The 144,179-nt window shown below is 39.0% G+C and overlaps 1 pseudogene; it reads right to left on the reverse strand.

The window, feature by feature from the left end:
• Positions 1-9,566: 9,566 nt before the first annotated feature.
• Positions 9,567-75,753, reverse strand: LOC149177987 (soluble starch synthase 3, chloroplastic/amyloplastic pseudogene; annotated as a pseudogene).
• Positions 75,754-144,179: the final 68,426 nt, after the last annotated feature.

Consider the following 144,179-nt stretch of genomic DNA (forward strand, 5'->3'; position numbering starts at 1 on the left):
GAAGGTCTAAGGCTGTAGTGAGCCTCAGCAATCGCTGCCTAGCTCCCAGACCTATGGTCCATGCTCTAATTTCCTTTCCATCAGTTTCTAGAGGGATGGGTTATCGCTTCCGCACCCTTGACTGATAAGCTGCCTTGTGTGATTTTATTCCTTTAAAGTAATCTAGTCATAGTTTAGCATCCGTTTACTCTTGTATTTTCTGAACGTTGTACTACTAAGCATTACTCTGATGAATAGCCTCGGATTGAGATACTCTTTGCAATAACAAAGCGTTCCCGGATTGACTTATTAATGTGGCATAACTAGAGGTGAAAGAGACCCTTGTTACAGCTCTACAAAAGGAAACAAGAATTTTGAAAGAAATTGCCAAAATCCTAGATTATGATGCTAATGTCATTATACAAATATTTAAAAAATGAGAAGAAGCTGGAATTCAATTTCATGCAATGATGAACTCTCTTGAAGCAAAGGATAAATAACTTAGAGAATTTCAAATCTAGATGGAAAATATACGCGAGGAATTTGGAGCCAAAGAGAAGAAATTTCTTAAAACAATTGCAACATACAAGGTGAATATTGACAAAGCCATCACTACCATCAAACTTCAGATGTAGAAAGCTTAATCTTCTTCCAGCTAAAATCTTCATGACTGGAACAAGAATTGAATGATCTCAAGCTTGAGAAGGAACAAGCAGAAAACAAGGGGGAAATATAGGTACGACGCATAAATGAAATGATTGAAAAAAAAAATACCTTAAAAGAGAAACAAAATGAAATCATGTCCTTATAAGAGGTGATTAAAGTGACCTTTATTGGAATAAAGGTCCTCATTCAATCCAAGGAAGAAATATCAAGAGAAATCAATCAAATGATTTCTATTAGTTCATTTTTATGACATGATTTTGAACAATTGTCAAAATATGGTAATAAAAAATGCTAATATAGAGGTTAGAAATATTTCTTCTGCAATTGATAAGAGATTAAAAGATGTTGATCAACTTATAGATTTTATAAATACTCCCAAGGATGAAACATTCACGGACCTGATTACCTAAAAGGGATTATAATATCTTCTCTTTATTCATGATGAAGGAAAAACATGGGTGTATGCTAGTCATGAAGGAAGAATTAGAGAAGAATAGGAAGGAGATGTTGCCATGTCTATGTTTCCATTAATGTCACATGTTGAAGTTATGTACTAATGAGTCCCTATGTATGATCTTATGTCTGTTGTATACTTGTTGAGGGTTGTCATGCTGATGTAAATTGTTGCCATAGTCTTAGAAGGTCTGTAGAAGAGGTGTCGTGAGGTAATAAAGACTCATCTGAAGCTGAGCTACATTTGTGCTAGAGGTATAATTGATGATGTGTTTGGAGTCTTGTTGAAGTTATGCAATTGGTTTCTTGATGTCAAGTTGGGCATTGGAGAATGGGTTACAGTTCATAGCAACCCCCTAAAGCTCTGTTGAAATATTGATGGAAAGAAATATTGTTTTACCTTATGATCTTCCCCAATCGCATGGATAAAGTCTTATGGGAGTGACTAAAACTTCCCAGTCATTGGCTAGTAGTGTTATGTGACTGAATGGTCAAATTTGAGTAGGCATGTCCGTGAAATTGAAATAATTCATGAAATTTTCTCTGGATTCTACACACTCATTTGGAACTAATTTGTTTTTAGCAAAGTTTATTATCGAAATTTTCCAAAAAAAGGTCGAGACAAGTTGTGAGGCCTCTAGAAGGTAATCAAAGCTGAATTATCAAAAGGCTAGTGGAATGAGTGGATTTATTTGGTCGAAACGTCCATCTCAATCAAATATTATGTATGTGAAAATGTTTTGGGTGAGCTTCATCACCTGTAGAATTAATTGATTTAATCACCTTCAGAAATTACAAATGTGTGAGGAAACATTGCTCATTTTTTTGGTTGACTAATAGTGTCCATCTCAATCAAATTTTATGTATGTGAAAAGGTTTTGGGTGAGCTTCATCACCTGTAGAATTAATTGATTTAATCACCTTTATAAATTACAAATGTGTGGGGAAACATTGTTCATTTTTTGGTTGACTAATAGTGTGAGAGAGTGAGTGTGCATGTAGAGAAAGTGCACAAACCAATGATTGTAGCAGTGAGTTCAGAGATTCAGTGTTGCAGTGTGCTTAAGAAATTATTTTTCAACAGTGTTTCAGAGTTATGTTTAAAGTTTGAAGAAAACTTTAGAGAGTGTGTATGGAGAGATTTTTTCTCTCATTTGAAGTGTGGAATTGTTGTCGGATGAGTGTGCTTATTTGTTTCTAGTTTTCTTTATGCAATAGTGTTTTCAATTTTGAATCATATTTTCTTGTAGTAAAATTGTTTGTACTTGGAGTGGGGGCTTCAAGCTAAGTGCATGTTGATTTTCTATTGTAGGAGTGGGTGCTCCAAGTTGATTGTGGACAACATTTCTCATTTCAGTCAAGGGGTGGGTGCTCCATTGCTAGTGGTAGCTAGCATATGTAATGTAAATGACAATATTTTGAAGCAATAGATAATAAGAAGAAGCATAAAACAATTCGGTGTTTTTTTGCCTCGGAGGGGGGTTTTTCTACCTAAAATTCAAGTGTCTACATGTGATGATTATTTGTGTTTTTCATGTGCACAATATGGAAAGAATTTTCTTCAAAACAATACCAAAGCCAAACTTGTTATTATTGCAACACATAGTTAGAATGAGCTGATAAAAGTCATGCATTGTAAATAATCCAAAGAAGTTTGGGAAAAACTTGAGAATAGCTATGAATGTGATAAGAAGGTGAAGAAATAAAAGCTTCAAATCTATAGGATGAGGTTTGAGAGATTGAAAATGAGAGAGAAGATGAAACTATTGTAGAATATTTCCTAAGGGTTGAAGGAGTAATCAATCTAATCAATAACATAGATGAAAAATTGGAAGATGAAGTCATTATTCAAAAAAACTTTAGGTATTTACCAATAAGATTTAATCCAAGGGTTTCTACTATTGAAGAGATGTCTAATTTTATCACTCTTACTATGGAGAAATTGCTTGGAATTCTTACAACTTATGAGATGCACATTATAGAAGAAAAATATGAATCTAGTGAAGCTACATTCAAGGCCTCCAAGAAGGTCAAGGCTATTACCAAAAATCTCAAGAAACTTCAAAAGAAAATCAAGGAAGAGGAAGAATATTGTAGTAGCGAATCTGATGAAGAAATTGCTCAGTTTGCCAATAAATTAAAGAGAGGTTATGCAAAGTATAAATGTAAGCTTCCTTTCAAGTGTTTCGAATGTGGAGAAGTTGGACATTTTTCTACAAAATTTCCACACAAAAGAAGTGAAAAGGAGTAAAAGAAGAAATATATGAAGAGCAAGGTTAAAACTCAGAAATTTTGAAAATCTAAAGATCAAAATAGAAGGAGTTACTACTCTAATGAAGAAAGTGATATTTCAGATGAATCAAAATTTGAGGATGGAGAGATTGATTATGAAGGTGAGCTCATTGCTATAGTTGATGAGCTAAGAAAAATCTAGAAATAAAAGTAAGCTGCTAAAGTAGGAAATATACAAACTAAAGGAGAATAAACCTTCTTTGGTTGATAATTCTTTGAAGACACGATTGGATGAGCTTGAGAAATTCAAGGAAAATTTGGTTTAACAAATTTTGATTAAATAAAATAATTTGGTTGAGTTGGAGAAAGAAAATGAATCTTTGAAACATACTATTAGAGGAGCTCCTATTACATGCACCCATGAAGAAGACATCATCTGCTTAAAGAGAGAATTGGAAGAACAAAAAATGAAAGAAAATGTGCTCACCAATTAGCTAGAAGAATGGAAAGAAGTTGTCACAAACTTGAGGAAGAAATTGTTGAATTAAGGGCCAATCTATCAAAAGCAAAAAATAAAGCATGTGCAGGTATGAAATTTTTCAGGGGATCTGGAACCTTGCAAAATATTCTCAACATGCAAAGGTCACTGGAGGACAAAATTGGTTTGGGGTTCAAGCCTCCTCTACAAAATGTCAAAGATCAACCAAGTACCAGTTATGCAAATGCTTTGAAAGGAAAATAAAATCAAGAAAATATTGTTGCAACTAGCAAGAATGTGCAAAAGAATGAAGTTGAAATCAATTTAGTAAAAAATTGGCAAGTGAAGAAAAAAAGGTCATCAAATCACTCCTCCTTCATGGAAACAAAAAGTCAGGTATCCTACACTATTTTATGGTTATTGTTTTGCATGTAATAATTTTTGACATAAGGACATAAATTGTAGGTTGAAGATGTTTCCTAGAAGAAATGGTTATAGATCAAGAATTGTTCAAGGGACAAATATTTTGCATTTTGATGGAAATAATTCTTTTTCTCTACTAATGAATGAGATCGAGTGTTTTAGATGCAATAACTTTTGTCACAAATCTAGTGAGTGAAAATCTAGCTTTCCAAACTCCTTCATGCAACAAACTCAAGAGAAATCTAATTAGTAGAAATTTGAGAAAATATGGAAGAAAAAGGCTGAAAATTGTGATATTTCTTTGATAACTCATGATCAGCATGAGCAATGGTTGATTGATAGTGGTTGAACCAAGCACATGATCAGTGAGAAGAGAAAATTATTGTAGCTACAAGAGTACGAAAAAGGAAATGTCAGTTTTGGAAATGATGCAGTAGTTTCCATCAAGGGCAAAGGAACAATTAGATTGGACAAGAAGACCAAATCTCAAAATGTGGTTTATGTTGATGGATTGAAGCAAAATCTCCTCAGGGTGAGTCAGATGTGTGATAATGGGCATGAGGTGACTTTAAGATGTATAGAGAGAGAGATAGAAAATGCTAAATCAGGAAAGCTGGTGGCAAAGGCCATTAGAAGTGACAACAACAGGTATATTTTTTATGACACTAGACACAATTTTTGCATGAGAAAAATAGAAGAATATTGGTTATGACATAGAAGATTGGTTCATGTTAATTTTGATAATATAATCAAAATTAGCAAGATTGGAGCAGTTAGAGGATTACCAAGGTTGGCTAAACCAGATAGCACAATATGCAAGTCATGCCAATTTGGCAAGAAAACAAGAGTGCATTTCAAATCTGAGTTCACTACAAGCAAACCATTAGAGCTAGTGCATATAGATGTATGTAGTTCTACAAGGAAGCAAAGTCCAAGAGGTGAGAGTTGTTTCATATTATTTTGTTGATGAATTCACTAGAGCCACCTTGATTATGCTCATGAAAGAAAAATATTAAGCTTTCAGCAAATTTAAGTATTTAAGGCACTTGTGGAAAATGAAGTTGATTTGATGATAAAGTGTCTTAGATATGATAGAGGAGATGAGTTCATGTCCAAGGAATTTGATGATTTTTGTGAGTAGAATGGGATCAAGAGGAAATACTCTATAGCTAAAACACCACAACAAAATGGTTCAGTGGAGAGGAAAAATAGGTTGGTCCAAGATATGGCACGAGCTATGTTAGATGAAGCTAGTGTATCAAATACTTTTTGGGGAGAAGCAACTCAAACATCTGTTTATTTGTCCAATAGAGTTATTCTTAGGCCTAACAATGAAAAAAAATCCATATGAGTTGTGGAAAGGAAGACCAACAAAAATCAACCACTTCGAAATTTTTGGGAGAAGGTGCTACATCAAGAGGACTGAAGAAAAGATTGGAAAATTCGAACCAAGAGTTAATGAGGGAATATTTCTTGGCTATTCCTTCAAGGGAAAGGGATACAAATGCTACAATAAAAGAACCAAAAAGGTAATTGAAGGTATTGATATTGTTGTTGATGAATATTTGACTAAATCGAATGATTCCAAAGATGTTGCAGCTGATCATGATTTCATAAAATATGAGGACCAAGAAATTTATGAAGAAGAGGAAGAAGAGAGAAATTCCTCCACTACAAAGAATGCTCCACCAAGTCACATCCAAAAGAAGCACCTGGAAAGTCAAATTCTTGGAAGAAAAGAGCTTTGAGTACAATCTAGGAGGAAGTAGTTGGATAACATCAATCAAGAACATTTTGCACTATTGTCTCAAATAGAGACCAAAATATTTAATGAGGAAGGGAAGACCAACTTTGAGTCAAAGAAATGAATGAAGAATTAGATCATATTGGGAAGAATAATACATGGGAGCTTGCGCCAAGGCCAAAGGAAAAAAACATCATAGGAACCAAGTGGGTGTTCAAGAACAAGCTAGATGAAGAAGGTAGAGTGGTAAGGCACAAAGCAAGACTTGTCTGAAAATGATATACTCAGGTAGAAGGTGTTATCACAAAATCACACACTGAAGGCTGCCTATCAGTAAGATAATGTGTAACTATTTCAAACCTAGCTTTGGACTAAGGCTTAGCCTCCTTAGTCTGAGAGGGCTCTCTCACAGATTATGAATGTTGATCACTAACAAGGAAAGATGGCTAACTCTTTAACAAACACATGAAAATAAGCTGGCTGGACAGATATCAGATTGATTCCCATTGGGCTTATGGAGTCTCACACATCTCAGCAAACCAAAATACTATTTTTCATGGAAGTCAGGGCTCTTTACATCTATGCTCAAACATAACTAACATAAAACACAGTCTGCCATAACATACAGGAAGTCAGAGCATGTGGGCATGAGTTCTGAGTGATTATGCAATAACAGAACTGTAAAAGAACACTAAAATAACAAGCCACCATACATTTGAACAATGAGATCTATTGAGAATCCTGAGGCAAAAACAACAGTCATTTGTATTCCTGAAACATGCTTTACATAAACCAAAATAGACTTCTTCTCTATCAAAGTATCCAACCCATATTACATCCAAGTTTGATCCATATATAGGAATACATGCTTAACCACCTCGAGCTTCCTCCTCCAGCATGAGGGGAGCATCGAAGGTGCTATTAACTATCCTTATCTACTGTATAACTAATTCATTAATTACATGATTGCTGAACTGTAATTACAAATGGTCTTAATTTACTCAAAACTCAAAATCTGTCCTCCTCGTGGCATGATGCTTTTCTGACTCTTGACACATGTCCTCTATCTATTTTGGTTGAGGTATCTTGGAGGAGAATACACTGAACGAGCTGGCTTTGGATTCTAGTTGCGCAGATGGCTCATTAATTAACCAAGAGAAGTGCTCTATTTTTACGGTCCCTGTCTCCCACCACTCTTCGGAATTCAAGCTGCATGTCTCCAGCTCTTTTTAATACCCCAACAATGACGAGCATCACCATATTCCCAAATGTGCTGGCAGCTTCGTTGATGGACAGGTGCCTCTCTGTCAAAATTCCCGCTTGTATACCAAACTGCCTGTCTGCGCTAAAAACACTACCTACAGCAGTTTCGTAGCGCGCTACGAAACTGCTGTATTGTTTAAACAGCTTACCTTTTTGGATTTGCCGAAGCAACTGTAATTATGTCTCTGTTTGATCCAAGCTCAATATCTGGAAGTGATCTTCCAATGTATCAACAGTTATGATCTGGCTGGAGCTGGAAGCCTGACTGCACGAAAGTGAACCATCTTCAACACTGATAAATGAGCCTATATCTATCTCCACATTCAGGGTATTTTCATTTTTAAACCCACCCGAGCCAACAGAATCATGAGTTATCAATGAAATCTCTTTCTGTGTTCACAAGTTTCTCAATAATAGGCTGACCAAAGCTCTTCATTTGCTCCAAAATACCGTTGCTCATAAGGAAAGTCAGGAAAACAATATTCTGCTACTACTGAGCGTTCCCTTATAGATTCATCCTTTATAATAGGCAAAATCTTTGCCTTCTATTTTGTATTGTTTGTATTGTCGACTTCACCTATGTTTACGTTGAACCCGGGCGAAACCCTGACATCATCTTCAGAATTCTGGACATGACTTATTTTGAGCCTCTGAGTTCGTTTCAATCTACGAGAAGTGATTGAGACAGAAACCGACATAGATCCCAGAAGGTTATGCTCTTCAACGCACACAATAACATCATCGCACAAATCCACTACATAACGTATGAAATTGCAAGAAACCTGTTTCCTTGATGCATCTTTGAGATGATTACCTTGATGCTAATAGAAAACAACTATGCGCCGCTTCAAAAGACCAACATACAAACCTGGTTCGAATTTGTCTTCCTTCATTTGCGCATGAACGGAATGATCTATAACACCCATCTCCTTCAATATTCCACTCATCGTTCGCTTGTCCCCATAGAAGCCAATTGTCGGCAAAGATTGTTAATTCAAGGAGTTGAAACTGATTCCATTACAGAGACGAAGAATTAGGTACAATTCCGTTACAGAGACGAAGAACCTGCTCTTCTGGAAAATTAACCTTCTCTACAAAGCTCAAATCATGCTTGTCAAATACAACTTTCATAACTTGAAAGAAAGAGACCTCCGAATCCTTGCTTGAGGCTTGATCAGTGGCAGTCTGATTCGGTAACTCAGGTTGAGGGCCTACAGAATTCATAAATGTGATTGGGGATTGGTTACTGGTGGTAACCGTTTGTACTAGTGAACCCAGCGTCTCATCTGGAATTAATTCTGTAGGGCTTGAATGGCCTTTGGGTAGCTTTCCAAGTGGACTGCGTATAACACCCCATTCAACACGAGTAAGTCTAGGAACATGCCCAAGGCCTGCATGATTTAAGTACTCCACAAACTCATTCCGAGTAAACCATGGCCAGTCAATGGCACTGTAGAACCACTCATACGTACACCAACGACGCACCTTAGCAGATGATAAGCAATGAATAAACTTGGCCTTCAAACTTGATGCCCTGTCTGTGACCGTATGAGGGCAGAACACAGTCGCATTGTGTAGTCGCTCAGATTGTTCATTGCATACAATTTTCTCACATTTATCTGGACATTCCACAGGCTTTGAAGCCACAACCTTTTCTAAAGGCATTTTGCGCCTGCTTCAAAGTCTTGTCGTTAAGCTAACTTGACTTGCAGTAGGATTTTGTATTACCGGGTCTGACACAGGCCCACCTGATCCATTGAGTTCAGGATCTTCGGCGGACAAAGGAACATTCTTCACCAATCTACCTTGCTTTCTTGACTACCTTCTAGGCTGCCTTCATCCATTGTAAACCCAGTAAGCTTGATTGCAGATCCTCCAGACTCATTCCGAGTATATGAACCTTTAAAATCACCGTTTTGGACAGGAGATGATCTCATCTGTAATGTTATCCGACTAGGTGTTCAAGAAACCTGAAGAGAGGCTGCTCTCTGTGAAGCCTCTGCTAATGTCAATGCAACTACTTTAGCAACATCATAATCATCATGATCGCCATCAAGGACAGGCTCTTGTTTACCAGACAGCACTACTTCAGAATTCTGCTTTTCCAGTGTGTATGAAACAGGAAAGCGTGGTGTTCTTTTTCCAACAACACGGGGCTTACTACCTCCAGACCTCCTTTTCTTTACTGGAGATGAACAACCATAATTTGAAGGTTCTGATTTACATTGCAACAGATTAGAATAGGATCTGCCAAAGTTATTTGTACTAGTGAACTTCTGTTTCATACGAGTTTGCTTTTGAGGGCGTCCTGATGCTCCAAACCCATCACTACTGTCCCCCAACCTTTGCAACAGGTGCCATTTCCACAGCTATATGCACAATGTGCATTGGTGGCTCCCTCAGAATTCCTCCAACCACAGCAACATGGTAGTCCATAGCATTTCTATTGTCATACAATCCAACATGTTCATCGCCTCTTTCAGAGAAAACAAAATCCATCATATATGCATCTAGTGGCACTTTAACAGTTGCCTTCACATGGGAGCCATTATCTGCCGGGATCATTCGCTGGGGTGGAAGAACACCAAGTCGATGAGTCCATCGATTGAAAGAGCACCGAAACCATACTTCAGATTTACCATTCAAAACTGTATTAGATGGGTTGTAAAAGACTGTAACAGAGTCCCCAGCTTCAACTTTACTAGGTTCGGTGTAGAATATATGTTTTTGTGACTGTCGAAATAGTGTCATTGTTTTCTCCTTCCTTTCTGCTTTTAAAAGTTCCACTTTCTCAGCCTTCTTGCGAGCAGCTTCCTCTCCTACATGAACTTTGAGGCTTCGAGATTCAGAATTGATAACAAGCATACACGCAGGAGCTTGAGAGCATGCCACCTGTAAAATACATCCACCGCAGAGCTATTTTGCATGACAGTTGCTATGGATTAGGACAAATCCCCAATCTCGTAGCGCGCTACGAAACCACCTAAACATGTAGCGCTGCGAAACCGCTAAAAGGATTCATGTGCTTATTTGCAGACATTTAGCATTGAAATTTTGTCAGTGATAACAGAAGGTATTGATTTTGATGAAACTTTTGCACCTGTAGCTAGACTAGATGCTATAAGAATGTTTTTAGCCTTTGCATGCTACAAGAAAATTGAAGTTTATCAATGGATATAAAATCAACTTTCTTGAATGGTGATCTCAAAGAGGAATTTTATATAGAGCAGACTGAAGGTATTTTTATTGGGTGATGATTAGAATCTAGTGTGCAGGTTGGAAGAGGATCTTTATGGGTTGAAACAAGCTCAAAAAGCATGGTATGAAAAGTTAGACAAACATATACAATAATGAGGATTAAAAAAGGGATCCATAGACAACAATTTATATATCAAATTTCAAGGTGGTCATCTTTTAATAATTGTTGTGTATGTAACTGATATTATTTTTGGGAGAAATTTTGAGAAGATGGGCCAAAATTTTGCACAAGAAACGAAAAAAGAATTTGAGATGTCAATGTTGGGTAAGCTCAATTTATTTCTTGGTTTGCAAGTTATTTAAGATGAAAAATTCATTTTCATTTCTCAATCAAAGTATCTTGGAGAGAAATTAAAACAATTTGACATGGAAGATTGCAAACCATCGTGCGATCCTATGGTAAGTGGTTGTAAATTGATTAAAGATGATGAATCACCAGAGGTAAATCAATCCATGTATCATTCCATGATTGGAAGTTTATTGTATCGAAATTCTTCTAGGACTGATATTATGAATGTTGTAGGATTTGTCTCAATATTTCAAACTAATCCCAAGAAGACTCATCTTAATGTTGTAAAGAGGATATTCAAGTACCTTCAAGGCACTCTGGACTATGGATTATGGTTTCTCAAACATAAACATTTCAAATCGATTAATTTTTTTATGTTGATTGGGTTGTAGGATTGATGATACGAAAAGTACTTCTGGAGCAACTCATTTTTTGGGAGATTGTTTGGTCTCTTGGGAAAACAATAAACAAATTTCTATCTCTTTGTCCACAACTGAAGCTGAATATATAGCAGAAAAAAAATTGTTGTACACACATATTATGAATGAACAAAACTCTTCAAGACATGCATTTTGAGTATGAAGAGCCTCTTTCCATCATGGTAGACAACACATGTGAAATCAACATCTCCAAAAATATGGTTATTTATTCCAAGAACAATCAAATACCAATCAAATATCATTTTCTAAGAGAACAAGTGGGTAACAAAGTTGTGGTGTTGGAATATATTGGTTCAAATGAACAGATTGCTTATATCTTCACCAAGCCACTTCCAAGGGAGAAATTTTGATATCTTAGAGAGCAGATGGGTGTTGTAACTTTTTGAAGGCATTGAGGAGTTTTTCATGGAATTAGCTGCTGTCGTATGGCTACCACCATGAGAACTTTCAGCTGGAAAATTTGGAGAATTGGTGGTGATTGGTTGCCTGAATGCCTTTCAAAGAATTGTGACTATTTACTTGCTTCTTCTTGCTCCATTTCAAGATGGATTTCTTTTTCATGTATATTGCTTCTTCAAGATGGTGTGGTCTCAAATATATTCATGGGGAGAATGTATAACATCTTAGGGGGAGTTTTTTTTGTGCCTTTTCAAGGGGAGTACTTCATTTTGGCTATGTATCACTTTTTTTATGTATTTTATCTTTCCATGTAAGGCCCCTTGCCATTGATGTCAAAGGGGGAGAGATTGAGTTGTATATGTGCTCAAATTCAGATTGATGTATGTAAATATAATATTTATTTTCAGAAGCTTCAAGTTGATATCATTGGAAAAGGGGGATATTGTTGGCATGTTTGTGTTTCCATTGATGCCACATGTTGAAGTTATGTACTCATGAGTCCGTATATATCATCTTGAGTCTATTGTATACTTGTTGAGGGTTGTCAAGCTGATGTAAATTGTTATCATAATCTCAGAAGGTCTATAGAAGAGGTGTCGTGAGGTAATAAGGACTCATCTAAAGTTGAGATACATTTGTGCTAGAGATCTAGTTGATGATATGTGTGGAGTCTTGTTGAAGTTATGCAACTGGTTTCCTAATGTCAAGTTAGGCTTAGAAGGATGGGTTACAGGTCATATCAACCCCCCGAGGCTCTGTTCCAAATTGGAGGGAAAGAACTTTTGCTTCACCTTATTATTTTCCCTAGTCACATGGATAAAGGCTTATGGGAGTGACTAAAACCTCCCAGTTGTTGGCTGGCAGTGTTGTGCGAACAACTGGTCAAATTTGAGCAAGCCTACCCGTGTGACCAAAAGAATTCACAAAATTTTCTCTAGATTTCACGTGCTCATTTGGTATTAATTTGTTTTTGGTGAAGTTTATTGTCAGAATTTTCCAGGAAAATGTTGAGACTAATCATCAGGTCTCTAGAAGGTGATCAAAGTTGAAATTATCAAAAGGCTAGTGGAATGAGTAGCTTGATTTGGTAAAAAATTCCAGCTCAATCAAATCATATGTATGTGAAAATTTTTTGGGTAAGCTCCATCCCCTGTATAATTAAATTATTTAAACACCTTTACAAATTACAAATATGTGGAGAAAAGTTTCTCATTTGGTTGGTTCACTAGTAGTTTTAGTAAGTGAGTGCGCATGTAGAGAAAGTGCACAAACCAGTGATCGTAGGAGTGACTTCAAAGATTTAGTGTTACAGTGTGCTTCAGAAATTATTCTTCAACAATGTTTCAAAGTTGTGTGTAAATATTGAAGATCAGTTTCGAGAGTGTGCGTGAAGAGATTTGTTCTCTCATTTGAAGTGTGGAATTGTGGCTACATGAGTGTGCTTATTTGTTGCTATTTTTGTTTATGCAATAGTGTTTTCAGGTCTCAATCATATTTTCTTGTAGCAAAAATTTTTGTACTTGGAGTGGAGGCTTCAAGATAATGTTGATTGTCTACTGTAGCAAGGGGTGCTCAAAGTTGGTTGTGGCCAAAATTTCTCATTTCAGTCAAGGGGTGGGTGCTCCATTGCTAGTGGTGGCTAGTTGATGTAATGTAAATGAGAATATTTTGAAGCAATAGATAATAAGAAGAAATAGAAAATAGTTTGGTTGTTTTTTTTGCCTAGAGGGGGGATTTTCCACATAAAATCCTAGTGTCTACATGTGATGATTGTTTGTTTTTTCATGTGCATGATATAGATATATTTGTTGAAATGGTTTTTTGAATAATGTTTAATTGCATAAATTTTTATAATATTCTCGCAGCTTAGTATTACTTTTTTAACACAAGACATTGAGAAATTTAGAAATGATGGGAACTATTTGGGAAGATTTGGAGTTCCTTCCTTTTGGGGGAAAGATAATTAGCTAATAATGGATGTTGAATTTCGAGAAAAGTTGAAAGCCACTAAAAATGACATTGGTTTCATGTCCATTATTAGTGAATAGGATATCTCACCTCATTTGCTAATCGATGACTTATGAAAAGACTTCAACATATCCCTATGTCTCGCTACTAGCTTAAGTCCCAATTAACTGTCATGGTAGCCAAATTCAGGAATGTGCCATGGTTATCGTCAACCAATTTGGATTAGGTTGCTAACGTCAGAAAAAATCTTAATTAGAATGTCATGTTAGAGTAGGTTGCATCCAACACACAAGTAGTTTATCCCATGCAATGAGTCACTGATCAACTTGAAGAATGCGCTGAAGCGGGATTTAATATTCCCCGATTTCCCAAATCTAAGATGCGGGGAGCTCAAAGCTCGTCACCTGCCACGACGTCCAAAAAGTCAAAGGAAACCAAATTATCTAAAATTAGAAGAGGCTCGTAGGAGACTTATTTTATTATTCAAGTTTTAATGTTTGTTTATTTAAATATAGTTACCACCAAACAGTTATTTTTTTGAAAAAATCTTATAAATGACCCTATTACATGCTTGGAGGGGGTCGATGACATAAGGATTTAATTATTTAATTAAGCACTCATTTCATGCAACTTTAATTAATGAATCACATTATTTTTCATGTGCGTGTTTAATGAATGAATCACATTACGTTTCTATCAATATCTGAACTTGATTTGTGATCCTATAACATCTCTTTGTTTAATTGTATCACTTTCCTAATATTATATTATTGATAGTTAGGAATTGATTTGTGATCCTATAACATCTCTTTATTTAATTGTATCACTTTCCTAATATTATATTATTGATAGTTAGGAATTAAAGTGTTTAGTCTTCGACTTGCAAGTTGAACATTGGTCATTGATTGTTTAAAACTGGTGGATGTTCGTTGTTAATTTATAATTTCACAAGTTTTACTGTGTTTATGAAACATGTCCTTCTTGGAGTTATTTTGATATTTATATTATTGACTTAGAGTTCATCACTAGTTGGTTTGAAAATCAGGAAGTGACTACACTTGTTGTAGCTTTCCTATAATTATATATATGCAGAACATTAACTTGAATCTTAAACACATTCTCTCTCTTTGATTTTCTTTTTATATGTGTATGTTTTTTTTTTATCATCACATTGTCTCCCATATTCATTTTAGATGCATTAATTGTGTCATCATGTCAATGATATTTTATTTTAATAGATTCAAATTCCTTCTGTCTATGGAATCCAGTTATTACGACTTTCAATTTTATCAAAAACTGGTCCAATTGAATTTTCTTATTGAAAATATGTGAAGTTACAATCACAAAATACCCCGTGGTGTGCGGGATACCATCCCAATACACCTGATGTGGAGGACAAGGTCTTCATCGATTGCATTCCTGAACAAGTTCCGTCTGTGAAAAAATTGGGAGCCAAGAGTATGGAATGGATGGTGTGAGTATGTGCTCTTTAGTTGCCATCATAAATGCAAAATCATTGTGAATTTCATGCTTTCATGTTGCCAAAAAAATTGTAAATCATTACAAACACAAGATAATCTATTGTTGATGTCGTAACAAGACGAGGTGGATATGAACCCTATTTGCAATTATATTCACTGGAATCAAATTATTATGCTAAAATTTTAACTTTGATTTAACATCAAGGTAAAAACCCAATGAGATGAAAACTATTTTATGGGGATTTGGAGTTTGGATTTTATTTTCATGATGATGAATGTTTAAAATATTAATTACACTAAACTTCAAGAGATTAGTACAATCAATGGGAAAAAGCATTTATTCGAGTTAAATATATATGTGGGGTTTACCTAAATTGTCTCCATTGTTTTACTTTTTTTTCCTTTTGGATGCCTTTGTTCAATTATCCTTATGTTTGCTGTTTTCTACTTGTTGGTAGAAGCTTTATTTAGTGGAACGTTATTATAGGAATGCATATGCACATGGGTGGATTCCTAATACGAATAACACATGACCATTTGATTACATATGAATAGTGGTTTGACAACCCATGGAATAACTCTTTTCTACTTTTGCAACAACACATTAATTTGATTTTATGTAATACATTAATTTGATTTTATGTAATATAATTTATATATTGAACTATGAAAGTGTTTTGGTTCCGTTCTTACTAGGCTTGGTTTGTGTTTTTCTTCGTATAACATGTAATGTTATAAAGTTGTTTTGGTTACTTCAATTTTTTCTGGTCCATGTACATTCCATTTGTTCCATTTGTCTTGCATCCATAAGATTTAGAAGAATATGTGGTTTCAGTTTCTATTTTAAATATTTATAGCCCTTAAATATTCTAATTTTTGGTGGTTGTAGTGTTTCTAATCATTATTGCGTTGAGAGGCCCTCTCCAATTTAGTATGGAAGAATTGTGTTGAGAGGCCCTCTCCAATTTAGTATGGAGGAGATGTTGTAATGTCATGTCTTATCCTGTCTTGTTAAACATTCTAACTCAATCCACCATTTTAAGCCCATTATCTTGCCAATAATATTCTTATGGTATTTATATAAAGTAGGGTTTTCTAAATTATCCCTATTGAATATTGTGATTTGTTCATATCACATTAAATAATAATAATAATAATAATAAAACTTACCGTTTGCTTTTTTTTTACCACCTTTTTACTTCTCATTGTTTTTCCAATAATAGTGTATGGTATTTTATAAGGTATTGTTTTCAAAATTATCATAACATTATTTTGTGCACATCCATGTGCACAGAACATAGTTCCATTTTTTCATGAGTGTTAGTCCAAGGAATTTTGACATAGAGACAGGTCCATGAAATATTTATTTGATTTGAATCATTTCCAGCTTGAGTGTTTCAAAAATGCATAAATTTTCCTTAAAAATAGGTTGGTAAAAGTAACACTAAAATGTTACCTTTACAAAAGGTGGGATATGGATTTGTTAATTTTCTCCCTTAAAGTTTATGTAAGATTAAAAATTTACCTTTGCAGAACATGGAGTAAATCCTATGTTCATGTGAGATCAATACTTTACCTTTAGAAATCACGGGGTAAACTTGTGTACCTTTACAAAAGGCTGGAAAATTTGTGTTGTAATTTTAAAAAGATAGGATAAATATTTGATTTTTATGGTTCATGTAAATTTATTACTTTATCTTTACAAAGATTAAACTTCAAGAGTTTGGCGACATGCATTTTCATGAACCTGTTTATTGTCCTTCTTCAATTCTTTCACCACAAGCAACCCTTTTCCATAAGATTAATACTTAACCCATCCTTATTCAATTCTTTCACCATAAGAAACCCTTTTCCATAATATTAATACTTAACCCTTGCAAAACACGTAGCCGGATTTTAAAAAATGGAAAAAGTAAAAATCGATCAAAGATTCATAGTCTACCTTTAAAAATTTAGGGTAAATTTAAATGTTATCACTTAAAACATTTCTATGTGAGATCAATACTTTACCTTTACAAATCATGGGGTAAACTTGCATACCTTAACAAAAGGCTAGAAATTTGTGTTGTAACTTTAAAAATATGGGGTACATATTTGATTTTTTTGGTTTATGTTAGTTTCATAATCGATATTTATAAAACAAGGGTTAAATTGTGTTTTACCTCTACAAAAGTTCGGGTAAATTTATGAAACATGTGTAATAGAAGATGGGGTGAGGGTGAGAAATTAACACCTTTGATCAAAGATTTGTACTTTACCTTTAAAAAGTTAAAGTAAATTTAAGTGTTACCAATTAAAAATGGGATTTAGTAAATTTGGTCTTCTTAATGTAACATTAAAATATTATCTTTACAAAAGGTGAGAAAAAGATTGGTTACTTTTCTCCTTTAAAATTTATGTAAGATTAAAATTATACCTTTCCACAACATGGAGTAAATCCTATGTGAATATGAGATCAATACTTTACCTTTACCAATTATGGGGAAAACTTGCATACCTTTATAGAAGGCTACAAAATTTTTGTTGTAATTTTAAAAAGATGGAGTAAATACTTGAATTTTTGGTTCATGTAAGCTTAATACTTTACCTTTACAAAACATGGGTAAAATTGTGTTTTACCTTTACAAAAGTTTGGGTAAATTTCTGAAACATGGGTAAGTTTATGTTTTATCTTTAAAACACATTAGACAAGTTTAGTTATTAGGTTATTAGCTTTCACAAAATATGGGGTGAGATATTTACACCTTTGATCAAAGATTCATACTTTACCTTTAAAAAGTTATATAAATTTTAGTGTTACTAGTTAAAAATGGGGTTTAGTAAACTTGGTCTTCTTGATGTAACATTAAAACTTTATCTTTACAAAAGGTGGGATAAAGATTGATTAATTTTCTCCTTTAAGGTTTATGTAAAATAAAAATTTTATCTTATTTTTATTAAAAATGGGTAAAATTGTGTTTTATTTTTACAAAAATTTGGACAAATTTATGAAACATGGCTAAATTTGTGTTTTATGTTTAAAATGTGTTAGGTATATTTACTTTTTAGGTTATCAAACTTTCAACAAAGGTGACATGAGAATTTACAAATTTTTGGCAACAAAATTTGCAAATAACTTTGACTTATTTTTTGAAAATTTGCAATTTTGTTAAACTTTGTCCCTAGCATGCATTTGGAATACTTCTCAAAATAATTTTCAGCTTTAAGATGCAATAAACTTTTAATAGACAAAAGTCACATGATGGTCTACAAAAATATTTCTAAAATATTTTTTTTAGGTGTAAGGTGTAAAGTATTATTATTGGTATTCAAATAATTTAGAATTTAGGTTTCTATTTCTCTTTAGAATGGTGACTAACATGCATTTGAATACATAATCAAGTGATCTATAAATAATACCATATGGACTAAATCATCACATGATTTATTATCATATTTTTTTTGCATTATTTGTTTATGATATAACTACTTGTCAATGAAATAAAAGAGGCTTCCTCCTCTTTCTTAAATGAATTTACTCTATTTTATTGGAGTGCTTTCTTATTAATAGGAATGTAAAAAAAAATATTTTAAATGTCATATTAATTAATTCTATATAGTTGAATTATACTTTGTAATTAAACTATATTTTAAAGGTTGAGTAATTTTGCTTATTAGGTTATTAGCTTTTCACAAAAGATGGGGCGATAAATTTGCAAGGAGCATTGATTTGTTTTTTAAAATTTTGCAAATTTGTTAAACATGATGTTTAACATGCATATGGAATACCTCTCAAATAATTTTTAGCATTAGAAATGTCTTTAATAAACTTTTCATAGACAAAAATCACATGATATGTGAAAACTATTGAAAAGGATTTAAAACTTGGCTTGCTAAAATATTTTTTTGAGGTGTAAGTAAGGTGTAAAGTATTCTTATTGGTGTTCAAACAATTTAAAACTTATGTTTTAATTTTTTTTTGTAAGTTAGTCAAGAATCCTTATATTATGAAATAAACTCATAGTACAAACAAGGAAGTTGTGCTGCCATATTGGAAACTAGACCTGTTGCAGAAAAATATTGCCTTAATCACATACTTAACCAGGCATGGCATAAGGTTTTTCTGTCTCTAGTATCCCTTATATAGTGAAACAAAATTTTGTTCCTTTCTATTGATAATTATCGGTCTTTCCACCTTACTGAATACACATTTTGGATCTACAAACTCGACTTTAACAATATAACTACCATACTGCCTACGAAACCATATAATAAAACTAAAAAAAGAGTGGCCAATGCCATAATCAACTAACAAGTGTAGCTTCTATCACTGTCTCCGGACCCTGCTAAGTCGCAGAAGTTTCTCTCTCACTTAGATTTATTTTTTATGCCCCTCCCACACCTATAGACATCTATTGACAACCTCCTACATTCCTAAGCTCCCGTACCCGGTATCTTGTCACATGGGCTGAATCGCCTTGCTCTTCTCTAAGCATGATGCCAATGTTATGGATGCACTTTAGGTATATTGGGAACAACTTATTCATATTCCTAATAATGTCATCATGTAGGTGTTCTATATTCACCACATGCTTGAGAATCTCCTCAATAGCTCTCAGTCTCTAGTCTATCACCTTCAACTGGAGTTGTGTCTCGATCTATCTCCTGGTCCGTTGCTCTGCTGCATCTGCTTGCATCTTCCCATGTTAGGTCCCTATAATAATAGTGTATCCCCTTATTGTTATTTTTTGTGCCCATGTAGTCCCCATATTGTTATCATTATGCCCCATAGAAGCCCACTATTGTTATTGAAGTTCCCCTACATTATTATTGTTATGTAGACTCTGATTATATTGTGACCCCTTATACTCCTATATATAGAAAGGAGGTATTTTCATTTGTGTCATCCAAGAATTGTTCATTTATGTAATGTAAAGGAAGTTTCCTCTCAAAGAGGATAATTTTTAAGTCTTTGATCTATCTATTTGTGAGTTGGTTCCCTAACATTTGGTATTAGAGCTTTGGATTCTAGGGTTTTGTTGCTTCAAACTGGTCATCTTGGCATTTTTGGTATAACCTTTTTTTGCGAAGGTTTAGAAGCTAAAATTGCAACCACATGGAGCCGAAATCTTGGTGAACTTCCTGTACGAATTTAAGATATTTTCTCGCTATATTTTTGGAGATATGATATGAGGAAGGTAAGGTTTTTGTAGGCTCTAGAATTCCATCTTAAATAGGTGACCTGGGAAAAATCGTCATAACTTTCTCTCTGAGCATCATACTTGAATTTTTAAAAAATTTATGGAAAGAGGATGAAATTTAGTTTTTTGGGTATCATTTTCAGTGCCTAAGGTCGAAACAAGGACACGTGGAACTTCGTACAAGTTTGCTCTACTTAACTAGTCTATAATCAAGTTATCGAGGGATATTCGACATGAAGAATCCAATATTGGTATGACTTGTTGGGTTGGAAAGAAGACTGAGAGGGATACTACAAGATATAATTTCATATTTTAGAGATTCACAATTACAAAGATACAACAACTGCAATATCTAGCTCCTAAAAAAGTAAGAAAAAGGTATGTATTTTTAAAATTTACGTAACTTTTGTTTCAAAAATCAGTTTGAAGTTATTCAAAGGGCATATTGAAGCATAGATATCATTGTTTTATTTCAGAATACCTTGAAACAAAAAAGTGGAAACACTTAGTAGGCAACCAAAAATATCTTCTATGACACATGAAGAAAAGGACGAAATGCAACATGATATATCAAAATTGCGAGATCAAGTGCACAAATTTCACTCTCACAAAGAGTAACCAACAATGAACTGGAAGCTAATATGGTTGGTTTTAAATCTGACATGGAAGAAATTATGAATGTTAATATGGAAGGTTTGAAGGATGGTTTAAAAACATATTTGAAAAGGGTCCTAGATGGTTTGAAGGAAGGTTTGACAAAATTGCTACAAGAAATGCTTCCTAGTGGTGATACGGTACTCCATGAAAATCAAGATGAGGATAAAAGGAATACAAATTATGATTTTAGAGACTCACATAGTGGGCTAAAAACCAATCACATTCCAAATATTGATATGAGGAAGTTTGAAGGAAAGGATCTGGTGACATGAATACTAGAGATGGAGTAATTCTTTGATCTACATGATGTGTCGAACACACAAAAGGTACAGATTGCATCATTATTTTTAGAACAAAATTAGTTTATATGGTATCAATCACTTTTTTCTCATAAACCAATTGCCACTTGGTCAATTTTTACGAATAAAATGATAACAAATTATGAGGATACAAAGAGAAACATTTTCTTTATCCAATTTATAAATCTCAAACAAAACAGTTCAATGGTGGAGCACAATGAGGACTTCCAAAATTTGAATATAAGGGTAAATTATATTCCAGAGAAGCATAGGGTTGATGTATTCATAGGGAATTTAAAGGATAGCATCCAACATGAGGTTCTCCTTTAGGAACATGATTCATTGGAGAAGGAATTTAGGGTGGCATGAAAAGTTGAAAGAAAAATTATGGCAACAAGGAAGTCTACCACTCACAACTACAATGTTGTAAGTGTTTCTCCAAGCCTTCTACAACCTACAAGGTTGACGCCACAACAATTGGAAGAAAAAAGAGAAAAATGGATTTGTTACAGTTGTGATAGAAAATACACTAAAGGTCATATTAAGTGTATTGAGAAAAAATATTTTACATATATTGTGAAGAGGAAGAAAAAAAGGAATAAAAAATGTCAAAAGAAGAGGATATACACCAGGAACCAACCCCAGAGAGATAAGAAATGAATCTGACCATATCTTGTAATGGATTGGTAGGAATTAATAGTCCTCAAACTCTGAAGATAGAGGGACAAATCAAGATGAAAAAGGTAATAGTGTTGATTGATTCGGGTAGTAACCATAATGTTATTAATTGTAAGATAGCTAAGGAATTGAATTTATTCTTTTATAGAACACCAAAGTGTAAAGTGATGGTTGCAAATGGAGGAACTATAAATTGTTCTAGAAAGTGCCATAATATCAGGCTAATCATGGGGGAATATGTATTGAATATCCCAACGATTTCCATTCCAATGGGTGGCATTGATATTGTACTAGGAGTCCAATGGTTACAATCTTTAGGTACAATAGCTTTTAATTTTCAAGAACATTTCTTGAATTTTTTTGGGAAGGAAAGGAAGTTGAATTAAGGGGTATCGTAGGGAAACTAGGAAATATAATCAACTCTAATGGTATGACAAATGTTCTAAAGAAAGAACAATGGCGTAAATTGCAAATTATGCTCGCTAGATGTTCAAACATCAAAATCATCTATTTCTCCAGATCTCCAAAATGTCTTCAAAAATCATTCCAATGTATTTGAGTCTTCCAAATGCCTCCCACCTATTCTTGATCATGATCATGCTATTCATTTGATTCTAGAAATTTTTCCCCCAAACATCAAGCCTTACAAATATTTATGTGCCCAAAAGAGTGAAATTGGACATATGGTTCCAAAAATTCTAGAGGTCGTTATAATTCAACCTCGTCAAAGTTCTTTCTCTACTCCAATAGTAATAGCTCAAAAGAAGGATGGAACATGGTGCATGCGTCCAGATTATAGGGATTTGAACAAGCTCACTATTAAATATAAATTTCCCATTCCTACCATTTATTAATTGTTGGATGAATTACATGGAGCACTTTACTTCACCAAGTTGGATCTTCATTTGGGATATCATCAAATTAGAATGAATACTGAAGAAATTCTAAAAAAAACATTTAGAACTCATGATGGTAATTATGAATTTTGGGTCATTCCATTTGGCCTTACCAATGCACCTTCCACATTTCAAGGTTTGATGAATTCCATTTTCAAACCATTCCTTAGAAAATTTGTGTTAGTAATTTTTGGTGACATACTAATCTACAACAAGTTAGGGAAGAATCATATTCAACATGTTGATAGGGTGCTCAAAATATTGGAGGAGAAACAATTATATGAAAAAACCTCCAAACCTTTCTTTGGAGTACAAGAGGTGGAATATCTAGGTTATCTTATATCGCATTAGGGTGTTAAGGTAGACCCTAACAAAACTAAAGCCATTAAGCAATGGAAAATCCCCACGATCATAAAGAATATTTGAGGATTTCTCGAGTTCACAGGGTATTATCGCAAGTTTGTTAAGAATTATGGTAGAATAGCAGAACCTCCAACAACACTATTGAAGAAAGAAGCATTTTCTTGGACTCCATAAGAAACTAAGGCCTTTTAACATCTTAAAGAGGAAATTTTCCAAGCACCAGTCTTAGCTACGCCAAACTTCACAAAAACCATTATTGCGGAATGTAATGCTTCAAGAAATAGAATTGGCGTTGTTTTGAAGTAAGGAAGACCCATTACTTCTGAAATTCATCCAATCAAAAGGAAAGTATTTACACAAACCTATTTATGAGAAGGAAATGTTGGCAATACTACATGCACTAAGGAAAGGGGAGACCATGCCTAGTGGGAAGACACTTCAAGGTAAAAATAGATCATGATAGTACTAAATACGTTTTGGAACAAACATTATCTTCAAAATAACAATAAAAATGGGTTACAAAGAAGTTGGGTTATGACCTTCAAATCATCTTCAAAAAAAGGAAGAAAAATGTTGTTACATATGCACTCTCAAAAAAGGATGAGGATGTGGAAGAATTGCTTTGTTTGATTTATATTATCCAACCATATTGGATAACTGAAGCAAGGGATGAATGGAAGAATGATGAAGAAGTGTGGACACCCATTCAAAAATTGTAGCAAGATCCCAGTACATTTGATACATTTAGCTGGAAAAATGATTTACTATGGTACAAATATTGTTTATATATTTATAAGAATTCCGAACTCAAACAAAAGGTTTTTTGGAATTGAACACATCTCCCTTAGGAGGGCACTCAGAATTTTTAAAGAATTACCACAGGTGGTGAGCTCCAGTATTGCAGCAATGATTCTGCAACTCCTGGGACTCCCTACTTTACTTTTATCAACTTGGTAGTTCATAACAAACTTGGAAGCAACGGTGTTGTATGCACAAGAACTAGCTCTTACTGCAGGTTGTCACTTGATCAGCTGGCACAAGTTCGCTAGGAGGTTAAGCCAATTTCTATGATTTCTTAGAAGAAGCATTTAACTGTGATGGATGGAAGCTAACTCAAAGAGGCTAGTCTACTTGCAGGACAAATGATGAAAGATGAAAGGAAATCCAAACCCTAGAAAACCCTAGCTTTATCGAATAACCCTACTTGTGCAAGAAAAGAGATGTAAAACTACTGAAATGGATGCCATGGACTATTGCAGAGGTAAAATACATGTTTTTAAGCTAATTTTGAAGAAAATATGGAAAAATCATCTTTTTGTATTTTTGAGCAATTTTATGCAGAATTATTATGCATGTGTTTTAACTATTTTTTACTGTGCAGAGGTTTATTGGCGAAAGAAAATGGAGTGGGTGTTTGCAGGGGGTTAGGATGGTGTGGAGAGGACCTAAGGGGTCCCTAGCACCATTCTGGAGATCTCCACCGTGCTTAGATCTCGGAAAAACGCTCGCGTTATCTTCTACAGGAGGTTGCAGGGGATCTATAGGAAATTTTATAGGAAGTTCTACAGGAACAGGTTTTTAGAGGATTGATGGTGGGAAAAATGGTGGGAAAGTGGAAATGAAGGATGGAAAAGGATGTTAAGAGGTGTAGGACTTGGTAAATGAATCTCAGGAGTGATGAAGATGGTTGGATTTGTTCAAGGATAAAGAAAGCAATGTTGCACAAAAATATAGAAATTAGGGCAAGTTGGGAAAGTGTGGTGAATGAAGGGAAGAAATCTTGAGTGAGGGACTGGAGCACATTGTATGATGGAGGAAGGGTAGGTAGGAATGGATTACAGGTGTTCTGCATGCTACTTTCCAAAACTGATCCAAAAAAAGACTAAAAAATAGAGATCTATCTATTTTGACCTAATCTGCTCTTAAAAACCAGAAATATGATGAACAAAAGTTTATAGACAGAAAATCATGCAGGAGAGATTATGGAACTAAGAAAGAATAGATATAAACATGGAAATACAACTGATATCAACTTTTCCAACTCAAAATCTAACACTAGCAATTGCATTGGATGGCAAAAAAAGTGTTTTTGTGGCAGCAAGTGTACTTTGGTCTCAATTCATGGTCCCAAGGAGAGAGAACTGAGATCAAGAACTGTTTGGTAGCCTTTTTGTGGATCTTTTCTATTACCAAACTGTCAAATCAACCTGAAGCATGAACAACTATCTTAATCATCAAAAACAACCTAAGTACTAAAGCAAGATTTTAACCTAAATAATAGAAATTATTCTATGAATGCAAGAAAAACACATAAAAGTACACAAAGGAGGTACTGGCACTTGGGTTGGGCCCAACCCCAAGAGCTACAGCCTCCTAAAAAAGATCAGAGTTGGTGCAAATCTAATTCATCTCCATTTATCAAAAAACAATAGTTACATCGCAAAAAATGTCCACACGAAGAAGCTTGAAAATGTGCTGATATAGGGCTGCACTGAAGTGCGAAAATAGACTAACAAATGACTAAACTACTAAGGCTTGAAGCCTTCCTACTTATGCAAATGAGGACCCCCAACAGTCCTCCTTGACTTTAGGAGATTGACTGCCCAAAACTACAGTTAATCAGCCACTTCACTAGACCTACTCGGCTGTCCCTTGAAATCATCTTTGGTGCGCTATAGAACTCTGAGCTGATGGTGGAGAACTTGAGGAAGGGGTCATTTAGTGCAGTAGACATCCCTCCTACAAATCCGCAACCTTGTTTCCTCGTATTTGGTTGTCAATCTACTCATAAATGTCTGATCTTGGTCCAAAAGTGTCCAAAAATCTGCAATAAGCACGTATTAGACCTTGTGGTAAAGTGACTATTCCCATTCACACAATTAACATAAATATATTCAAAAGCATGTATAAAACTATGGAGAATGGTGGATTAAATGAGAATATTAGGCAAAATGAACCCATATAGTTACCCATTTCCAGGGCTCATCATCACCCCCCTGCTGAATGTGTTGCTCATCCTCTGAGCAACTAATCCAGTTCAACATCTTTGATTGTTTTGACTGCCTCTCTGAAATCCTAGGCCTCTGAGGTGATGTCCTCTTCCCTATCATGAAATCTTGCCTTTCTGTCTACCTCCTCCCATTGTCTTTGTTCCTCTTCTTCCTTGACCCCTTCTAACAGCCCTAGCAATAGCGGAGGGCTGAACTTAAGGCCAATCCAATTGGCTTTCAAGTTCTGCATTGATTTTTTGTATAGGGGTACTCTTCTCATGGCCTCCCTCATTCTAGTTCGGGAGTGGTATTCTCTTATTTTCAGACTATGGGACAAGGTGTTCCATCTCCTTATGCAAGCATGAATGCAATTATCACCAAACAGTCTTTCCATGTCCTCAAAGTGAGCGATTGCTTGAGCCTGCCTTTCAACATAGTCAGGTGCGATGTGAGAGTTGTCTGGAAGGTATTGATGGGAATATATAAGAGTTGAGGGATCTTCTAGTTCTACCCTGATCATAAGTGGCTCATTTAGTTCCCTGGCCATAATCTTGTGAATCTCTACTCCCCTATTTTCCTCATGGCTTAACCAAGAAGCCATGGCCATAAGTTGCAGATATCCTAATACCATGTTTGGGTCCCATAGATTCATGTTAGGAAGTGCCAAGTTGTGTAAATAGAATTCTGCTAACTTGTCCTTGTCTTCAACTGAGCTACTGTTACACAATTACAAAAACTGATTGTAATTCTGAAATGGAATGGTGCCCCTTTGGGAAAATGTGTTAATTTGAAATTGCAACCATTGGTCTTTAAGGTATAATGCATAAGATTTAGCAGGTTGCCTACATTGTAAGGCTTCTATTGCCCAACTGGCCATGCAGGCCATTTGGGCTTCTTTGTCTTGCAACTGTTGTTTTAAAACTTGTATTTCTTTTCCTGCCTGATATTCTTGTTCTTGCAACAATTTTGTTAGCATCTCCACATTAGCTTGTCTCTCCCTCTTTCTGTAGTTTCTCAATTGTGTCCTTGTCTGCTGGAGGTCCTTCTTGCTGATGTTGCCCTCCCAAAATGGACAACCTATCTTCCTTATGGACTTCCTGTAACTACTTTTTCAGCAGCTCATTCTCCTCTTGTAGCTTGGCTCTTTTGCAGCTTTCTATGTGCCTCACCATGGCCAATTCTCCCCTTAATTATTTTAACTTATCCTCCATGTGGCCTATGTCCTTAACTCCCTTAGATTTGGCAATTTTCATCCATGTGTTTGTTTTGATCCTCTCCTTCTCTAGTCGAAAAATAATGGTACAGAAAATTTCTATGGGATGATTTTTCCACCCTCCAACAGATTGTAATATGAGTCCAAATTAGGCTGAGGGGTAGGTTCAGGTATTTCTTTGGCCTTGTTCTCCCCCTGTGATTGTTTGGCTACCTTCTCCTCCAATTCCTCAGTCTCTTTTAACTTGGCTAGAGTTTCCTGTAGAGATGTTTCAACTTCCTGTAGAACTGCCTTTGAGTCCATCAACTTAATTTTCTCTTTCCATGTAGAGGTTTTTGGGCTTCCTCTTTCATAGGTGATGGATATCTTGGAAGGAGACTCTTCCTTCTTTTTAGTGGGTGAGTCCTCAATGACAATTGGTTCCTTGGACGGTGGCTGAGGTTTTCCCACTTTGATCCTTGTGCTTTTTCTAGCTTTAAAGTACATGGAGGTCTGCCTTTTTCTTTTTCCTTTTTGTTTTGTATGTGTGCTTGATGCAGCAAGCATAGTTGCTACCTCCCTTGCCAACATTTCAGGGGATTTCCCTTTCTGTTGTTCTCTTTCTTCACTTTCTGTAGAAATCTCTATGCCTCCTGTTTCTGCTTGTGTCCCTGATATCTTAGGGTGTGTCTCTCCTTTCTCTTGTTGGGTGCCTGCCTTGGCTGTGGCAGCCTTCTTTTGGGCCTTCTTGGCCTTTTTATTTCCAATCTTTGTCTTTTTTCCTTTCTCTATTTTTGTTGTTTTCCCCTTTTCTGTCTTAGGTTCAGTAGTCTTGTCAAATTCCTCTTTTCCCTTCTGTTCTTCCTCTGTTTTTCCCTCTGCTTGGGTTTCCTGTACTCCCTCATCAATGTTCTTCTCAATTTCTTTAGTTTGCTTCCCCTCATCACTACTGGATGGGCTGATGTTCTCAGCCAAAGTTCTAATGTGATCACCACTGGACATATTTTTGAAGATTTCCCAAGCTATGGGGACAATATAGGTGTGTAAAGCATCTTCCACCAACAATTTGATGAGTTCATGGTGGACTAACTAATCTAGGACTCCTGCATTTAGTTTTGTACCACATTCAGTTAAATACTGAAGGAGGAAATATGGGATGCTCAGTTTCTTTGCTGGTGGCAAGTCCATCCCATACCTCAATTCATGTAGCAACCTCAAATCATAACCATAAATGATGCTAAACCTCCCTTCACATGTGATATACTTCATGATTTGATAACTGACTTCACCCCAGAGAGGAGGAAAGCTTGTCCTTTTGACCCCGTTTTTGTCTTCTACAGGATGCTCCTCAAGCAGAAAAAATGTTTTCTTAGCCACTTGTCCCAATGACTTCTCCTCTTTGCTCCAAGGGAGTCCCAATGGTAAACTGGTAATTCTACTAATGAAATCAGGGGTAAGTTCTAGGGTCAAATCCCTAAAACTAACTGTGGAATGTGTCTTTAAATGTGGTCTCAGGGATATCAAAAACTCTTCAGTCACCTCCTCATCATAACCCTGAATTATGTCAAAGAAGGATATCCAGTTTGCCCTGGTGAAAAGGTCCACCAACTCAGGGTTCTCATACAATTTGCTAGAGTTTAGGGGTTCTTTCCTCATGAATCCTCCTAGCATGGTGTTGAGTTTGGGCTTTAACCAGAAAAGAAAATTCTTAGGTGGGAAAAAAACACAGTCAATCACTGAGACAGAGGATAGTTGAATTCGGTTTTTTCTGAACCCAAGAAGGAATTTCTCGTGTGCTCCTTACAATATCGAATGGCAATAATTCTCGTGTTTGAAACTGCTATCACCTAGAATTTGATTGTTTGTTTATGAAAAGATTTTTTTTTTTTACAGAACAGTGCATAAGGACATAGGGTCTCTTCTCAGCTAAAAGATAGATATGTAAATTCGGGTTTTTTTCACACACACAGGCTGGCCTCTACCGCTACATGTATCTTCCTTACAGGAGAAATTGGAAAATGATGAGGAGGTTTCAAATGCAGAGAAAAAACTGGGTAAACTCAGTGAAATATGCAGGCAGACTTTCACTTTTTCCAATGCACAGGCAGACTTTTACTCTCATTTTTCAATTTAATGCCATGTTCAATTCACCACCTTGCACACACAAATCATGCATAGAGAAGTTTTCCCGAGCCTACCTCGTTTTGAGCTTGAAATTCAATGAAAGTTCCAGGTTTTCTTTCTGTAGAGCTGTTCTCTGCTTTTCCTGTAGAAGTCACCTGGCTCCTGTAGAATGAAATTGTGCTTCTTCTAGCATCCGATAGGTGGGAGATTCTCAAAAAACAAGCAGAAATATCGAGGAGGATGACTGGTTAGCTACTCTGGAAGTGGTAGATGCGTACTCCAGTCGAAAACGTTGTGAGTGCAGAATGAACAAAGGGTGGTGAATGTCTTAACTGAGTTGTTTTTTAATCCGCGGGCGTGATTCGTGGTGAGGTGATGAGGTGGTCAGACAAGACCGTTGATCCTATGCCATGGCCATAATGTTTCCACATGCCATCTGACCACCATCACCTCCCTTAGTCCCATTATCCGGTGCCACCACTACCAGTCCTGAATATTTCGTCTTGAATGGACATTCCACACGTACTGGCTGCGTATCTGATCAACAGTTTTGAATTTGTGGGGCTCTTTTGGATTCCACGAGGACGTGTAACTGACCGAGGGTGGCCAGTTAACTGGCCACTGATTCCATTCAATCTGAACCATTCCCATAGTCACGTAGCCTTGAAATATGATTCATGTAATTATGGAATAGGTTTAGGCACTTACCTGTGCAGTCGCGGCTGTGTTATGCACATTTCGGATTTTGGAACCCATTTCTTCATTGTTGTTGCTGCTTGCATTCTGCATGCTCAATCTCAGACTATTGCTGATGTTTACATGTTCAAACAGAGCTCATGCATGTTTCATTGCCTATACTTTGTTGTCCCTGGCTCTATAGTATGTTTTTCAAGGGGGTCAGCTGCTACAAGAATCCTGTAGGATTTCCTATAGCTTCTTCTCCTTTTGAGATTCAAGCTAAAATGAGTAGGGCTACAACTGCTAACTAGAGTCTTGGCTGGCAATGAATCTCAGATGGAGGGTATTAGGTATGGTGAGTGAAAAAATTGTTGTTTTGATTTGTCTTTAAAATTTTGTTGCAGCATGAAAAACAAGATTTTGTGTGTCATTGTGCAGGGACATGGAAACGAGTGGAATGGAGGTGTACAAAGATGGAAAAAGGTGACATATAGTGAGGGATGAAGGCAGGGAGGTTTATAGGCCTCATAGACAGGTTTTAAACCCTTGGGTCCTCTTCTGAAACTGGTTTTGGCTTGTCTGTAGTTTCTACAGGATCCTCCTGTAGAAGATACAAGCTTCTTGTAGGATGTGGAATTTCGGACCAAATGAGACTAGATATTGGGAAAGGGTAACGATGATGGAGGAATGGATTGTGAGGGATGCATGCATCCTGGTCATGTCCTCTGTCTTTGACTTGCGCGATTCTCCCAAAACCTGTAATGACCTTGCTGCAACCTACAATTTATCCAAGAGAAATCAGATTCATTTTTCTTTTTTCTTTTTTTTCTCTTTTTTTTGAGATAGTTGGGGTGCCTCCAGGAGGTTTTCACCCTCACTATCTGCCCTGGGCACCTCCAAGAGGTTTTCAACCAAGGATCTTTTATTGTTTTATTCTTTTTCTTGTGTTTTTTCTGTTTTTTTTCTTCTTTTTTCATGATGTAGGTAGAGTGGAGACAGGGACCTACTCCATTACCAATACTGATTTGCCAAGAGTCTCAATGAAATCCTACTTGGAAAGGGGCTTCTTGTAGATTTTCAATCTATGCCCATTGATGAGCATGGGGATGGCTTCTTCATCAATGGTCCGAATAAGGACTAAACCATTCTCATTGCATGTTTCTACTATATATGGTCCCAGCCATTTTGCCCTCAGTTTGCCCTTGAAATCCTTGTACCTTGAATCATATAACAGTGCCCAATCCCGTGGCTGAAATTGCTTTTCTTTGAGGTGCCGGTCGTGCCATATTTTTCTCTGAAGTTGGATTATCTCTAAGTGGAGAAGGGCATGCATTCTTTGTTCATCTAATCCATTCAGCTGAAGCAATATTTCCTCTTGTGCATGGCTGAGATCTAGGTCTAGCTGAGCTGCCAACCTCAATGTGTTATATTCAAATTCTATGGAAAACAAAGCCTTCTTCCCGTAGACCCGCTCATAGGGTGTGAAACCTGCTGTAGTTTTCCAAGTAGTGTTATAGGCCCAGGTGGCCTCAACCAAGTGATCTGCCCAATCTTTTCTACTGCTGCTCACTACCCTAGTGAAAATCAAAGCTCTGTTAGTAACTTCCACCTGTTCATTTGCTTGCAGATGATAAGGGGTGGAAGTTTTGTGCTTAACCTTGTGATGAGTGAGTAGGTCTTCAATCAGATTAGAGGTAAACTGACTTCCCTAATCTGTGACTAATTCTCTTAGGTATCCAAACTTGTAGAAGATATTTTCCCTCAAAAACTCAGCTACCTTTTCTTCTGGTGTTGCTTTCATTGCCTTTGTTTCTGCCCACTTTTTCAAGTAATCTGTGCACACAATGATGTAGGACCTCTGTTTTGAGGGAGGGTTGATAGGACCCACAAAGTCCATGCCCCACTTCTTAAATGGCTTGAAAGTCACCTGAGGTTGCAAGGGCATCTCATCCTTTGGAGTAGGTTTCCCCATCCTTTGACATCTATCACATTGGTTGATGTATCTCCTGACATCTTGATGAAGAGTGGGCCAATAGTATCCTTCCTGTAGAATTTTGAAGACGGTTCTCTTTGCTGTAAAGTGGCCTCCACAGGGCCCGTCATGACAGGTTAGGAGGAAGTCAAAAACTTCCTCCTCCCTGACACATCGCCTCAAAATCTGATCTGAGCCAACCTTAAAAATATTTCCCCCAATCCATGTGAATGGATCACTTTTCCTCACGATCTTGCTCTTCTCTTTTGAGGATAGGTATGGCGGAAACTGTGTTGAAACCAAATAATTTGCTATATCAGCAAACCATGGAGAGAGTACTAAAATAGCAAACAGGTCTTCATCTAGCATTTAATCATCCACCATCCCTTCTTCACCTGCAGGCAAATCTAATCTAGATAGAAAATTAGCAACATCATTTTCCTTACCTGGCTTATCAACAATGGTCAAATCAAATTGTTGCGATAAAAGTAACCATCTAATGATACGAACATTTACATCAGGTTTGTTCATCAAATACCTAATTGTAGCATGATCAGTATGCACGAATGTTTGATAGTCAGTGATGTAGTGTCTGAACTTGTTTACGGAATGGACTACAACCAGGAGCTCTTTCTCGATTACAGTATAGTTTAACTCTACCTTGGACAGGTTTTTACTAATAAAATATATAGCATACGTTAGCTTCTCCTCAACTTGTCCTAAGGCTACTCCTATTGCTTTGTTTGAGGCATCTGTGTGAATGTGGAAAGGTAGGGCCCATTTTAGATCTCTCAAGATTAGGGCAGTTATTAGCTTACCTTTCAAAGCATCTAGAGCTTCTTGACAGTTGTCAGTCCATGTGAACTCAGCATATTTTCCCAAAAGACCAAACAATGGAGAGGCTAGCTTACTGAAATCTTTAATCAATCTTCTATAATATCCTGCGAAGCCTAGAAAACTTTGAACATCTCTTACTTTTTGAGGAGGTGGGACCCTTTGGATGATAGCAATCTTGTTGGGATCCACCTGTAAACCTTGCTGAGAGATTGTATGACCTAGCACGGTCCCTCCAGCCATTAGGAATTCAGATTTATCAAGGCTAAGGGACAGGTTCATCTCAATACACTTGGCTAAAAAATTCCTCAAGTTAGTCAGAGATTCTTGGAAGTTAGAACAATAAGGGGTAAATTCATCTATATAGATCTCCACTGAATCATGAACCAGCTCAACGAATATACTCAATACTGCTCTCTGGAAAGTGGCAGGATCATTGCATAACCAAAAGGGAAAGACCCGGTAGGAAAAAGTACCCCATGGACAAGTGAAAGTGGTCTTATCTTGGTCTTTCGCGCTGATTTGGATCTGATTGTACCCACTAAACCCATCCAAGGAGGAAAATAACTTCTTCCCTGCCAAGCCATCAAACACTTGATCTATGAAAGGCAAAGGGAAATGGTCCTTCTTGGTGGCTTTGTTAAGTTCTCAATAATCTACACAGATTCTCCACTTCCCGTTTTTCTTGGGCACAAGCACAAGAGGAGAAACCCACTTGCTATCAGAGATGGGTTAAATGAATCCTGCATCCAGCAACTTTTGCAGTTCTTCTTTGACAATTTTCTTAAGGGCTGGATTCATCCTCCTTTGAGGCTGCCTGACTGGTTTACAATCCTATTTAATGTAGATGTGATGGGTACAGACTAAAGGATGGACTCCTTTCATATCCTTATAGCTCCAGGCAAAAATATCCAAATGGTTGTTCAATAAGCTACACAGCTCTTTCTCCTGAGAGGTGGATAGGGATGAGTTGATCTTCAAGGTTCTTACAGGGCAAAATTCCACATTCTTAACTCAGAGAGAGGTCGAATCAGCCACACAGAGATCAACTAAAGCACTATATTTGGTTTCTTCCACCAACTCTTCTAATGGCAGCACACTGGGGGGTGGATTTTTAATCAATTTCTCAATAAGATCATCCTCGGTTTGAGGACCTCCCCTAAGGGCTTCCACCGTGCACAATGGTAAAGTAGACTTCATCCTCATCTTCCTCCTCCAACCAGAGGGGTAAGTCATGTTATAGCAAAGGTTGGGTAGGAGGATATAGGATTAGCTATTTGGACATATGCCCATTCTTAATGATCATGCTCCCAGCTTGACAACTGATGAAAGCATCTATAGTAGCTAACCAAGGCCTTCCCAAGATGAGGGGATACCCAGTGAGTTTTGCCTTTGGCTGAAGGACCAAAAAGTCAGCAGGGTACTCCCAGGAATCAATGGAGACCATGACATCTTCCACAATCCCCTCAAGAGTCATAGTGGAGCGGTCTGCCAACTACAATATTGTTGAAGTCTTTCTTAGGGAACTCTGAAGGTTGGGTTTGAGCATAGTGTCCCTGGTCATTACGTTAATGGTAGCCCCTAGATCAATCAAAGTGTGGGGGATTATGGTGCCATTTATGTGGACGTCAACTACAGGACTCCTAGGGTCTAGATATTTTGGACAAATTATCTGTCCCAACATCAGGTCAGACAATTGTCCTATGACATTGATAGTTGGGGCATATCTCTTGCGCCTACCTGGGTGCCTGAAACACTTATCTTTGATCAACTTATTATAGATTGGTACATCTTTTATGGCTTGTAGAAGTGGTATTTTCACAGATAATTGTTTAAGTTCTCCCAGAAGTTCAGTTTCTTCTGGGTTTGGTTGCATGGTTCCAGTTAGTCTCTCAGCAAAAGGGTGGAATGGCTTTGGGTTCACTTTCCTGTTTCTCTTCCACGTCCTCCTTAGGAGGAGGTTGCCTATCTAGGAGGACCTTTCTAGATCATAGGTTTATCTCCTGAATAGCCAACCTCCTCCTAAGGAGGACGAGGAAATAGGAAAGTGAACCCAAAGCCACTCCACCCTTTCCTGAGAGATTAATTGGAACCACACAACCAAATCCAGAAGAAAATAAACTTCTGGGAGAACTTAAATAGTTATGTGTGAAAATACCACTTCTCCAGGCCATAAAAGATGTACCCATATACAATAAGTTAATCAAAGACAAGTGTTTCAGGCACTCAGGCAGGCACAAGAGAGATGCCCCAACTATCAATGTCATAGGACAACTGTCTGACCTAATGATCGGACAAATAATCTGTCTAAAATATCTGGACCCTGGGAGTCTTGTAGTCGATGTTCACATCAATGGCACCATAATCCCCCACACTTTGATTGATCTAGGTGCTACCATTAACGTAATGACCAGGGACACTATGCTCAAACTCAACCTTCAGAGTTCCCTAAGAAAGACCTCAATAGTACTGCAGTTGGCAGACCACTCCACTATGACTCCTGAGGGGATTATGGAAGATGTCATGGTCTCCATTGATTCCTCGGAGTACCCTGCTAACTTCTTGGTCCTTCAGCCAAAGGAAAAACTCATTGGGTATCCCCTCATCTTGGGAAGGCCTTGGTTAGCTACTGCAGATGCTTACATCAGTTGCCGAGCTAGGAGCATGACCATCAAGAATGGGCATATGTCCAAATAGCTAGTCCTATATCCTCCTGCTCAACCTCTACTAGAGCATGACTTACCCCTCTAGTTGGAGGAGGAAGATGAGGATGAGGTCTACTCCAAACCATTGTGCATGGTAGAATCCACTAAGGGAGGTCCTCAAACCAAGGATGATCTTATTGAGAAATTGATTAAAAATCCACCCCCTAGTGTCCTACCATTAGAAGAGTTGGTGGAAGAAACCCAAGCCAGTGCTTTAGTTGATCTCTATGTGGTTGATCTGACCTCTCTCTAAGTTAATAATGTGGAATTTGGCCCTGAAAGAACCTTGAAGATCAACTCATCCCTATCCACCTCTCAGGAGAAAGAGTTGTGTAGCTTATTGAACAACCATTTAGATGCTTTGGCTTGGAGCTATAAGGAGATGAAAGGAGTCCATCCTTCAGTCTGTACCCATCACATCTACATAAAAGAGGATTGAAAACCAATCAGGCAGCCTCAAAGGAGGATGAATCCAGCCCTTAAGAACATTGTCAAAGAAGAACCGCAAAAGTTACTGGATGTAGGATTCATCTACCCCATCTCTGACAGCGAGTGGGTTTCTCCTTTGGTGCTTGTGCCCAAGAAAAACGGGAAGTGGAGAATCTGTGTATATTATCGAGAACTTAACAAAGCCACCAAGAAGGACCATTTCTCTTTGCCTTTCATAGATCAAGTGTTAGATGGCCTGGCAGGGAAGAAGTTCTTTTCCTTCCTGGATGGGTTTAGTGGGTACAATCAGATCCAAATTAGCCCAAAAGACCAAGATAAGACCACTTTCACTTATCCATGGGGTACCTTTGCTTACCGGGTCCTTCCCTTTTGGTTATGCAACGCTCCTGCCACTTTCTAGAGAGCAGTACTGAGTATATTCACTGAGTTGGTTCATGATTCAGTGGAAATCTATATGGATGACTTTACCCCTTATGGTTCTAACTTCCAAGAAGCTCTGACTAACCTGAGGAAAGTTTTAGCCAAGTGTATTGAGATGAACTTATCCCTCAGTCCTGATAAATGTGAATTCCTAATGACTGAAGGGATTGTGCTAGGTCATACAATTTCTCACCAAGGTTTATAAGTGGATCCCAACAAGATTGCTATCATCCAAAGGGTCCCACCTCCTCGAAAGGTAAGAGATGTTAGGAGTTTTCTAGGCTTAGTAGGATATTATAGAATATTCATTAAAGATTTCAGTAAGCTAGACTTTCCATTGTTTGGTCTTTTGGGAAAGGATGTTGAGTTCATGTGGACTGACAACTGTCAAGAGGCTCTAGATGCTTTGAAAGGTAAGCTGATAATTGCCCCAATCTTGAGAGGTCCGAACTGGGCCCTACCTTTCCACATTCACACAGATGCCTCGAACAAAGCCATAGGAGCAGCCTTAGGACAAGTTGAGGAGAAGCTACTATATGCTATATATTTTATTAGTAAAAACCTGTCCAAGGCAGAGTTAAACTATACTGTAACTGAGAAAGAGCTCCTGGCTGTAGTCCATTCCCTAAACAAGTTCAAACACTACATCACTAGCTATCAAACCTTCGTGGATACTGATCATGCTGCAATTAGGTATTTGATGAGAAAACCTGATGTAAATGCTCCTATCATTAGATGGTTACTTTTATTGCAGCAATTTGATTTGATCATTGTTGATAAGCCAGGTAAGGAAAATGTTGTTGCTGATTTTCTGTCTAGACTAGATTTGCTTGTAGGAGAAGAAGGAATGGTGGATGATCAAATGCTAGATGAACGCCTGTTTGCTATTTCAGTACTGTCTCGATGGTTTGCTGATATAGCATATTATTTGGTTTCACCACAGTTTCCGCCATACCTATCCTCAAAAGAGAAGATCAAGATCACGAGAAAAAGTGCTCCATTCACTTGGATTGGTGGCAATATTTTTAAGCTTGGCCCAGATCAAATTTTGAGGCGATTTGTCAGGGGGGAGGAAGATTTTGACATCCTCCTAACCTATCATGATGGGCCTTGTGGAAGCCACTTTACAGCAAAGAGAACCGCCTTCAAAATTCTATAGGCAGGATACTATTGGCGCACTCCTCATCAAGATGTCAGGAGATACATCAGCCAATGTGATAGATGTCAAAGGATGGGGAAACCTACTCCAAAGGATGAGATGCCCATGCAACCTCAGGTGACTTTTGAGCCATTTGAGAAGTGGGGCATGGACTTTGTGGGTCCTATGAACCCTCCTTCAAAAAGGAAGTCCTATATCAATGTGTGCACAGATTACCTGACAAAGTGGGTGGAAATAAAGGAAATCAAAGCAGCAACAGAAGAAAAGGTAGCTGAGTTTTTGAGAGAAAATATCTTCTACAAGTTTAGCTACCCAAGAGAATTAGTCACAGATCAAGGAAGTCAGTTTACCTTTAACCTGATTGAAGACCTGATCACTCATCACAAGATTAAGCACAAAACTTCCACCCCTTATCATCCACAAGCAAATGGATAGGTGGAAGTTACTAATAGAGCTTTGAAAGGGATTTTGACTAAGGTAGTGAGCAGCAGCAGAAAATATTGGGCAGATCGCTTGGTTGAGGCCACCTGGGCCTATAACACTACTTGGAAAACTACAACAGGTTTCACACCCTATGAGCTAGTCTACGGGAAGAAGAATTTGTTGTCCATAGAATTTGAATATAACACATTGAGGTTGGCAGCTTAGCTGGACCTAGATCTCAGCCATGCACAACAGGAAAGATTGCTTTAGCGGAATGGATTAGATGAATAGAGAATGCAAGCCCTTCTCCACTCAGAGGTAATCCAACTTCAGAGAATGATATGACATGACCGACACCTCAAAGAAAATCAATTCAGCCAGGGGAATGAGCACTATTATATGATTCAAGGTACAAGGATTTTAAGGGCAAGCTGAGGACAAGGTGGCTGGGACCATATATAGTGGAAACTTGCAATGACAATGGTTCAGTCCTTATTCAGACCATTAATGAAGAAGCCATCCCGATGCTTGTCAATGGGCATAGATTGAAAATCTATAGGAATCCCCTTTCCAAGCAGGAGTTCATTGAGACTCTTGGAAAATTAGTATTGGTAATGGAGCAGGTCCCTGTCTCCACTTCACATACACCATGAAGAAAAAAAAAACAGAAAAAACACTGAAAAAAGAAAAATAATAAAAGATCCTTGGGTGAAAACCTCTTGGAGGCACCCCAGTTGTCTTAGAAAAAAATAAAAAAGGAAAAAGAAAAATAAATCTAATTTCTGTTGAATAAATTGCAGGTTGCAGGAAGGTCATTATAGGTTTTGGGAGAATCGCGCAAGTCAAAGACAGAGGACATGACCAAGACACATCTATCCCTCACAATCCATTCCTCCATCATCGTTATCCTTCCCCAATATCTGGTCTCATTTGGTCCGAAATTCCACATCCTATAGGAAGCTCTGTATCTTCTACAGGAGGATCCTGTAGAAACTACAGACAAGCCAAAACTAATCTTAGAAGAGGACCTGAGGGTTTGAAACCTGTCTATGTGGCCTATAAACCTCCATGCCTCCATCCCTTGCCATATATCAACCTTTTCCATCTCTTTACACTTCCATTACACTTGTTTTTATGTCCCTACACAGTCACACACAAAAATCCTGTTTTTCATGACTGCAAACAAAATTTTAATGACAAATCAAAACAACAGTTTTTTTCACTCACCATACCTGATACCCTCCATCTAAGATTCCTTATCAGCCGAGACCATCGTCAGCAGTTGTAGCCCTACACATTTTAGCTTGAATTTCAAGAGGAGAAGTAGCTACAAGAAATCCTACAAGATTCTTGTAGCAGCTGATCCCTCTGAAAAACATACTATAGAGCTAGGGACAGCAAAGTATAGCCTATGAAACATGCATGATCTCTGTTTGAATGTGTAAGCATCAACAACAGTCTGAGGTTGAGCATGCATAATGCAAGTAGCAACAACAATGAAGAAATGGGTTCCAAAATCTAAAATGTGCATAACACGGCCGCGATTGCATAGGTAAGTGCCTAAACCTCTTCCGCAATTACATGAATCATATTTCAAGGTTGCGTGATTATGGGAATGGTTTGGATTGAATGGAATTGATGGCCAGTTAACTGGCCACCCTCGATTAGTTACATGTCCTCATGGAATCCAAGAAAGCCCTGTCAAACTTCAAACTACTGATCAAATACGCAGCCAGCACGTGTGGAACATCCATTCAAGAAGAAATATTTGGGACTGGTAGTGGAGGCAACGGATAATGGGAGTAAGGGAGGTGATGGCAGTTAGGCGGCATGTAAAAACATTATGGCTGTGACATAGGATCAACGGTTTGGTCTCGCCACCTCATCACCTCACCATGAATCACGCCCGCAGATAAAAAAACAACTCAGTTACGACATTCACCACCCTTTGTTCATTCTACACTCACGACGTTCTCGACTGGAGTATGAATCTACCACTTCTAGAGTAGCTAACTAGTCGTCCTCCGCTAGATTTCTGCCTGTTTTTCAAAAATCTCCCACCTATCGAACCCTACAAGAAACACAGTTTTATTCTACAGGAGCTGGGTGACTTCTACAGGAAGGTTCTACAGGAAAAGCATAGAACCACTCTGCAGAAAGAAAACCTAGAATTTTCATCGAATTTCAAGCTCAAAACGAGGTAGGCTCTGGAAAACTTCTGTGTGCATGATTTGTTTGTGCAAGCTGGTGAATTGAACACGGGATTAGGTTAAAAAATGAGAATTAAAAGTCTGTCTGTGCATTGAGAAAAAAGTGAAAGTCTACTCGCATATTTCACTGAGTTTACCCAGTTTTTTCCCTGCATCTGAAATCTCCTCATCATTTTTCAATTTCTCCTATAAGGAAGATACATGCAGCAGTAGAGGCCAGCCTATTTGTGTGTGAAAAAAAACCAAATTTACATATCTATCTATGTGCTGAAAAAAAAACTTGTGTCCTTATGCTCAGTTTTGTAAAAAAAAAATCTTTTCATAAACAGACAGTCAAATTTTGTGTGACAACAGTTTTCAAACAGGGCAATTATTGCCATTTGATATCGTAAGGAGCACGCGAGAAATTCCTTCTTGGGTTCAGAAAAAACTGAATTCAGCTATCCTCTGTTTCAGTGATTGACTTTTTTCCCACCTAAGCATTTTATTTTCTGGTTAATGCATAAACTCAACACCATGCCAGGAGGATTCATGAGGAAAGAGCCCCTAAACTCTAGCAGATTGTATGAGCACCCTGAGGTGGTGGACCTTTTCACCAAGGCCAACTGGATATCCTTCTTTGACAGAATTCAGGGTTATGATGAGGAGGTGATTGAAGAGTTTTTGATGTCCCTGAGACCACATTCGAAGACACATGCCACAGTTAGTTTTAGGGGTTTGACCCTAGAACTTACCCCTGATTTCATTAGTAGAATTACTGGTTTACCATTGGGGCTCCCTTGGAGCAAAGATGAGAAGTCATTGGGACAAGTGGCTAAGAAAACATTTTTTCTACCTGAGGAGGATCCTGTAGAAGATAAAAATGGGGTCAGAAGGACAGGCTTGCCTCCTCTCTGGAGTGAAGTCAGTTATCAAATAATGAAGTATATCACATGTGAAGGGAGGTTTAGCATCATTTATGGTTATCATTTCAGGTTGCTACATGAATTGAGGTATGGGATGGACTTGCCTCCAGCTAAGAAACTGAGCATCCCATATTTCCTCCTTTAGTCTTTAATTGAATGTGGTATAAAGCTAAATGCAGGAGTTCCAAATCAGTTAGCCCACCATGGACTCATCAAATTGTTGGTGGAAGATGCTTTACACACCTATACTGTCCCCATATCTTGGGAAATCTTCAGAAATATGTCGAGTGATGATAACATCAAAACTTTGGCTGAAAACATTAGCCCATCAAGTAGTGATGAGGGGGAGAAAACTGAAGAAATTGAGAAGAACATTGATGAGGGAGCACGGGACATTCAAGTAGATGGTAAAACAAAGGAAGAACAGAAGAAAAAAGAGGAATTTGATAAGACTGCTGAGCCTAAGACAGAAAAGGAGAAAACAACAAAAACAAAGAAGGGAAAAAGGACAAAAATTGGAAAGAAAAAGGCCAAGAAAGCCCAAAAGAAGGCTACCACAGTGAAGGCGGGCACCCAGCAAGAGAAAGAAGGGACACACCCTGAGATTTCAGGGACACAAGCAATAACATGGGGCATAGAGATTCCTACAGGAAGTGAAGAAAAAGAACAACACAAAGAGAGATCCCCTGAAATGTTGGCAAGGGAGGCAGCATTTGTGCTTGCTGCATTAAGCACACCTACAAAACAAAAAGGAAAAAGAAAAAGGCATACATCCATGTACTTTAAGGCCAGAGAAAGCACAAGGATCAAAGTGGGAAAACCTCAGCCACAATCCAAGGAACTAATTGTCATTGAGGACTCACCCACCAAAAAGAAGGAAGTGTCTCCTTCCAGGATATCTATCACCTATGAAAGAGGAAGCCCAAAAACCTCCACATTGAAAGAGAGAATTAAGTTGATGGACTCAAAGGCAGTTCTACAGGATGCTGAAACATCTCTACAGGAAACTCTAGCCAAGTTAAAAGAGACTGAGAAATTGGAAGAGAAGGCAGCTAAATGGTCACAGGGGGGGAGCAAGGTTGAAGAAATACCTGAACCTACCCCTCAGCCTAATTTGGGCTCATATTACAATCTGTTAGAGGATGGGAAAATCATCCCACAGAAATTTGTTGTACCATTGTTTTTCGAATTAGAGAAAGAGAGGATCAGAACACACACATGGATGCAAATCACCAAATCTAAGGGAGTTGAGGACATAGGCCACATGGAGAATAAATTAAAAGAATTAAGGGGAGAATTGGCCATGGTGAGGCACATAGAAAGCTACAAAAAATCCTAGCTACAGGAGGAGAATGAGCTGCTAAAAAAGCAGTTACAGGAAGTTCATAAGGGAGATAGGTTGTCCATTTTAGGAGGGCAGCAGCAGAAAGAAGTACCTCCAATAGGCAAGGAAACCACTTAGAAACAACAAAAAGAGGGAGAGCTACAAGCTAATGTGGAGATGCTAACAAAACTGCTGCAAGAATAGGAGTCTCAGGCAGCAAAAGTAATACAAGTTTTAAAACAGCAGTTGCAAGAAAAAGAAGCCCAAATGGCCTGCATGGCCAGTTGGGTAGTGGAAACCTTACAGTGTAGGAAACCTGCTAAATCCTATGCATTATATCTTAAAGACCAATGGTTGCAATTTCAAATTAACACATTGGCCCAAAGGGGCACCACTCCGTTTCAGAATTACAATCAGTTTCTACAATTGTGTAACAATAGCTCAGCTGAAGACAAGGCCAAGTTAGCAGAATTCTATTTACACAACTTGGTGCTTCCTAACATGAATCTATGGGACCCAAACACAGTATTAGGAGATTTGCAACTCATGTCCATGGCTTTTTGGTTAAGCCATGAGGAAAAGAGTGGAGTAGAGATTCAGAAGATTATGGCCAGGGAACTAAATGAGCCACTTATGATTAGGGCAGAACCAAAAGATCCCTCAACTCTTATATATTCCCATCGGTACCTTGCAGACAACCCTCACATCGCACTTGACTATGTTGAAAGGCAAGCTCAGGCCATTGCTCACATTGAAGACATGGAAATACTATTTGGTGATAATTGCATTCATGTTTGCACAAGGAGATGGAACACATTGCCCCATAGTCTGAAAATAAGAGAGTACCACTCCCCAACTAGAATGAGGGAGGATATGAGAAGAGTACCTTTTATAAGCAATCCATGCAGAACTTGAAAGCCAATTGGATTGGGCTTAAGTTCAGCCCTCAACAACTACTAGAACTGTTAGAAGGGGTCAAGGAAGAAGAGGAGCAAAGACAATGGGAGGAGGTAGACAGAAAGGTGGGATTTCATGATAGGGAAGAGGACATCACCTCAGAGGCTTGGGATGTTAGAGAGGCAGTCAAAGCAATCAAAGATGATGAACTGGATTAGTTGCTCAGAGGATGACCAACACATTTAGCAGGGGGTGATGATAAGCCCCGAAAATTGGTAACTATATGGGTGCATTTTGCCTATTACTGTCATTTAATCCACCATTCTCCATAGTCTTATGCATGCTTTTGAATATATTTATGTTAATTGTGTGAATGGGAATAGTCACTTTACCACAAGGTCTAATACGTGCTTATTGCAGATTTTTGGACATTTTTGGACCAAGATCAGGCATTTATGAGTAGATTGGCAGCCAAATACGAGGAAACAAGGCTGAGGATTTGTAGGAGGGGTGTCTACTACACTAAATGACCCCTTCCTCGAGTTCTCCACATTAGCTTGGAGTTCTCCAGCCCACCAAAGATGATTTCAAGGGGCAGCCGAGTAGGTCTAGTGAAGTGGCTGATTAACTGCAGTTTTGGGCAGCCAAGCTCCTAAAGTTAAGGAGGAATATTGGGGGTCCTTGCTTGCATAAGTAGGAAGGCTTCAAGCCTTGGTAGTTTAGTCATTAGTTAGTCTATTTTCGCACTTTAGTGCAGCCCTTTATCAGCACATTTTCGAGCTTCTTCTTGTAGACAATTTTTGGGATGTAACTATTATTTTTTTATCAATGAAGATGAATCCAGCTTTGCACTAGCTTTGATCTTTCTTAGGAGGTTGTAGCTCTTGGGGTTGGGCCCAACCCAAGTGCCAGTACCTCCTTTGTGTAATTTTATGTGTTTTTCTTGCATTCATAGAATAACTTATGTTATTTAGGTTAAAATCTTGCTTCATTACTTAGGTTGTCTTTGATGATTTAGATAGTTGTTCATGCTTCAAGTTGATTTGACAGTTTGGTGACAGAAAAGATCCACAAAAATTCTACCATGTAGTCCTTGATCTCATTTCGCCCTCCTTGGGATCATGAATTGATACCAAGGTACACTTGCTACCACAAAAACACTTTTTTTGCCTTCCAATGCAATTGCTACTGTTAGATTTTGAATTGGAGAAGTTGATATCAGTTGTGTTTCCATGTTTAGATCTGTTCTTGCTCAGTTTCCATACCTCTCTTACATGATTTTCTGTCTATAAACTTATGTTCATCATATTTCTAGTCTTTAAGGGCATATTAGGTCAAAATAAATAGATCTCAATTTTTTTAGTCTTTGTTTAGATCAATTTTGGAAAGTAGTGTGCAGAGCACCTGTAATACATTCCTACCTACCCTTCCTCCATCATATAACCTGCTCTAGCCCCTCACTCAATATTTCTTCCCTTCATTCTCCACACTTTTCCAACTTGCCCTAATTTCTACATTTTTGTGCAACATTGATTTCTTCATCCCTGAACAAATCCAACCATCTTCATCATTCCTTAGCTTCATTTACTGGGTCCTACACCTCTTAACATCTTTATATTTCCTTCATTTCCACTTTCCCACTGTTTTTCCACCATCAATCCTCTAAAAACCACTTTTGGTCTATTCCTGTAGAACTTGCTGTAGAATTTCTTGTAGATCCCCTGCAGCCTCCTGTAGAAGATAACGCGAGCGATTTTTCGAGATTTGAGCATGGTGGAAATCTCTAGAAGGGTGCTAGGGACCCCTTAGGTCCTCTCCACACCTTCGTAACCCCCTGCAAACACCCACTCCATTTCATTTCGCCAATAAACCTCTGCACAGTCAAAAATAGTTAAAACACATGCATAATAATTCTGCATAAAATTGATCAAAACTAAAAAAAGATGATTTTTCCATATTTTTCTTCAGAAGTAGCTTAAACACATATATTTTACCTCTGCAATAGTCCATGGCATCCATTTCAGTAGTTGTACATCTCTTTTCTTGCACAAGTAGGATTAGTCAGTAAAGCTAGGGTTTGTTAGGGTTTGCGTTTCCTTTCAGCTTTCATCTTCTTTCTGCAAGTAGACTAGCCTCTTTTGAGTTAGCTTCCACCCATCATAGTTAAAAGCTTCTTCTAAGAACCCATAGAAGTTGGCTTAAGCTCCTAGTGAACTTGTGCCAGCTGATCAAGTGATAGCCTACAGTAAGAGTTAGCACTTGTGCATATAGCACCGTCGCTTCCAAGTTTGTTACGAACTACCGGGTTGATAAAAGTAAAGTAGGGAGTCCCAGGAGTTGCAAAATAATTGCTGCAATACTGGAGCTCACCAGAGGGACCCATAGGTACTTTGATGGGAGGGATTTTCTTTGGAACCCTAATATAATCGTTAAGTTCCTATGAATAGAAATATGAGTGTTAAAGAAAAAAAAATGGACTTAGAGTGATTTATCTCCATACCTTAAGGAAATGTAAAGGTACCCGACATGAATTTGAATGAAGGAACCTCCTTCACCATGGGAATACCATGCATCATGGTATCATCGACGAACTATTGATGTGTTGTTGCCTAACATTTCTCATGAAGCTTGAGGCCCTTTATATGTCCTTCACTATTTTCCACAGTAATGGCTCTCGTCGGGCCTTCCATCATTATGATAAATAGAAAGGGATACATGGAGTCCCCTTGCCATATTCAACTAGATGAGAAGAAAGGTTTTTCTCGGGCTCCATTAACCAATATTGAAAAACTAGGGGATGAGACCAGGGCCATAATCCAACTTATCCATCTCTTATCAAAACTAAACGCCCCTAATTCTAATTTCATTTAATCCAAGCTAATATTATCATACTCCTTTTATAAATCTAGTTGAATAATCATACCTGCCTTTTTATGGGTCTTCAACACATGGGCTATCTCATGTGCAAGAATCACATTATCCATAATATGTATCCCCTCAACAAAACCAAACTATTCTACCGAGATCAAACATGGAAGAATCATTTTCATTCTATCTGCTACTACTTTGGATATGATCTTGTATATAACATTACAAAGGACTATTGGCTTGAATTTCTTAGGAGTGTTGGCCCTTTCTTCCTTCAGAATGAGGGAAATAAAAGTCGAATTTAAGGCTTTCAAAATAGTTAACGAATATTGTGAATCTGCTACTAACTCATGTATATCTTGTTTATCTACATCCGATAACGCTTTAAAGAAATCAATAGTAAATTCATCTAGTATGGGGGCATTTCCATTGGGAATTTCATTCCTGATCTGGGCCACTTCTTCCATGGAGACCGACTTATTCAAATTCTTATTGTGTTCCTCCATGATAAACTTAGGGATATGGCTGATGATTTTTTGGATATACTCTCATTTATCCAGTTGAGTCTCTTATGTTATATTTCGGAAGTGTTGAACCAGGAATTTATCAATATCCTGATGCTTTGTGCTTCGTAAGTGTGCAACCTATTATGCTTAATTCTAAGAATCTAGTTGGAATTTCTATGTTCCGTCGTTGAGCGATGAAATAACTTCATGTTCTTCTCACCCTCTGTGAGCCATAACACTTGGGACTTATGTCTCCATATAATTTCCTCATGTCTGCACTTTTCCTCCCATTGTTTCAGTAGTTCCATCTCCTCTTTTCTATTTTCTTCCAAGTAGCCTACTATGATAAGCTTCTATCGTAAGGTTTCCATCTTATGTTCCAACTCCTTTTGGCTTGGAAGATGTTACCGAATTCTAACTTATTCCAGTGCTTCAATTTCAGATTGATATATTTTAATGTTTTCTGTAAGGTGTACATCTTAGAGCCCCTAACTGGGATCTTTTCATGACACAATATTTTAATATTCTCCATAAAGGCAAGACGATTCTCTAGAAGGCCTCAAATTTAAAAGATCTATTTTTGGGAGTACCTAACATTGTGAGCATTAATGCCACCATCTAGTGATCAGATTCTCCACATGGGAGGATATTTTCTTTTGCATCTATCCCTTTCATCAATAGATATTCCAAAATTAAAAACCTGTCAAGCCTAAACATAACTTGATGCCCCCCCACCCCCACACTTATTACTCCATGTAAAGAATCCATTAGCAGTTCCATGTCAATAAGATTGACCTCCTCAATGAATTCCTTAAAGGCTTCAACATCTCTGTCTATATGTCTTTGGCCCCCCTTTTTCTCTGATAGAGAGGTAATCATATTGAAGTCCCCCAAAACAAGCAAGGGAGGTGTCCTTTCCTAGTTCTGATCTCTCTTAAATATTGAAGGAGTTTTATCTTCTCCTCTGTTCTTTGAGGACCATACACATTCTTAAAAACTAGTGATCCTAGAGTCCCTATAACTTGCATTTCCAACAATAAATAGGAGCTCGTCACTTCTGCATCAAGTAAGATCAAGGATTGGGGGTTCCAACCAATCGCTAGTCCCCCTACAGATCCGTGTGGTGCGACATCCATGATATCAAAACTTCTACCCAAGTTCATAATTAATTCCTTGATTTTGTATGCTAAGCATTTTGTTTCTTACAGAAAAATAAGATATGGTTGTTCCATTTTAATATTCTTTTTAAGCAATATTTGTTTCCTAAGGCTACTGATGCCTCTTATATTCCATGTTAAAACTTTCATGATTTAACTATGTTGAAGGGGTTGTGAGCTTAACGCTCTCATATTACCTGAATTAATTAACATAGCTCCCAACTCCTTGAGGGAAACATTATTAGACTTCCTTCCTCTTTTCCTGTAGCTGTACCATGGCACCAAAATCATCTGAGATCTCTATGCCTTCACTCCCATCTTGACTTTCTATTGATGTGATCATTTATGGCCTCTTATTTTCATTTCTTATCTCATCAAGTATAGATACTGGATTCTATCCATTTTCTCAGTTGGGATGGCCTCCACTCCCTATTTTCTAGCTTGTTCCACCATATTCTGGAGGTCAATTCCTTCCCTTTCTACTATTTCCTGCAACTCTAGGTCCTTTGTTCCTACCTTTCTTGGAGTCATCTCTGTATCTCCCTCAAAATCCTTTGATATATATGGGATATTCGCCTATTGCCAAATATCTTCTCTCAGATGCAACATTTCTTCCTCTTTACATTCTTCGTGCTCTTGAATTTTCTCTTCTTCTTCCCCATTAGTCTACGGGTTCTCTTCAAATAATATTTTAAAGCTATTTCTTTTTGCTTTTTACCCTCCCTAGTTCCTCTATTATTTTCTTTGATTTTCTCTTCCCTTGGGTTAGGTCTTACAAACCCATCTTTATCTTTTTGTTTTGATTATTTTCCTTGCTCTTCTACTTTGTTCAATGAGAATTCCTGTATCGTGTGGCCATGTTCATGCCATCTTCTGCATCTGAATGGAATCTGCTCATAGTCTGCAAATTGTAACCATATTTCGTCCCTCAACTCTAGTTTGACTACTCCACATATATCCATTTCCAAACATATTTTTATGTATGATGTATATCTAACTTATAGCGTTGCCTCTGATATTTTAATGAACTTCCCCAATGTATCTCCTATCAGTTTTAGGGTTGAAGGTAGCCAATAATCTAGAGGTAGAGAATACGACCTAACCCAAATTAGGACTCTAGTAAAGGTCTCCTTCTTTGGGGTAAAATTCTCCATCCATGGTCACATGTATAGGTCAACTGATGCAAAGAAGTAGGGACCGCCATCAAAGATTTAGTCTCTCTCCTCCATATTGGCAAAGACCACCATAAAAAAATCCTTTGGACCTTATATGCAACTTTGTCTCACCTCTTGATTTCTAGTGATGTTTGATCCAATTGCACAAGGATTTTTCTGTGGGCCAAAGGCCTATAAACTTGCATATGACAACATATGATCTCATGTGATTCCTAAATCCATGAGTCTCGAGATAAATGATTAGCATCATTGGGATTACCACTATTTTGGGCTTACATGACCCCACATATCATTTTGAATTTTGTTGCTTCTAGTCTACTTGATTCGCTGTCATACCTCTGTCATCATCTATTTTCTGACCAATCCCACCTACTTTAGTCATACCTTGGGAATTCCTTGAAACACATTCTTCTAGGATCCTGAATCATGCATTGGACCACTTCCCTTATCCGTTAACACATTTCGATGGGAGAGAGCCCTACTCCCTCCTCCTCTAAACACCATCTTTGTCAAACCCTAGGCATACATGTTGTGAAACCCTCGTTACTACAGACCTCCACTTCTCCATATTTACTTATTCTCCAGTATATACGTGTTTTTATTGCTCTCTAAAATAATGACTGGCATGCATTTTTAATACATGATCACGTCATTTATAAATGATATCATATGGACTAAGAATTGGCTTTGTGCTTATTGTTAAACAAATAAATTATTATTATAGAAAGGATTTTCTATGATCATAATTTATTTCCTTATTTGTTTCTATATCCAACATATTATTAGAGTGATACTAAATCTTGGAGTTTGTGATCAATGAAATAAATCATCTATGTGGTAGAATACATGTTTAATTAAGGATTTCATAGAGTTATAAACAATTATTTGTATTATTTGTATTTTTTTTATTATCATAATTTATTGCCTTATTTCTTTCCATCCAACTACTTTGTGATTGAAATAAAAATAGATTCCTCCTCTTTATTAAATGACTTTACTTTATTATTATGCGGTTCTTTTTCATTATTTAGGAATTTAAAAAAAATCAGCTTAAATATTATATTATGTTATGAAACTAGCTCACAAAAAGATAGAAAATATAGTTCAACGCCTTAGAATTCAGCCTCTTCGAGGGGCAGCCTCCTTTACATTACACAAATGAACAATTCCTGGATGATACAAATGACAAAAAATCATTTCTATATATAGGAGTCTAAGTGGTCACAATATAACCAAGCTGACCTAACAATAATAATATAAAGGCACAAAAATAACAATAGTGGGATTCTATGGGGCACAATAATAACAATAAGGGATACAATGACAATAGTAATGGGGGAATCACTAGTATTATAAGGACCTAACATGCCCCTCTCCTTCAAAAAAGTGTTGTCCTCAATGCTTGAGTAGTTATGGATGCATTTGTATAAAATTCTCATCCTCCCATGAGGAATCTTCAACGGGTAAGTTCTTCCGCTTGATGAGATACTCTGAAATCGATCAATTTCGAAGCTGTCGAGTTCTTGTTTCTTTGACTACTCAGGTTCCAATATGATTTTCCTTCCTCATCAAGTTCTGGAAACATTGTTTCAACTGGAATCTTGTCACCTATAACCTTCTTTAAGCATGAAACATGGAAAACTGGGTGCACTCGGGAAGTTGCAGGAAGCTCTAATTTGTATGCCATAGTATCTATCTTTTGCAACACCTTGTACATACCATAATAATTTGGTGATAATTTATTATACTTCTTAGCTTGCTTGAGGGACATTTGTTTATATGGTTGAAGCCGTAGTAATACCCAATCACCCACATCAAAACTTCTTTCACTGCAATGTTGATCTGCCTGCTGTTTCATTCTATTATGCGCCAAGGTGAGGTTATCCTTTAAGAGTTGGAGAACTTGTTGTTGATGCTTGATGTGATCTTCCACTGATTGAACCTTAGAATTTTCTCTTAAATATGATGTGATGGATGGTGGATGATATCCATAAAGTGCCATAAATGGGGTCATTTTTGTTGCAGTATGAAAGGAAGTGTTATACCACCATTCAGCCAGAGGCAACCATTTGACCCATTATGTTTGTTTATCATATACAGAGCAACAAAGATATCCTTCCAAACATTTGTTTACTATCTCAGTTTTCCCATCAGATTGAGGATGATAAGATGAGCTATGAGCTAACTGAGTACCAAGACAAGAAAATAATTATGTCCAAAAATTTCCAGTGAAAATGGGATCTCTATCACTTACAATAATCTTTGGGTTTCCATGTAGCTTTTGAATTGTTTCCATAAATGCAATAGAAACTGTACTCGCTTTAAATGGATAAGATAATGCACAAAAGTGTGCATACTTGGTAAGTCTATCAACTACCATCATGATAACACTCTTTCCTTTAGACTTGTGTAAACCTGTGATGAAATCCATTGAAACCTCCTCCCAACATTGGCTTGGAATCGATTAAGGTTGTAATAGTCATGGGGTCTTAATTGTTTCAACTTTATTTTGTTGGAAAACCAAACATTCCACCACAAACTTTTGAATATCTGATTTAAGGCCATCCCAAAAAAATCCTTCTTAACCCTATGGTAGGTTTTTAGAAATCCTTAGTGCCCTCCTAAGGGAGAGGCGTGCAATTCCCTAAGAATCTTTTGTTTGAGTTTGGAATTCTTACATAGGTATAACCAATCCTTGTACCACAACGAATCATTTTTCTAGCTAAATGTATCAGATGTACTAGGATCTTGTTGTATATTTTGAATGAGTTCCCACACTTCTTCGTCATTCTTCTATTCATCCCTTGCTTCGTTTATCCAATCTGGTTGGATAATAGAAATGGCACAAAGAAATGCGTCCACATCCTCATCCTTTCTTGAGAGTGCATCTGCCACAACATTTTTCTTCCCTTTTTTGTAGATGATTTCAAAGTCATAGCCCAACATCTTTGTGACCCATTTTTGCTACTCTTTTAAAGATAATCTTTGTTCTAAAAAGTATTTAAGACTATCATGATCTATTTTTACCTTGAAGTGTCTTCCCATTAGGTAGGGTCGCCATTTCTTAAGTGCATGTAGTATTGCCAACATTTCCTTCTCATAAATAGCTTTGTGTAAATACTTTCCTTCGATTGGATGACTTTTGAAAGAAATGGGTCTTTCTTCTTGCATTAAAAGAGCACCAATTCCGTTTCCTGAGGCATCACATTCCACAATAAAGGTTTTTGTGAAGTCCAGTGTAGCTAAGACTAGTGCTTGGCACATTGCCTCTTTAAGATGTTCAAAGGCCTTTGTTGCTTCTGGAGTCCATGAGAATGCATCTTTCTTCAATAATGTTGTTAGAGGTGTTGTTATTCTCCCATAATTCTTAACAAACTTGCGATAATACCCTGTCAACCCGAGAAATACTCGTAGTTGCTTTATGGATGTGGGAATTTTCCATTCCTTAATGGTTTTAATTTTTCTAGAGTCTACCTTAACACATCCATGAGATACAATATGACCCAAATATTCCACCTCTTGCACTCAAAAGAAACATTTGGAGATTTTTGCATATAATTGTTTCTCCTCCAATAGTTTGAGCACCATGTCAACATGTTGGACATGATACTTCCAAGACATGTTGTAGATTAGTATATCATCAAAAAATACTAACACAAATTTTCTAAGGGTGGGTTTGAAAATGGAATTCATCAAACCTCGGAATGTAGAAGGTGCATTAGTAAGGCCAAAAGGCATGACCAAAAATTCATAACGACCTCATGAGTTCTAAATGTTGTTTTTGGAATGTCTTCAGTCTTCATTCTGATTTGATGATATCCTGAATGAAGATCCAACTTGGTGAAGTAAATTGATCCATGTAATTCATCCAATAATTCATCAATGATAGGAATGGGAAATTTATCTTTAATAGTGAGCTTATTGAGCTCCCTATAATTTGGACACATGTGCCATGATCCATCCTTCTTTTGAACCAATACTACTCGAGTAGAGAAAGAACTTTGACTAAGTTGATTTATACTAGCCTCTAGCATTTCTACAACCATACGTTCAATTTCACTCTTTTGGACATAGGGATATCTATAAGGCATGATGTTTGGAGGAACACTTCCTGGAATCAAATTGATAGCATGATCATGATCACGAATAGGTGGGAGGCCTTTGGGTGTTGGGTTGTGTTATATTCTTCCCATGTAGTTAACAGGGGATTTGAATGGCACCCGTAACCCCACTTTATGGGGTCCAGGGCAGCGCCCCAGAAAAATTTGGTTTTGGACACTGTTAGGTTGGGTGGACCCACCTATGGTTTTGTGCATGATTTTTGCACATGTTTTTTAGACGCGATGGTTTTTGGTCCATGGTATTGGATGATTTGGCATGTATAAATATGTATTATAACATTGAAAGGAACATAATGAAAAATCAAGCTAGTAGTCCTAGTTTTGGGATCCAGTGAGAAAATCTCTGTGTATATGTGTTTTATGTGTTATGCTCTCGTATTTTTTATTTTTCTGTGTTTTAGAATTCGTATGCAGGTAATTTCTGTACGGGGTTAAAACCTACATTTGGTATCAGAGTTGTTTTGGCTTCAAGGGGATGCCTTTGTTGCTGAGGGGTTTCGCTCGGGCCTGTGGTAGACCCTGTTCAGTGGGAGATCTGCGAGATCAATTCTGGTGGTGAAAGAATATGGCAAGCAGTGGAAAGATAGAGATCGAGAAATTTAATGGTCAGAGTTTTGAGTTGTGGAAACTCAAGATGGAGGATCTGTTGGTGGATGAAGACCAGTGCGTCGTGGTAGATCCAGGTACTAAGCCAACAGGAATGATCGATGAAGAATGGAAGAAGTTGGATCAGAAGGCAAAGAGCACAATACAATTGTGTGTCTCATATTCAGTATTACTGAATGTATCAGGGGAAGCTACGGCAAAGGCTTTGTGGGACAAGTTAGGGAATTTGTACCAATCTAAGTCTCTAGTGAATAAACTGTTCCTGCAGAAAAAGTTGTATAACCTGAGGATGAAAGATGGAGACTTGGTGACAAAGCATCTAAATGCATTTAATACTGTGGTAAGTCAGTTAACATCTATTGATATTAGAATTTTAGATGAAGATAAGTGCATCAGTTTGTAGTGTTCTCTACCAGATCCGTGGGATAGTCTAGTTATTGCAATAGGTAGCAATGCAACTGCCTTGCATGTTGATGAAATAGTCTCATCCTTGCTGATGGAGGAGATGAGACGAAAAAATATGGAGAGACAAAATGGTGATGCCTTGTCTATACAAGGGCGGACCCAGAACAGAAAAAAAAAATAAGTCATCGAGTGGGAGATCTAAATCTCCAGGAAAACCTGTAAAGGTGGTGTGCTAGAAATGTGGAAAGGAAGGGCACTACAAAAGGGACTGTAAATCTAAAGCTCCTGACAAAGGAAAGGGATCTGATGAGGCTCCTTTGGCAGAGGCAAAAACCACCTCAGATGAAGGTGGGGATGTGTACTTGGATTCTTCAAGTACACATGTAGATCATGAGGCATGGTTGATTAACTTAGGTGCATCCTTTCACTTCACTCCCCATAGAGAGTGGTTTTTCAAGTATGAGAAATATGATGGTGGTGATGTCTTCTTGGGGGATGACAGGAAGGCTAGAATTGTTGATCGCGGAAAAGTAAAGTTGAAGTTGCAAGGTGGAAAGGTTAGAATGCTTCCAGGTGTTCTACATGTTCCTACATTAGCCAGAAAATTGATTTCTGTTAGCAAGCTGGATGATACAGGTGTAAAAATAGTGTTCAACAAGGATACCTGCAAGATGGTTTGAGGAGCACTATTATTGATGCAGGGAGTTCAGATTGGAACTCTGTACAAGCTGCAAGGTAGCACAGTTATTGAAGGGTGCAATAGTTCTATGGTTCCTGAAAGTGGAGCAGAAAATCTAGTGGTCTCTAGAGAGAAGACCATGCTGTGGCATCAAAAGCTTGGACATATTGGAGAAAAGGACCTTCGGATACTTCATGGTAAAAGTATGGTAGAAGGTATGAGTAATAGCTCTCTGGATTTTGATTTCTGTGAAAATTGTGTATATGGGAAGCAGAATCGGGTGAGTTTCCCTTCTGGTAGTAAGAGGGAGAAATAGATATTAGAACTTGTGCACAGTGATGTGTTTGGACCTATGAAGGTTCCATCACTGGGTAAGTCTGTGTACTATGTATCATTTATGGATTACTTCTCAAGGAATACATGGATATATTTCCTTAAGAAGAAATCTGAAGTCTTTGATAGGTTTAAAGGATTTAAGGCTTTGGTGGAAAACCAGACAGAGAAGAAGATAAAGGTGCTAAGGACAGATAACAGTGGAGAGTTTTGCAGTAAGGAATTTGAAGAATTATGTAAGAAGTGTGGTATAGCATGGCAGAAGACTACTCCATATACACCTCAGGAAAATAGAGTTATAGAAAGAATGAATAAGACATTTATGGAAAGGGCAAGAAGCATGCTCAGTGGTGTCGGGTTAGGATAGGAATTCTGGGCAGAGGCGGTGGATACTGCATGTTACCTAGTCAATAGGTCACCTTCATCAGCGTTGGAGGATAGGACTCCACAAGAGGTATGGACTGGTAAGAACCCTCTCTTTCACATCTAAGGGTATTTGGATGTGATGCATATGTACATGTTCCAAAGGAGAAATGAACCAAGTTGGATAGTAAATCTGAAAATTTCATCTTTATTGGGTATAAGGATGGTTTAAAGGGTTATAAGCGTTGGAACCCAGTCACACGAAAGGTTGTGTACAACCGAGATGTGGTGTTCAGAGAAGTGAAAGATGTTATTGAACATGAATTCTGACAAAAGGAACCTGAGAAGATAGAGTTTGAGCTAAATGAGGAAGAATCAGACTCTACAGCAAAGGAGGAATCAGAAGATGAAGAGCCACAAACTCCGGCTGTGAGCAGATCAGTTCGAGAAAGAAGGCAGCCTAAAAGGTATAGTCCATCTGCTTTCTGTTCAAATTTTTCTTTATCTATTACTAACGATGATCCCAGAACTGTGAAGAAAGCAGTGGACTCAGAGGATGGAAAACTATGGAAAGAGGCCAGGGTTGATGAAATGGCATCTTTGCACAAAAATGAGGCTTTGGATCTGGTGGAGTTGCCGGCTAGAAGGAAACCCATTGGCAACAAATGAGTGTTCAAAAAGAAGACAAATGTAGAAGGAAAAGTGGAGAAATACAAAGGTCAGTTGGTAGCAAAAGGTTATTCCCAGGTGCCGGGAATTGATTTTGGTGATATTTTTTCTCCTGTTGCCAAGGTAACTTCTATTATATTACTTTTATCTGTTGTTGCTGCTTTTGATTTTGAGGTAGAATAGATGGATGTGAAGTTAGCATTTCTTCATGGGGATCTAGAAGAGGAGATCTCCATGAAACAACCTGAAGGCTTTGTAGTGAAGGGAAAGAAAGAACTGGTATGCAAGTTAAAGAAGTCTTTGTATGGGTTAAAACAGTCACCAAGGATGTGGTATCAGAAATTTGATACATTTATATGGGGACTTGGCTTCACCAGAAGCAAAGTTGATCATTGTGTGTATTTTAAATTAATTGGTGACCATGTTGTTTATCTGGTCTCGTATGTGGATGATATGTCGCTGGTTGGAAATGACAAAGAAATTATCTAGGATTTGAAGATCCAATTGTCCTCCAAATTCGACATGAAGATCTTGGTGCTGCAAACTATATTTTGGGCATGGAAATTAAAAGAGCTCGGGAAAAGAGGAAGCTATAGTTAAACCAGAGGAAGTATGTCGAGACAATATTGCAGAGGATTAATATGTAGGATAGTATTACGGTGAAGGTTCCTATTTATGTAGGTGTAAAGTTATTTGTTGAACAGTGTCCCAAGACACAAGAAGAGGAAGAGGATATGTCTCGTGTTCCATATGCAAGTGCAGTCGGTAGCCTGGTGTATGCAATGGTCTGTACTAGACTAGACATTGCACATGCAGTGGGATTATTGAGCAGGTTTATGTCAAAACCAGGAAAAGAGCATTGGACAGCAGTGAAGTGGGTTTTCAGGAATTTGCGTGGCACTAGTGATTATGGTTTGTGCTACCAAGGAAGACCAGGAATGGATAGAGTATTGGATATTCATGGCTTTTTTGATGCAGACTAGGCTGGAGATCTGGATCAGAGAAGATCTACAAGTGGGTATGTATTTAACCTATTTGAAGGTGCAGTCAATTGGATGAGTAAGAAACAATCTGTAGTGGCACTATCAACTACAGAGGCAGAATACATGACAGCCACTCATGCAAGCAAGGAAGGAGTTTGGTTGCAGAGATTATGTTCAAGTATGGGGTTAGTACAGGAAGCTATAATTATAGACTGTGACAACCAAAGTGCAATTTTCTTGGCAAAGAACCCTACATATCATTCAAAGAAAAAGCACATTGATTTTCAATATCACTTTGTGAGGGATATGATAGAAGACAAAAAGGTGTTGTTGGTAAAGGTGGACACTTTGAAGAATACTGCAGATGCATTGACAAAATCTGTGAGCTCTGATAAGTTCTCCAGGTGTAGAGAAACAATGGGCATTTCAGGGCTGGGAAAATGACTACACTCTACTGTGGCCCCTATGGAAAGAAAACAACAAGTGGGAGAATTTTTGGTTGTGTTATATTCTTTCCACGTAGTTAACAGGGGGTTTGAAGGGCACCCGTAACTCCACTTTATGGGGTTCGGGGTAGCGCCCCAGAAAATTTTGGTTTTGGACCCTATGTTACATTGGGTGGACCCACCTATGATTTTGTGCATGATTTTTGCACATGTTTTTTGGATGCGATGGTTTTTGGTCCATAGTATTGGATGCGATGGTTTTAGGTCCATGGTATTGGACGTGATGGTTTTCAGTCCATGGTATTGGATGCTTCGACATGTATAAATATGTATTGTAACATTGAAAGGAATGTAATGAAAAATCAAGCTGGTAGTCCCGGTTTTGGGATCCAGGGGAAAATCTCTATGTATATGTGTTTTATGTGTTATGCTCTCGCTATTGTTTATTTTATGTGTTTTAGAATTCGTATGCAGCTAATTTTTGTACAGGGTTAAAACCTACATTTGGTATTAGAGCTGTTTTGGCTTCAAGGGGACGCCTTTGTTGTTGAGGGGTTTTACCCGAGCCTGTAGTAGACCCTGTTCAGTGGGAGATCTACGAGATTGATTCTGGTGGTAAAAGATGATGGTGAGCAGTGGAAAGATAGAGATTGAGAAATTTAATGGTCAGGGTTTTGAGTTGTGGAAACTCAAGATGGAGGATTTGTTGGTGGATAAAGATCAGTGGATCATGGTAGATCTGGGTACTAAACCAACGAGAGTGTCCGATGAAGAATGGAAGAAGTTGGATCGGAAGGCAAAGAGCACATAATGATTGTGTGTCTCAGATTCAGTATTGCTGAATGTATCAAGGGAAGCTATGGCAAAGGCTTTGTGGGACAAGTTAAGGACTTTGTACCAATCTAAGGCTCTGGTGAATAAACTGTTTCTGCAAAAAAAGTTGTAAACCTGAGGTTGAAAGATGGAGACTCGGTGACAAAGCATCTAAATGCATTTAATACTATGGTAAGTCAGTTAGCATCTGTTGATATTAAAATTTCAGATGAAGATAAGTGCATCATTTTGTTGTGTTCTCTACCAGATTCGTGGGATATTCTGGTTATTGCAATAGGTAGCAATGCAACTACCTTGCATTTTGATGAAATAGTCTCATCCTTGCTTACAAAGGAGATGAGACAAAAAAATATGGAGAGCCAAAATGGTGATGCCTTGTTTGTACGAGGACGGTCCCAGAACAGAAACAAAAATAAGTCATCGAGTGGGAGATCTAAATCTAAAGGGAGATCTAAATCTCCAGGAAAACCTGTAAAGGTGGTGTGATGGAAATGCGGAAAGGAAGGCCACTTTAAAAGGGACTGTAAATCTAAAGCTCCTAACAAAGGAAAGGGATCTGATGAGGCTCCTTCTGTAGAGGCGAAAACCACCTCAGATGGAGGTGGGGATGTGTACTTGGATTCTTCAAGTACACATGTAGATCACGAGGCATGGTTGATTGACTCAGGTGCATCCTTTTAGTTCACTCCCCATAGAGAGTGGTTCTGTGAGTATGAGAAATATGATGGTGGTGATGTCTTCTTCGGGGATGACAGAAAGGCTAGAATCATTGGCCGCGGAAAAGCAAAGTTGAAATTGCAAGGTGGAAGGGTTAGAATGCTTCCTGGTGTTCTACATATGCTTGCATTAGCCAGAAATCTGATTTCTGTTAGCAAGTTGGATGATGCAAGTGTAAAAATAGTGTTCAAGAAGGATACCTGCAAGATGGTTCTGGGAGCACTGGTATTGATGCGGGGAGTTTGGATTGGAACTCTGTACAAGCTGCAAGGTAGCACTGTTATTGATGGGTGCAATAGTTCTATGGTTCCTGAAAGTGGAGCAGAAAATCTAGTGGTCTCTGGAGAGAAGACCATGTTGTGGCATGAAAGGCTTCGTCATATTGGAGAGAAGGGCCTTTGAATACTTTATTGTAAAGGTATGGTATAAGGTATGAGTAATATCTCTTTGGATTTTGATTTCTATGAAAATTGTGTCTATGGGAAGCAGAATCGAGTGAGTTTCCCCTCGGTGGTAAGAGGGTGAAATAGATATTATGGTTTGTGCATAGTGATGTGTTTGGACCTGTGAAGGTTCCATGACTGGGTAAGTCTGTGTAATATGTATCATTTATAGACGACTTCTCAAGGAATATGTTAGTCTCCTATACCAATAGGATTTCATTTTTCATGATTGGCAGTGGAAGTGCCAAAAATGTTCATCTTTGGTGATACAAAGGTTCCATTTTTTGTGAAAGAAACAGGCAGTTAAAAAATGTAAAGAGGGTATGCCTTAAAAGAATAACCAAAAGGCAAGAAAATGAATTGGTCAGAAAAAACAAATGAAATGAACCCCAAAGACAGACCAGGAAAGTGGCCAACAAAAATGCCACTGCTATCTTGATGGGTGACCCAACAGTTCAAGCTGGGCCATGCCATGTTTTAAATTGCCTCTTCTAGACTAGAGAATGAATACCTATTCAAATAGCTCAAGCTTGACAGATGATTAGCTGGATAGAGAAAGGTAGGAGCCCAATTGCTTAATCTGGGTCCTTGGAAGATATAAGGGTAGATTTAGATAGGAGGGTAGCAAAAGAAAAGAGGATTATCAGGGTTTGCAAGGCTAAGTGCACCCATCAAAAAGAAGAAAGAATGTTAGGTCTATTAGGCAGGGTAGGCAGTTGGAGGTTGCAGAAGCAAGATCTAAACACATGATATATGGAAGATCATATCTGATCTCACCAATAAGAGAAAGGCAAGAACAATGATCTATATGGCAGAACTATCAAGGCATGTCTAACTTCCCTCACTCCCCTTCAAAGGATTTCTTACTAACACCCCCTTGAGGACTTTAGGATCTGCCTAAATAGTCCTCCCTGCACTCCTCCCTTGTGAAAGCCACATTTCTTGTGTAAAGTCATCACTTCACACTTCATCCATCTCTGGTTTCCCACTTCACCCCACATATCCATATTAACTTCTAAACTTATTATATAGCTCCCTAAGAACATCCCCACCCCTATTTCTTACAAAAACTATAGAAAATTCCCAAAAATATATTAAATATCCCACCCTTTTAGCATTATAGCTAAATAACATGTCATGGGAGACATTAGTCCATATGGGACTATGGTCAACCCTTCCGAGTCTTTACCCAAGAATTAATCTAACCCCTGGTTAAATTAATAACCTAAACCCGAACCACCATTCACCTGAAAACCCTTGCAAAATAATTTCCCCCTCAAAGTTAAAACCCAATGTCTTTTGGTAAAAATGGTTAAAAAACTTGTATTATGCATTATGGCGCCGTTGCATGCATCGATTTGAAACCAAAAAACCCACCCGACCAAGGTTCGGGCCCGCGCCATTAAAATATTAATTTAATATTGGGTGGGTCCCGCCTCCAAACTTGCGCGCCACACGGCAGGCCCCGCCAACCATTGATCTCCCACCACGCTTGATCCAACGGTGGGTGGGTGATATGGGCCCCAGATGTGCCGACCTTTAACATTCAGGGGATGGGCGGTTTTGCCGCCGTACCCCCGCCACGTGTCGGCAGCCCGGGGTGTTCGGAGCGCTCCCCCCCCGAAACCACCTTTCCCCAAAGGCGGTGCAGGGAAACTAGAAACTGCTTCCCACAAACCAGCCACGCCCATCACGACAGCACCTCGTCAGCATGACATCATGCCCGGGCCCCCGCCACTATCCCACGTCGCCCGCCACCCTGTCCAGCCACTCCCGCATTCCGCCACCGTGTCCCGCCAAGCTATCATCCCAGTCAACGCCCACGTCACCCATCCGTACCTAGGGTCCGCTGATGATGTCATGATGACGTCATCATGGGAAAGCGCCAAAAGCGCATATGCAGTAAACTTATTGTTAAAAAGGCCGAAAGTGACCGTTTTATGTCATTTTCGCGACACAAATGTAGCTGCGTCGTTTCGCTGGTCACCTCCAACTACCTCCAGATTGCAAAATTCACTACTGCGGACGCTGCCACCCACCAATTCAACGGCATTCTTCGTCTTCTCATCAATTCGACGACCCTCGACATTGGCTAAACCAGGTATTTGCAAAAACCAACCCGTTTGCCCGTGTTCTCCCATTCTCTGCAAATTTTCCACTGAATTGCCTAAAGAACTCCTAAATTAATGGTGTTGTCCTGTTAATGTTAGCCTAAAATAATCTAAAGCACCCCCTGTTCAAAATAGCCAGGCACCATACATAATTTCACAGTTGCACAGTCATTTTCAGGCTTAGATTTGACTTACTCTCCCACCTGCCCGACATTGTTCCCTTTTGCTGAGTGTTTGATTTAAAGACCTCATTATACCAAGTTGTAATCCTCCTCTCCTCTGCAATTGCCCTCCCTATCTATAAATCCTGAGAATTCACCAGAAGAAACCAAAGTTCAGTCAAATTATTCAAGTTGCTCCTTTCAAAAGGCAACTTTGGCCCCAGCTGCACTCATTCTGCCACCTCACTTCTAAGCCCCATAAGCTATCATATTCAGATTGTTATACTAAGAAGCTTCACTCTATAGTCAACACCTGAAAGTTCTACAATGGCTACACCATCAGCTCTCAGTGTCACTCCTATGAATCCACCAAACAAGGAGCTTGAAGTTATGCCTCTTGCTGACAGAGATTACCTTATCCAAGATCTTATGGGTGACAGGAACCATTTACAGACCTTCTGCCAATTGAGAGACAACTACTTGAGCAACAATGACACATATGGGATATGGGAGTTCAATCTGCCTTACTATTTCCTCCCATCTATTAATATTTTTCCAGAAATCATCCGCTTATGTGCTGAGAATTATGATCCAACTCAGAGAACTGTCAAGTCTCCATCTGGGAGCATACTTTTCCACATCAATCCTGACTCTATCAACCAAATGCTCAATTTCAAGCAGACTCAGCTGCTGTTTCCCTTTTCCATGAACTATCTGCTAGATGCAGGCGCCAAACTTTCCACTGCTGACATTGAAAAGATCACTAAGACATTCATGAGGGCAGACCGCCAGCCTACAGGGCCACCTCCTTTCTTATATGTCCATTTCACTGGTGTAGGCAAGCTCCTAGTTGATATGATCTCTTATGTGCTTGGCTTCAAAACCAGTGAGCACATTGATGAGACGGTGCTCGTATTATTAGCTGCATATAGCCCAGGCCAGCCTCCTGCTTACAAATATAACTTTGCCAAGTTTATAGCCAATAAAATACATGACCAGCTCTTGAAAGTGGATAGGGAGGGTGTGTTCAATTATTCATCATATATCTACCACTTATTCATGTATTACCAGTCTGAAGTCTTTCAATGCCCCATCAAGAAACTGGATTCTAGGGGAGAGAAGAGGTCTGTTATCTTCTGGTAATCAGTTTTCCACCAAGTCCAAGATTCACCATATTCTTACTGTGAGTTTGTTGACCAATTTGTTTACCCAGTCTCTTGCCTCTTGATGAGATCCCCTCCTCCCAGACTATCATTTGAGATCCAGAAAACTTTGCAGCTGTCTAAGAATTATAAAATAGGTGATTGGTACCTATATCAAAACCATATAGTCATCAGAATTTATGGCTGTGAGCTCTGTCCATATAGGCTCCCAAGGTATGTACCGATGAGATTGTTCACCTTGGAATACTATAGGCAACTCATTAGTTCTGACCTCACCCACTTTCATAGTGCCAAGAAGAAAGCCCACCTCAAATTCAAAGACCATATGGGCCCCTTTATCATGAATAAGAAAGAAGGTTGGCAAGAGGCTGATCAAATTCTCAGAGATGAATATAAACTAAAGAGAAGCTTCTGGTGGGTCCCTTATGACCCCGAAGGCTTCGTCAGTGCTAGAAGAGTCAAATACAGGCAGCTAGGGTATGGTCACTGTAAATATTCACAAATCGAGCAGTATGCCAACAAAGATGAATGGTTGCAAGGCACATTAGTTGAGGAACTAACTCAAGAAGAAATAATGGAAAAAAATGTCAAGGATTTAGAAAAAACTCTTGACTTAGATTCTGTGCAGCAAGTAACTTTCAAACAGCCACATAAAATTGAGGAAGGCACATCCACTGCTGCAACAGCACTAGCCACCCAAGGGCCATCTACATCAGCAACAGCTACAGAAAAGGGCAAGGGGATAATGGGTGCAGAAAAAGAGATAGTCACATAAAATCCTGCCTCCTCAATTGGGCAGCAGCAACAGCAGACTCCTCCACCACAAACAGAGGCACCAACAGTGCCTGCCTTACAGACCCCTGCCCATGAGGAAAGAGGCAAGAAACGAGACCGAGAGGAGTCTACACCTGCTAGTGGGTCCACTCAGGAACCCGAAGCCAAAAGGCAAAGGGTTGATTCTCCAACCATAGAAGAAGTCAGTGAAGAGATCCTTGAAAGCCCAAGGAAAGAAAAAGAAGATAGCCAGCAGACAGCCACAAGCTATTTTCAATAAGAGCAGGAAAGAAAACATGGCATGGAGGTATCCTCCTCCACACAGCAAAGCAAGAATCCATCCAGTACCAAGGCCACTTTCAAAGAAATTAAGGCACAAAATGAGCTGCTAAGAGTGCAGCTATACGACCAATTTCTCAAGGCAACGCCGGCCAAGCAAGAAAGGCTGATGGCAGCATATGATATCAAAGAGGAAAAGATAGTCCTCAGCCATTTCAAACCCAAAATACCGCAGCCTCACTTAGCTGCAGATTTTGTTAGAACAAAGCTAGAGGTCATGGCAAAAGACATTCACCCCATGGATCAGATAGAGCTGCATAAGAAAACAGGGGAAATGGTCTATGCCACATTGGTAGACAGGGCCACAATGGCCCATGAATTAAAAGAATCTCTGAAGAACACCAACACTCAGCTAGACTTAGAGAGAATGTCCTCCACAGCCAAGGATAACAGAATCAAGACATTGGAGGACATTATTGTGGACTTAGGACATGATCCTAAAGACCCTAAGGGTGTGAGGGCCCTTATGAAGAAAAAAGATGATGACATTGTTGCATTAAAGACGAGGCTGAAATTGCTTCCTACCGAGCACCCTCAAACAGGAGAATTGCAGAAAGAAAAGGAAGCTGAGGATCAATTGGATCTATTAATGAAGCTTAACCAAAGAGTGGTTGATCTGGAAGGGGAGCTAGAAAAAGCACTCCAAGACAAACAGGGAGAATCAACCTCCCAACCTCCTCAAACTGCCCCAACTACTGCAGCAACTACAAAGGCAGCAACGACCCCTGCAACGACTACAACAACAACAGATGCGGCAGCAACAACAACAATAGCTCCTGAGGCTAACATAAGCCTGGATGATTTGACCAAAGCTGTCAAAGAACTGGAACTGCAGGCTACAGAAATCAAACAAGCCAAAGAGAAATTGGCAGAGCTGGAAACTAAGTATGATAAATCCAAAATTACAGTAGCGGAGCGGACCAGAGAGATTAAGGCCCTAAAGGAAAAAATAAAGGCCTTAGAGAAGGAACTAAAATTAGAAAATACTCTAGCAGAAATAAAAAAGATTTTGTGGGCCCGGATTGACCACTCCATTACCAAACAGTGGAAGTCAATCAAAACAGTGCATGAGCAGATGGAATTAATAGGCCAAGCACAATTTGAAAGCCAGAAGGCCAGCGCAACACTAGGGAATAAGCCTGAGCAAGCCAACAGGATGATACATTTCCTCAATAATCACACCAAGGAGGAGTTGGCAGCCCTGAACATCAGCAACAGAACAGATGCTATTCTAACAGTTAAAAAAGTGCTGACCCTCAGAAATTTTGTGCAGACTGTGGAAAGGAAATGTTAGGAAATGCAGGCTGAGGTAGATGACTACAAACTTAGAATGGGAGCATTGCAAAATAAAGGATTGCCCAGCCTATTGACCGACACAGGAAGACTGCTCACCCATGAGCAATATGCCACTAGGATGACAAATTTTATTGAAAATCAGATCACAGCATCCACCAGTACTTCTGAGGAAACATGACCTCCATCAGGGCAGAGCCTATATGACAAGCTTGAAAATTTATTCTACATTGAGCATGAGATTAATCACTTGTTTGAGGTCCCACCAAATTTTTATAGGTATACAGAGGCAGATGAAACTTTGATAAAAATACGAAGACACCAACTGCCCAAGGAAGATTGGTGGCAGGCAATGCTGCAAATTTTGCCTTAATAATCTCGGTTTGGTCTATCCTAATCAGCTTCAGGTCAACCAAAGTCAAAAAGTAGCATCAGGACAGCAAGCAAGGCGGATAAAAGAAGTGACTCAGCATGATACTACGACAGCAAGCCAAGACAAAGGAAACGCGCAAATTTTTGGCAACACGGCTCCAACCGACTCAATGGGTCACAAAGTCAAAACTTTCTGACAAGTTTGGACAGCTAATGCACTGAGCACTTATTTCAGCATTTACTCTCTCAGCTGTAATTCTTCAGGAGTTGGCACAATATTTATGAGCCATTAATCCATCAGCTAGATATTTTTGTATCTAAATGTTGTATATATACCTCCCCTTACAGCGTATTTGGGGTTGGTGATTTTCTCTCTGAGACACTATATTGTATATTTTCAGATGATCTAATGCAAAGGCTGGAAAAGTTCACTATCTCTTGACTGTTTGATGTCTCAATGATGCTCTGCATGCTGTTACAGAATTCCTGTGGTGTCTAATGGAACAATAAGTTATCCTGAACTATGTTTTGTCTTCTTTATGTCTACTTAATTCATATACATGTTTCACTAGCCTAGCAATAGAGAAAAAGAATGGCATAGGAAATGTTTGATTACACCCTATGCTCACTCTCTGTTGTTAAATATGTTTTCTTCAGAATTAATCATAAACATGAATTCTTAGTTGCTCATGTTTGTATTCGTTCTATCAACATAAATGTTATTCAGGAATTCTCAAATGCTCCTAAGTAATGTTTCCACTATTCCCATATCAGTTTACTGAAAGATCCTTAGTTGCCTTTCACTCCCTGATTTCATCCCATCATATTACAGATTCAAAAATTGTTCCACAGACACCTGCCTGGCTCTGTAGCATCACTGTTTCTTCAAAACAGACATTTCAAGAAATTAAATATCTTGGACTCCATGCCCAATGGCCTAGATCACCCTGCAAAAACATACCTGTTCTGACTGAAATCATCATCCAGCAAATTCAAAACAAAACCTTGTGCATCATAGCTAGCCTAAAACCTCATCAAAACAAAGTTAAATCAGAAAGAGAGAGCCCTCTCTGGTTACAGGTAGGCTAGTACCTGTGGCCAAAAGATTGGTTAGTGGTTACCTCGGCCATATTCCCTTGGGAGTCAAAGGGAACAACCTGAGTGTTAACATAATTGGCGACTCCACTGGGGAGAGAACGAATTTTTCAACTGCTGTCTGCTCTAGATAGCTGTTCCAAAATTTGAGCAGTTCCTTGATAATTCTGAAAATATTCTCGAAAATACCAAAAACAAATTTGGAAGCTGGCTCCTAAAAAGAGAACTAGGCATACCAGGTCAAATGCTGACCCAAATCCTCCACCTGTTTTTGATAATCCTAATTTGATTCCCAAGATTCTTAGGAGCCAAAGGGAACCAGAAGAATTGGCTGATTCCAGCCCAGAGGCAGTTCAGCAAAGTTATATCCCAACCCCTGCTAAGCCATCAGTTCATCCTCACATAACCCCGTCTTCCCCCTCTTCCTCATCCACTTCTCAAAACATATTATTCACACCTCCATCCAATACACAAACTGCTATTGTTGTCCCTGTTGTTCCACTTGTTCCCCTTCTACCTGTTGTCACATTGATCCTTGTAAATATGGCAAATTGTTATGCTTCCCTACAGTTACCTGGCAATCCTGGGGCTATGCCTCAGGACAACCAAAGTAAGATCACTTATTTTGATGGAACCAACACATATACTGCCTTACAGCATACCAAGAAAATGCAAGATTACTTTGAAAACTATGAAATAGACGATGACGATGTGAGAATGAAATTTTTTGTTCAAAGTTTAACAGGTGAAGTAAGAACTTGGTTCAGAGCACTTGCTGCAAATTCCATAGCTAATTCAGGTGCTCTTTATCAATCCTTCCTGAACAGATGGGAAAAGAAAAAAGACCCACTACATATTCTATCTGAGTATGACACCATAAGGAGAGGCCCACAAGAAACTGTCTTAGATTATTGTACCAGATTCAACAATGTTTATGATGCCATTCCTCAAAATCTTAGGCCTCCACCTAATTTAGCCTTAATCAAATTCCCGGATGGGTTTGATGCTGATATGGCATATCAACTAAGGAAAAGAGCCCATGCGACCTTGGCAGACATGCAAAACATAGCTGTCAGTGTAGAGGCAAATTTGATTGCCAAAAGAAATCGGGCAAGAGCTGAAAAAAGAACCACTTTTAAGGAAGAACCCTCAGCATTTGAACAAAAGCTAGATGCAATCATCAAAGGCATGGACAGACTTGGGGATAGGGTAGAAACCATAGAAAGAAAATCATCATGGGAAGGTCAGCCAAGTACTGCTAGAAACCCTAATTTTAGAAAGAACCAAAATCCAAATGTTGGAAGGGCTGATCCTCACCAACATATTAGACCTTTGTTTCAAGAAAATTATGTGGAGGCTTCAACATCTAGCGAACCAACCGAGGATCCTCACATCAACCTAATGGGTCTAGACAGTGAACATCAGGTCTTTTTAACACAAGAAGATCAAGAGGTTTATAATCGCAATCAATTTCAAACTAAGTCAGGAGAATCATTTGATTTTAGGGAAGGTTATGATGCAGCAGTATATGAGGTACATAAACAGTATAAACTAAGGAGTAGAACTATAGATGTACCTGAACCTCTTAAACCAAAGGACAGTAAGCAGCCAAAAAAGACCAAGGACAAGACTGTTCTTCCAGAATCCGCTGATAACACAAACCCCCATACCACAGAAGTCACTGTGGAGGATATCTCAGAACAACAGCCCTCTGAAAACCATCCAGCCCCACCCCATCCTTCAAAGGAAAATTCAAAAACCATCCCTGAAAATAAATATGGTACCAATTTCACTCAAAATCGTACCAAACATGAAGAAAGGATTACTGAAAACCCAGCTAAAAAGGAAAAACCTGTTGTACTTAATGCCAAGACTCAAATGGAAAAGCCCTTTAACTTGGAAACAGAAATAAGTAAGCTAAAGATATCTGTCCCTCTCTTCGAATTGGCTAAACACGAAGTGTATAGACAACAAATCAACAGGTCACTACAAGTATCAGACAATAAAGATGCTGTGAATGTTCTAGATGATCAACCTGAGTTATTGTTTGGTCCTGAGGTCAACGGAAAAATAGCAAATGGAGGGGTTCCACCCTTCTATGTCAGTTTAAACATCCATGACAAGGTTTTACACAATGCAATGTTTGATTCCAGGGCCTCACACAACTTAATGCCCAAATCTGTAATGGAAAAACTAGACTTAGATATCACAAGACCTTACAAAGATCTATTCTCATTTGATTCAAGCCAAGTCAGGTGCCTAGGCTTGATTAAAGATCTGTGTGTCTCCCTGGTCCAATACCCAACCAAAACAATTTTGATGGATGTGGTGGTAGCTGACATACCTCCTAAGTATGGTATGCTCTTGTCCAGATCTTGGGGGGCCAAACTCCAAGGATCTTTGCAATTAGACATGTCCTACGCTACTATTTCAGTCTTTGGACAGCCAAAGAGATTATACCGTGAAACATTAATGAAATATGTGGTGAGCAGTCAAGAGAAGCCCCAAAACTTCCCAATCTATTCAATACACTCTGACATGGATTCATTTATTCTCTACAATGCTGACATGTGCAGCAAGGCTTATTCTGAATTATTAATGGCAGCACAGGCAGAGGAATTGAATGAACAATTTGCCTCCCAAGAACAAAAGACTTTTGGTATAATTGATATAACAAAGGAGGATGATGTATCAAGTGACTTGCAAGAAACCAATCTGCCCATGATCCAACTCTCTAAGAGTCTCAATACAAATCTTGACCATGAAACCCTATGGTATCTAGAATTTGATGGTTCTGTAAACAAACTAGGAGCTGGAGCAGGAGTCTGGATTCACAATATGCAGAATGACTAAGCTGAAGGTCATGCATACAGATTAAATTTCCGATGCACAAATAATATGGCTGAGTATGAAGCCATTCTGTTAGGTCTCAAACTCATAAAAAATTTAGGTGCAACCAAAATATCAGTCTTAGGAGATTCAGATCTGATCATACAACAGATGAAAGGAAACTTTGTCACAAATGATCTAAGGATAAGAGCTCACAAAGGGGCAGCTATCCAAGTACTTGATACCTCCTCACAATCTCAGTTAACTAAAATTTCTAGAGAGCTTAATTTACATGCTCATAGCTTGGCAACCTTTGCCAGTACTTGCAAGCTACCTTTCAAACCCAATCACACTTTCGCTGCTGAAATCAAACATAGACCTATCGTCCTGGACAACATCAAGAATTGGCAAGTATTTCAGAATGACACACAAATAAACAACTTCCTCACTCTAAAAGAAGAATTTTCCAGCATCAACATTGATACTAGCACTATGGATGACCAACCACAGGCTTACACAGCCAAGCAAAATATATCAGCTGAAACAACAAATCTGGTTTTGAACCCTACCACCTTTAACAATGAAAATATACAAGAGTTGAGGCAAATAGATGTAGATGAAATAGCTGAGACAGAAGCCGAGGTAATTGAGTTAAAAGATAATTTTCTGCCCACAGGTCTAACCCCTTTGGAGGATCTGTTTGATTCAAATGATATCTCAAGAAAACCAAAAATGCAACTACTAAATGCTGAAATTGAAGATTGTAACATTGGAACCACAGAAAAACCCAAAATGATAAAATTGTCTAAGGCATTACCGGCTGATCAAAAGTTAAAATACATTGAATTGTTCAGGGAATTTCAAGATATTTTTGCCTGGAGTTATGAGGACCTAAAGTCCTACGACACTTCAGTCATTCAGCACACCATACCTTTAAAAGAAAACCAAAAGCCTTTTAAACAAAAGCTCAGAAGAGTGAAACCTGTACTCCTTCCCCTCATTGAAAAAGAAGTGAAACGTATGTATGAAGCTGGAATCATCGCTCCAATCAGGTTTTCTGAGTGGATTTCAAATTTGGTCCCCACTAGGAAGAAGACGGGAGAGATTAGATTGTGTGTTGACCTAAGGAATTTGAACAAAGTCTCTCTCAAAGACCATTACCCCCTACCAAAAATGGATCATATCTTGCAAAGGGTAGTGGGAGCCTCTAGGATCTCATTATTAGATGGATTCTCTGGATTCAATCAGATCTTGGTTCACCCTGATGATCAAGACAAAACTGCATTTACAACACCTTGGGGAACTTTTAAATATGTCAAAATGCCTTTTGGACTTAAAAATGCAGGGGCCACATTTCAAAGAGCAATGGATATAGCCTTTTCCAAAGAAATCCATGATTTTCTGGTGATCTACTTGGATGATCTTACTGCCTTTTCAAAATCAGACCAAGAACACTTAGAGCATTTGAGGCAGGTTTTCTTAATTTGTAGAAAATACACATATCTTTGAATCCAAAGAAATCACTGTTCAGCCTGGAGGAAGGTAAACTCTTAGGGCATATAATCTCAAAAGATGGTATTAGGATTGACTCGGACATAATTCAAGCTATCCTTCAGGTCCCTCATCCAAGAAATATCAAAGAATTGCAAGGTTTTTTAGGTAAGATTAATTTCTTGAGAAGATTCATTCCTAATTTGGCCGAGCTAATAAGACTGTTGAATAATATGTTGAAAAAGGATTCCAAGGTCAAATGGACCATGGAAGCCAAGCAAGCCTTTGAGGACATCAAAAGAGCATTGACAAACACACCAGTCCTAACAAGTCCTAGGTTTGATAAAGACTTCATCATTTTTTCCTTTTCATCTGAGCATACGATTGCTGCAGTCCTATTACAAAAAGATGACCAGGGCTGTGAAAAACCCATTGCATTCTTTAGTAGAGCCCTTAGAGATGCTCCCTTGAAATATCAGATTATGGAAAAGCAAGCCTATGCATTGGTAAAAGCCATCAAAGACTTTAGAATCTATATTCTGTACTCTCATATAATTGCCTATGTCCCTAATGCAGTGGTTAAGGACATCCTGACCCAAGAAGGAATTGAAGGAAAAAGGGGCAAATGGATTGCCAGCATCTTAGAATATGACATTGAAATCAAGCCTACCAAACTTATAAAAGGACAAGTCTAGCCAAGCTGATGGCCGAAACCAATTTCCAAGCCCTTGACATTAATGAACTGGACAACGAATAGGAGATGGCGACTCCACTGATCAACCAAGCCTCTGTGCAATCTCCCTGGTATACTGATATATGTTTTGTATTGTTAAACCTGCAAGCTCCTCCAGGGTTGTCCAGAACTAAGAAAAGGTTCTTAAAAATGAAAGCATCAAAATTTTGTATCATAGATAACGTTTTGTTTTGGAGAAATCATGAGGGAATCTTACTCAAATGTTTAACATATGATGAAACTGACAATGTCCTCAAGGAATTTCATGCAGGTGACTGTGGAGGACACCTATACTGGAAATCTACAGCTGATAAAATCCTGAGGGCGGGGTTTTACTGGCCTTCCCTGTTTACTGATGTGAGAAAATTTGTAGTCTCCTGTCACAAATGCCAAATTTTTGAAGGCAAAAGAAAGCTATTGCCTTTACCACTCAAGCCTATCTCAACTGAGAGACCATTCCAGCAATGGGGTTTAGACTTCATTGGTGAAATCCACCCTTCATCCTCTGGTCAACATAGGTGGATTTTGACTGCTACAGACTATTTTACCAAATGGATAGAAGCTATCCCTTGTAGGCAAGCCAATGACTCCATCATTATACAATTTCTAGAAACCAATATCTTGTCCAGGTTTGGCTGTCCAGATAAAATTATCACAGACAATGCTGCTGCTTTCAAGTCCAAAAAAATGATCAACTTCTTCCATAAATATCATATCACCTTGGGACATTCCACAGCTTACTATCCACAGGGTAATGGCCTAGCTGAGTCCTCCAATAAAAGCCTCATCAACATCATCAAGAAAGTTTTGGAGGAAAACAAAAAGAATTGGCATAAAAAGCTGGTAAATGCACTATGGGCAGACAGGCTAACCACCAAGAGATCCATTGGCACAAGCCCATATGAACTAGTTTATGGAATGGAAGCAAGATTTCCTTCATCCTTGGGGGTCCCTGTAATGAAGTTGCTGCAGGAAACACAAGCTGAACCAAATCACATTCAAAGAAGGATCAACCAGACAATTCACCTACAGCAAACAAGAGAGGAAGTCTATCAGAGAACCCAAGTACTGCAGGACAAGCTCAAGAAAATATTTGACAAAAGAACCAAAGCTGAAGACTTCTTCATAGGAAGTAAAGTGTTGAGATGGGATTCCAGGAGAGAGGATAAAGGAAAACATGGCAAGTTTGATTTCTTATGGAAAGGACCCTATGTCATTTATGTTGTACAAGGTAATAACACTTATTTTCTAAAGAGTATGGATGGCTCGAACACTGAGGAAGGCCCTGTCAACGGGAGGATGCTCAAGCATTATTTTGACCCCCTTTGATGAAACACTGCACAGTCATATATTGTACATAAATATTTATATTTTCAGTATTTCCATTTACAGCAGATAAATAAGGGACCAAGTGGATCTGATTTTGAGAAAGATCAGGGTACTACACCATTTTTGATACATATTTTGATCCCATCACTGGAAAACAAGAGAAAGTTCTTAGGAACTACCAAGGTGATGAGGAACACTCAGAGAAACAAGCAAAAACAAGGTTGTAATTTCACAGAAAATCAGCTGCCAGGGTATCTTATACAAGCTTCTAAAGATTCAAATGAGTGATCTTTAAACAAAAGAAGAAAAGAATTCAGGCTGCAGCAAGATTGAAAAGATAAGGCAGTCTGACCTGCTGTTCTTGACTTTTCATCTGGAAAAGTCATCCCCAAGTGGAGCCACTGTTAGTCTCCTATACCAATAGGATTTCATTTTTCATGATTGATAGTGGAAGTGCCAAAAATGTTCATCTTTGGTGATACAAAGGTTCCATTTTTTGTGAAAGAAACAGGCAGTTAAAAAATGTAAAGAGGGTATGCCTTAAAAGAATAATCAAAAGGCAAGAAAATGAATTGGTCAGAAAAAACAAATGAAATGAACCCCAAAGACAGACCAGGAAAGTGGCCAACAAAAATTCCACTGCTATCTTGATGGGTGACCCAACAGTTCAAGCTGGGCCATGTCATGTTTTAAATCGCCTCTTCTAGACTAGAGAATGAATACCTGTTCAAATAGCTCAAGCTTGATAGATGATTAGCTGGATAGAGAAAGGTAGGAGCCCAATTGCTTAATCTGGGTCCTTGGAAGATATAAGGGTAGATTTAGATAGGAGGGTAGCAAAAGAAAAGAGGATTATCAGGGTTTGCAAGGCTAAGTGCACCCATCAAAAAGAAGAAAGAATGTTAGGTCTATTAGGCAGGGTAGGCAGTTGGAGGTTGCAGAAGCAAGATCTAAACACATGATATATGGAAGACCATATCTGATCTCACCAATAAGAGAAAGGCAAGAACAATGATCTATATGGAAGAACTATCAAGGCATGTCTAAACTTCCCTCACTCCCCTTCAAAGGATTTCTTACTAACACCCCCTTGAGGACTTTAGGATCTGCCTAAATAGTCCTCCCTGCACTCCTCCCTTGTGAAAGCCACATTTCTTGTGTAAAGTCATCACTTCACACTTCATCCATCTTTGTTTTCCCACTTCACCCCACATATCCATATTAACTTCTAAACTTATTATATAGCTCCCTAAGAACATCCCCACCCCTATTTCTTACAAAAACTATAGAAAATTTCCAAAAATATATTAAATATCCCACCCTTTTAGCATTATAGCTAAATAACATGTCATGGGAGACATTAGTCCATCTGGGACTATGGTCAACCCTTCCGAGTCTTTACCCAGGAATTAATCTAACCCCTGGTTAAATTAATAACCTAAACCCAAACCACCATTCACCTGAAAACCCTTGCAAAATAATTCCCCCCTCAAAGTTAAAACCCAATGTATTTTGATAAAAATGGTTAAAAAACCTGTATTATGTATTATGGCGTCGTTGCATGCATCGATTTGAAACCAAAAAACCCACTCGACCAAGGTTTGGGCCCACACCATTAAAATATTAATTTAATATTGGGCGGGTCCCGCCTCCAAACTTGCGCACCACATAGCAAGCCCCACCAGCCGTTGATCTCCCGCCATGCTTGATCCAACGGTGGGCGGGTGATATGGGCCCCAGATGTGCCGACCTTTAACGTCCGGGGGATGGGCGGTTTTGCCGCCGTACCCCCGCCACGTGTCGGCAGCCCGGGGTGTTCGGAGCCCTCCCCCCGGAAACCACCTTTCCCCAAAGGCGGTGCGGGGAAACCAGAAACCGCTTCCCGCAAACCAGCCGCGCCCATTACGACAGCACCTCGTCAGCATGACATCATGCCCGGGCCCCCGCCACTATCCCACGTCGCCCGCCACCCTGTCCGGCCACTCCCGCATCCCGCCAAGCAGTCATCCCAGTCAACGCCCACGTCACCCATCTGTACCCGGGGCCTGCTAATGACGTCATCGTGGGAAAGCGCCAAAAGTGCGTATGCGGCAAACTTATTGTTAAAAAGGCCAAAAGTGACCATTTTATGTCATTTTCGCGACACAAACGTAGCTGCGCCGTTTCGCTGGTCACCTCCAACTACCTCCAGATTGAAAAATTCACTACTGCGGATGCTGCCACCCGCCAATTCAACGACATTCTTCATCTTCTCATCAATTCGACGACCCTCGGCATTGGCTAAACCAGGTATTTGCCAAAACCAACCCGTTTGTCCGTGTTCTCCCATTCTTTGCAAATTTTCCACTGAATTGCCTAAAGAACTCCTAAATTAATGGTGTTGTCCTGTTAATGTTAGCCTAAAATAATCTAAAGCACCCCTTGTTCAAAATAGCCAGGCACCATACATAATTTCACAGTTGCACAGTCATTTTCGGGCTTAGATTTGACTTACTCTCCCACCTGCCCGACATTGTTCCCTTTTGCTGAGTGTTTGATTTAAAGACCTCATTATACCAAGTTGTAATCCTTCTCTCCTCTGCAATTGCCCTCCCTGTCTATAAATCCTGAGAATTCACCAAAAGAAACCAAAGTTCAGTCAAATTATTCAAGTTGCTCCTTTCAAAAGGCAACTTTGGCCCCAGCTGCACTCATTCTTCCACCTCACTTCTAAGCCTCATAAGCTATCATATTCAGATTGTTATACTAAGAAACTGCACTCTATAGTCAACACCTGAAAGTTCTACAATGGCTACACCATCAGCTCTCAGTGTCACTCCTATGAATCCACCAAACAAGGAGCTTGAAGCCATGCCTCTTGCTGACAGAGATTACCTTATCCAAGATCTTGTGGGTGACAGGAACCATTTACAGACCTTCTTCCAATTGAGAGACAACTATTTGAGCAACAATGACACATATGGGATATGGGAGTCCAATCTGCCTTACTATTTCCTCCCATCTGTTAATATTTTTCCAGAAATCATCCGCTTATGTGCTGAGAATTATGATCCAACTCAGAGAACTGTCAAGTCTCCATCTGGGAGCATACTTTTCCACATCAATCCTGACTCTATCAACCAAGTGCTCAATTTCAAGCAGACTCAGCTGCTGTTTCCCTTCTCCATGAACTATCTGCTAGATGCAGGCGCCAAACTTTCCACTGCTGACATTGAAATAATCACTAAGACATTCATGAGGGTAGACCGCCAGCCTACAGGGCCACCTCCTTTCTTATATGTCCATTTCACTGATGTAGGCAAGCTCCTAGTTGATATGATCTCTTATGTGCTTGGCTTCAAAACCAGTGAGCACATTGATGAGACGGTGCTGGTATTATTAGCTGCATATAGCCCAGGCCAGCCTCCTGCTTACAAATATAACTTTGCCAAGTTTATAGCCAATAAAATACATGACCAGCTCTTGAAAGTGGATAGGGAGGGTGTGTTCAAATATTCATCATATATCTACCACTTATTCATGTATTACCAGTCTGAAGTCTTTCAATGCCCCATCAAGAAACTGGATTATAGGGGAGAGAAGAGGTCTGTTATCTTCTGGTCGTCAGTTTTCCACCAAGTCCAAGATTCACCATATTCTTACTGTGAGTTTGTTGACCAATTTGTTTACCCAGTCTCTTGCCTCTTGATGAGATCCCCTCCTCCCAGACTATCATTTGAGATCCAGAAAACTTTGCAGCTGTCCAAGAATTATAAAATAGGTGATTGGTACCTATATCAAAACCATACAGTCATCAGAATTTATGGCTGTGAGCTCTGTCCATATAGGCTCCCAAGGTATGTACCGATGAGATTGTTCGCCTTGGAATACTATAGGCAACTCATTAGTTCTGACCTCACCCACTTTCATAGTGCCAAGAAGAAAGCCCACCTCAAATTCAAAGACCATATGGGCCCCTTTATCATGAATAAGAAAGAAGGTTGGCAAGAGGCTGATCAAATTCTCAGAGATAAATATAAACTAAAGAGAAGCTTCTGGTGGGTCCCTTATGACCCTGAAGGCTTCATTAGTGCTAGAAGAGTCAAATACAGGCTGCTAGGGTATGATCACTGTAAATATCCACAAATCGAGCAGTATGCCAACCAAGATGAATGGTTGCAAGGCACATTAGTTGAGGAACTAACTCAAGAAGAAATAATGGAAAAAAATTTCAAGGATTTAGAAAAAACTCTTGACTTAGATTCTGTGCAGCAGGTAACTTTCAAACAACCACATAAAATTGGGGAAGGCACATCCACTGCTGCAACCGCACCAGCCACCCAAGGGCCATCTACATCAGCAACAACTACAGAAAAGGGCAAGGGGATAATGGGTGCAGAAAAAGAGATAGTCACAGAAAAGCCTGCCTCCTCAATTGGGCAGCAGCAAGAGCAGACTCCTCCACCACAAATAGAGGCACCAACAGTGCCTGCCTTACAGACCCCTGCACATGAGGAAAGAGGCAAGAAACGAGACCGAGAGGAGTCTACACCTGCTAGTGGGTCAACTCAGGAACCCGAAGCCAAAAGGAAAAGGGTTGATTCTCCAACCATAGAAGAAGTCAGTGAAGAGATCCTTGAAATCCCAAGGAAAGAAAAAGAAGATAGCCAGCAGACAGCCACAAGCTCTTTTCAACAAGAGCAAGAAAGACAACATGGCATGGAGGTATCCTCCTCCACACAGCAAAGCAAGAAGCCATCCAGTACCAAGGCCACTTTCAAAGAAATTAAGGCACAAAATGAGCTGCTAAGAGTGCAGCTATACGACCAATTTCTCAAGGCAACGCCGGCCAAGAAAGAAAGGTTGATGGCAGCATATGATATCAAAGAGGAAAAGATAGTCCTCAGCCATTTCAAACCCAAAATACCGCAGCCTCACTCAGCTGCAGATGTTGTTAGAACAAAGCTAGAGGTCATGACAAAAGACATTCACCCCATGGATCAGATAGAGCTGCATAAGAAAACAGGGGAAATGGTCTATGCCACATTGGTAGACAGGGCCACAATGGCCCATGAATTAAAAGAATCTCTGAAGAACACCAACACTCAGCTAGACTTAGAGAGAATGTCCTCCACAGCCAAGGATAACAGAATCAAGACATTGGAGGACATTATTGTGGACTTAGGACATGATCCTAAAGACCCTAAGGGTGTGAGGGCCCTTATGAAGAAAAAATATGATGACATTGTTGCATTAAAGAAGAGGTTGAAATTGCTTCCTACCGAGCACCCTCAAACAGGAGAATTGCAGAAAGAAAAGGAAGCTGAGGATCAATTGGATCTATTAATGAAGCTTAACCAAAGAGTGGTTGATCTGGAAGGGGAGCTAGAAAAAGCACTCCAAGACAAACAGGGAGAATCAACCTCCCAACCTCCTCAAACTGCCCCAACTACTGCAACAACTACAGAGGCAGCAGTGACCCCTGCAACGGCTACAACAACAACAGATGCGGCAGCGGCAACAACAACAGCTCCTGAGGCTAACATAACCTTGGATGATTTGACCAAAGCTGTCAAAGAACTGGAACTGCAGGCTACAGAAATTAAACAAGCCAAAGAGAAATTGGCAGAGCTGGAAACTAAGTATGATAAATCCAAAATGACAGTAGCAGAGCAGACCAGAGAGATTAAGGCCCTAAAGGACAAAATAAAGGCCTTAGAGAAGGAACTAAAATTAGAAAATACTCTGGCAGAAATAAAAAAGATTTTGTGGGCCCGGATTGACCACTCCATTACCAAACAGTGGAAGTCAATCAAAACAGTGCATGAGCAGATGGAATTAATAGGCCAAGCACAATTTGAAAGCCAGAAGGCCAGAGCAGCACTAGGGAATAAGCCTGAGCAAGCCAACAGGATGATACATTTCCTCAATAATCACACCAAGGAGGAGTTGGCAACCCTGAACATGAGCAACAGAACATATGTTGTTCTAACAGTTAAAAAAGTGCTGACCCTCAGAAATTTTGTGCAGACTGTGGAAAGGAAATGTTAGGAAATGCAGGTTGAGGTAGATGACTACAAACTTAGAATGGGAGCATTGCAAAATAAAGGATTGCCCAGCCTATTGACCGGCACAGGAAGACTGCTCACCCGTGAGCAATATGCCACTAAGATGACAAATTTTATTGAAAATCAGATCACAGCATCCACCAGTACTTCTGAGGAAACAGGACCTCCATCAGGGCAGAGCCTATATGACAAGCTTGAAAATTTATTCTACATTGAGCATGAGATTAATCACTTGTTTGTGGTCCCACCAAATTTTTATAGGTATAAAGAGGCAGATGAAACTTTGATAAAAATACGAAGACACCAACTGCCCAAGGAAGATTGGTGGCAGGCAATGCTGCAAATTTTGCCTCAATAATCTCGGTTTGGTCTATCCTAATCAGCTTCAGGTCAACCAAAGTCAAAAAGTAGCATCAAGACAGCAAGCAAGGTGGGTAAAAGAAGTGACTCAGCATGATACTACGACAGCAAGCCAAGACAAAGGAAACGCGCAAATTTTGGGCAACACGGCTCCAACCGACTCAATGGGTCACAAAGTCAAAACTTTCTGACAATTTTGGACAGCTAATGCACTGAGCACTTATTTCAGCATTTACTCTCTCTGCTGTAATTCTTTAGGAGTTGGCACAATATTTATGAGCCATTAATCCATCAGCTAGATATTTTTGTATCTAAATGTTGTATATACCTCCCCTTACAACGTATTTGGGGTTGGTGATTTTCTCTCTGAGACACTATATTGTATATTTTCAGATGGTCTAATGCAAAGGATAGAAAAGTTCACTATCTCTTGACTGTTTGATGTCTCAATGATGCTCTGCATGCTGTTACAAAATTCCCATGGTGTCTAATGGAACAATAAGTTATCCTGAACTATGTCTTGTCTTCTTTATGTCTACTTAATACATATACATGTTTCACTAGCCTAGCAATAGAGAAAAAGAATGGCATAGGAAATGTTTGATTACACCCTCTGCTCACTCTCTATTGTTAAATATGTTTTCTTCAGAATTAATCATAAACATGAATTCTTAGTTGCTCATGTTTTTATTCGTTCTATCAACATAAATGTTATTCAGGAATTCTCAAATGCTCCTAAGTAATGTTTCCACTATTCCCATATCAGTTTACTGAAAGATCCTTAGTTGCCTTTCACTCCCTGATTTCATCCCATCATATTACAGATTCAAAAATTGTTCCACAGACACCTGTCTGGCTCTGTAGCATCACTGTTTCTTCAAAACAGACATTTCAAGCAATTAAACATCTTGGACTCCATGCCCAATGGCCTAGATCACCCTGCAAAAACATACCTGTTCTGACTGAAATCATCATCCAGCAAATTCAAAACAAAACCTTGTGCATCATAGCTAGCCTAAAACCTCATCAAAACAAAGTTAAATCAGAAAGAGAGAGCCCTCTCTGGTTACAGGTAGGCTAGTACCTATGGCCAAAAGATTGGTTAGTGGTTACCTCGGCCGTATTCCCTTGGGAGTCAAAGGGAACAACCTAAGTGTTAACATAATACATGGATATATTTCCTTAAGAAGAAATCTGAAGTCTTTGACAGGTTTAAAGAATTTAAGGCTCTGGTGGAAAACCAGACAGAGAAGAAGATAAAGGTGCTGAGGACAGATAACGGTGGAGAGTTTTGTAGCAAGGAATTTGAAGAATTTTGTAAGAAGTGTGGTATATCACGGCAGAAAACTACTCCATATACACCTCAATAAAATGGAGTTGCAAAAAGAATGAACAAGATGTTGATGGAAAGGGCAAGAAGCATGCTTAGTGGTGTCGGGTTAGGACAGGAATTCTAGGCAAAGGCAGTGGATACTACATGTTACCTAGTCAATAGGTCACCTTCATCAGCATTGGAGGATAAGACTCCAAAAGAGGTATGGACTGGTAAGAAACCCTCTCTTTCACATTTGATGGTATTTGGATGTGATGCATATGTACATGTTCCAAAGGAGAAACAAACCAAGTTGGATAGTAAATCTGAAAAGTGCATCTTTATTGGGTATAAGGATGGTTTAAAGGGTTATAAGCTTTGGAACATAGTCACACGGAAAGTTGTGTACAACCGAGATGTGGTGTTCAGAGAGGTGAAAGATGTTATTAAACATGAAGTCCAACGAAAGGAACCTGAGAAGAGATAGTTTGAGCTAAAGGAGGAAGAATCAGACTCTATAGCAGAGGAGGAATCAGAAGATGAAGAGCCACAAACTCCGGCTGTGAGAAGATCAGTCCGAGAAAGAAGGTAGCCTGAAAGGTATAGTCCATCTACTTTCTGTTCAAATTTTTCTTTATCTATTACTGACGATGATCCCAGAACTGTGAAGGAAGCAGTAGATTCAGAGGATGGAAAACTCTGGAAAGAGGCCAAGGTTGATGAAATGGCATCTTTGCACAAAAATGAGGCTTGGGATCTGGTGGAGCTGCCGGCTGGAAGGAAACCCATTGGCAGCATATGGGTGTTCAAAAAGAAGATAAATGCAGAAGGAAAAGTGGAGAAATACAAAGCTCAGTTGGTAGTAAAAGGTTATTTCCAGGTGCCAGGAATTGATTTTGGTGATATTTTTTTCTCCTATTGCCAAGGTAACTTCTATTAGATTACTTTTATCTGTTGTTGCTGCTTTGGATTTTGAGGTAGAACAGATGGATGTGAAGACAACATTTCTTCAATAGGATCTGGAAAATGAAATCTACATGAAGAAACCTGAAGGCTTTGCAGCGAAGGGTAAGAAAGAACTGGTATGCAAGTTAAAGAAGTCTCTGTATGGGTTAAAACAGTCACCAGGAATGTGGTGTTAGAAATTTGATACGTTTATATGGGGACTTGGCTTCACTAGAAGAAAAGAAGATCACTATGTGTATTTTAAGTTAATTGGTGACCGTGATTATGTTGCTAGTTATCAAAGAAATTATAGTGAAGACCCAATTGTCCTCCATGGAAAATTTTGCTAATGTTCGCCCATGGGCTAATTTTCCATATGATTGCTATTCGCCCAAATTTTAGGAAATGACTATATATAAAATAATTATAAAGATTAATTTTACAAAATATATCCAAGATTTGAAGATTTTCCATCCAATTGTCCTCTGAATTCGACGTGAAAGATCTTGGTGCTGCAAACTATATTTTGGGCATGGAAATTAAAAGAGATCGGGCAAAGAGGAAGCTCTAGTTAAACCAAAGGAAGTATGTCGAGACAATACTACAGAGGTTTAATATGCAGGATAGTAAACCAGTGAAGGTTCCTATTCTTATAGGTGTGAGGTTATGTGCTGAACAGTGTCCCAAGACACATGAAGAGGAAGAGGACATGTCCCGTGTTCCATATGCAAGTGTAGTCGGTAGCCTGATGTATGCAATGGTTCGTACTAGACCAGACATTGCACATGTAGTGGGAGTATTGAACAGGTTTATGTCAAAACCAGGAAAGGAGCATTAGACATCAGTGAAGCGGGTTTTCAGGTATTTGCGTGGCACTAGTGATTATGGTTTGTGCTACCAAGGAAGACCAGGATTGGACAGAGTGTTGGATATTCGTGGCTTTGTTGATGCAGACTAGGCTGGAGATCTGGATCAGAGAAGATCTACAGGTGGGTATGTATTTAACCTATTTGGAGGTGCAGTCAGTTGGATGAGTAAGAAACAATTTGTAGTGGCACTATCAACTACAGAGGCAAAATACATGGCAACCACTCATGCAAGCAAGGAAGCAATTTGGTTGTAGAGATTGTGTTCAAGTATGGGGTTAGTACAAGAAGCTATAAGGATAGACTATGACAGCCAAAGTGCAATTTTCTTGGTAAAGAACTTTGTATATCATTCGAAGATAAAGTATTGTATGCATTGAATTATAGAATTAAGAATGATCCATATTATCATGGATTTCAAGTTGGTGAGAATGCACTTAAATAATTACTTGAAATTGCAACAAATATATCACATTTGATTAAATATGTTACATTACCAGAGATAATCAGTGACACATAATTTGCAATGTTGGAAGGGGTTCTAGAAATTAATGATACATTAGATGGCTTACAAACAACATCTTTTGCACCAAAGCATCCAAATCCATGATGAGAGACTGATATGATTCAAGATTAGGAAAATAACCCTACTGTAGAGGAACATAATCGAAATGTAGATGAAGTGCTTAGTTGGCCTCAACTTGGTTCATCTCCAAACAATGAGTATTATACTATGGAATTATTCCATATGGAATTTCCAACATTATCCGGGACAAATGGTGAAGAAAATTGGTTGCAAGCATGAAACAAAAATTTCCATCTATATGAGTATGTGAAACATCTTCATTGATATCATGAAAACATGTTTGGAAGTTGTGCTTTAGACACTTTTTATTCAATATCATCATGAGACATTGTGCTTAGTATTCATCTATGGTTTTTGTAAAGAAGAATATAAAAGATATACCACCAACAATGCAGGATTTAAGAGAAAATTTGCAAAATCTTCTAGAATCATGACTCAAATAAAGATTAATGTGATTTGGAACTGCACTAGGAGGCACAAGAGCATATTGGAATAAGTGTCATGTTCAGTTATCTGGTGTGATTCAATAGATTGAGAGTTTCACAATATTCTTTACAATGAGTGTGACATATATGAACTGACCAAATTTACATAAATTAATGTTGGGTACATGTCCTACAAATTAGCTGGAAGCAAGGAAATGGAGATGTCAAAATGTATTTGATATTCCTCATATTGTAACACATTATGTTCTAAGACATACAACATTTTGAGATGAAAGTTTTGAATGTTTTCATCAAGCTACAAATTATTTGTGTTTCTATGAGTGGAAACATCATGGATATCCACATGTTCGTGAATTTATATGGTTAAAAATGGCTTGTAACATGGACATATTGATTTGGGATGATCATATGCAAGTTATAATTGTGAAATACTATTTTGATGGATGCTTACATGCAATGAATCCTTGTGATTGACATCAAAAAGATATTCAAGTTAGACTCAATTTCAATGATCATACTTTCTTAAAGGACACAAAAAGTGTATTTCAATATGATCCTATGATTGATTATGAGGAACCTCTTAATTGTATTGAGCGTCATATCACTTGCAATGAGAGATCTTGCCTTTAGAAGAAGGAAGGAAGATCGGTATGTTGATATAAGGCACGATGGTATCTTTGCGAGGAGTCAAAACTTTATGCTGATAAATATGGAGAAAATGAGTATGAAGCAAGATGAAATTATGATAGATTGGATACGCATAGTCATGAAATGTTGAGTATGTGGAGGGTTGGTTGGAAACATGTTCTTTTGAAGCATGACATCATTAATTACATAGAAAAATATGCAGCAAAATTTGAAAAAGGATCAGAAATATTTCATGATATGTTTATGTGTCTCTCTTCTCTTCAAAATCCAAATGAACTAGTAACACATGAATACAAGATTTCTTTGTGTGAAACCATTACTAACAGAGACATAAGTGCACACAAGACAATTTATTTACTTCTAGAGATCCCTCTTTCTAAATTTAGTCGTTGATTTGAGGTCCTAAATGTTTGTATGAAGGTTTTCAAAGAAATATGAGTTGAGGCATATAATGTTTGTAATGACAATTCACATATTGATGTATATACCAAGTGGCATGCCCAAATTGAGCACCTTGCATTGATAGATCTAGAAAAATCGTGATCATATGACAAACATAAATGTGATTACCACAGAATAATACAACTATTGTACATGTGTTCCCTCAATTTAGTTCAATTTCCAATCGGGCAGATGACAAGTTTGTTGAATTTTTATGGTCTAAGTTGGTATTATACAAGTCATTTTATAATTTTTGGAGAGATATTGGTCAAAAATCTGATGAGATAGTGAATAATTGGGAAAATTTACGATACCAACCATGGCATGTTGATCGCAATCCAAAGCCTCTAATTGATCCCGTTGAATCTGATGAGGAAGAAGAAGTTTGAAACAAACTTATAGATTCTAGGGAGAATGAGTGGGAGATAATTTGTGCATTATATAATAATAAATATATAAATGAAAATGAGTATGAGATGTTGGTACTTAGATATCGTTATTGTGAGCATAATTGGAACACAAAATTTATTGATGTAGCCACTTCCAATCATGATATTAATTTCATATCTGAAAATAAAAAGTTGAATTCCATTCACACTAACAAGCATAGAAAGTATTATTCCTTCGAAAGGTTTAGGGTTCAGTAAAGAAAATAATTTGAGATTATCCTTGATCATTACAGATAAGGGGTTGATCCATTACACATGATAATATAAGGAACCGTAGGTATGAGAAAGTCTTATTTGATTGGAACTATAATTTAAAATGTAATTGAAACCAAGTCCTTTCCTGAGAAGAATCCATCAATGATTTTAGCTCTATCCAAATGGAAAATGGTATATGCCCATGGTATTCACCTATGGTATATTCCCATGGTATTTACCCATGGTATTGTAACTCATGAAGGCTACAAATAATGAGCCTATTTTTTGTGAAAGGAAAATCGTCCACACAATGTATAGGTAACATTTTTTTCCCTCTCATTTAACAAATAATTGGGTCTTATGGTATATCTTGTTCTCTCCTTTCATATTTAGTTTTTGATATATTCAGTTCATGCATTTTACTTTTCATCGATATTCTGGTGTTAGGTTATCTCCTCCTCTCTATGCATTCTTGGTTCTGGATCTTAGGCACCAAGATCCAGATCAGTGGTGTCAGAGCGAGCATTTACGCCCTACTGATTTTTTAGTTTTATTTTATTGAGGTCTCACAATTATTTTTCTAGATATAAAAATGTGTTTTGATCGTGCTTCTTTTGTAGCTATGATTTGCTACTTGAATACCTAGATCTACAAGGAAAAGGATGGGTCTATTGCAAATACGAATGAGGATGGATTCGAGCATTCCATGGCCTTCATCTTAGTGTGCATTAATCTTTTAACTCTTTGCACTCTCAGTGATCACTAGTATGAATGTTTAACATTATTACAAGAGGTTAACTAAAAACAAACATTTTAGGTAGTTTCAAACATGTTTTTAAATCTCTCATCAAATCGATATACTTCCATATATATTAGTTACCAAATTTAGGTGGGGTTTTGAACCCTGGACGACTGCATCTACCTATTATTGCGGTGTTATTATGCAGACAAGAATTACCAGCATAAAGAGAGCCAATGCACATATCCAAGGGAATGGTTGCACTATTTTCAAGGTAATCCTTTTCCATTTGAGTGTTCATGAAGAACCACTTATTCAGGTGTTAATTTCTTCCAAAGAAGGCCAGGGATTGAATCTCATAATAACAAATTCTGAGGGTGAATTCATTCCAGACCTCCCGAACAACATTGTTATCCGCTACCTAGCAAAACTCATGACCGACACTCGTGCCATTGTCTCTATCATTTCCAACACATGGATATCAGACCTAGACCGCCATTACACCATCACATTGGAGGCTCAAATTGCACTAAGCATGTTCAATGACAACTACTTCATCCTCTCTTTCCTCCAGCAAAAGGACAATCACATTATCCTCCAACACTACTTAAATGACCTAGTGCAGATGACAAAGAATTCCAATGATCATGTAATATAATGTTAGCCTACAATCATCAGGTTTGGATGCTAGATAGTTTGGTGGATAAGTCAAATGTTTCACAATATCATAATCTACAATGGTGGTCTCGAGCAGATATAGGATAATGGAACAAATAGTTTCCCTGCATTGTGTTATGTTCGTAGTAGCCTTGGGATGTTTGGTTACACTCTCAATGGTAGTAGATTCAACCATATTTCCTCCATTAAACATGTGGGCACTTGGACTAAAATATGCTCAGATGGCAGAAAACCTCCCATCACCCTCCTAATTTGTGGCTATGATAAAAAGCCCTCAAAGCTGGCTACCTCAAAATATATGATGTCGATCCCCAAATCCTATCGATACTATCCAACACCACTCTCCAAGTAACCATCACAATAAGAAAATAATACATCTCCAACATATCATCGTCCCCCACCATTGGAGAGAAATGGATTCAAGCCAACGAGCTGCCCCATTGCCCCACCACACTCATCATAACCATCATGATGGGAAACAAGTTTCTCTCTAACTATCAGAACCAAGCAGCATGGCTCCTCCTACTCACGACCATGAACATCCTCCACGCCTCTATACTTAACCATGACCTCACTAACTCCATCAAGGTAATGACTTTCCTCAACGTGGATGTGATCTCTTCTTCCAACCTACCCTTCGAGGGCACCTTTTGTAGTGGTGTTGCCTCCCCAATGCTACAAACATTGTTTGAATTTGTGAACCAAATCAACTCTTTCCTCCTCTTGGACATTTACTCGTTCTTTTCCTGGAGTGTGAACCCCACCAAAATGTCATTGTACTATGCCACCTTGAGCCTAGACCACACCATTGCAAAATTATAATATGTGGGGCTCAGCTACTCCAACATGTTGGATGCATGTAAAAACCACAATGACTATTGGGTTGTTTTTCCATCGAACTTGAGGAAAAAAAGATGTTTTATTTATGGGAGAATCATTAAGTGGCCTGGAATACTATGGTGGTAAAGAGCTATGTGGGAACTAGAGTTATATTTTTTTCATGACACTAGTTACAATGATATTTGTGTTCCTTAGTTTCCTTGTTCCTTCAAACTGTGGAGGTTTAATGACAACTTTATTGCTATGGATTTTTGGGTTTTTCTATTGAATATGCATCATCATGTCTATCTAAAATGTTTAACGGCACTGAATGGAAGAAAAACGTATTGAAGACATCATTTTTACCTCCAACCATTTCTTTTTTCATCTTCATTATTCTCAATGGGATGATATGGCGTGAGAAATCATCTCGTGAAATTCCTTTTGTGGCTATTTTTTCTTTGGTCCTTTTATGGTTTGGAATTTTTGTGCCATTAGTATTTGTGGGAAGTCTGGTAATGATTCTTTAGGAATCATTCTTCTTGATGCATTACAGGTTTGTAATCCAGATAGGGCATGCTAAGGTTTTATATTATTCCCTTCTAGCAATGTATTAACAACTATGGGTGCTCATGGTGACTGGGCTATCATTGTTGACTATCTTGAATCATACTTCTACCTATAACAAAAAACCCCTCATGCTGCCAAGGTAACGTCATGGTGGGTCTATTAAAGAACAACATTGGGAATCACAAATGTGAAAATTGAGTACTTGGAGGGAGCCTTTACAACATCTCATTATATGGTGAGAATTTACAAAGATAATCTACCAGATAAGCCATCGAAATTCTAACAAGAAAACCAGAAAGAAAACTATCTCAAGTTCTATTCGCTAGGCCATGAACTATCACTCACATAGTTGGCCCACAAGCATTACAAGATGTCTCTAACCTCATAACCTCATTCATCATGGTTATGGATCACCCACAAACCCAAGGTTATGGGTCAACCACACAAAACCCTTGTTATCGAAGTCCATTTTCTAGGTCACACAATGTTAGTACTGCAATTGGTCCACAAGCATTACAGGGTATCCCTATCCTCAGATCTTTATCATGGTTATGGTTAAACCACGCAAAACCCTTGCCTCCAACAACACTTGGTGTTGGGTCATCCATCAAACCATGTTTATGGGTCATTTGCAAACCCATGATTATGGGTCAACCACATAAAATGTAGAAATTCATTGTAGATTCAAACTGCTTATGTAATTTACTAAAACAAAAGACTTGAATCTACTCTACTCATCAACGGAAAAAATTAATCGATCGAGAAATCACAAAATAAACATGAGACAATATTTAATAACATATGCTCATAGATTGATCTAAGGGGAAATCTTATTTCTCAAAACCCCTCATATCTCTATATTTCATTAGATTAGAAAATAGATAACAAATACAATGCCTGTTCAACCTAAACAATCTCTACACAAATATAATCTATAACATCAATACCTTACTATTGTGTCTTCCATTACACAAAAAACATTACTTTGTCCCTAGATCTACTCCCCTCTAGATCAGAGCTAGATCTTATAGCTTCTAGTAACTTAGATCTATACTTTATTTGTACTACCAAACTTCAGTCGGCCATATATTAGATCTTTTTCCTTCTTTCTTAGCCTTAGAAACCACTATCTCAACCTCAGTTCCTCTTTCCTCCACCTAAGAGGCTCTCATCTTGTCCTTCTTGGATCTTTGTCCAATCCTAACAATCCCACAAAACACTTGTCTAGACTACAGAACCACTACAACGATTTTTTCTAAACTTGGCTCACCTTTGGGAGTGTTATCAACCCCACAACTAGCCTCCTTATAGCTCCACAAGCCCTCAGTCTTCTTTGTTTGATCTCTGATCTCATTAACATACATCAACCAATTATTCCAACCTTGACTTCCCTTCATCCAGCTATGATTTAACCTGCGACCACCCTAAACCTAGTTGAGCTTCCATCCAAGCACAAAAAATACCTATGAGTGGCCTTCACTAGGCCTTAACCCACCTCATCATTCTAGAACTAGTTTTCAATGTTTTTCCTCTAACCTCAAACAACCCTCTCTAGTTGAAAGAAAACTTTCACTTCTTCAAACCATAGAGAAAAATTAAACAAACCTCCTACTCAACATTCTCTTGGATAGTTGAGAATTTTTTCTAGGATTTGTGGCCTCCTTGGATAGAACTTGGCCTTGTTTAGGGCTCTCTCATACCACACATAAAGTCCATATCAATGTGTGATTAGCCTCTCCTTTGGCTCTCTATTTATACTTGTGTCTAAGGGTCTTGGGGTCTTCTTTATCCTTCAAGAAACTCTTAGTTTAACACTCAATAAAAAATTATAATAAAATATTAATTACCTTGGGTCCCAAGTCCATTGCATTGGGTCCAAAATACTAACACTTTGGTATATTACCCACAAGATCCCTTTTTGTGGGTTTTTTCCACTTGGTAATACCTTCTAAGCTATGAAAATTTCAACAATATTCAGTGAGAATTAAGATCAAAATGAATGGAGAGCTATCATAATGTTTAATAATAATGATGGTATCATCCTAGCTCTTATCGAAAGCAATGAAATCTAGTTTTTCTAATCAAATAATTGGGAATCCATTGGGAAGCGATCCCCAAAACCATAAGATCCCATCATGACTATAGGGATGCTCTTTCCAAAATTATTCTCTTCTATGAACTCCAAATATTAGGAAAGCTAACTACAAATCGAGGCTTGACCTCGAGAAAAACATATACTTTAATTATTGATTCACCACAAATGTGGACTTGGTAGGAGGGTACTATGTTGCAAGAGACAATGTCAAATATGGTTTTCCAATGGCTTATACAACCATGCTACAATCATGCACCATGTTAGGTTTTGGAAATCTCATGGCTGATGATCTCCAAATTCCTTTAGTGAAATTCATTGAGCTACAAACTATATCCTCAAAACAACATTTTATTCGTACACTATATATACATGCAGGTGGGTGATCCCAATTCAGATCACCACTGCTAGGAGAGGCCAAAAACACAAACACTTCTAGAACAATTTACAATATTAACAAAGAGAATCCTAGCTCAACCGTTATTGCTGAAACAACTGCACCATTAGTAGTATTCTAAGTTTCTACTCCAAATTCTATTTGGGTATTTGACTTTGTAGACAAATACAGGGGAGAATATCATAATAACCCTTCACTAAGAGTAGGAGTTCATCGTTTCTACTATGACTATAGTGGATACGAGGATAAATTGCTATGGGGTGTTGCATGGTTGCAAAGGGACACAAAGAACAAACAATATAGAAAAAACATACTTAAAAATGGCATGACATTTGGATCTGGGCAAACTAGTTTCGAATTTGAGTGGGACAACAAACACGTGCAATTGCATGTTTTCCTAGCCAAGTCATTCTTGCATGGTAATGTAATAGTTTTGCAAAGCTACAAGGGAATGTTGACTACTTCATATGCTCTCTCATGCCAGAATCACCTTATTTGTTGAAGCCATTCATGCCAGGAGGACTTATCTATGCACTAGTAGGTGGTAACATGCAATGAGTTAAAACATTCTCATTTCTACCTTTACCCTATTCAAGTCATTTGAGCCATGTTGATCAAGCTATTGTATGTGGAACAAAAAAAATTACTCTTGCAAGACTCAAATAATTTTCCAAGTGATTGGTCAAGGTCAAGGTCAAGGTCAAGCTTAGAAATGCTTCCTTCTTAAATTTACTAGAGATATAAAATAAATAAATTAGCTGGGGATGGGACTGAAGCAGCGGAATTATTAGAATGGAAGTGGTGGCATAAACGAGGATGCTTCCTTCACTAAACAAGGAGGAATTGGGAAACCAACAAAAACATATACCTTTTGAGGCAACTCATAATGAGGAAGGAAACATCCAATCAATGCATTTGATGTTTCTTAAATATGTATTTCCATTTTCTCATGCAAACTACTTGGTCAACTAAATAAAATGAAGACAATATCTAAATAGTTTATTTTTCTTTCCAAAGTAAAACTATTTCTAATTAAGTTAATAAGGAGGCACTTTGCTTATAAAAGGTGACCTTGCCCACAAGATATAGAGCAGATGGTGACAAGGTGTTTTGTTAAGGAACTATGTGGTGTAAAAGTCACCACTTCGAATATCCATGGGAAATGAATTAGCCATGCTAAGGGCTAGTGTGGCCAAGGTCGGGTGCTATCCCCAAGTGATTTTCACATCCTAGATGCCCCTGTGTTTTGTTAAGGCACTATGTGGTGTAAAGGTCACCACTTCGAAAATCCATGGGAAAAGAATTAGCCATGCTAAGGGCTAGTGTGGCCAAGGCCGAGTGCTATCCCCAAGTGATTTTCACATATTGGATATCCCTAGGCCGTGGCTACTCAAGCCATAGGTTAGGCATGTCGATCATCTTAGGACTCACATAACCTAGAAAACAAAAAGAAAAAGAGGCAAACTCTACCTCATAATAGAATGGTGGTATTCTTTCCAAGATCTAGATATTTATCTTTTTTGTTTCATTTTTTCATGTACGATTAATAATTTTCAAATCTGTGTGTAGATCAAAATATATAAATTGTAAACCTACATATGGACGAGTGTCTACATATAATGGTTTATGCTCCGTGGTTGGCTATATATATATATATATATATATATATATATATATATATATATATATATATATATATATATATATATATATATATATATATATAAAATAGTATTGGTTGTTAATATTACAATCTAGTATAAAAATGTAACAATAATGTTTTAATTTTACTCTTGGAACCATAAATAAAGTATTTATGTGTATATTCTTTAAAATAATTTTGTGTTAATTTATAGAGATAAATTATAATATATATATATATATATATATATATATAATTTCAATCTTAAGAAAAAATAAGTAATTAAAAGTAAAAAGAAATTAGTAATTTCTTGATAGAGTTAATTATATTTACATTTTTAATATCAAATTGGTATGGGACATTTAAAAATAATAATAGTCAATGTAAATAATAAATAAAATATTTCATTTAAGTATAGGGGGGTTTAGGCAGTGCATTATATTAGATATCATTTTTGGGATTCAACTGCGTTAAGTAAGTCATTCACATATGACCATTTCCATGAGAGGTAGTTGTAAGTGACTAATTTCTCATGATTTGAATAGTTCACTTAGCACTCATTGCATCGGTGAAGCGCGCTTGAGCCAGAGGAGATCTGGGATGGGTGACCTCCCTGGAAGTCTTGGTTACCGGGTGCAAGCCCCGGAAATGATGATTGACGCTATGTGATTTATTTCACCAGTTTCAATCCCACTTCTTCACCCCTGTGAGCATCACCCTAAGTGAACTATTCAAATCATGAGAAATTAGTCACTTACGACTACCTCTCATGGAAATGGTCATACGTGAATGACTTACTTAACACAGTTGAATCCCAAAAATGATATCTAAAATATTTCATTTTATTATGAAATGTTAAGTAATATTAATATGTATTTAAAAATACATTAATAACATAAAATATCATATTATAAACTGGAGAATGTCTAGTATTATATTATTAGTGTCAATTAGTTTTTAAGTGGGATTTTTTAGACTTTTCTATAGATTTTTGGCCTGGAAAAAATTTGAGGCTAAATCTTGATTTGTGTTATTTAAACTGGTTTATTTACTGTATATATCGATTCAACACCATCAAAAACCCCTCGACACTTAGATTGTGAAGAGTTCACGTATCAAACTTATAATTTCAATAATACCTATTAAATTCTAGACAACTCAGATAGGAAAATAAACAGGAAATCTTGCCAAAACTTAGATCTGAGAATAAACAAGAAAACTTGCAAAAACAACAGCACTTAAAAGTACTCTGTCAAACATATGCTTTCTCAAATTTGATTTAATGAATTTTTCATAGATCAAACTTATAATTTCAATGAATTTCTATTAAATTCTAGACAACTCAGATAAAAAAAATAAACCAGAAATCTTGCCAAAATTTAAATCGGAAAATAAATAAATTTCTATTAAATTCTAGACAACTCACATCAAAAAATAAACCAGAAATCTTACCAAAATTTAAATTAAATTGGAAAATAAACCAGAAAACTTCCAAAAACTTCCGCACTTAAAAGTATTCGGTCAAACATATGCTTCTCAGGGTTTGATATAATCGATGGCCAGATCTTTGCATCGAGGACTGGGGCTTCATGCCACATTGGAACACTGCCCTACAACAGAACAGACTAGCTTACGCTAAAAGTACGACACCAGCTCTTTACATTGCAGATTGGAGTTATTAATGATCTTGCCAGATTGGAAAGCTATCATATAACAGACCAAACCAGCTTTTCATGCTAAATAGTACCACATTCCGAATTTACAGGTATAATAATTGAACGTAGATTTGAAACAGAGTAAACCCATGGAGAGCAAACTTACATTACAAACTCATGCAATTCAGTCAATCTTGTGCAGGACGTGTTGCTTTTGTATTGAATGAGAAGCTTTGTGCCAAATGGTTCCCCTTCTTCGCTTGTCGGAGGGGAGAAGCGATGGCCAAATTAAACGGCGTAACAGGGCTGGGTGCCTCGCTTATTGTCTCCAACGTAGGCTTCCAATATTTGCAGCTCATGGTTCTCATGCTTAATCCCATCATCTCCCCAACATCATCTGCATCATCCACATGCAATTTGGACACAAAAACAATGTCTTCATTCTCCGACCTTTCTTTCACATCATTAATCTTCTCACTCAGATCGGGAGCGCCCAAGCTTCTGTTAGCAGAACATGACTGACACAAGTCGCACAACACAGAAAGGATTCTGGCTAGGCTCATGCAATTCGAAGTGGTCGACTTGTGAAGAGCCGAATCGGCTTTAAACGCGAGTGAAGCCATCTCGGAAGGCGAGATCAGTGAGTGGAGTTTATGCATGGGAAGAATGAAATAGAGTTGCCCCAATTCTAGCTCTTGGTCTGCTGAGAGCGCTGAGATCCGCCTCCCTGCTTCTAATGTCGTGGAATGACAGACAAAATGATGCGGGTTGTCGAGCATCAGCTCTGCGGCTTTCACCGGCTTCTCGAATTCTTGGACGCTGCCATACAATGCTATGACCTTCACTACATTGGACGGAACTTTAGATGAAACGCAGGAAATGTAATTGCCCATAAACCCAATTGTATTGGTTAACCTACAACCTATTGTTAATGAGATGAATTGTATTCTATGCAGAAACGAAAGGCAGGGTAAACAATATGTAGTTGTGGGCTACCATTAAAACCAGTAAAGTAGTACACAACTGCGCGTAAATGACCCTTTCCTGCGATGACCGGCAGAAGTAGAATATGTATTTTCTAATATTTGTAAATCTCGTTGTTGGAGTCCCACGCGGTTATTCCCCCGAGGAGAGAGGATGGGAGAGTCAGGGCCGAGCTGTGGCAATCATAGGATTCTGTGCAAAATTACAAGACCATGTTAAAAAGCCAGCCATTGATGGTAGCCACGGTTGCAGTTTCAATGCCTGCCAGTGTGGCATTCGATATCTCCGTGTATAGTGTTCTCTAGTAGATGTAACTATTTATGTAGACACCATCACGGCTACCACGCGAGCCCTCACCAACTCAAGCAGCAATTTTCGGGTAGGGAATTCGCAGTGAGTTGGATTCCAGTCGTTCCATTGAATATTAGGTCTCAATTAAAATACGTTAAGGAAATTAACAATTTCCAAAACATGCCAACTTACACATTGGAATAGCCACATGATATACAGGCTGTTTTAATCTGCAAGTCTATCTATAGGGATGATAAAACAAGTCTATGTAGAGGGGTGTGATGGGTAAAGAGAATGTTTCTTTGAGTTTTGTATATTTTTTTAGTTTAATTGGTTTGAAATTTAGGAATTGATGGGTTGGAATTATAAATTTGAGTGTTGAACTTTTCATATTTTTAATTTTTATGAGTTTTTCAAAGTGTTAAATCATATGTACCGTTTAAAAAACCATACTAAAAACTTCAAAATATATAATACTCATACAACTACTTAAATAGTGAAAAATTAAGTTTCGCTAAATTAAAAATTACCCCTGCATACAATTTAAATGAGAGGAAAAAGTCAATGTTTCGATTGGGATTGTAGGGAAGCTTAATTTTTAACCATTTAAATTATTACCCCCAACACATTTTGTGACTACTTTTTCTCCACTCTTGTGGGAGGGGTGAGAGAGTGGATATGGAATTCAACATTACGCTAATATTATATACAGAAATGATATATAATAAAAGATGTATTAATGATTTAAAATGGATTGTCATATAAGTTGTTATTTATTTTTATTTATTTGGGTATTTTTGGGTGAACAAATATAGATTTAATTGTTACTATAATCAATTAATCTATATTTTCTATTATGCTTTAAGGGTAGATTATTTTTTTTGGGTGATTTGGGGTTTTGAAATTTCTATATTTTATTTGAGGCATTAAATAACTTTTTTTCTCATCAAAACTTTGTAGATATAGTAGTCTGTTATGATATTCTATACATTAAGGGCTTTCCAACAATGCAAATATCATCTCATTCAAAACCCATATAAGAAAGTCATGCCTCATAAAAATTGACCTATCACATTCACCACCATGATACCAATGAATGTGATATCGTCTCCCATTAATCACACATATGGAGCTAGTCATATGTGGACTTCAATAAGATTCCAAAGAGTCAAAAACCATAACTCTAATCAAGAGTTGAGGCATGTCAAAACATTATCCAAAACCCTAGATGATTATTCACACATGTTAAATACTATGTCATTAGGAAAGGAACGTATGTCATTTTTGTTATATTGATCACTATTCCATCATTTAGAAAAGCAAAGGAATAGGGTATTGGAGTAGAACAATGCAAGGAGAAAACCTTATAACAATCATACAAGTTATAGTGTAAATGACAACTCCATAGTGAGTTCACCAATCTTTGTATTTGCACTTTATTTTTTAGAAGAAAAAGGAGTAAGGTGTAGTCCACATATTCTAGCCAGGTCTTCTTATATTGGGTTTCCTAGAGTACATACATATTGTGTTTTTTATGTGGATGGTGCCATATTTGTTTTAGCTTCTTCTCTTTTCAATATTAGCATCATTCAATATTTTGCATGCTAAGCTAGTAATATTAAATTTAAAGCTTAAATAAAATATTATGCAGTAAAGAATTTGCAGAAACTTATAAGTTCTATTGTGACAAACTATTCAAGTGGAATATCCATAACATCACATATCAATTAAATTAACATCAATTGTCCAAAAAAGGTTTATAGAAATACCATAAAATAATTTGATTCATAATTGTCCTAAAGGGACTTTCACTGCACCAATCTACATGGATGCTACACCTACAATACAAACCATCGCGTCTAATACACATCATCTAATGATATGACATAGAGGCACTTCAAATCCATGAATATTTAGAATTGTCTCAAGTTCAATTGAACAATGCACATTATTGAAGTATAAATTACCTATCATACATGAAAGGTTGGTTGAGAGATTGGAAATGTTTATAGTGAACGATATTCCAATATCCACAACATCAACTCTAAAGAGACCTCTATGTTGCTCTTTGTTTGCAAATCAAATCAAACATTTATGGTCAATATCAACTTCTAGTCTAATCGATAACCTAATCCTAAATGTGCAATCTATTTAACTAGCTTATAGTGCAAGCAATAACCATATCTCATAGAAAAAATCAAACCAATCAATCAATACCATTAAAAATATTAAAAGAACAAGGATCAATTAGTATAATTTCCCAACCAATGGGTCAACAACAAAAATTACATAATTAAATATGTCATACATTCGAGTGACCATTCACTGATTAAATTTTATAGTACAATATTATAAAAATAATATATCATACCTAAAAGCACCAATTATACATTAGAAAACTCAACGGCTTTGTCTGAATCATTCTCAACACTCCCTCACATGGTATCGACATTACATCATAAACTATGTTCATTACAAGTTTTTTGTTTCTTGTTGGATAGGTTTATATTTACCTTATGTTCTACATTGTATGAAGAGTTTATTTTTCTACATTTCTTTATATATTTAAAGGGTTATGCAACCATGTCAAGTAAGAATTATTTTACTTGTATAAGATAGGTCATATGGCTAATGATAAGGTTTCCTAGTGACCACACGCTAACCCATATAAGAGAAAACCCATGTTGACATTAGAAATAATATACATGTAGATGTCGAGGAAAATAAGAGATAGACATTGAAATTGTTTTTGCTTCGTCAATTACAATGCAAGGTGCAAGTTCAAGTAGGAATATCAATTTTATCAAAAGTTGGAAAAAGAGGATAACCCGAAGGAAAATGGTAATGTTGAATTCAATGAATACATGGTAAGAGAAATTATGATACAATATGGAATTTCACCAATGTCATTGCATTATTGGCTAAATGGTTTTACACAGAAAAAGGAGATTCCTTGTTACAATGTCAGTTGAACAAGAGGAGAAAGAATTAATTGTTTAGTGTAAGGGGTGGGTAAAATGGGTATATTATAGAATTGATATGGCTAATATCCAATGTTTCTCAATTATGTAGTTAAGGAAAAATCCATTATGGATTTCTTAGGAAAAGATGATCATAAAAAATAAAGAAAAGTCATCTAGATTGTTTTTTAGAAACAATGAACGACTTAAATTGACGCATTGCTTTAAGTTAATGTCATGCACTTGAGACAAAGTTTTGAAACAATTTTTCCAAGGCATATAAGAAACATTCATATGGTCCAATTGCGAGGAGAATGGTTTATAAGATAGAAGGTATTATGACATATATCATTTGAGGATTTTTTAGGTAAAAAGGGCCTAAAAACAAGAAATGTATGAACAAAATCAACTCCTAAAGAACCAATAACATTGAATATGATGATGTAATCCCCAATAGTAAACTTTTTTGGAGGGAAAACTTGGGGAAAGTTACTATTTTCAATTATATTTTCAGCTTATCTTCTTATAGGTTTACTCAAATATTAAGTGTAGGCATCAATTGGATTAAGAATTTATTTCTGCATCTAATGGGTGAATGTACTTCACATTTGAGTTATGCCTAAAATACAATAACAAAAGAAATTATTTTTTTTCCTTTGAAAATTTATAACTCTTATTTTATTATTTTAACTAGTACTTTAGTATTTTCCTTAGGGGTCCCATTATAGACCTCAAAATTCCCCTAATTGTTAACCAACATAGGGAGCATAAATGTGTCAAATATGCTCCCTAAGAGAAAAGAGAGGATAAATATAGCTTTTTGTGTAGATGCAATCAATATATCAATATATGGTTTCTATTTATTTCGAGGGAATAGAATCTAAAGAACCATATCAAAAATATTGGGTCAGTAGTCTGCATGGCTACACATCTTGGTGCATGGATGACTAAAGAAATATTTATGAATCAGTTTTATCATTTGATTTCTTTTGTACGTAGTGGAATTTCACTCACTAATAGAAATTTGTTTATTTTTTATGGTCATGACAACCACACAACTTTACAAATTATGGACGATGAATGACTTCTTGGATTTCATTATATGCGCTATTCATAGGTTGTAACCATTGAATACAGGTGTGTTTCACCATTTAATATATATTTCATGTCTAAGGGAGGACAATGGATGGAAACACATTTAGGGATAGATGTAAAATATTTGGAATAGTATAACGGTCTAGTAAAGTTCAAATAAAGAGGTTCTACACCCTTCAATATCAAGGGTGGCGTTGAGGAAAATAGAATTTAACAATTGAATTATGATTCTCTTACCAATATTATAGGTGCTAACCAAGCTTTTGATATGCATGATTAGAAAGATGCAATTGATATGGTGAACTTGTTGAACCTCTCTTAGGGATAGTATAATCCACTAGGTTACAATAATGAACATGTTTGTGTTACTAAATAACATGATAGCGGAATTTAAGAGAATATGGAAGTTGTGATACCACAAAAACCACATGTGGATCCTATTAATTTGAAGTTGTCAAAATGACAGTGATAAATTGAATATAATAGAAAGTAGTCAAGTATTGGCAATCATCAATGAGAAAATGACATTTCCAAGGAAAATGCCCTAGCTTGAGTAATTAGCAAAAAGCATGATGAATATGAGTTAAAATATTATTACCAGCACCAATAAAAAAATTCTAACATAGCTTCATTTTCAACAAATATCTTAACATACCTTCATTTTCAATAAATATCTTAACACTATAAGTGTGCAAAAAATGCCCAAGGACAAGACTAAAGAACCTAAAATACCTTCTACGAAGAGAAAGAAATAATTGAAGAATGAAGGAGAAGTCACTTCAATTCTTGATTAAAAAGGTTTGCAACAATATAATTTATAAGCACAATGGAAGATTTTAGCGATAACTAGAAGATAATTCTTGCAAACAACATATAAGGATGCTACATAAGATTGTGATTTGTAAATTTTATTTATTAGGACTCTAACACACCCCCATAAGAGAAACATTGGGAGACATTAAATAAAAAACAAAGAACGGGTCCCAACAATGAGGCTTCCTTAGGTACCCATGTAAAACCTCTAATAAATGGAGAAAAGGAGAAAAACTCATAGGAGAAAGCTCACCTCCGAAAGAGAGTACATCAAAAAGAGAAAGAAATAAGCAAGGACGCCAAAGAAGGAGGACCTAGGATGACCCCCCAAGGACAACTTCCTCCACTCCAAACATCACCACAACTGAAGAAACCTTGTTGATGCCAAGGAATATGTGATAATATATACAACTTAGTATTTGGTAGCCACATATTATAGGATCAAAATAGCATCTTAGATAACTTGGTGAATGAAGTGCACATGGATATAAATATGTTTGGTCCTTGATGCTTGCTCCACAGTGATCCAGATCTAAACATGAATGCAACAAATTACATATATAACCATAAATATGGAGATGCAATATAAATAACACTTCATTTCATTAGTATCAAATACTAAAATATGCTTACCAACAAAATGGAAATAAGACTAGCTCAAGCGATGGTAGCTTATCTCTGAGAAGAGATGTGACAGCTACATGCCTCTGAACTGTGTTACAATGAGGCTGGAAGGCCTATTTATTATTGAGAAACAATGGAAAACCCTAAACATCCAAAAACCTAACCCTAGGAGATGAAACGCCAAACTATGGACCCAGTAGGGGTAAGTTGATAAATCAACTTCCCAGGGTCGTAACTTTGGTATATGATCTTTGTTTGATGTACATGGTACCTCGTTAGAAAGATCTATCCGAGGATTACAACAACTGACAGCAAATATATATTTGAAATCTCATATTTTCTAGCAGTGGTTTTCCAGAAAAAAGTCGTTTATGGCCTCAAAATGGCTTCAGAAGTTCAAGACTGAAAAAACTGCCAAAAATAGTAAACTATGCTATAATTAAGGAAACTAAAAAACCAAAAGAAACAATCGTGGGGGTCCAACTAGAATATGTGGGTGGCCACCAATATCCACCAGTATCCCATGTGTGTGGATGCTTTGAGTTATACATGCACAGAATGTGTATGATGATCCTATGGATGACCTATGTCTGGCCATCAGTTTAGGGATGGAAAGTTGTGGAGTTAGTGAGTTTTCTGTCTAACATCAACCAGAGACTAGAACAAAATGTACTGAGAAACCTATTATCTTGATATGAGATGAAATACTATGGGATCCCAAAGTTTACCCACACTCGTTCAAAGAAGAGTTTAGCAGTGGCTTCTATTGTGGTATTCTTCTTGCAGGCCGCCATAATCACCATCTTCAAGGATCTGTTGACGACCACAAAAACGCAGTCTATCCCATGCTGAGTAGAAGGAAGGCCCGATATGTAATCCATGTAGATGCATTCCCAAGGTCGACTAGGAGAATGCAACAGAGTATAGAGGCCTTGCTTCTTGATGGTCAGTTTGGAAATGGCGCAGGCAGTGGAGGATCCGAAGTACTTCCTGACATCCTATTGAAGATTCGGCCAATAGAAATACTTCTGCAGTACTTCCACTATTTTCTCGAACCCGAAATGTCCAACGAACCGACTGTAGTGTTCTTCCCAAATCATCTTGGCACGCTCGCTTGAAGGAACACAAAGTTGTCCCAGGTGGCATAATAGTGCATCCTGGAGGTGGAAATCTGGCACTTGCTAGCCCTCCAAGAGTGTCTGGTATGTGTGCTAAATTCTAGTTATTTTTCTAGAGAAGTGGCCAATCAAAAGTCTTATGCCCACAAGATTTAAGCACAGTGGTTAACGCCATGATCAGGGGTGAGCTGAGATAGTCTGCAACATTGTTGGTGCTTCCCTTCTTATACTTGATATTCAAATGGAACTGTTGCAGGTCTGTGGACCAATTTTGATGTCTAACATTCTGCAACTTCCCTTGCATTTGTATCAAATGTAGGGGTCGGTTGTCTTTGTGGATGACCATTTCCTTCCCCAAAATGTAGTGCTTCCATTGTCGACGGGCCTTCACAATGGAATACATCCCTTATTCATAAGTGGGATACTTCCAGACTGTTTCCGAAAGTGTCTCGCTATAATATGCCACTAGATGCCCCTGTTGAGTATGGACTGCCCCAATAGCATAGTCAGAGGCATCTGTCTCAATCTCAAATAGTTGTTGCAAATCTTGTAATGTGAGCACTGGTGCAAAGAAGAGGTAATGTTTCAACTCTAAGAACGCCTTCTATTGAGATTCAAACCAAAATAATTTTTCTTTCACTCCTCCCTTGGTGACTTGACTCAAGGGCCAAGTGATTTGAGAGAACCTTAACACGAACTTGTAGTAAAAATTGGCAAGACCCAAAAAGCTACGGAGCTTTGTCAGAGTCGTTGGGGCTGGCCAATCTCGAATGACTTGGATCTTGGCTAGATCTACATGCACCCCCCATTCATCAATAATGTAACCAAGATACTGAACCTGGCTCATGCCAAAAGTTCATTTCTCTAAATCGGCACATAACTTGTGTTGCAACAGTGTTTGGAGAACTAGTCGGATGTGGCATAGGTGCTCTTCCCAACTCTTACTGAAGATCAGGATGTCAACCAAGTATACCATTGCAAATGAGTTGGTGAATGGTCATAAGATGTCATCCATCAGCCTCATGAAGGTTGTGGGAGAATTCATCAACCCAAAAGGCATAACCAACCACTCGAAAAGGCCCTCCTTGGCTTTGAACGCAGTCTTCCCCACATCATAGGGTTTGATTGGTACCTAGTGATATCCAAACTTCAATTTGATCTTACAGAAATATTTTTTCCCCTTGAGTTGGTCCAAAAGGTCATCAATATGTGGGATCAGGTTCCTATTCCAGACAATGATCTTGTTCAATGCTCGATAGTCAATACAGACTCTCCAAGTCCCATCCTTATTCTGTACCAACACGATCAGACTCCCACAGGGTGATTAACTCAGCAAGATATGACCTTTCTGCAGTAGCTCCTGAATCTGCCTCTTGATTTCTTTGTTCCCCAGAACAGGGCATCGATAGATGGGTCCATTGGGTAACGACACACCTAGGGTCAGATTGATGGAGTGCTTAACCTAATAGTGCAGAGGCACCCTTGTGAGGGAGGCGAAGATGTCCTCGCACTCCTCCATGACCTTGTCCATCTGTTGTTGTCATGTGGAGGGGCCCGTCTAGAGGTCATGGCCACAATCTTCTTCTTTCCCTGAGGGTGTATCATCAGGAAAACAAATTTGTTGGTTTCAGAAATGAGCTTACTACATTGTCTTTTAGTAACCAAAGAGATGGCGGTAGGCGGTGCTACCTCCGGTATCATGTATAATTTATTTACCAAGGTAAAAATAACAGAACGAGGCCTTGAATCATGCATAGCACGTCACTTCCATAACTATGGTTGGGCTAATAATACATAAAAAAAAAAAAAATCAAGAGGAGAAATGTCACATAATACCTCATCCGTGAAGGGTTTGATGCTGTATGGAAGGTGACACTGTTGGCTGACATGAAGATCATGTCCTTGGTGAAGCCACCCAATGGTGTATGGTTGTGGGTGTGATGTGGTCAGTAAGCCTAGACACTTCACGACCTCTACTGAAATGAGGTTCTTTTGGCTCCCATTGTCAAAAATGAACTATAGCGAGGAACCCTTTACCCACATCTCGAAGTGGAAGAGGTGCTCCTCCTCCTCTACATCTTATGGTTCCTCCTTCTAGATCTTCATGGTGGAAACAGTGGTGTTGGGCTCTACATCAATAATCTGCTTCCCTTTATCATTCCCCTTGTCATGTTCTGACCCAGAGTCGGAACATGTATCTAATTCGAAGCCTTCAACTTGGCCACTAGCGACTGCTTGGCCTGAAACTCACTTGTGTTGTGAATGGATCTCTTATGGAACTCACACCACTTTCCCGTGTCCTTCTTTGGCTTCGTTGGTTTTTATTTTCTTGTAGCTTTGGCGGGTTGTCCTGGGCCACCCCGCCTTGGATTTGTCCTTTGTTCTATGATTTGGGGGCACCTTTCCCTTTCTTTGGATTCGGAGATCCAAGGTCTCACTTTTTTTGTTTAAGCTTCTGCTCGATCTTGACAGTGTATCGGTATGTTGTGTCGAGCAAGGAGATGTCTAGGAACTCTTTCCCATCTTAGATGTACCTATGTAGGGAGTTTCAGTACTTGAGTACCAAATGTTTCTCATAATCCTTGATATCCAACTTCATGCGAAGGGTATAAAAAAAATTAGTGAACTCGGGCATGTCTTGGTCCCTTCCCTATCGCAATGTGGTCCACATTATGTATTTATCCTCATAGCTCACAACCAGGTAGTACTACTTCTTGATGGCCTCCCGGAATGAATTTCGAGAGGGTGCGGCTTAAAATAGTGAGGGCGCACTTTCATCCTTCTACTCACAGTAGGTTGCCCACCTGTCTTTGATGTGGGGAGCTGATTTAAGAAGAGAAAAAGTAATCTTTTCCTGGATGGAAAAATCATGAACAAAAGAATATCCTTCTAGCAGATTTAACCATTTATCTATAGCGTCTGCATCTATTTGGCCCTCAAATATGGGAATGTCAAAGTTTACTTGTACCTTAAAAGGAGTGGCACCTCCAGAGTGTGCAATGGATGTGTATGCGCCACCAGTGGGCAACCGTTGAAGGATCTCGACAAATTTATCCATTATCATGTTCCTTTGTTTTTTGAGGGCCTCCTCAAGCAATATTTTGATAGGATATCCTGCACCCTCATATTTGTTTTCTTCCTCTATGGGCTGTCATCGGGGTTTGTGAAGCTGATCTTGTAAAGGTTCAACTAGATCAAGCTCTAACTCCTTGCATCCCCACCTCATTGGGGACATGCAAAGAAAGACAGAGAATGAGCCGACCGCTCTGATACCACTAATCTGAATTTAGACAGGAATGCAACAAATTACAAATATAACCATAAATACAGAGATGCAGTAGAAATAACACTTCATTTCATTAAAATCAAATACTGAGATGTGCTTACAAATAGAATGTAGATAAGACTAGCTCGGGCGATGGTAGCTTATCTCTCAGAAGAGATGTGGCAGCTACATGCCTCTGAACTATGTTACAATGAGGCTTGAAGGCCTATTTATTATTGAGAAATAATGGAAAACCATAAACATCCAAAAACCTAACCCTAGGAGAGGAAACACCAAATGTTGGGCCCCGTTGGGGTAAGTTGGTACATCAACTTCCCAGGGTCGTAGCTTTGGCATACGGTCTCCATTTCATGCACATGGTACCTCATTAGAAAGATATATCTAAGGATTACAAATACTAATAGAAAACGTTGAGTTGAAATATATTTTCCACTAGTGGTTTTCCCAAAAAAACGTCGTCTAGGGCCTCAAAATGGCTCCGGAAGTTCAGGACCTGAAAAACAGCAAAAAATAGTAAATTGTGCTATAATTAGGGAAATTGAAAAACTGAAAGAGACAATGGTGGGGGTCCAAGTGGAATAGGAGGGTGGCCACCAATATCCACCTGGCTCATTCCTCCCCCCTTAGGAAGCAATGGTCCCCATTGCATTGACTTCCTGCATGAGATGAGGAAACTTCTGTTGGACTTCGTCCCTAGTGAGCGACTTGCCCTGGTGAAGGAGTTGGCCTGCTTTGACAACTCGATATAGTTGTATCCTTTGATGTTAGCTATTCTTGATCTGTGTTTCCATGATCTGATCAGTTGTGGATTGTTCCATGCAGTCTGGTTTTAACTCTGTTGGTGTGAGTTGTTCTACAATGTCAGATGTGTCCAACAATGGTGGAAACTAGGGTTAAAGGTGGTCCACATTGAACATTGGGTGTAGACAAAGGAATAGAGGAATATTGAGATCGAAGGCATTGTCCCCTACTACATTGGTGATGGTGTATGGCCCATATCGGAGCGGGCATAGCTTGCAGTGGAACCCACCGAGGCGCTCCTTCTGCAAATGTAGCCAAACATTATCGCCCACCTAGAGTTTGTATGGCACCTAATGTTGATCACGTCGTCTCTTTTACTTAGCATTGGCTCTGTCCAAGATGTCATGGACATGAGCCGAATCTTCCTAAGTAGCTACAAATTATATGGCCACATCATGGGACATAGTGGGTGGAATCCCAAGCCCACCTGAAAAGGGTTGTGGTTAGTCGAGGTGTGTAGAGCCCGATTATAGTTGTGCTAGACATAGGGGAGGTTCTCATCCCATGTGTGTGGATGCTTTGAGTTGTACATGTGGATATTGTGTACGATCATCTTGTTTATGACCTCTATCTGGCCATTAGTTTGGGGATGGAAAGTTGTGGACTTAGTGAGTTTGGTGTCCCACATCGACCAGAGACTAGACAAAAATATACTAAGGAACCTGTTCTCCCAATCTAAGATGATAGGCTGTGGGATCCCAAAGTGTACCCACACTCATTCAAAGAAGAGTTTAGCAGTGGCTTTTGCTGTGATATTCTTCTTGCAGGCCTCCATAATGGTCATCTTCGAGAATCTATCAAAGACCACAAAAATGCAGTCATTACTATACTTAGTAGAAGGAAGGCCGGGCATGTAATCCATGAAGATGGATTCCCAAGGTTGACTAGGGATAAGTAGTGGAGTATAGAGGTGTTTCTTCTTGATGGTCGGTTTGTAAATGGTGTAGGAAGTGCAGGATTTGATGTACTTCCTGACATCATGTCGAATATTTAGCTAGTAGAAATACTTCTGCAATACTACCACTATTTTCTCGACCCCGAAATGTCTAGTGACCCGACTGTAGTGCGCTTCCCAAATCATCTTGGCACGCTCGATTGAAATAACACAAAGGTGTCCCAAGTGGCATAACAGTGCATCCTGGAGGTCAAAATCTAGCACTTGTTGACCCTACAAAAGCATTTGGTATGTGTGGCTGAATTTTGGGTTACTTTTGTAGAGAAGTGGCCAATCAGAAGTCTCGTGCCCACAATACTTGAGCATGGTGGTTAACACCATGATCGGGAGTCGGTTGAGGCAGTCTGCAAGATTATTTATGATGCCCTTGTTGTACTTGATATTCAAATGGAACTATTGCAGGTATGTAGACCACTTTTGATGGCGATCATTCTACAACTTCCCTTTCATCTGTATGAACTATAGGGGTCAGTGGTCTTTGTGGATGACTGTTTCCTTCCCCAAAATGTAATGCTTCCATTTTTAGTAGGCATGCACAATGGAATACATCTCCTTTTCATAAGTGGGATACTTCTAGACCATGTCTAAAAGTGTCTCACTGTGATATGCCACAAGATGCCCCTTTTGAGTAAGGACTACCCCAATAACATAGTCAGAGGCATTTGTCTCAATCTAAAATGGTTGTTGCAAGTTTGGTAATGTGAGAACTAGTGCAGAGCAGAGTTGATGTTTCAACTCTACGAATGCCTTCTGTTGAGATTCATAACAAAATAATTTATTTTTTTCTCCTCGCTTGGTGACTTGACTCAAGGGCCAAGTGATATAAGAGAACCCCAACACGAACCTGCGATAAAAATTGGCAAGACCTAGAAAGCTGCAGAGCTCATTCATAGTGGTTTGGTCTGGCTTAATCCCGAATGACTTGGATCTTGGCTGGATCCACAGGCACCCCCCACTCATCAATAATGTATCCTAGATATTGAACCTGGGTCATGCCATAAGTGTATTTCTCCAAATTGGGACACAACTTGTGTTGTCACAGTGTATGGAGAACCTGTCGGATGTGGCAAACGTGCTCTTCCCAACTCTGGCTGAAGGTCAAGATTTCATCCAAGTATACCACTACAAATGAGTTTGTTTCAGGAGCATTCATCAAGATGTCATCCATCAGCCTCATGAAGGTTTCAGGAGCATTTGTCAACCTGAAAGGCATAACCAACCACTCAAAAAGGCCCTCCTTAGCTTTGAAGGCAGTCTTCCACACATCGAAGAGTTTGATTGTTACCTGATGATATCCAGTCTTCAAGTCGATCTTGATGAAATATTTTTCCCCTTACAATTGGTCCAGAAGTTCATCAATCTGTGTGATTGGATACCTATTCCAGAAAGTGATCTTGTTCAGTGCCCAATATTCAATACAGAGTCTCCAAGTCCCATCCTTCTTCTGTACCAACATGATCAGCCTCCCATAGGGTGATGAACTTGGTCGAATGTGACCTTTCTGTAGTAGCTCCTGAATCTGCCTCTTGATTTGCTATTCTCCAAAACAGAGTGCCGATAGATGGGTCCATTCGGCAACAACGCACCTGGGGTCAGAACGATGGAGTGCTTGATGTAACAGTACAGAGGCACCCCTGCAAGGGAGGTAAAGATGTCCTCTCACTCCTCCATGACATTTTCCATCTATTGTTGTCGTGTAGAGGAGCCATGTCTAGACGTCGTGGCCACTGCCTTCTTCTATCCCTAAGGGTGTATCATCAGGAAAACAAATTTCCTAGTTTTGGAAATGAGCTTACTGCATTTTTTGCAGTAACCAAAGAAATGGCGATAGGCAGTGCTACCATTGGTATCCTATAAAATTTATTTCCCAAGGTAATAATAACAACGCGAGACCTTGACTCATACACAACATGTTACTTCCACAAGTATGGTTGGCCTAATAATACATCACAAACATCAAGAGGATAAACGTCACATAATATCTCATTGTGAAGGGCTTGATGTTGTATGGATGGCGACACTACTTGCTAACATGAAGATCCCATCCATGGAGAAGCCACCCGATGGTGTATGGTTGTGGGTGTGCTATGGTCAGTAAGACTAGTTGCTTCACGACCTCTACTAAAATGAGGTTCTTTTCGCTCCCGCTGTTGACAATGAACTGTAGCGGGGAACCCTTTAGCCACATCTAGTAGTGGAAGAGGCGCTCCTCCTCCTCTAGATCTTCAAGTTCCTCTTTCTAGATCATCGTGGTGGCAACAGTGTCATTGGGCTCCACATTGATAATCTTCTTCCCTTTGTCATTCCCCTTGTTGGGTTCTGACTCAGAGTCAGATTATGCATCTGATTCAAAAGCCTTCAGCTCATCCACCAATGACTGGTTGGCCTGACACTCACTTTTGTTGTGTGTGGAGCTCTTATGGAACTCACACCACTTTCTCGTGTCCTTATTTGGCTTCACGGTGTTGTTATTTGCTTACAGCTTTAGCGAGTTGTCCTAGGTTGCCCTGCCTTGGCTTTTTCCTTTGTTCTACGGTTTGGTGGCACCTTTCCCTTACTTCAGATTCACAGATCCAAAGTCTCACTTTTTATGTTTAAGCTTCTACTCGATCTTGACAACGTATCAATATGTTATGCCAAGTGAGGAGATGTCTAGGAACTACATCTCACCCTGGATGTACCTGTGTAGGAAGTCATGGTTCTTGAGTAAAAAATGTTTCCTAGCATCCTTTATACCCAACTTCATGCGAAGGGTATGAAAAGCATTGGTAAACTCTAGCACATCTTGACCCCTTCCCTGCCGCAGCATGGACGACTTTATGTATTTATTTTCATAGCTCCCAACACAGTTGTACTGCTCGATGGCATCCCAAAATTACTTCCAAGTATGTGCTTCTGAAAATAGTGAGGGTGCACTTTCATCATTTTGAGAAGAATATCCTTCTAACATATTCAACCATTTATGTATAGCATCTACTTCTATTTGGCCCTCAAATATGGGAATGTCAAATTTTACTTGTACCTTAAAATAAGTGGCACCTCTACATTGGTTGTTGTATGTGGATGCACCGTCGACAGCCAACCGTTGAAGGATTTAAGAGAAGTTATCTATCATCATGTTCCTTTGTTTTTCAAGGGCCTCCTCAAGCAATATTTTGATAGGATATGCTACTCCCTCAAATTTCTTTTCTTCCCCCATGGGTAGATGTCATGGTTTGTGAGGCAGATATTGCAAAGGTTCAACCAGATCGAGCACTAACTCCTTATACCTCGACCTTGTTGGGGAGATGCAAAGAAAAATAGAGAAATAGCAAACCACTTTGATACCACTAATCCAGATTTAAACAAGAACACAACAAATTATATATATAACCATCAATATAGAGATGTAATAGAAATAACACTTCATTTCATTAATATCAAATACGAAAATATTCTTACATACAGAATGGAAATAAGACTATATCGGGCGATAGTAGCTTATCTCTTAGAAGAGATGTGATAGCTACATGCCTTTAAATTGTGTTACAATGAGGCTTGAAGGCCTATTTATTATTAAGAAACATTGGAAAACAATGAACATCCAAAAACGTAACCCTAGGAGATGACACGTCAAACTATGGGCACTGTTGGGGTAAGCTAGTACATCAACTTCCCGGGGTCGTAACTTTGGCATACGATCTTTGCTTAACACACATGATGCCTTGTTAGAAAGGTATATCTAAGGATTACAACTACTGATAGTGAATACCAAGCTACAAACATGTATTCACCACTGATGGTTTTCCCAAAAAACATCGTTTAGGGTGTCAAAACGGCTATAGAAGTTCAGGACCCAAAAAGATGATAAAAATAGTAAATTGTGCTACTATTAAGGAAACTAAAAAAATGAAAAAAATAATCGTGGGGGTCAAAGTGGAATAGGTGAGTGGCCACCAACAGCCACCTATAGCATTCCTTCCCCCTTAGGAAGAAATGATCCCCATTGCGCTGTGTTCCTCCATGAGATGAGGAAACTTCTGCTGAACTTGGTCCCTGGTGAGCCACTTGCCCTGGTGAAGGAGTTGGCCTGCTTTGACAACTCGATATAGTTTTATCCTTTTCTATCGGGTTTTCTTGATTTGTGTGTCCATGATTCAATTGTTTGTGGCTTGTTCCATGTAGTCTGGGTTTAACTATGTTGGTGTCAGCTATTATGCAATGTCAAATGTGTTTAAAAATGGTGGAAAGTAGGGAAAAAGGTGTTCCACATTGAACACTGGGTGCAGACCAAGGAATGGTGGAATATTGAGCTCAAAGGCATTTCCCCTACTACCTTGGTGACAGTGCATGTCCCATATCAGAGCAGATGAAGCTTGCAGTGGGGCCCAGGGAGGCGCTCCTTCTACAAATGTAGCCAAACTTTGTTGCCCACCTGGAACTTGTGTGGCACCCGATGTCGATCATGTTGTTTTTTTTACTTAGTATTGGCTCTATCTAAGATGTCATGGAACTATTGGCAGATTTGTTGAATGTGCTCAATGAAATTGTTTGCCTTGTCGGCTTCAGACTGGACATGAGTCAAATCTACCTGAGTAGCTACAATTGGTATGGCCACATCAATGGGACATAATGGCTGGAAATCCAAGCCCACCTGAAAGTGGTTGTGGCCAGTCGAGGTGTGGAGAGCTTGGTTATAGTTGTGCTAAACATAAGGGAGGTTCTCATCCCATGTGCGTAGATGCTTTGATTTGTACATGCACAAAATGTGTATGATCATCATGTTGATGACCTTTGTCTATACGTCTGTTTGGGGATGGAAAGACGTGGGCTTAGTGAGCTTGGTATCTAGCATCGACTAGAGACTCGACCAAAATGTACTAAGGAACTCGTTGTCCCGATATGGTTGATAGACTCTGGGATCCCAAAGTGTAACCAAACTCATTCAAAGAAGAGTTTAGTAGTGGCTTCTGTTGTGATATTCTTCTTGTAGGCCACCATAATGGTCATCTTCAAGAATCTATCGATGAACACAAAAACATAATCGTTCCCATGTTTATAGAAGGAAGGCCTGACATGTAATCCATGGATATAGATTCCCAAGCTCAAGTAGGGGTAGGCAGCAGAGTATAAAGGCCTTGCTTCTTGATGGTCAGTTTGGAAATGGTGCAGGAAGTGCAGGATCTGATGTACTTCCTGACATCATGTCGAAGATTCGGCTAGTAGAAATACTTTTGTAGTACTGCCACTGTTTTCTCGACCCTGAAATATCCAGCGACCAGACTGTAGTGTGCTTCCCAAATAATTTTGGCATGCTCGCTTGAAGGAACACAAAGGTGTCCCAAGTGGCATAAAAGTGCATCCTGGAGGTGAAAATCTGGCACTTGCTGACCCTCCAAGGGTGTTTAGTATGTGTGGCTGAATTTTGGGCCGCTTTTGTAGAGAAGTGGACAATCAAAAGTCTCGCGCCCACAAGAGTTAAAAACATTGGTTAACACCATGATTGGGGCTCGGCTGAGACAACCTACAACATTATTGGTGCTTCCCTTCTTGTACTTGATACTCAAATGGAACTGTTGTAGGTATGTGGATCACTTTTGATGGTGATCATTTTGCAACTTCCCTTGCATCTGGATGAACTGTAGTGGTCGGTGGCATGTGTGGTTGACCATTTCCTTCCCCAAAATGTAATGCTTCCATTGTTGGTAGGCCTACAAAATGGAATATATCTCTTTTTCAAAAGTGGGATACATCTAGACTATGTTTGAAAGTGTCATACTGTGATATGCCACTAGATGCTGCTGTTGATTAAGGACTTCCCTAATAGAATAGTTAGAGGCACCTATCTCGACCTCAAATGGTTGTTGCAAGTCTGGTAATATGAGCACTGGTGCAGAGAAAAGATGATGTTTCAACTCTGTGAACACCTTTTGTTGAGATTCAGACCAAAATAATTTTTCTTTCGCTCCTCCCTTGGTGACTTGACTCTAGGGCGAAGTGATATGAGAGAACCCCAACACGAACCTGTAGTAAAAATTGGCATGACCTAGAAAGTTGCAGAGCTTTGTTAGGGCAGTTGGGGCTGGCCAATCCAAATAACTTGGATCTTGGCTGGATCCACATAAACCCCCTTTTCATCAATAATGTATCCTAGATAATGAACCTCAGTCATGCCAAAATTCCATTTCTCTAAATTGCCAAACAACTTTTTTTGTCAAGGTATTTGGAGAACTTGTCGAATGTGGTGGAGGTGCTCTTCCCAACTCTTGCTGAATATCAAGATGTCATCCAAGTATACCACTACAAATGAGTTGGCGAATGGCTACAAGATTTCATCCATCAGCCTTATGAAGGTTGAAGGAGCATTTTTCAACCCAAAAGGCATAACTAGCCACTCGAGAAGGCCCTCCTTAGCTTTGAAGGAAATTTTCCACACATCAGAGGGTTCAATTGGTACCTGGTGATATCCAGACTTCAAGTCGATCTTGCTGAAATATTTTCCCCCCTTGATTTGGTCCTGAAGGTCCTCAATTCGTGGGATCAAGTAGATATTCCAGACATTAGTCTTGTTCAGTGCCAAATAGTCAATATAGAGTCTCCAAGTCCCATCCCTCTTCTGTACCAACACAATCGGGCACCCACAGGGTGATGAACTCGACCGAATGTGACCTTTATGAAACAACTCCTAAATATTCCTCTTGATTTCTTCGTTCTCCATATCAGAGTGTCGATAGATGGGTCCATTAGGAAACAACGCCCCTGGGTCAGATCGATGGAGTGCTAGACTTGACAATGTAGAGGCACTCCTACTGGGGAGCTGAATATGTCCTCGTACTCCTCCACGACATTGTCCATCTATTGTTGTCATGTGGAGGGGCCCTGTCTGGAGGTCATGGCCACCATCTTCTTCTTTCCCTAAGGGTGTATCTTCAGGAAAACAAATTTACCAGTCTTGGAAATGAAATTACTGCAATGTTTTGTAGTAGCCAAAGAGATGGTAGTAGGTGGTGCTACCTCTCGCATCTTGTACAATTTATTTCCCAAGGTAATAGTAACAATGTGAGGTCTTGACTCATACATAGGATGCCGCTTCCACAAGTATGGTTGGCCTAATAATACATTACAAACATCAAGAGGAGCAACATCACATAATACCTCATCCATGAAGGGCTTGATGTTGTATGGAATGCAACACTAGTGGCTGACGCGAAGTTCCATTCCTTGGTGAAGCCACCCAATGGTGTATGGTTGTGGGTGTGTTGTGGTCGGTAATTCCAATTGTTGCATGACCTCTACTGAAGTGAGGTTATTTTGGCTCCTATTGTCAACAATGAAATGTAGCAGGGAACCATTTACCCACATCTGGGAGTGGAAGAGGCACTCCTCCTCCTCTGTATCTTCAGTTTCCACCTTCTGGATCTTTGTCGTGGCAATAGTGGCATTGGGATCTGCATCAATAATCTGCTTCCCTTTGTCATTCCCCTTATCAAGTTTTGAATCGGAGTCAGAACATGCATGTGATTCAAAAGCCTTCAACTCGTCCACCAGTGATTGCTTAGTCTTACACTCACTTGTGCTGTGAGTGGAACTCTTATGGAAATCACACCACTTTCCTGTGTCCTTCTTCAGCTCCATGGTATTTTTATTTGCTTGCGAATTTTACAGATTGTCTTGGGCTGCCCCGCCTTGGCCTTGTCCTTTGTTCTGCAGCTTGGGGGCACCTTTCCCATGCTTCGGATTCACAGATCCAAAGTCTTACATTTTTTGTTTAAGCTTTCGCTCAATCTTGACAGTGCATCAATACATTGTGCTAAGTGAGGAGATGTCCAAGATCTCCCTCTCATCCTGGATGTACCTGTGTAGGCAGTCACGATACTTGAGTACCAAATGTTTCGCATAATCTTTGATACCCAACTTCATGCCAAGGGTATGAAAAACATTTGGTAAACTCTAGCACGTTGTTAGGTCCCTATACTACTAGTGTAACCACTTATTGTTATTAGTGAATCCCCCTTATTGTATTATTGTGCCCATATATTCCACATGTTGTTATTATTAGGCCCCACAGAAGCCCACTATTGTTATTTTGGTGCCCCTACAATATTATTGTTATATAGGCTCTGATTGTATTGGGAACCCTTAGACTCCTATATATAGAAAGGAGGTCTTCTCATTTGTATCATCAAATAATTTTTCATTTGTTTAATGTAAAGGAGGTTTCAGTTTGTATTGTATCAACAACTTTTCTCTCATAAACAAATTGTCACTTGGGAAATTTTTACGAAAGAAATGATATCACATTATGAGGATACAAAAAGAAACACCTTTTTTAGCCAATTGATAAATATCAAACAAAAGGGTTCAATGATGGAGCACATTGAGGACTTCCAAAAATTTAATATAAGGGTAAAATATATTCCAAAGGAGCATAGGATTGATGTGTTCATAGGGACTTTAAAGGATAACATCCAACATGAGGTTCACCTTTGGGAACCTCATTCATTAGAGAAGGCATTCAGGTTGGCAAGAAAAATGGGAAGAAAAATTATGGCAACAAGGAAGCATACCACTCACAACTATATAGATGGAAGTGTTCTTGCTCCTATCATTTCACCACTTACAAGGTTGGCACCACAACAATTGGAAGAAAAAAGAGCAAAATGGATTTTTTACAATTGTGATAGAAAACACAGTAAAGGTCATAGTGTGATGAGAAGAAATTAATTTACATAGATGGGGAAGAGGAGAAAGAAAAGGAACAAGAAACATCAAAACATTAGGGGAATTGTGACGTCTAAAATGGCCTCCTTAGAAAATGTAGATACAAAATAAACTTTATAAGAACCAAAATGATTCAAGATGATGATGTCAACCATGGGGGATGATTCACCATTTTTGGAGTAAACAAGTAAAAAACATTAAAAAATAATAAAATAATAAAACTACTATTTCAACTCATATTTTCAACTTATCTTCGTAAGTTTTTACTGAAAAATTTGAGCGGAAGTACTCATTGGATGAAAATTTCAATTCCTCATCCAAGGAGTATCCATGTTACATACTTTCGATGGACCCTGCTACACGAAAAATGAGAAATACATGAAAAAATGTGATTGCAATCACGTTTTTCATGTATTTCTCATTTTACGTACAACAGGGTCCATAGAAAGTATGCAACATGGGTACTCCTTGGATGAGGAATCAAATTTTTCATCCATCTACTATTTCCGCTCGAAATTTGAGTAAACCCATAGGGAGATAAGTTGTAAATACGAGTTGAAAAAAAATATTTTTTTCTTTTTTTCCCTCTAAAATTTGATGATGTAATCTAATATTATTTTATTATCTCGACTATTATTTTATAATTTCCTTATTAGGCCCATTTTATACCTCAAAACTCCCCTAATGAGAAGAGAATGTACACCAAGAACCAATCCCAGAGAAATAAGAAATGAATCTGACCATATCTTGTAATGCATTGACAATAATTACCACTCAAACTCTCAAGATAGAGGGGCATATCAAGAAGAAAAAGGTAATAGTTTTGATTGATTCAGGTAGTACCCACAATTTTATTCATTGTAAGATAGCCAAGGAATTGAATTTCTTCCTATATCCAGCACCAAGTGTCAAGTAATGGTTGCAAATGGAAGAACCATAAATTTCTCTAGAAAGTGACATAATATCAAGTTATCCATGGGAGAATATGTCTTGGATAGTACAATGCTTTTCATTCCAATGGGTGGTGTAGATGCTATACTAGGAGTCCAATGGATACAATGTTTGGGTACAATAACTTTTAATTTTCAAAAACTTTTCTTGAATTTTTTTTTTGGGAAGGAAAGGAAGTTGAGTTAAGGTGTAACGTAGGGAAATCGGGAAATATAATCAGCTCTAACAACATGACAAAGCTTCTAAAGAAATAACAATGGGATGTAATTGTAGAATTATGTTCACTAGAGGTTCCCACATCAAAATCATCTATTTCTCTAGATCTCCAAAATGTTTTGGACAATCATTCCAAGGTATTTGAGACTTCCAAAGGCCTCCCACCTATTCATGATCATGATCATACTATTCATTTCATTCTAGGAGGTGTTCCCCCAAACATCAGGCCTTACAAATATCCATATTCCCAAAAGAGTGAAATTGAATGTATGGTTATAGAAATGCTAGAGGTTGGTATAATTCAACTTAGTCAAAGTTCTTTCTCTCCTCGAGTGGTATTGGTATACAAGAAGGATGGATCATGGTGCATGTGTCTATATTATAGGGAGCTCAACAAGCTTACTATTAAAGATAAATTTCCCATTCCTGTCATTGATGAATTATTGGATGACTTACATAGAGCAATTTACTTCACCAAGTTGGATCTTCGTTCAGGATATCATGAAATTAGAATGAAGAATGAATACATTCTAAAAACAACATTTAGGATTCGTGAGGGTCATTATGAATTTTTGGTCATGCCTTTAGGCCTTACCAATGCACCTTCTACATTTCAAGGTTTGATGAATTCCATTTTCAAACCCTTCCTTAGAAAATTTGTGTTAGTATTTTTTGATGATATTCTAATCTACAACAAGTCTTGGAAGGATCATTTTCAACATGTTGAAAGGGTGCTCAAACTATTGGAGGAGAAACAATTATATGCAAAAAGATCCAAATGTTTCTTTGGTGTACAAGAGGTGGAATATTTGGGTACTCACTTAGCTCATGGCTCATCTTATCATCCTCAATCTGATGGGAAAACTGAGATAGTGAACAAATGTTTGAAAGGGTATATTCGTTGCTTTGTATCTAATAAACAAACACAATGGGTCAAGTGGTTGACTCTGGCTAAATGGTGTTATAACACTTCATTCCATACTGCAGCAAAAATGACCCCATTTATGGCACTTTATGGATATCATCCACCATCCATCACATCATATTCAAAACAAAATTCTAAGGTTCATGTAGTGGAAGATCAAATCAAGCATCAACAACAAGTTCTCAAACTCTTAAAGGATAACCTCACCTTGCTGCAGAATAGAATGAAACAACAAGCAGATCAACATCACAGTGAAAGAGGTTTTGAGGTAGGTGACTGGGTATTTCTACGACTACAACCATACAAACAAATGTCCCTCAAGCAAGCTAAGAAGGATAATAAGTTATCACCAAAGTGTTATGGTATGAATAGGGCGTTAAAAAATATTGGTACTATGGCAAACAAATTGGAGCTTCCTGTATCTTCCTGGGTGCTCTCCATTTTCCATTTTTCATGTTTAAAGAAGGTTATAGGTGAGAAGACCCGAGTTCAAACAATATTTCCAGAACTTGATGAGGAAGGAAAAATCATATTGGAACGGGAAGCAGTCCTAAAAACAAGAAATCGACAACTACGAAATCGATCAATTTTAGAGTATCTCATCAAGTGGAAGAACTTACCCATTTAATTTTCCACATGGGAGGATGAAAATTTTATACAGAAGCATCCATAACTACTCAAGCATTGAGGACAACACTTTTTGAAGTAGAGGAGGATGTTAGGTCCCTATACTACTAGTGTAGCCCCTTATTGTTATTAGTGCAACCCCCTTATTGTATTATTGTGCCCATATAGTCCCCATGTTGTTATTATTATGCCCCATAGAAGCCCACTATTGTTATTATTGTGCCCCTGCAATATTATTGCTATGTAGGCTCTGATTGTATTAGGACCCCTTAGACTCCTATATATAGAAAGGAGGTATTGTCATTTGTATCATCCAATAATTGTTCATTTGTCTAATGTAAAGGAGGTTGCCCCCTCAAAGAGGCTGATTTTTAAGTCATTGATCTATCATTTCTATATTTTTGTGAGTTGGTTTCATAGCACACGTCTTGGTCCCTTCCCTGTCACAGCATGGTCCACTTTATTTATTTATCTCCATAACTCCCAATAGGGTAGTATTTCTCCTTGATGGCATCCGGAACAAATTCCAAGTGGATCTAGCTAAAAATAGTGAGGGCACACTTTCATCCTTCTACTCACAGTAGCTTTCCCACCAGTCCTTGGCATGGGGGATGACTTTGAGAAGAGAAAAAACAATCTTTTCCTAGCTGGAAAAATCATGAACAGAAAAATATCCTTCTACCAAATTTAACCATTTATCTATGGTATTTGCATTTATTTGGCCCTCAAATATGGGAATGCCAAAGTTTACTTGTACCTTAAAAAGTGTGGTGCCTCCAGAGTGGCTGTTGGATGTGGATGCACAGCCAGTGGGCAACTGTTGTAGGATATGAGAAAAGTTGTCCATCATCGCGTTCCTTTTTTTTTTGAGGGCCTCCTCAAGCAATATTTTGATAGTATCTCCCATTCCCTCGTCTTTTGTTTCTTTCCCCATGGGTGTCCATCACGGTTTGTGAGGCTGATCTTGCAAAGGTTCAACCAGATCGAGGTCTAACTCCTTATACCCTAACCTTGTTGGGGACATGCAAAGAAAAACAAAGAAAAAGAAGATTGCTTTGATACCACTGACCAAGATTTAAACAGGAATTAAACAAATTATAGATATAACCATAAATATATAGATGCAATAGAAATAACACCTCATTTCATTATTATCAAATACTTAAATATGCTTACAAACATAATCGAAATAAGACTAGCTCGAGCGATGGTAGCTTATCTCTCAGAAGATATGTGGTGGCTACATTCATTTGAACTATGTTACAATGACGCTTGAAGGCCTATTTATTATTGAGAAACAATGGAAAACCCTAAACATCCAAAAACCTAACACTAGGAGATTAATCGCCAAACTATGGGCCCCGTTGGGGTAAGTTGGTACATCAACTTCCCAAGGTTGTAACTTTGGCATACGATCTATGTTTGATGCACATGGTACCTCGTTAGAAATATCTATATGAGGATTACAAGTGTTGATAGCAAATACAAATTTAAATACATGTATTTGCCACTAATGGCTTTCCCAAAAAACGTTGTTTAGGACCTCAAAACAGCTCTGGAAGTTCATGACGTAAAAAATTGCCAAAGATAGTAAACTATGCTACATCAAGGAAACTGAAAAATTGAAAGAAACAATGGTGGTTGTCCAAGTGGAATAGGTGGGTGGCCACCAATATCCACCTGGATCACACAGGAATTCTAGATATGTATTGCACTCTAATTATAACACTATATAATAGTAGGTTGATCTTGTTAAATGCCAAACTAGGTGAATAAATGTCAAAGCCTAAAAAATTCTTCACTCACAAGAACTATAGCTTGATACCCAACTTATGCTATAGATAATGTAATTAATGGTTGTTTCTTATTGGACTAAGTAATAGGAGGAAAACTAATATAGAAAACAAAATGATAGGTGGACATTCGATCATCAACTAATCCAACCTAGTCATAATCTATGAAACCCAAAAGTCAAAAGAACAAACAATATAATGAATCCCAAAAACTAATTTCCCTTGAATATATATCAAAATACACTTATTGCTTTACAGTGACCTTGATGAGGATCTTGGGAGAATAAAAGAATTAACCCTACTTCATAAGCAATGTTATTTTAGGTGTGAGTCAAATAGATTAGATTGCTAACTAGTTGTTAATACAATCTAGGATCCACCTATGGCGAGGGGAAACTAGTGGTAAGACTAAAAGCTAACTAAAATTAAGTAGGCATAGGATTAAAACTAGCCATGCTAAAGAACTAGAGTAAGAGTAAATTAAGAGAATATTTTTGTTGGAAGATGGTGATTCCTTTTGAAGACTAATGAACCTGAAATCTAATAGAGTAATGTAATAGACCAAGGTTGGTCATAGAAAACTATCTCATCAAGTCTCCATTAACAACCTAAATGGTATATGAAGAAATCTCTGTGAGGATCAAATCTTTCACATGCAAAATTATAATTAATATATCATAGCCCTATTTTTGAGTGTATAATTTTTATCTATGGCCTCAATGCCAAGATGTATGCACAAGGGTAGCTAAGTGCATAAGATCTCGAATTTGTTTAAACTTATCATGTAAGTTTAAAATTGTAGTTAATGACGATGGAGGAGCACTGTGAAATGAAATGGTAGAGAATAATATTACAAGAACTTAATAGAGTTGTTAGATCTTATGGCTTTAGTTATGATCTTCCTCATCAAGTCGTGTTCTAGTTATGGAAAGCCATATAGAATTCAATGGAAACACTCCTTGAGTTGTACGGGTGGTATTTGATTTCCAATCTTAAACAGATAAATCCATAACAAAGTACACCTTGTGCCATGAATAATTTAATTAAGGTATTTTGAGTCTTGTGTTTGTACAACACTCCAGTAATAAGCAAGGCGAGGCATACTGAAGAATTTACTTGGGCATTGTTAGAGTGATGTATCTTCATCACAAGCCATGGGAAATTCATTCAAGTTTCTCCTCAAGATACATGAAGGATAATGGAGTTTTCTTAGTGTGGGAGTGAAGGATTGATGGCTAATGATGAGCGTCTTGAGGCGTTGTTGAGTGATTTTGCTACTACTAAAGTTTTGTGTGAATGAAGTGTAGGGTGTGCAAGAAGAGAATTGAATCTGGATGAGTGTAGCAATGACGAGCCGAGTGGCATAGTAAGTGCAGCCGAGTGAGTTATTGTACAAGCTAAGAGAGCTTGTTGAAGTAGAGGAGACTGCATGATCCGGAGTTACAATTTTACCTATTTTTGAGTTGCAAATATAGTAGCTCAGGGCCTGCATTCTTTAGAGGTTGTTGCCTCTAGGAAAATTGGTTCTTGTTGATTTGAAGGATTTTGTGTTTCCTGATAGTTGGGGCCAATGAAATTATCCAGGGAGTTGGTGCTCCCTATGAGTGGGTGCCCAAAAATATTTGATGTAATATTCAAATTTGGTGCTTTTGATTCACATCATAATAAACAAACAAGCTTTCATGGTTTTTCTTCCCGAAGGGTTTCAATGTTAAAATCACTCTAGAAAAGTGTTATATGGATGTGAATGTTTTGCTTGTTGTTGTTTATTTAAAATTGATAATATGACTATTAACTAAAGATTAAAAATTGTGAATTACTGATTCACCTACCCACCTCTCAATAATTCTTGATTCCCATAAATTGATATCATAGCAAGGCTCCTTCGAGAATAACATAACCACTACAAGGTATATCAACAAGGAATCATGGAAATACAAGTAAGTCGGGATAATTATTCAATAAAAATACCAATCTTTGATGGAGAAAACTATGTATTCTAGAAGGTAAGAATGGAAGCCTATATCATGTCGCTCTTGTGTGGATGTTTGGGGATTTGTATTAGTTGAGTATGCAGTTCCATAAACTCCTCCAATAGATCAAGATGAAAGAAAATATTATGTGAATAACACAAAGGTAAGAATGATATTATCTTTGGCCACAATCAATTTGATTTAGTAAAAGTAATGCACTATCAATCAACTAAGGAAGTGTGGAACAAACTCAAGAATAGCTATGAAAGAGATGAGAAAGTTAAGAAAGCCATGCTTCAATCCTTTAGATTGAAATTTTAAAGCTTGAGAATGAATGAATATGAAAACATAGCTAACCACTTTTTGATAATTGATGAGGCTACAAATATGATTATAAGACTTAGTGAAGAATTAAAAAATGAGGTATTTTTAAAGAATTTATTAAGTTCTCTACAAACGAGATTCAATGAAAATATTTTTGCAATAGAAGAGATACTTGACTTGAAGTCATTCCTAATGATGGAACACTCACAACCTATGAGATGAGAATCAAAAAAGAGATGATAGATCTTAATAAAGAAACATTGAATGTCTCAAATAAGATTAAGGAAAATAAAGAACATCAATGTTGCTCCAGTTGTGACTTATACCATGAGATGGCCCAATTTGTTAGAAAGCTAAAGAAAGGCTCAAGTAAAATAAGGGAAAACTACCCTTCAAGTGTTTTGACTATGATAGAGTTGGGAATTTTTACTCAAAGTTCCATTATACCAAATCATAGAAGCTAGAGAAATAAAAGGACCATAAGCCCATAGATAAAGCCCAAAAATACTAGAAGAGGAAATATCAAAAGAAAAACGCCCTCTACTCTAAAGAAGTCATTCATTCATCAAAAGCAAGAAGTGATGAATTTTGTAAGGAAGAGCATTATGAATACTTTCTTATGGAATTTGAATGACAATCAAGATTCAAAGATAAATTAGATATTGAGAAAGAACTGGAAGGCATAGTGGGCCTCAAAGTTCAGGAGCTTATCAATGCTCTTGATGAATTAAAGAAGGTCAAAAAGTAGAGAAAACAACTAAAAGAGAAATTATCGTGAGTTGAAGAAGTTATGTATAATTATGTTAATGAATATTTTATTCATTAGAGATAGAAACTTGAAGAATCTATGAAATGAAATGAAACATTAGCTCAATTGTTAGAAGAAAAACAAAAGAGCTATAATAATCTAGAAATGAGATTAAAGTATTAAACCAAGAGTTCATTAAGAAACAGTATATGATAGTCCCAGAGGTATATAAAGAGGAAATTTTCTCTCTAAGGATTCAGCTACAAGAAGAATACATGGAAGATGAGGTTCTTGTTGAAAAAACAAATGAATGGGAGAATAACTACCACAATTAGGGGTGGAGGTTGTATGACTGAGGATAGACCTTGAAAAGTCCAAAGCCAAGGTGGATATGGAACTTAATTTTGTTGAAGGAACAATGAACTTAAGAAAAATTCTCAGTAGTCAATGATCCCTTGAGAATAAGGTAGGTCTTGGATACACATGGCCCCAACTGCCTCTAAGGACAAGGTGAAGGAAAATGTGTTGGGAGTTGGAATTTGGAGTATGTGTTCAATCAAATCATCTTCATCCGAATGTCCTCGTCCCATGGCAATTTCTAGGGTATAGAGTTGGGCTAAGTAGATTTCATCTTATTCCCCCTCTTCTAGCCATAAAGGTAAATCATTGTTGGCGTGTATGGACCTGACCCAGGTTCAGAGGTGATTTAGCCAAACAAATTCAGACACTACTGGCCCTTTCAGCAATAGTCCGCAGAGCGCGGACTGAGGTCTCACCCGAAGTAGTATGGGAGAGTACTAGAACCAGGTTTCCACACCCTGGGGATGTCTGATGAGCTCTGACAGTCTGCAGTTTGATCCTACACGCACATCTCTACGCGCATAGATTAGTCCCTTGCAACTTGTGATGCTACCTTCACGCAACCCTACTGAAGGCGCAATCCGTATTATTACCCAAGTTCCTTACTATTAACCTGTTATTATCTGATTATTTAACTTATTTGTGTAATTCTAGTGATAATTAATAGTATATCCAGCATTCATATAAGTGCGCGTGATAAAAAAAATAGTATAAATGTATAGAATGCAATAGACAAGCAGATACACAGAAATTGGAATCAAATTCTCTTTACTATTCTTCATTCAATGTTACCGACCTGACACCGCCCTACGCACTCAACTGTGGACTCTACTAGGCCTCTGTGCACTCAGCTACAGAGCCTCTTCCTACTACTACGACCCATACACTTAAACTCTTAATCTATGCTCGAACCATTCGTATTCACCTGCCTCCTTTTTCCCTCTTCTGATATCTTTACAACTTAGAGGCCGACATGACATTACATTACATTACATTACACTACAAAACTAAGGGCAAAAAACCTTATGACTCAACCTATACTTCACGCTCTGTGCCTGCAATTCACTGAGTTTTATAATAAATTTGACCAAAACTTGGGCTTTGAGCCCCAAAACATGTTGTGAGGGGATTCCATTCCCAACAGGCCCCCAACATGAACATCGTGACTCACGCTCGAGTCACTCTATCGACGCGGTGATCTTAGCGTGGAGTCCCTCCAACTGGTCCCGCACTACTCGAAGGTCCGCAACGCACTGATCTGTGGTTTGCTAGACCTACTGCATGTACTCTTCTGATGCTTCTTTGTGAGGATCAAATCCCTACCTTAGCGCGTAGAGCACCTACAGTCATGTGAGCTTTCCCTCGATATCTGCTATAATGGTGAGGGCCTCATCAATCCATGGTTGGACGCATGCTTAGAGAAGTGCCTCTTTCTATCTTCCGGCATCCACCTTCGCTTTCAGTGCCCTTGCTTGTTGCATCTTTGCAAGCCGTTGAGTGAGGACGACTGCCTGCATAGTTCCTCTAACATTGTCATATTGCTCCTGAAGTTTGCGTGCCTCTATTTCCAGGTGTTGTATGTTGGGGTCCTCCTGTAGGGATGTGAGGACGCTAAAGGCTTGGTCCAACATATCGGTACAGTCCTGCACTGCCTATCCAATTTTTTCCAACCCTGTTTGGATAGCACTAACGCGCTGCTCTCTAACTTCCAGAGGAGTGGAAGACTATGCCTTCAACTGTAGCTCAGCAATCTAGAGGTTCAGCTCCAGCTGCACTCGCTTTGTTTCCTTGCGTGCGTTTCAGACTCCGCTTGCCAAACAGTGGATTTGCACTTCTATTAGCAGGTCCATGGCGATGGACAACTCTGGGACACATCGGCACGCTTCATCGACTGTCTATACTAACTACTGGTTTTGTGACACCATTTCGTCATGCTGCAGGCTGAGTTGTTCGATGTTAATATTTTTATCACTCATCACTTGAATTACGCAGCCCTCCTTGGCACAGAGCTCTACTTTTATTCCATCTGGCAGTTGGTACAGTGTGTCTCGTGGAAGGGTAGCCAAATTAAGGTCAAGTCCCTTGATCCTGCCAACTGCGGCTCTATCAATCTCATTCTCTCCTACTAGCGCCCCTTCCTATAGCACTATGGTATTGGCCATCCTTGCATGTAGCATCTGCTCTGCTGCTGATGCACCTATTGCGATGTAGGTGGCTACGATTCCTTCCTGTGGGGGCCGCACCTGTATTTCCTGCAGCTGCGCCCTTAGGGCCCCCAACACAGTCTGCTGCTCTGACATGACTTCTTGGAGTGCTTCCTTGGTGACATCGTGAACCATCTCGTCGATGTCATAGAGGTCAGCTTCCATTAACATGATTGGGTCGATGGCCAATTTGGAGGCCTTGACCTTTTTCTGTGGACCCGATCTCTCTGTGACACGTGGCCTTTTGAGTTGGGTGGAAGTTGTGCTTGGGTCCATGCCTTCTTCTGCAAGGTCTATGTCCTTTGCCTCCTGTCCTGTAGACAATTCCTGGCCCTCCTCTGCCTGCATTTTTTTGGCTTCTGTTCTCTACGTTGTTGCTGCTACTTCGATGGCCTTTGCCTGCTTCGTGACTGCCTATGCTGCCTCGCAGATTGCCCTTACCTCTGCTACCGCTTTTTCATTGCGCCTCTTCTCAGCTAGCTGCATGACATGCAGCTTGGCCTCATCCTTTCTTTTCTGTGCTACTGCCTTATCCAACTCGGCCAAATCCGGGGTGCGCCACTCAGGAGGACATGATTCTAACACTGTTAAAATTGCATCATCAGTGGCGATGAAGGGGAGCTTCGTCCACTGCTATGCTGGATCCTTTCACACCTTGATGTAAATATTTTTCATGTCTGCCTTGAAGTCTACAAATCTCCACAAACTGTTGTGCATTGTGGGGAACAAGCGTGGCCTCCTATTAATCCAAATCTGGATTCTCGCCTCCATGAACATCGAGAAGATCTTTGTATCACGAATCTGCTTCATGCCCTTGGTAGCCCAGAGCGATGCCTACTCTGTGGCCTCTAGTAAGTCACACTCAATGCTCGAGAATTGACTATCCTCCGGCAGTTCTCCTGATACCAACAAAATGGACAAGAGCAACTACGTGTAGTGGAAGGTCTTGCCCTATTCCTGGGCTTCCTTGCAGTTGATCAAGAATTCCTCGCAGAGGAACTCGGCCCAGTTGAATTGGACCCCCTCTGTGCACAACATTTCCTCACTACCTTCCCAGCCAAGAGTTGGGAGGCTACGTGCACCCCTTTAACCTTGATACTGCTGATGGTGTAACCCATCGTTTTCTTCTCGAGCTTATATTTTTTCTTCATGGCTTCCACAAGAGCCAAATCGACACTTTTTCTTGCTATCTTCACGGGGTCCTTTCCCTTATAGGGAAGCCGAGAAATTCTATGGATGATATCCGCCGTGATGGGAATAGGCTCCTCCAACCATAAGTACCCATCATGCACCAGGAAAAGCAGCTTCCTGATGATGAAAATGGTGATGGGCGCGCGGTGAAAGTGTGGTATCCATAGCAGATGCAACAACCTAGCCTTCTCCACACTGCGCAACCATTTTCACGGCTGTAATGTGATCACCGGCCCCTCTGTAGTTTGTTTCATTAGGCTCTCTATCTCTAAGTGTGGGAACTTCTCGCTATCCGCAAGGTCCCAATATTTGAATTTTAGGGTAGGTACACGTCCTAGGAGTGGACCTTCAAAGGTAATTCCATCGGGGAGGAGTGAGGTCTAGATTGCACTCTTCGTTGCATCCATATCCTTCGTACCTTAGCTTTCCCCTTTCGCAGAGGGACATACTCGGACAATTTTTCTACAGAGCGCATTGGTTGGATGTCTGCCTCCACTTCTTCTGCCCCTTCAACCTTCGAAATAAATGCCTGTAAGTCCTTCTCCTCTTCATCTGACTCAATGGTGATAGCCTTGCCCTTTTCTTCCATTGATAGCTTACCAAACCACGGATTCCTTGGGGATATGCAGACTGGTCCCGCCGCCTGCTTATCTTTCGTGGGTCTTGGCGTCTGAGGTGATTTCGGGATTTCTGGCACAACCTCAATACCTTCGAGAACATCGTGTACCATGGGGTTTTGCATGGCCTCGTTGACGGTTCCTTTCGCAAAGCCCAAAGCCCTCCTAATAGTCGCTTGTTTGAATTGTATGTCGTCATTCGCGAACTTAGGGGCTCGAATATTGCTCGGCGCTCAACACTCTGTGCTCTAATCAACTGTTCAAATCTCAAGTGAACAAGTGTTGTCTCATGGCTAGCCCTTGGAGTTTTATAGCACCTTTCGAATTCAAATTTGACCATTCCCCCCAATTTCGAGCCATCAACACTTTCTTGGCAGCAGATTTTCCCAAATCTTGCCCATAATTCAAGTCTTAAATGCCCATCGCCTGTTCCATTTGGCCTTAAATCGGACATCTCGTCATGAATAGTGACACCAACAGCCACTTCCCAACCTATCTGCATGATAGCGCAACCCCCCGTGTGTGGGCGCAAACCTTGTGACATGCTGACTCTGCGTGCACCTCCCTAATTGTTGGAAATAATACTAAGAGGGGGGGGGGGGGTGAGTCAGTATTATGAAGTCAAATATTTCCTTTTCCAATTCCAGATGATATACGCTACTTCTCTTAATAAAAACCGCGTATATACGCAACTATAGATAAAGAAACCCGCGTATACAAAGCAGACTTATAATTTGATTTATCTTTCAGATGTCAGTTATTAATCTGTGATTCAGAAGCAAATAACCAGTAACCAGAAACAGTAAAGCAGAGCAGAAAGACAATCGCACACAAGAACACAAGATATAAGGTGGAAACCCAATGTGGGTGAAAAGCACCTGCTGCAATTCGTCTCTATCTTTTTTTTTAATTAGAAACTTCTTTTTACAAATGTACTGGTGCAGTCCTTTTACCAGTACGCAGGCTACAACCTGCAGAGAGCTACAACTCTCTCTCGTTTTCAGCTTCTCCTGGAAGGGAGCTACAACCCCCTTAGCCCTTGCACTAGCCAAGATACTAGTACGTAGGTGCTGGCCTACAGAAGGTTACAACCTTCTCTTTCTTTCAAGGACCACGTTTCATAAATTTTCAGACTTGATCCACAAATAACATCAATCAACCATCAAGAATTTCTGCATCAACCAATCACCTTTTCACCAAAATTAAATCAACATAAACACCTCTCTGACGACTGTACGCAGATCACAGTAACAGTACCACACACCAAAACTGAACCCAGAACACTGTAGCAATAAACAGAAGCAGCAAAAACACAACTCAAAATGTATACGCTACTTTAATGGCCTAAAACTTGCGTGCATACGCTTCTGCGTATGGAGCAACCTGCGTATACACTGTTTTCCTTCACTGAACCTGCGTATATACGCGCCTTAGCTGAACTGAACCTGTGTACAGATCTACAAACATAATTCACTCTTCCAAGTATTCAGGCACTGATTAACCCAGATTATCAGATTTGTAGATCACGCATGTGCCAGATATAACAGATCAAAATCATGCAAAGATATTATCATTCAAGCCAAGAGATTATGACCCATCAATAGAACTTATCCTTCTTTTTCGCTAAGGTTCCTCCTTCATTCAGATCCAGATCTGCTCCACAATGCTAATCGCCAATATTTCAAATCTCGTACATTATCAGATATTCAATAATAATTCAGATGATGCCTTGTCACATGATCTCCTTCCTCTTTTATAGTTTTAGGCCTTCCACAATACCACAGTCCAAAACCATAATAAACCAATACCAAGGGCCCAAAACCTGGGGTCAACACTTCTGACAAGATACCTTGGTCCAAAACCATAGGTTCAAATTCCAAGGACTAACAACCATGGACCAAAAATAAGTTTCCCACCATGTACGCGCTTTTCTGTGCATAAAAGTGCGTGTATACGCATACGCGACTTCTGAATGTATAACCCGCGTGTATACGCGTCTTCGGCAAGGTGAACCTGCGTATACAAGATTTCCTTCATTCTGAGCGCCTGAACTGAGGTCTGACACCAAAGTGAGTTGCCATCAAGGACAACACCTGTACCATAGGGCCACACCTGTGCCAAAATGCCAACAATCTCCCCCTTTGGACTTGATGGCAACCCCACAATCCTCAAAGTCATTCTTCCCCTTTGTCATCAAGGGAAAAGGGTTGTGCTCCCCCTGAGTACATGCTGATATCTCTGCTCTGCTGTGTTGAACATGCTCCCCCTGACTGTAGGCAAGATCTGCAAAAAGATGTTCTTCAAGAAGAACCATATACATCATAAAAGACCTTCCTATCACCAAAAGACTCAATACATACAACCATCACCCAACCAAGTGGGGATCATCCAAGTGGGGATACATCAGAATTTTACATATGACAACCAATCACATCAATCATTCCAGGCATAGTGGGGAAACCAAAATAGGCCGTTACATGACCTTGATAAAATAATATACATGACATAGAGACGAAATATCAAGACTTATGCAAATGACCAATAACTACTATCAGCAGCTTCTGACAATCACTGCATATATCAGCAACCATGTTCTCCTTCTGATCTCCTTTCTGCAGCTGATCCACCTGAACCAAAAACAGCTTGAGTAGTAGAACCAAGAGCTTCTAAGGTAATTCCAACAATGCATTATTAGAAGATTATCTGCTCCCCCTGAACCCGTGCCTGATGGTCTCTGACAGACCCATATCAGACTCTCTTCAACCAGAGTTTGTTCTTGCTGATTTTCTGTAGATACGCGACTGCACCAGCATAAATCGGCGTATGTACGTGGATTCCCCTCATCCAACTCGCGTACACCAACTTTTCTTTGATACAGACAAGCTTCAATAGCAGGATGAAGCATCAACTACTCCCAGCTTCTGTCTGAGATATTCAAAAGTTTCCCTGGGCAGTGGTTTGGTGAGGATATCGGCAATTTGTTCCTTAGAAGGAACATACTCCAACTTGACTTTTTGCTCAAGCACTTGTTCCCGAAGAAAGTGATATTTGATAGGTATGTGCTTGGTCTTTGAATGCATGACAGGATTCTTTGAAATGCTTATTGCACTTGTATTATCACATAAGATAGAGACAGGTGGAGTACATGTGATTTGAAAATCCTGCAAGGTTTGCATCATCCAAAGAAGTTGAGTGCAACAAGATGCAGCAGCCACATATTCCGCTTCAGTTGTAGATAAAGCAATCGAACTCTGTTTCTTGCTGAACCAAGATACTAATCTGAAACCCATAAAGAATGCACCACCACTTGTGCTCTTCCTATCATCCACGCTTCCGGCCCAATCTGCATCTATGTAAGCATGAAGTGTGAGATCTGTATCTCTAGGGTACCATAAGCCATAGTTTTGAGTTCCTTGAAGGTACTTGAAGATTCTCTTGACTGCCTAAAGATGAGTTTCCTTTGGATTTGCCTGAAATCTTCCAACTATTCCCACTGCATGCATGATGTCTGGTCGGGTACCTGTCAAATAAAGAAGACTTCCAATCATAGATCTATAGGTTGGTTGATGCACTGCTGCCGATTCATCATTTGCACTGAGGCTGCATACTGTAACCATGGGGGTACATACTGGTTTTGAATCTTCCATGCCATACTTCTTCAGAATCTGCTTGAGGTACTTGGTTTGAGACAAGAAGATACCGCCTTCATTTTGTTGGATTTGCAATCCAAGAAAGTATGTCAGTTCTCCAAGCAAGGACATTTCGAATTCTTTCTGCATCACCAAGGCATAGCTTTGACTCATAGCTTCTTCATTGCTTCCAAAGATAATATCATCTACATACACAATAAGTATTAGCAATTTGTTATTTTCAATTTTTATATAGAGATTGCTATCTGTTGATCCTTTTGAAAAACCTTGTTGATGAAGATATTTATCCAAACGATAGTACCAAGCCCTTGGAGCTTGTTTAAGCCCATAGAGAGCCTTTTTAAGTCTGCATACAAGATTTGAATGATTCCCAAGGATAAAGCCATCTAGTTGCTCTATGTACACTTCTTCTTCTAAGTCTCCATTCAGAATGGCTGATTTTGCGTCCATTTGAAATACTTTGAACTTATGGAAGCTAGAGAGAGCAAGGAACATTCTGATGGCCTCAAGTCTAGCAACGGGAGCAAAAGTTTCTTCAAAGTCTATTCCTTCTTGTTGAGCATACCCTTTGCAAATAAGTCTGGCCTTGTTTCTAATCACTTCCCCATTTTCATTCAACTTATTTTTGAAGATCCATTTTGTTCCTATGACATTTTTGTCTTTTGGTCTAGTAACCAACTCCCAAGTGTTATTCTTTTCGATCTGCTCAATCTCTTCATCCATTGCCTTAACCCAACACTCATCTTTGCATGCTTCTTTTACATTTTGCAGTTCAGTGGAAGAGAGCAATGCCAAATAGCTTGAACCTTTTGCTATTGTTCTTCTTGTTTGTATACCTGCTTCTTTCTGCCCCAAAATTTGAGATTCTGGATGATTCTTCTGAACGTACCTGGATGGAGTCTTTTCTTCTATCTTTATATGTTCCTCTGGTGCCTCTTGGGGTTCTTCTTCATCATCTGTCTGATTTAGAGAGTAGTCTTCATCCTCATTGATATTTTCATGATTCACTTCCCTAGGGATGTATCCTTTTTCATCAACCACTACATCAATGTTGTCAACAATTCTTCCAAGCCTTTTATTGTAACACTTCTATGCTTTGTTGTAGGGAGAATAACCAAGGAGAATGCCTTCATCTGCTCTAGGTTCAAGTTTGCCAAGCTGCTCATCAGTATTCTTAATATATCATTTGCTCCCAAAATTTTCTAAATGCTTTACCGAAGGAGTTTCACCATACCAGAGCTCATGAGGAGTTTGAGTGCTGTTCACTCGGACATTTGTTTTGTTGAGAATAACAACTGTTGCGTATGCAGCTTCACCCCAGAAGGTTGCAGGAGTTCCAGACTCATCAAGCATAGCACGAGCCATTTGTTGGACTGTTTTGTTCATCCTTTCTGCCACTCCATTTTGCTGAGGAGTCCTAGCTGTAGAGAATTCCCTTCTTATTCCATGTTCTTCACAGAAATCAAAAAAATCGTTTGAGGTAAATTCCCCACCTCTGTCGGACCTGAGGCACTTAATTTGGTAATCTGATTCATTTTCAGCCAAGGCTTTGAAGGATTTGAATTTTTCGAATGCTTCATCTTTGTGCTTCATAAGTCCTAACCAAACAAACCTGGAGAAGTCGTCAATGAATAGTATAAGGTATTCTTCTCCTCGAGGTGACCTTGTCCTAAATGGACCACATACATCTGTATGGACTAGCTCAAGAGGCCTGCTAGCTGATCCTTCCTTCTCAGGAAAGTTAGTTCTGGTTTGCTTACCAAACTGACATGATTTGCATATGGTGTTGTCTGGAATTTTGATATCTAGAAGACCACGAACTGCCTGGTATTTGCATGCTTTCCTTATTTCTGAAAAGCTTAGATGCCCCAACCTCCGGTGCCATAACCAGTGTTCATCATCCTTTCTTAAATAGCATTGTTGTTGTCCTTCTTCAAATATGTATAGATTATTTGGAGTTCTTCTGCCTTTGATCACTGTTTCTCCTGTATCAAGATCACGAACACTACATCCATTTGATCGAAATATTACCTCGGTTCCTTGATCGCGCATCTGACTAACACTTAGTAGATTATGCTTCAAGCCATCAACATACAAAACATTTCCAACTTTGACCTGTTCTTTCAACTGAGTAGTGCCTTTTCCTTTTATGGCTGCAGGGGTATCATTTCCAAAAGACACCTTCTTCCCCTTTTCTACTGCAGTATATGATTCAAGTTTTTCTTTATCCCCTGTCATATGCTTTGAACATCCGCTGTCGATATACCATATATTTTCCTGTCCTTCTGCATAGAAGGCTATCCCACATCTTTCTGGTTGTGGTTCCTTCATTCTCCATGTTCTGGCACTTGAGGTATGTTCCTTCTGAGTTGTCTTCCAAAACCTGCTCCTGCATTCAGAATCTTCATGACCAAAGTTATTACAAATAGAACATTCAACTTCATTTTCAAGGGCCGAAAAGTTGTTATAAGTCCTTTTCGTGATTCCATTCATATTCCTTTGTTTTTGAGCTTCTCTAGTCATGATTGTCTTATAGGCAACACATTGAGCTGCTTTGTGACCAAAATTATGGCAAGAGAAACATTGGCCAATGAAAAAATCCTGCGATTATCAAATCTATCATCCAATCGATTGTAGTTTCTACTCACATCCATTCTTGAGGCAAATTGGGAAGATTTTACCTGTGGCTGATTGTAGCTTTTGTTTGTCCTTAAGGTAGCTTGTCCCCGATTTTCTTGATAGTCTTTATTCGTTCTTGAGGTAAACTGTCCCTGATTTACCTGATGATTTCTATTAGGCCTTTGCTCACTCTTCTTTGCTGCATCAAGATAACTTTTGGAGGTAGAAGCTTGAGATGTTTCTCCATTATATCCTAGACCTGTCTTGATTAGTGGAGAACGCTGTACATTGATAATCTCATCCAGAGTTTCAGATCCTTTAACAAATTTAAGATTAATAGCTTTTGTTTTCTCAATCTCCTTTCTAAGACAAACAATTTCACATTCCAATTTTTCAAGATGTTTTTCCCTTTCAGCGAGTTGATATTGTAGAGCCTCAATAATTGCACTTTTCTCTTCTAAGTAGATTTTGAGATTAGTCATCTCTTCAGAAAAAACTTCTACATCTATAGCATCCATGTAGTCATCATCTTCAAAATCCATTAAAAGTTTATATTTATTACCTCATTCATCTTCGTCACTATTTGAAAGTCCATCACTATCTTCATGAGTGTAATAGCTTTTCTTATTTGCATTCTGTTTCTTGTTCCATCTAACAGGTTCCTTCCCTTTGTCAATCTTATCCTTGTGAGGACATTTGGCAGCATAGTGACCGACTCTTCCACAAGCAAAGCATTTGAAAGGTAACTTACCTCGGAACCGTCTAGTACCCCGTTGAAGATTTCTGACAAAATTTGATTCTTCTTCTTCTTCTGACACATGTCCTGACTCATAGTACTCGCCTTTGCCTGAAGCCTTGAAGGCAGCTTCTCTCCTGTCTGATGGTCCTCCTTTCCTCATTTCATAAGCAGTTAGAATATCGTGCAGCTGTGACATTTTAAGGCTTTGTAGATTCTCCTTTTCTTCTATTGCAGAAACTTTAGATTCAAACCTAGGGGACAAAGATCTTAGAACTTTTTCAACCACAATAGCCTCTTTTATTTCTTCACCCAAATTTTTCATACAATTAACAATCTCATCTACACGAAGAAAATAGTTAGCCACACTTTTATCATTATACATCTTGAGATTTTCATACTGAATCCTGAGGGTTTGAAGTTTTGTTCATTTTACCTGATCATCTCCTTCATAGCTTAGGACAATCTTGTCCCATATTTCTTTTGCTGATTTTAACTGCATAACTTTCATGAATTCTGATTGAGACAGACATCCCAATAGAGTATTGACCGCCTTTCCATTTGTTTCATATTTCTTCTTCTCAGTCGGATCTGTACGAGTTGCTGCTAGAAAAGTATATCCTGTATCTATGATATCCCAGACTTCTGTACCCAACGATTGAAGATAGGCAGTAACTCTTACCTTCCAATATATGAAGTTTGTCCCATCAAAAACCGGGGGCCTGATTGATGCTTCCCTCTCGTAGTTGCTCATGATGAAGGATCTTCCTTCAAGCGATCAAGCTTCTTCAGAAGGACCTGCTCTGATACCAATTGTTGGAAATAATACTGAGAGGGGGGGGTGAATCAGTATTATGAAGTCAAATATTTCCTTTTCCAATTCCAGATGATATACGCTACTTCTCTTAATAAAAACCGCGTATATACACAACTATAGATAAAGAAACCCGCGTATACAAAGCAGACTTATAATTTGATTTATCTTTCAGATGTCAGTTATTAATCTGTGATTCAGAAGCAAATAACCAGTAACCAGAAATAGTAAAGCAGAGCAGAAAGACAATCGCACACAAGAACACAAGATATAAGGTGGAAACCCAATGTGGGTGAAAAGCACCTGCTGCAATTCGTCTCTATCTTTTTTTTTAATTAGAAACTTCTTTTTACAAATGTACTGGTGCAGTCCTTTTACCAGTACGCAGGCTACAACTTGTAGAGAGCTACAACTCTCTCTCGTTTTCATCTTCTCCTGGAAGGGAGCTACAACCCCCTTAGCTCTTGCACTAGCCAAGATACTAGTACGTAGGTGCTGGCCTACAGAAGGCTACAACCTTCTCTTTCTTTCAAGGACCACGTTTCATAAATTTTCAGACTTGATCCACAAATAACATCAATCAACCATCAAGAATTTCTGCATCAACCAATCACCTTTTCACCAAAATTAAATCAACATAAACACCTCTCTGACGATTGTACCCAGATCACAGTAACAGTACCACACACCAAAACTGAACCCAGAACATTGCAGCAATAAACAGAAGCAGCAAAAACACAACTCAAAATGTATACACTACTTTAATGGCCTGAAACCTGCGTGCATACGCTTCTGCGTATGGAGCAACCTACGTATACGCTGTTTTCCTTCACTGAACCTTCGTATATACGCGCCTTAGCTGAACTAAACCTGCGTACAGATCTACAAACATAATTCACTCTTCCAAGTATTCAGGCACTGATTAACCCAGATTATCAGATTTATAGATCACGCATGTGCCAGATATAACAGATCAAAATCATGTAAAGATATTATCTTTCAAGCCAAGAGATTATGACCCATCAATAGAACTTATCCTTCTTTTTCGCTAAGGTTCCTCCTTCATTCAGATCCAGATCTGCTCCACAATGCTAATCGCCAATATTTTAGATCTCGTACATTATCAGATATTCAATAATAATTCAGATGATGCCTTGTCACATGATCTCCTTCCTCTTTTATAGTTTTAGGCCTTCCACAATACCACGGTCCAAAACCATAATAAACCAATACCAAGGGCCCAAAACCTGGGGTCAACACTTCTGACGAGATACCTTGGTCCAAAACCATAGGTTCAAATTCCAAGGACTAACAACCATGGACCAAAAATAAGTTTCCCACCATGTACGAGCTTTTCTGTGCATAAAAGTGTGTGTGTACGCATACCCGACTTCTGAACATATAACCCGTGTGTATACGCGTCTTCGGCAAGGTGAACCTGCGTATACAAGATTTCCTTCATTCTGAGCGCCTGAACTAAGGTCTGACACCAAAGTGAGTTGCCATCAAGGAAAACACCTTTACCATAGGGCCACACCTGTGCCAAAATGCCAACACTAATCGCGTAGCTCCCAAACAAACTCTTTTATAGTCCCGCACTCTCTTTCAACTACCTAGAGCACTGAGACTATGCTTCCTATGGCTAGTCAAGTGGTCAAAGCACTTGTGCAAGGCTTCAACTCACCTTCTAGTATAGTCCGCGGAAAATCCCCAATTGCCCTCGCGACAGCTAGCGCCACGTGTTCTATTGTATGTAGTGCGCTCCCATGGTTACTGCGTTTGGTGAGAAGTGGTCATAGCCATGGCAGCAGAGTCATAAATCCTCAATGATAATCTTCTAATTCAGTGGTATGATCATCCGCACCTTGCCTTGTCATCCTTGGTTTATCGACGAGACATGCTTGCTTGATCTCGTTTTCCAGCCTCTTAACCTTTGCATCCATCAAAATTCTTTTCTTCCTCAGTCGTACCCAGTCTTTTTCGAGTTCACGAAATCTAAGGTTCCCTCGCCGAATGGCTTCCTGAAGCCTTATGTGTTTGACCTCATGTAGCTGTGCAATTTCTTCGTCTTGGGCTGCGCGTACTGTCACATCTCCGGGCACTATTAGGTGTGGATTCCTCTATGCATTCTCTTCAAAAATTACGGTTCCTACTCTGTTCCGCACCTTTGGAATCATTTCCGTGGTCAGGGTTTTTCACATGGTCCTATAGGCCCATCGAACCGTTGGTACATAGGTCCCACTCAATGCGTCTCGCCTAGTGAACCTTATTCAGTACTTCGCACACCCTATCAAATGCTTCTCCATGGATAATTGGTAGTGTGCATCACCTTTCCTGTTGCTGTATTTTGTTCAGATTCTCTATTCTAGGAGTGGTGTGCACTTGTGCAGTCTGTACAACATATGTCTATACTCATCGGGACAGGTGAGCGCACAAGTTGTTCCACCCCTAGTGTCACGCCCCTACACCTGCAGTAGTCTTTCAACCGCTTATAGCGAGGTGCGGCACCACCGAACACTTTCCTTTCACCAATACTTATGTTCGTGGACTACGCCTAACATTCAATTTTCCTACTTAGTTTGTGTTTCGCAACCAAGTATTATTATGTTTATCCTTTATACCAATGAACACCCATACTCATTCATTATCAACAACAATTATAAACGAAGAAGACAATTGCACAGTATAAAGGGAGGGGCAACTCCCTGCAATATGAGTCTGCCCAAATCAATATATTATATAATATTCACTTTTATAATGTACAAGCTAAATCTTGGGAAACCCCAAATTTACACTTAGTCAATTTTACAATCAAGTTGAACCTCCGTTCACCTTCGTGCACACCTTGCATGATGGGCGGGTGCTCACCTGAGCCACCAAGACACCCACACCAAGTCTAGGCACAAACCGACACTTGCACGACTGTCGTGCACACCTCAACCGATCACCGGGCACACCTTGCCCAACACCTTCACCAATCACCAAGTACAAGTTACGACCGAGCGGCTAAATCTAGAGGAGCACATGAGATATGCGCTTTACCTCCTCTTATTCCTGTACCCTTAACTACGCACTTGCTCCTTATGCGAAGATGTGTGTGATGAATTGATGAACAAATGCTCCAAAACGCATCCATATATATACATGTCGTAAGTGTGGGTGGGGATGCCCAGCCAACCACCCAATACTCCATTTACACACCCTTGAACGCCCTACAACATGGTCGGCCTGCTCTCCTTATGAGTCGGCCCCTTAACTCCATCGTTCCACGCTCAATCGGGTATAAACTCCCATCGCAAGTCATATCGTTGCAAACTTTCATCACACCTAGTTCAAACTTTCGTCGCATCCGCGTGTGCTCTAACTCGTCACGCACCTGCGTGCAGCCCAACTTGCCGGTTCGCCCATGCCTGTGCCCGTCGTGCAGCCCGACTCGCCCGCGCTGCCACCAACTCGCCCGTGCGCCCATGCCCGTGCCCGGTCCACCCAGCGCCCAACCGAGTCAACTAACCAAGGACCTTACATCCTCCTCCACCTGAAATCGTTGTCGTCCTTGACAACATACCATCCGAGTAGCCATCCACCAAGATCATCAATATCCATGATGTCAACTCCCCCACATACTGCAACCATCATTGCAACATATGTAGAACCACCGTCTCCACCATGTCTCACCTTGGCAACCATCTATCACCAAGATCACCATACCAAGGTATACACCTCATCGGTATGTCATACATCAGAAATCATCTCAATCCATGACCATCAATCACTTTGTCACAATCTCCACATGCTGCTCTCCATCGTGGAAGGTTGGCGCCTCCATCCCAAGCTACATGCTCACTGCAACATCTCGTGTCGACCTCATCATGTGTCATCATTTGAACTACTGCCATGATACTCCAACACAAGGCTAACACATCTCTGCACACTTGGCGACCCCATGTCTGAACTAGTTGGGTAGCTAATCCAACCGTCACGCTCAAACCATGAGAGTGAACATCCTCATGCCATCATCAGTTGTTTCTCTGAACATCCTGCCACATCCTCGACTCGATCAAGAATCCATCTCCATACAAGTGTAAGCCATGCTCAGGTCCATGAAGTAGTCCTCATCTCATCTGCAACATGCTTTCCATGATGTTTGGTGTCAATGTGCTATATGAAATCAGCCACATCTATCCCAACATCATCCATATGTGTATCTCTTCCATATGAAGAGACCATCTCATAAATCTCCAACTCTTGGTATGCCACATCTAGGTCCATGAAGCAACCTCCATCATATCTACAATGTGCCATCCCTCAAGTCTGCCATAGAAACAAGTATACACTTGTCTCATCTATCCATGTGCTGCCCATGATCATAGATCAATCAGCTCCCATGTGTCAAAAGTAGTTGAGACTGAGCTCAACCCATGCCGAAGTGTAGTCACCAAAGCATCCTCATCATTGTAACTCCATCACTCCAAAGTGTCTCATATCGATCCTCCACATCAAGTCACTCTTCCAAGCCACACCCATGCATGTACTCGGAAGTATGCACCTGCATTAAAGTCTCTGACCTCAGCTCCTCAATGCATCAGATCCTCCAAGTCCACCATAAATGAAGTCCCCAAAAGTCACAACAATCTCATGTCATCATGAGCTCCATAAACCATCCCCAACCAACACCTTAGCAAGCATAAAAGTCTCGGCCCAAAGGTCTCTGCAAGATGCCTCAGCTCTCCATGTAGTAGGAATGCTCCATAGCCTGCTCACAACTCCATCCAAGTCCATGGCCTTGTTGTTCATAAGTGCACAACCTCTCCATCGGCTCATAAGTAATAAGTCCCCATGTCACATCAACAAATCCACCTACACAACACTTCTGCCTTGGCACTCCTCATTGGATGCCCATAAGTGACACCTCTTCAAGTGCTCTTGCACAATGTCCCTGCATACGATTGCCATGCTCCATGTCCCCAACCTGATGTCCATGACTAGGTTGTCCATGTAGTCCAACCAAGTAGACTCATCACAACAATCGGTCAACCTCATCCTAGTCTGTCATCTTCGGTCTAGTGAACTCGGTCACCCAACCATATCAACATCATCACGAGTCCCTTCCATCATAACTCCCCCACTAAAGGTTCCACCAAGACTTGCTCTTGGTCTCGGCCATGAGAAGTCCACCCAAGTATCTCAAGTGTGTGCCCTTCTCCAATCTGTCCATGAGTCATGCCGGGCACTTAGCCAATTCTCCACGTGGCTAAAGCATGACCCATTCCTCCGCAACAATCATCATGTTCCTCCCTTGTCACAGGCCTTTGTACCTTCTACCATAAGGTCACAAACAACCCCAACAAGTCCTGCAACAATTAACAATCCTTGCTTCTCCATACAAGGTTCCATCATAGACATCCATGGTAAGATGCTCCCTAGCATTGGCAAACTGATTTTGCCCTTCCCTGCATACGGTCCATCTACCAAATTCTCAAGTGAAGCACAAGCATCAATACTACTTACATCATCATCATGAGGCTCCTCCATATGAGTATCCTCATCCAACCATGTCTACAAACTGCACGATCCTGGTCCAACTTGATCATCCTCAAGTTCATCCTCCATCGTTGTCACATCTGCAACATTCTCAATCATCACGGCTTCCTCTTCCTTGTTAGCACAATCTACAACTTCATCTTTCTCCACTGTCCAACCAAGTTGAAGAAGTCCGTCTTCAACATTCTTTTCCAAGACTTCAAGTTCCTTTTGAATCCAGAGATTCTCTTCTTTCATCTGCTTCAACCTGTATAAGGTAAGCAAGAGATTCCCTTAGCATTCTTCCAAACCTGCCAAGCCTTGTCATTCAATTTGGCCCAAGCACTAAGCTTCACCTCTACTAAACCTATTTCACCATTCATCAGCTTCACCACGTTCCCTGCAACCATGAACCGGCCCTTGTTCCACTTGTATGTGAAACTAGCTTCCTTCACCTGTAAGTACCTACTCCCACTGCCATCAATTGTCAAGTGCATCCACACCTGTACTTCGTCACAAGCAACCTTGCTCTAACACCAGCTCCAACCAAGCTCTGATACCAACTGTCACGCCCCTACACCTGCGGTAGTCTTTCAACCGCTTATAGCGAGGTGCGGCACCACTGAACACTTTCTTTTCACCAATACTTATGTTCGTGGACTATGCCTAACATTCAATTTTCCTATTTAGTTTGTGTTTTGCAACCAAGTATTATTATGTTTATCCTTTATACCAATGAACACCCATACTCATTCATTATCAACAGCAATTATAAACGAAGAAGACAATTGCACGGTATAAAGGGAGGGGCAACTCCCTGCAATATGAGTCTGCCGGAATCAATATATTATATAATCTTCACTTTTACAATGTACAAGCTAAATCTTGGGAAACCCCAAATTTACACTTAGTCAATTTTACAATCAAGGTGAACCTCCGTTCACCTTCGTGCACACCTTGCACGATGGGCGGGTGCTCACCCGAGCCACCAAGACACCCGAGCCACCAAGACACCCACGCCAAGTCTAGGCACAAACCGGCACTTGCACGACTATCGTGCACACCTCAACCGATCACCGGGCACACCTTGCCCAACACCTTCACCAATCACCAAGTACAAGTTACGATCGAGCGGCTAAATCAAGAGGAGCACATGAGATATGCGCTTTACCTCCTCTTATTTCTGCACCCTTAACTGCGCACTTGCTCCTTATGCGAAGATGTGTGTGATGAATTGATGAACGAATGCTCCAAAACGCATCCATATATATACATGTCGTAAGTGTGGGTGGGGTTGGCCAGCCGACCACCCAATACTCCATTTACACACACTTGAATGCCCTACAACATGGTCGGCCTGCTCTCCTTATGAGTCAGCCCCTTAACTCCATCGTTCCACGCTCAATCAGGTATAAACTCCCATCGCAAGTCATATCGTTGCAAACTTTCGTCGCACCTAGTTCGCACTTTCGTCGCATCCGCGTGTGCTCTAACTCGTCACGCGCCTGCGTGTAGCCCAACTCACTGGTTCGCCCGCGCCCGCACCCGTCGTGTGGCCTGACTCGCCCGCATGCCCACCAACTCGCCCGCGCGCGCCGTGCCCATGCCTGGTCTGCCCGGTGCCCAACCGAGTCGACTAACCGAGGACCTTACACCCAGTGATTGGCTCTCATTCTGAGCTGAACTTTTCCAAAGCGTAGGCGCATCATCCTTCTGCATCCACGCCAGTCCTCAAAACTTCCTTGATGTGTACCCCACCATCGTGCGAGCGTTGTTCGCAGTGCCCACTTTAGCGCATCGAACAGTTGTTGTTTTGGTACTGCACTTTCAAATTTGTCCAGGAATTCATCCACCGCTGTCAACCTATCATATATAGGCAAATGCCTTGCCTTTGTTATCATGCAACGTAGTGATCGAACCATCATGTTGTAATTAAGCATTGTTACTTCGTGCAAGCGTTTTTTCCATCGCTCTATCTCTTCGTCTAAATCTGAAGTGCAGGAGCTTTTGTGCTCCCACAAAATCCTTCCATCTGCAGTTGAACTCACCCAATCCTTTTCTCACGTGGTTATCTTGTAAATACAAACGAGATTGTTATCACTATCATTGTTGTGCACCGATTCAGTGTATCGCGCTCCTTCATCTGGATTTAGCGGTACTACTACACGTAGTGATTTGTTTTCAAATATCATTTTACGCTTCTTTAGATTTATGACTCCATTCATATCGGTGGCCCAGTCTATTCCTAGTAGTGCAGGATAGGGATTATTGTCTTCGACAATCTCTATCACCTCAAAATCCGCCTGTGCACTCACAACTTCAATATCTACTGTTACCCCTTGCAATCTTCCCATGGGCAAAATCTTTTGTTGGTTCACCATTCATAACTGAATAGGAGACCACTGTAGTGTGGGTCTGCCCATGCATTCCCATGTTTGTTTTGGAAATACATTAGCGTTTGATCCAAGATCCAGGATTACCTGATCCATTTCATACTCGCTGATTTGCGTAGTCAACCTCATTTCCCTTCCTGTGTGCAATGCATGCTTTCCAAGTTTCCAGACCACGCGCAATTCTCCTGAACCCGCACACCTAGTGATAAGTTCATGTAGTCCTTTTACTGCCTTGCAGTCACGTAGCAGTTTCATGCATGTCTCAAGAAAGGTAGTGAGCATTGAAGGATCCATCCCTGGATCTAGTTGATCCTTACTACCTGAAGTGGAGGCCTCCGTGAAGCTCTTCTTAGCTTCCATGAATGTCTCCTTCACACGTTCTAAATCAAATTTGGGTTCCTTTTTAGGAGCCTTGCAAACCCACGCACTTTATTCTGACTGCTTCCCTTTATCATCGCTAGTGTTCATACCGCTCCTAAGCATCATGTTTACATTCAGGTCTTCTTCACGCAGCTCAGACCTCATCATCTACAAATTCTAAGTCGGAGGGCGCTGAAGTACCCCTTTTTCGTGTAGTCTC

Source organism: Pinus tabuliformis, chromosome 4_1 (assembly GCF_031772625.1).
Source record: "Pinus tabuliformis cultivar Carrire ecotype Pingquan chromosome 4_1, CPIR1, whole genome shotgun sequence".
In the NCBI taxonomy this organism is placed as follows: Eukaryota; Viridiplantae; Streptophyta; class Pinopsida; order Pinales; family Pinaceae; genus Pinus; species Pinus tabuliformis.